The sequence below is a fragment of the Canis aureus genome, chromosome 22, assembly GCF_053574225.1.
Source record: "Canis aureus isolate CA01 chromosome 22, VMU_Caureus_v.1.0, whole genome shotgun sequence".
In the NCBI taxonomy this organism is placed as follows: domain Eukaryota; kingdom Metazoa; phylum Chordata; class Mammalia; order Carnivora; family Canidae; genus Canis; species Canis aureus.
The window spans coordinates 17,010,364-17,112,989 of NC_135632.1; the positions used below are offsets into that span (position 1 = coordinate 17,010,364).

The window sequence follows — 102,626 nt, forward strand, 5'->3', positions numbered from 1 at the left end:
CTGAAGGGCTTCAAGTAGTACAAGAGATATGCCATAGAGCTCCATTTTTAGAAAGACTCTACTGGAGGCTGCGTGGAGAGTGGGCCCAGTCAGTCGGAGCCTTGGCTCCAGATTCTAGAGTCTGCACAAGACTGAGGGGTTGATGCATCCTCTCTGAGGTCCCAGCTTTGACAGTGAGCCACCATTTTGAAAGAAATTATAAGTATATAGTAACAAAGATTACCATTTTGGAGTATTTAGCAATGCTAGGCCCCTCTCATGCATTGGCTTATTTAGTCTTCATAGTAACTCAATAGGATAGGTACTGTTTTTCTCCCCATTTTACAGACAAGGCATCCTGACACTAAGTAACCTAAGTCCCCCTAGCTGAGAAGCAACAGAACCCACAGTAAACCCAGGTCCAAAAGCCCACCTTTCTCGGAAGTAAGTGCTGGTCCATGTCCTATAATATGACCATTATGAACACTACACTGTGCGGGAGAGCAGAAGTGCTGACTAGTGGGGCTTTCTCAGGAACTCCATGTCAAACAAGCTTGCATTTGTTCAGTGCTCACCGAGTGCAAAGCTATCCCTGTACTCTGGGATCTGAGCTGCCACCCAAGGTAAAAGAGGCCTATCCACGAGGAGGTCTCAGTGGCCTTCAAATTCTGATTCCCCTTGGGCCCTTCTTTCTGAACTCAGGGCAATGAAAAGGATACATGTGGGAACCATAGGTCCCCTTGTATTCAAGTCTGTGCTCTTTTTTCTGGGTGGGCAGTGGGCGGGGGTGCGGGGGGGGGGGGGAGGACGGGAGGACCGTAGATGTCATGATGTCAAAGAAAACTGAGGTCCTTATGTGACCTAGAGACAGTCCCTGGGAGGGCTTGGAGATCAGTCCATGAGACCAGATGCCATGAAAACAAATGGGAGGAAGAAGAGCATTCTGGTTCTGTCCCCTTCTTGCATTTCTGGAAGCCAGTAGGAAATGTTGGAAAAGAATCCAGCTGGACTTTGATCAGTCATGTTGAATCTCTAGATTCTGAGATTTTGCTCACATTCAGTTGTCTTTCATTTTGGCCCACACTGCTTTGGAAAGAGACCTTTAACTGATTGCACAGTGCCTCTAATCAGCCAGTCTTCCCAGTCCTGCCCTGCATCACCACCCCCCACAACAATATTTCCTCAGATGCAAAGTTCAGACAGGCCACCCTCCAGCCTGAGAAATCACTGGAAAGGGAGTCTCGCCAAGCCGCCAGTTCCCAACCACAACCTTTCCCCTCCCTGGTTTCAATGTTGTTAATTAAGAAAGCAGACTGGGCTGGGTGTGAGGGAGACTATTATGCCTGCCTCTCCAAAGCAATGGCACCACTGTGAGAACCAGTTGGCATGGCGACTGAGCCAGGAGGACCCTTTCAAAATGGGCAATTTAATTTAAAATGATCATTGCGTTTTTCACTAAATGTCACATTCCCATAATTGTGAGGACAGCTAATTGGGCAGTTAATTGTTTGGAATCTTTTATTTCTGTTCTCTTATTCTACTTAATGTGTGAGCATGCATGCACACACGTGCACACACACACACACACTTGTCTCTCTCTCTCTCTCTCTCACTCACAATATGGGGCAATTTACTAATCCCATGGCTACCAATGACGAAAATTATGAATAACTTGGTCTCAATGCTTGAATGTTTAGTGGTTGTGGATTAATTAGCGTCATCACTTCCTAACTGTGTTCAACCCAACACATAGCCCCTGGAAGCTCCCTCAGTCCTCTCCCTCCCACACGTGAGGGTCAAGTGAGGGTCAAGTAGTCCCATGCAAGTGCATGCCCGCTCTGCAGGTAAGATTTACATGATGAGGGGTTTCTGACTTGGGAAAGTTATGACATGGATCCTCATGCATTTTTCAATTCTGAAGCCCCTGGCTTAAGCACACACCTAGGTTCACTTGTATATCCATCTTTCCTAAACTTTAACCTCAGTATAAAATACAGACATTGTCATCTGAGGCAGAAATTGCCTGGAATGCATGCAGATGTGTTATTTGCTCTGATTAATCCTGAATTCCATGGCCACATGCTTGATGTAGGAACTGGAACTCAGCTCTTTGATTTCACTGCTTTGACATGCTAGTTGCCATAAAATATTTTCTGTTTTAAACATTTTTTCCAAAACCAGGATCTAGTGAGCAATCCCATTTTGCTGGCTTCCTGTATTAAGCTGACTTCAGAGCGAATGTTTTCGCTGCACCCTAGGACAGTCTGTCCCTCTAAAGACAACATGTAAGCCTGGTTAACTCATCTTAATTATTTTTAAAATCCAAATTACTGTTCTGAATAACCAAATGTAACCAAATGTACTCCACTTGTGTGTCAGCCCAGGGCAACAGGCTGACTCTGCTGTTTAATTGAGCCGAAAGCCAGAGATGAAAAGCTGGAGACCCAGGGCCCCTCACCCTGCAGGGGGTGATGGAAACCTTATGTCCATCTCAGATGCCATTTTGACCTTTCGTTACTGATTGCAAGCCTTTTGAGCGCAAAGCCTTCCCTTTTGTTCTGATTTCCTGACAACTGTTTAATCATGTTCTATTCATAGAAATTACAGTAAAATTCTCTTGTTTCCCACATATCAAAGAAGAGAACGCACAGGGAAGTCAAGTTCTGGAAACAAATAATTGAGTTGTAAGACTCCCACCAGTAGTGAAATCCAAAAAGTATATTGAAGGCTAGATTGCAGGTATAGACTAGAGGGCAGGGAGGGTGTTTATCCTTACATAAACATTTCCAAATAAATTGGCCCTCAATCCAAGATCCAATCATCAATAAAATGGAACATCTAATTTTAACAGCACCATGAAAAAACTTTCAAAAGGGAAATGGAAATGTATGGAGTAGCTTTCACATATATTCTTTTATCTGATGCCTACAATGACCATATAAGATAGGTTCCATTAACCCCATTTTATACAAGGAAACTGAGGATGGAGGGGAGAAATAAGATTGCCTGGCCAATAAGTTGGGGGTTCTCACTCTTTCATGGCTCCATTCTGCTTTCCAAAGCAATTTTTCTGCCACAAGTCTGGTGCTCCAGCAGGTATCTACTCAGCTGGTCATGGGGAACTCCAGGTCAAGCAGCTAATGCTAAGACACCCCAAGGGCCTGGGGCTGCAGAACCATCCAGAGGCCAGGCCAGCTACTCGTTACAAAGCAAATGTGACCTGGCCACATTCTATCTGGTCTATTTCCTCCCAGAGTACTTCAGGTAACTTGAAAGGCCCCTGAGCTCAAGAAAAGCAAAAGAGGGTATAGTTTTAAAAAAATAATAAAATAAAATCAATACATGTATTATGTGAAAGGAAAAGGTAAACTCAATAAAGAAAAGTGCAGAGAACAGGGAAAAATTAGAAATCCCACCATGAGACATGAAAGCTATTGATAACATCTTGGGAAAACACCCTTGTGGGCACTTTTATGAACAGAAGCCCATGATCACAGGTTTGCAGAGCATCAAAGAGATTTTCCTTTATGTGTTGCTCCATAACCTAATTATTTTTACTCAGAAATAGGAAACATGGATCTCAGTCTCAATTCTCAACACTCCATGCAAATTCTATGGTATCAATTTCTACCATTTACTTAACCAATTTATGACTATATGAATCATTTTTGTTTACTCTTATAAACAGTAGTAGAACAAATATCCCTATTATATATGTTGTTTTGTTTGTTTGGGGCAGTTCTTTGATTTTTGCCTTGAGCATGAATTCCCCAAAGTAGAGAGTTAATCAGAAATCTAAGCTTTTTCTTTCTTTTCTTTTTCTTCCATTCCTATAAAAATCTGGTGAACAGCCAGCTGGACAGAAACAGCTGCCTCAAAATGACCAGAGGGAATTTTCTTTCATTTCTTGGGTTTTCTTCTAGCTAAGATTCTTCATCTATCCTTTGCCTTCTACATATTGCTTGCTTTCATACTTGTGATGCATTCTTTTTTTATTTTGCTCATTATAATGGAGGTAACTCTGAAAAGGCTTTCTTTATGAACTCTCACCTTCCATACCCAAAGCCATTTTTCTTCTCTAAGTTCCAGAGGCTAGGGTGATGCAAGTCTCTCCACTTTTTTATATCCTGATGGTGCAGTAGGGAGGAGAACTCATGTAGAAGTCATGTGGAACCCAGAGCCCATGTGGACTTTGGCTCTCTCTCTGCGGGGATTTTATTAAAGCCAGAGGCAGCTCCCAGAGTTGTTACAGCGGTATCCCTATTCAGAAAGGAGCCCATGAAATGGTGAGTCCAACTGTCAGTGAGACTCTAGAGTTGTTAGGGACTTCTGCTTGAGGGGGTTTTTTGTTTGTTTTTCTAGTTTTGTCTTTGTGTTTGTTTGTTTTTAGTCTTCTACAGAATATCTGTTCATTACCTCAGTCTAGCATCGCCAGATTTAATCAAAATAATAATAACAATACAATACCAGGACTCCCAGTCAAATCTGAATTTCAGCAAATCAGTTTTAGTATAGATATGTCCTCCATATTGCATGGGGTGTGCACTAAAGAACTATTTATCATTTATCTGAAATTCAAATGTAACTAAGTATCCTGTATTTAAGCTGGCAGTCCTCCCTTAGTTCCTCTTGCTCTAGTCTGGGGCATAGTTTTGTGAGTTCTCGGAATTTTTTTCACTCACTTCCATCTGAGTGGCTTATGGGGAAAGTTTACAAGTCATGACACATCTAGCCAGACTTCTCAGTCTCATTTCCTGACCACTGTGTTTTGAACTGTATGGCACAAAGTTGCATCCTTTTCCTTGACTGGCTGCCACTAGGAGTATCTGTTCCCTTGTTTGCTTTTGTTTTTGTTTTTGTTTTGGCAGAAGGAAGCTTGCTTTAGTTTTGTGATTCTTTCATTAACTATTCCAGGATGGTGAGTTAGTGATCCCACTTTATTCTCTCTCTAGAGCTCAGGAATTGCATTCTTACTTGAAGCTTTTGAAAAACATAAAGATAGATCTAATCTATACCACTAGTAAATCTCCTTGGAAGTTTCTTTTCTCTCTTGCCTAATTCTCTTACACTCTACTTGCTCTGAAGCCCCTCACCAGCCAAAAGGTCCTCAAAATTATGTCTCTCTACCTTCAGCCTTCTCAACCTTTTTTTTTCTCTCTCCTCTCTTCTTTCTCTGAACGCTTTATTCTGCAGACTGACCTCCTCCCCCAGAGGCCAAGTTCTCCCTCTCTTTCTCCCCCCCCCCCCCATTGTCTTCTTTTGTCCTTCTCTACCCAATTAGTTCTACAGAAACAGTTTCAAACTCTCCTGGAGTGGAGGTGGGGTGGAGAAGGATTGAGGTAGGGACAGACTGGAGCCAAGTAGAGAATTAAGAGGAAGGGAGGGTATTCTCTTTGGTGGGCTGGGAAATGGGAATGTCTGAATATTTCCATGCCAACAATGGATATCCCATGATATAATTCAGTGGTGGACTTTACAGTTTAGTGATTCAGAGAGTCAGAGAGTCTGACCTTGCCCAAGGTCACATAGCTAGCAGGGGATACAGTTAAAGCTCAATCTTTGGATCCCAAAGCCTGGGCACTTTCTAGCTCATGGAACTGCTTGTCTCACATTTTAGGTGTATTTGAGGTAGAGATATTAGTACAACATTCCTTACCCGCAGGCATAGTAGTGGTCATGGCAATTGACTCCCCAACACCTGGTCCACCACTTTTTTGGTTTGCTAGGGCTGCCATGACAAAGCACCACAAAGCAGGAGGCCTAAACAAAAGAAATGCATTGTCTCACAGTTCTAGAGTGTAGGAGTTTCACATCAAGGTGTCTGCACGGTCAGTCCTTCTAAGGGTTGTAGGAAGAATCTGTTCCCTGCCTGTCTCTTAGATTCTGGTAGTTTGCTGGTGATTTTTTGGCATCCCTTGGCTTCTGCTGCATCACCCCGGTCTCTGCCTTCAGCTTCACATGGCATTCACCATGTGTCCCTTTTTATAAGGACACCATTCGTATTGGACTAGGGGCCCTCCCTACTCCAGAAAGACCTCATCTTAACTAATTATGTCTCTGGTGACCTTATTTCCAAGTAAAGTCACATTCTGAAGTAATGGAAGTTAGGGCTTGAACAAGGAAATTTGATGGGTGGGGAGTGGGGACAATTCAACCAATAACAACACTCAAAGGTTGCTATAAACCAATTATTTTCTTCCCACCTTGTGGGTATGGGTTTAGAAGTGGCTGTATAGTTTAGGAATAGCCCATGAGATGAGGGGAAACCTTCCAGAATCTTGTAGGAAAGGCTTCTGGGTTCCTAAATAAAGATCCCAAGAATAGGCCCCTTCCTTGCAGTGTTGACAAGTCTTGAGTGTGACATCTAGGACTGCTGCATTCATAATACCCCTATCCTGGAGGCAAACCAACACATAGGGGCATGCAAACAGAATCGAAGAGCAGCCACATGACCCTGATGAACTGTTCCCAGATGTACCCACCTGCGGAATTCTTGTCATGTGAACGAATACATTTTCCTATTTCTAAAATCCATTTTAGTCAGGATTTTCTACTGCTGACAGCATCCTAAATGATACCAACTAAGATGGCACTACCAAGTATATATAGTATAAATGCTGTTCAAAATTCATTCACTTGCCAGCTTTGAAATGATGCAAATTGTGATGATATATTTATTCGGGGGGATTTGTATTATTTCAAACTTGATGCATAAAGTAAGACCACTTAATATATTGTATGACGCTATTTTAAATTCTCTATGCTCAAATTTGCAAAAAAAAAAAAACAAAAAACAAAAAAAAGTACAACTGTTCTCAAACTTGAGCAGGCATCAGAATCACCTAGAGGGCTTATTAAAACAGCTCACTGGGCTTTTCTCTAGAGTTTCTGATTCAGAAGATCTGAGGTGAAGTCTGGAAATTTGCATTTCTAACTAGTTCTCAGATACTGCTGGTCAGGGTGCCACACTCTGAGAGCTACTGGCCTAGTAAAATAAACTAAGTTGTATCCAAAACACTCTGGGATATGTGATCTTTTCCTGTGCATGAGGTCCTAAAAACAACTGTAAGAATAATCATTATTTATGGAACATCCACCATGTACAGAGCACTGCACTGGATGTTTTGCATTCCTGCTTATCCCCTTCCCCCATGACTCCACCAGGTAGGTTTATTAATCTCATTATTCAGATGAGAAAGTAAGAAACACAGAAGCTAAGTCACTTGTCTGAAGGAGAAGAACTGGGGTTTGAACCCAGGCCTAGGTGACTACATGGCTTGGGGGCTCTTTGCTTTTCGTTTTTTTTTGGAGTTTTTTTAGATTTTATTTATTTATTCATGAGAGACACAGAGAGGGAGGCAGAGGAAGAAGCAGGCTCCCCACAGGGAGCCCAATGCAAGACTGGATCCCAGGACCCCAGGATCATGACCTGAGCCAAAGGCAGACGTTTAACTGCTGAGCCAGCCAGGCATCCCCACTACATGGTTTTTTAACAAAGTATGTGACCATCAGAGACAAAATACTGGCCTACCTACAGCTCAGGGCTGATGCAGCTGGCCAATCTGGAAGCTACTATGTAGCAGGGCTTGAAAACAAGGGACTTGTCTGGTGGGATCAATCACCTTCAGCCCAGGGAACTCAATGGCTCTCATTTGGCTCTTTTCTCTGAGGCCACTCAGCACCTTAATTGAAGGATGGCTTCTCAGAGGCTGAGGTCACAAGCTCAATGGTGGTGTCTACCATTTACTCTTCATGCAGTGGGTGCTGCTGAGCTATGGGGGGCAGGAGCTGTATTGAACCTGTGCAACCAGTGACACCTCCTGAGCTAGCCTCACCCCTCACTTCCACAGGAGTAAGGGCTGGTGCCTCATTTTTCACTGCAGTGATCAGACTCAGTGCTGGAATCTACCGAGTCTGCTGTGCCAAGGAAGAGAACAGGCCAGCACCTCTGGTTTAGAACACTCAGTGACCCTGTTCTGAGAAATGATCTTCCTCCAAGAAAGGACAGTGCCTCCACCCACCTCATAACACTTTGCTGGATAGAGAGCTGAGCAGGAGGGGAAATAGGAACCACTCTGAACTTACCATCCTTCTCTAGACTCTAGACTGACTCTTCCCAAAGGCCCCCTTTCCACTCACAGCTGAACCACAAGCCCAGGCCCAACACCAAAAGAATCTCGCTGTTCCCTGAGACTTTCATAAGCAACTGCTTCTTGAGCTCTGCCGTTTCTTCATTCCTGGTCTAGAACCCTTAGAGTGAAGGAGCAGAAACTGGAGCCCAGAGCAATCACCTGGCCTAAGCCCTTCATTCTGAAGAAGACGTCCAGAGAAGGAAGGTGACTTGCCCAGGTCACGTAGGATGTCCGTGGCCAAGGTGTGCTGAACTGAGGGCTGGTGCTGGGGTGAAGCTGGCCAAAAGACACATTTTGACCCACCTTAGACACATTTGTGCTTACATTTCTTATATAAAAGCAGCAGAGAGAAGGGGCAAGACACATATCAATGAGAGGCAAAGGGAAAGAAACCAAGAGGGAAGGAAATTAATCTTCAAAGAGCTATGCTTCTATTCTGAGTATGAGACACTTTACCTATAACTCTAACTTCCAACTTTCCTTGGGAGTAGATTTTTAATCCCTGTTTTACAGATGAAAAAAAAAAAAAAAAAAAACAAGGCCCAGAGAGGTTAAATGACATGCCCAATGGCACACAGCTCATCCCTAGCAGACCTAAGATGTGAAGCCAAGCCTCTGTTCATACTTGATGTTCATACTTTGTCTCTAATACCCCTGGCCCAGGGTCCCACAAGGTCAGGTCAAGGTTATAGCACCCACCTTCTTTTTTTTTTCTTTTAAGATTTTTTTTATTATTATTCATAGAGACACAGAGAGAGAGAGAGGCAGAGACACAGGCAGAGGGAGAAGCAGGCTCCATGCAGGGAGCCTGATGTGGGACTCGATCCAAGGTCTCCAGGATCATACCCTGGGCTGCAGGCGGCGCTAAACCGCTGCGCCACCGGGGCTGCCCAGCACCCACCTTCTAACATGTATAACCACCCTGGGGATCTCTGCAAGTCAAGTCACCTCCACATCACCACTAGATTATCTTTCCCAGAACACCTCTTATGTGCCAAAATGCCATATAAGTGCAGTTACGTAATTATGTGTCTACCTTCTTTCACTTCACATGTTTTTGGGATTCACCCATGTTTTCCATATTTATTCCTTTTTTAATTGCAGCATAGCAGTGCATTATGTGGACATACCATAGTGTTTCATCCACTCACCAGCTAATAGGCATTTGGATTGCTGCTAGCTTGGGGCTATTATGAGTGAAGCTCAATGAACATTCACATACAAGCCTCTATGGAAACATATGCTTTCATTTCTCTTGGGTAAATACTTAGGGGTAGAATTTCCAGAATTTTGGGCAGCCCAGGTGGCTCAGTGGTTTAGCGCCACCTTTGGCCCAGGGTGTCATCCTGGAGACCCGGGTTCGAGTCCCATGTTGGGCTCCCTGTGTGGAGCCTGCTTCTCCCTCTGCCTGTCTCTCTCTCTGCATCTGTCATGAGTAAATAAATAAAATCTTTTAAGGGATCCCTGGGTGGCGCAGCGGTTTGGCGGGCAGGCGCCATCCTGGAGACCCGGGATCGAGTCCCACATGGGGCTCCCTGTGTGGGGCCTGCTTCTCCCTCTGCCTGTGTCTCTGCCTCTCTCTCTCTCTCTCTCTGTGTGTGACTATCATGAATAAATAAATAAAATCTTTAAAAAAAAATTTCCAGGAGTTCTGTTAAGTGTATGTTTCAGTTTATAAAAAATTGCCAACTGTTTTCCAAAGTAACCTTACTGTTTTGCATCAGCAGTGTATAAAGGTTTTAGTTGCTCCATATCCTTACCAACCAGCTCTTGGTACTGTCTCTTTAATTTTGGTCATCTAGTGGGCATGTGGTAGCAGCTCATTGTGTTTTTGACTGATGATGTTGAGCATCTTTTCATGTGCTTATTTGCCATCTGCTTAGCTTCTTTAGTAAAGTGTTCAAGTCTTTTGCCCATTTTTTTAAAGATTCCTTTATTTGAGAGAGAGAGAGAGAGAGAGAACGAGCAGGGGCAGGGGAAGAGGGAGAGAATCTCATGCAGAGTCCACCCCTGAGCACAGAGTCCGACACAGGGCTCGATCCCATGACTCTGAGATCATGACCTGAGCCAAAACCAGGAGTTGGATGCTCAAGTGACTAGACCACCTAGGTGCCCCTCTTTTGTCCATTTTTTAAATTGGGTTGTTTATCTTCTCATTATTGAGTTGTAAGAAATCTGCCATGTATTCTAAATATAAGTCCTTTGTTAGACATATGTTTTAAAAGCATTTTCTACCAATCAGGGGCTTGCTGTTTTACTTTTTTAATGGTGGCTTTTGAAGACACTGTCTTTTGATGAAGTCCAATTTAATACTTTTTCTTTTATGACTCATGCTTTTTGTGTCCTATTTAAGAAATCTTTGCCTAACCAAAGATTACTAAGGTTTTATTCTATATTTTCTTCTAGAAGATTTTTAGTTGGCTCTTACATTTAAGTCTATGATCTATTCAATTCCAATTCCTTTCGTGTAGCATCACATTAACAGTCAAGAATCATGTTTTTGCATAAAGATACCCAATTGTCAGCCCTCCTATTATCGAGGCTTCTGTATTCAAAAAAAAAGAAAAAGCAGCAGCAGCAGCTATGTCAAACCAGAATTTTAAAATATTGTCAGATACTTTAAATGTTCGCATTTAATAAGCTAATCCCCCTAACCCAAAGGTACACTGTTTTGAAGGCACAGTGATTGCATACATAATCCCATTTGCTCAAATGATCTTGAGGTCCCTAAAGACAGACCCCTTTGCTATCTCGTCCCCAGTCCTGCTTTTATCAGCCAACATCTGATTCTCAGGGCCTGAGCTATCATCTTCACATTCCCTGCATACCCCTGGAGGACTGGACAGCCTGCAAAGCCTCACAAAATGGCCCTAACACAACAGCTGCTGTTTATGGTGGGTCTTACACTCTCCACTGTTGGTGGTGATACCCATACCCGTATGATATGACATGCACAAATGGAACCCTTGGTTCTCAAAACAAATAATACATTACTATCCTCATTTTACAGTTGTGGAAACTGAGGCTCAGAAGTGTTATGTTCCTTAGCCTAGGTCACTGACCAAACAGCAGAGTAGCTGGGGTTTAAGACTAGATATGCAGAGACCAGAACTCTACTCCTCATGCAACCATCTCTCCACAGATCCAGGCTTGATACCGGATCCTGTTAATGTGAGTTCCTGAATCCCTGGTTATGCGATCATTTCAGCAGGATGGAACTTACTTTTGTCATTTTAATGGGAATAGAAGGGAAGAGATGTTTTCTTAATAAACGGAGGATATAAAACAAGATTATAGGAGTAGTTTATCTTCAGGCTGTATTTTGAAAAAATTCAAGCATACAGAATACTGAAAGAGGAACACTGCTGTATTATACACCGACATTTGACAACTGGTAACATTTTGCCACATTTGCTTTACTCTGTGAATGTTTCTTCAGAATTATTTGAAATAAGGTACAGGTATCAAGACATTTCACCCCTAATACTTCAGTGCCTATAGAATGATACTACCATTATTACACCTAAGAGAAGTAATAATTTCCTGGTGTCTAATATCCAGTCCAAATTCAAATTTCAAGTGTCTCCAAATGATTTTCACAAACTTTTAACGTCAAGACCCCCATCGGAGATTGACACATTGTATTGGCTCTTATGTCTCTTTAGCTTCTTTTAAACTACAAAACTCCCACCACTTCTGTGTTATGACACTGCCTTTGTAAAAAATCCAGGCCAGGGATGCCTGGGTGGCTCAGTGGTTGACTGTTTGCCTTCGGTTCAGGTCGTAATCCTGGGGTCCTTGGATAGAGTCCTGCATCAGGTTCCCCGCATGGAGCCTGCTTCTCCCTCTGCCTGTGTCTCTGCCTCTCTCTGTGTGTCTCTCATGAATAAATAAATAAAAATCTTAAAAAAAAAAAAAAAAGATTCCAAGCCAATTTTCTGGTAGAGCATCCACATTCTGGATATGTCTTGAAGTTTCCTAATGATATCCTTTTACTTATTCCTCTCTCTGTAGAGGAAACCATTCTCTACCTAACTGTCCTGGCGCCTTTTAACAAGCCTTGTTTGCATTCATTACTGTGGGAAGGAGAAATAAGTTGTGCCTACACTTTGGTAAAAAGCTCTGGATGACCACACTAGCTGAAAAGTGAGATGCTTTACTTTTAACAGTAGTAAAACTACAGCAGTAATCATAACCTAAAGATTTACCTTCCCAAACTAATCCTGACTGCCTGTAAGGGTGTTGGTGGCAGAGAGGTGACACAGAAGGCCACCCCTCCAAGACACGTGTCAGAAGCCTGGCCTCCCGCCCCACTTCCAGTGACTGGATGAGCCCCAGGAATCAGAGGGGGAAGGAAGGGTGGGGTTATGGGAATTTCATGGTAAACAAAGACCGAGAAGTGTGGAGAGACAGCCTGGTGCCTTGGCAGAGAGCAGGATAGGCATTCAAGAGAACTGGCTTCTAAGTCCAGCCAGCCCTAACAGTGGTTTGCCTCCTTGGACCTCATCCCCAGGGTACAATGGGGATAGTCTATGCCCAGGTGGTCTCTACAGTTACCAGATACGACCTCCTGGGAGGGTTCGAACAAGGATGGGGCATGTGACAAGACACACAGCCAAACTGAAGGCAACCCCCATGGCCAACACTGGAACAAATTGATAAATAAATAAACAAACATTGGATCATTATCCATAAAATAAAGTAAATATCCATGATTCCATACCAATAAACATTTTAATTGCATAAATAAATAAATGGGGAAGAAGGGACAGCCCTTCCTTGCAGAAGAATTCCAATAAATAAATGCAAAAGAAAGGAGGAAGATTTAAAAAAAAAATCACCATTTGGCAAACACTATAGTAATAATTATGGGCCAATCTACCAATGATGCTCAAATTAGTGTGGGAAAGTTTGAGGAGAAAGAGTATTTGCATAGTCTCCCTCAAGACATTTATTAATTTTAAAGGGAGAAATAACAATTTTACAGTGGAGAAACTCAGCAGACACCACCTTAACCAAGTGATCAAGGTTAATTATCACCAATAATAAGACATATTGACATCATGTACCCCCCGATATATATGCTGAGAAGGTCACATCACTCTGTGGTATTCCTGAAAAAAATCCATAACCTCAATCTAATAGTGAAAAACATCCAACAAACCCCAACTGACAGATATTCTACAATATAAGTGACCAGTATTTTTTCAAAATGGCAAGGTCACCAAAGACAAGGAAAGACTGAGGAACTGTCACAGATTGGAGGAGACTGGGAAGGCGTAGCAAGTAAATGCAATATGAGAGCCACATAAGTGAAAGAACTGGTGAAACTCAAATTAGGCCTATAGTTGCGTTCATGATAATTCACAGCACAGATAGTTACATTAACAGTGCCAACATTAATTTCATGGTTTTTATCACTGCACTATGTAAGATGTTAACATTCAGGATAAGCTGAGAAATAGGTACCCTTTTTTTTTTTTTTTTTTTTGCAACTTTTCTGTAAGTCAAAATTCATTTCAAAATAAAAAGTAGGGGCACCTGGGTGGCTCAGTGGTTGAGCATCTGTCTTCAGCTCAAGTCATGATCCCGGGGTCCTGGGATGGAGTCCTGCATCAGGCTCCCTGAGGAGCCTGTGCTTATGTTTCTGCCTCTCTCTGTGTGTCTTTCATGAATAAATAAATAAATTAATTAATTAATTAAATAGTAAAAATCGAAAACAAAAATACCTGTATACGTAAATGAAGTAAGATGTCCCCTAGCCACTGTGGTCTCAGGGATCCTGCCTTCAACATTTTCCTCTTCAGTTGTCAAGATGTTGGAAATCCCACCATTCAGCATGCATTACTTTCAATGAAGGTTTTATGTTCCCACAGGTCCAGATAGTCATGCAACAGATGTTTATAGAGCACTTCCTATGTTCAGGCACCTCCTAAGTACTAGGGATAAAACAGATAACACTGCTGTCCCCTTGGAGCTTATATTCAGCCATTAGCATCACACTATGAATTAGTTGGGTTGCTCCATTTCCTATAGCGGCCAGAGGACTAAGGAGGGGTGAATCTGAGTACATAACAAAGAGGAGGCTATGCTTAGAGCATGGAGCAGGTGCCACGTGGAGAAGATCAGGCCTGCACAAGGGCTTCCAGAAGGTCCAGGGTCTGAGCATGGCACCAAGATAAGCAGGATAGGGTCCTGGGAGGCGATATAGCCCCTGCATTGGCTGTGAATACTGGCTAAGAACTAAACACAGGTGGGATCTGAATTGAACCTGCAATGATCATAGTAACCAACACTTGGAGAACTCTGACCATGTGGTGCATACTAATTTCATCACTCTCAAGGTGGTGACTCATTTGTCCCTCACAGCAGCCCTATCAGGTAAGGTGCTATTACTATCTTCTTTTACAGATAAAGAAACTGAGGCATTGAGGGTTTTTTTTTAAAGATTTATTTAGAGAGAAACAGAGAGAATGAGCAGGAGGGGCAGAGGGAGAGGGAGAGAGAATCTCAAGCAGACTCCAGGCACTGAGCACAAAGCCGGACACTGGGCTTGAGAAGACCCTGAGATCGTGATCTGAGCTGAAATCAAGAGCTGGGCACTTAACTGATTGAGCCAGCAAGGCACCCCAAGGAGGCACTGAGCATGTAAGATGCTTTCCCAAGTTTGTACAGCTGGTATGCACTAGAGCTGAGCCATGCACCAGGGCACCTTGGCTCCTGAGTCTGTGTACTTAACACCCACACTCTCGGGCTTCTCCTGGAGCCAAGGGAGAGCACCACAGAGCCAGGACCAAGGCCACCTTTGGGTCTAAACAAACCTTGACTCTCGTTTTCTATGAGTGCCTACTATGTGTCAGGCACGACGCTCAGTGATTTCCACATCTCAGTCACATGAAATTTATGCTTCTAAGGTACTATCATTCCCTTTTAAAGATGAGGAAGCTGAGACTTGGAGAGGTTAAGTATTTTGCCCAAGGTCACATAATTCTGGCAATAGCAAAGCCAGGGTTGAGCCAATTTGTGGAAAGCTTTGGACTTGGCTCCTGTCAGTCTCACCCCTGGCCAAGCACTAAATAAGGCTCCCCCCTCTCCCACTTTCTCACCTTCATCTCTCTCTCCCTCCCTGTCTCCCTTTCTCTCACACTAAATTTAATTATTTAATGCCCATAATATATATCTTGAGTATGGCATTTTGCAGCACTGAGCTTTAAACAGTGCATGTTTAAATACATTTAATCCAATGAATATTTCAAGGTAATTAATCTCCACAGGGTGAGAGAATGCTCAGGTTTCCCAGCACATCATAATACATCTGAATCAGCTGAGGAAATGATTTGCACACTCTGCAGTAGGTTGAGAAAAAAAGATTCGCTTAGACTTTTAGAGCTGACTCCCTGGTGGGAAATGCTGCGCTGAGAAGAATTGAGACACCACCTAGTGGCCGAAAGTATTTATGCAAGGAGAGACTATGGCCACCCCATGAAGGGCAAGATACGTGTTTCTTTTGGATTTGGAGGAAGGGGTGCCCTGCAGATGTGTGTAGTGTGTGCAAAACATATATACATATACACGCATATATACGATTTTATGTATAAAATGCACACCACTATTTTTATGAGGATCATAGTAGAGTAAGAATAAGTGGATGTCATGGGGATATACCCAAATGCCCCTGCCTGGACCCTCTAACCCTTCTATGAGGTGTTGAAATGACTGTGGAAGGATTCGTTTAAGGCCATGGGGCTCCATGGAGTTAATAGACCTTCAATGATTTCTAACCCATGACATGACGTTCATAGTAGTAATAGCTGCCATTAACTGAAGGTTTATGGCTGTGACCAGGGGTATATATAAGTATGTTATGTGCCAGAGGGAGATCGATCGATTTAATCCTCTTGTCGGTTTTAGGAGAATTATCATCATCCCATATTGCAGATAAGGAGACCGAGGCTCAAAACTGAAGCGCCTTAGGGAACAAACCAGAGGGGGAGTCGGGGGGAATGGGTGAAATAGGTGATGGGGATTAAGGAGAGCACTTGAGATGAGCACCGGGTGTTGTTTGGAAGTGCTGAATCAGTATATTGTACACTTGAAACTAATATGACACTAATTGGGTATGTTAACTAACTGAAATTTAAATGAAAACTTAAAAAGCCAAACAAAACAAAACCCTAAAGCAAACCTGCCCAAGTTTGGCAGCTTGCCAAAGATGGGCCTACTGACTCTTGAATCCATATTATTAGCCTTCATACAACACTCTTTTGTGTCACATAGTACACTGCAGGGAGCTTACGCTAGCAGCATCAAATCCACCAATGCTTATGATGTATCCACTTGATGCAAGCTACCATGCTGGTACTGTTGCAGGAACATACACGCAAACAAAATATGAAGCCTATGCTCAGGAATGAAATAGTTTTATTGGATAAGGTAATGTACAAAGGCTTAAAAAGTCAAGCAACAGCAAAAACAAAAAAAAAAAAACAATAAAAACAATATTTAAGCTGACAGAGCAACCTTAGAAGACATTAAGATAATACTTGTTTAATTGCCAACTACTAGTATTGACAAGAATTGCCATGGGGGAGTCCAGTTCATGAGATACGATGGGTAGGGGAGTTGAAAGCCGGATAGGAGTTAGGTGGGCCAGAGAGGCAGGTAATAGTTTCCTGGGGGGAGGCCATGAAACATGGTAAAGTAGGGACCCCTGGGTGGCTCAGAAGCTAAGCACCTGCCTTTGGCTCAGGTCGTGATCCTGGGGTCTTGGGACCGAGTCCCACATCAGGCTCCCCACGGGGAGCCTGTTTCTCCCTCTGCCTATGTCTCTGCCTCTGTGTGTGTGTGTCTCTCACGAATAAATAAATAAAATCTTTAAAAAAAAAAAAAAAGAAACATGGTAAAGTAGCCACAAACACTGGCCTGGGAACCTGGAGCCCAAAGGCTCCGTTACTGGCTTACTGGGCATGTTTACACAAGCAACCCTTCCCTCTTTGCAATTCACTCCCTTCTTTTGTAAATGAAGGGAGCTGGACCCTCTAGGAACCTCATTGGTCTAACATCCCACCATTCTGTAAGTCTGGAAATATGAACAGATTCAGTCCTTAAAGGACTGCAGTGTGTTGGGGAGTTTTATTGGTGGTGGAATTGGTTGAGCTCTCACTTCACCTGCTTATCACCTGGAAGAAGAGGCAAGTCTTCCCACTTACACATGTAAACGTGCCATGGGCTCCCCTTCATGGCCAATGTCAGTACACCCTCTGGGGTGGCCTGGAGAACCAAAGGCATATGACCACCATGACTCCAAGGGTGGTTATGGCATTTCATAAATAGATGTTTTTATGGCGTCACAACTTGGTACATTACACAGGTCACTGTGTAATAGAAGGAATGCAACACAGTATGGATGGGAACCCCCTACCCCCATCCTGACAAGGAGAGCCAATTGGTTACTTTCCCATGAATGATCTGCAGTTCCCAAAGCACACATGCCAACTTCTATTTCTATACTTTTGAACATGCTGCTCTTCTCGAAACAAACACACACTCATACTCATCCACACATTTCTGTGCATATATACCATTATTCACAATATTCACTGTCATTTATTCAATTTTTACCAATGGGTATAAATTCCAGGCCACAGCTCAGAGGCTTAAGAAATGTGGTCTTTATTTTTGTAAAATCCAAAATACATTCTAGTCTGAGCTCCTATTCTACTAAGTGAAAAACCAGTTTGGAGGGTCTATCCAGCCTCTTGATTGCATCTAGATGTGGTGGCAGAATGAGGAGGATTCATGTAATACCTTTGATATTTCCTGTCCTTGCTGGGTGAGAGGTCCCCCGATCTGTCTGTCCAGGAAAGGGACACAGGTTCCTTTCACTCTTGAGCTGTCAGGTCTATTTGGGACTTCTGTGGTCTTTCTCCCAGGGACACATCAAAAAGTTCAGAAGAGAAAGGATCTTTTTTTCTTAGGACTTCTTCCCAACCCCTCCCTTTCCCTAGGAATCCTTCCTAATTTTAGAAGCTTTCAGATGGTTTCATAACACAAGAGCTCAGTCCAGTCACAAGAAGACACCAGACAGGTCGGTAATGAGAAACATTCAGCAAAACAACTAGTCTTTGGCAATGTCAAAGTTGTGAAAGACAAGTAAAGACTGAGTAACAGTTGGGCTGGTCACCAAACATGGGTAAATGATAACGAAATGCAATGTAGGATCCTGAGTGGGACACTGGAACACCAAGAAAAATCGAACATTAATGGAAAAACTGGTGAGGTTTGGAGTCTTGAATTTGGTTAATGATATTGTACCAATATGAATTTCCTAGTTCTGATATTATACTATGTTTATATATGATGTTAACAATTGGGAGTGTATATGTGAAGGATATATGGAAACTCTGTTCTATTTTGCAATTTTTCTTTAAGTCTAAAAGTAGTTCAAAATAAAAAGTTTGATAAATACTTGTTTAAACGCCTAGGACAATAGTTCACAACACAAGTTGTGTTATAAATAATAAAATACATTATTTGAACAAAGTATTGATATTCTTAATTGAATTTTTAATTATGATATCATTGTGAATTCATATGCAGTTGTAAGAAAGAATACAGAGATCTCATATACACTTTGACAGTTTTCCCAATGGTTATATCTTGCAAGACTATAGTGTAATATCACAACTAGGATATTAGCATTGATACAGTCAAGATACAGGACTTCACCACACCCAAACATTCATGATGCTGCCCTTTTAGCCACATCTACTTCCCTCTCAAGTAGATGTGGCATCTTGCCCTTGGCATCCTTAACCCCTTAACCCCTGGCAACTACTACTTTATTCTCCGTTTCTATAATCTTGTCATTTAATCCATGCATGCTGTATGAAGTCAAACAGTCTGTAACCTTTTGGAATTGGCTTTTTTCACTCAGCATCATCCTCTGAAGATTCATCCAGGTTGTCACATATATCAATTGTTCATCCTTTTTCAGTATTGAATAGTATTCCGCGGTGTATATGCACCACAAATTCTTTAGCCATTCACCTGTTGAAGGACAACGGGATGGTTTCCAGTTTGGGCTATTACAAATAAAGCTGCTGTAAACATTTGTGTACAGACTTTTTTTGTAGATATAAGTTTCGTTTTCTAGGATAGAAGCCTAGTACAATGGCTAAGTTGTATAGTAGATGCAAGTTCCATTTTTTTTTTTTTTGAGAAACTGCCAAACCATTTTCCTAAGTGGTCTTTCTATTTTACATTCCCACCAGCAATGTATGAGTAGTCTATTTGTCCTGCATTCTCATCAGCATTTTAGCCATTCTGATTAGCGCATAGTGATCTCATGTGGTTTTAATTTGCATTTCCCTAATGTCTAATGATGAACATCTTTTTATGTGTTTATTTGCTTTCTGTATATTCTTTTTGGTGAAATCTCCATGCTGTTTGCTCATGTTATAATTGAACTGTTTGTTTTACTGTTCAGTCTCGAGCAATCTTTATAAATCCTAGATAGTAGTCCTTTGTCAGATAATGTGATATATGAATATTTCTCCCAGTCTGTAGCTTGTCTTTTTTATTCTCTTATAGGGTTTTTCAGAGACCGAAAGTTTTCAGTTTTGATAAAGTCCCATTTGTCAACTTTTTCCTTTCATGGATTATGCTTTTGATGTCAAGTCTAAGAATTCTTTGCCTACCTCTAGGTATGAAGGTTTTCTCCTATTTTTTCTGTAAAAACTACAGTTTTATGTTTTACTTTTAAGTCCATGATATACTTTGACTTTATTTTTTTAAAAAGAATGAGACTTAGAGTGAGGTTCTCTTCATTTTCTCCCATAAATATCCAACTGCTCCAGTATCATTTGCATTTCTTCTGTAGAATTATTCTTGCACTTTTATTACAATCAGATATATTTGTGTGCATCTATTTCTGGGTTCTCTATGCTGTTCCATTGACCTATGGGGATATCTCTCTTCCAATACCACAGTCTTTATTACTATAGCTATATATCAAGCTTCAACATGAAATATCTTATGTATGGATGAATTACATGTGCCATAATATATAATTATAATGAGGATTTTTGTGTCTCTAAGTTCATGAGGGATATTAGTCTATAGGGTGAGGGTTTTTTGTATTGTTTTTGTTTAGTTTTGATATTAGGGTAATACTAGCTTTATAAAGTGAAGTGGAAAGTCTTCTCTTCTTTTTCCTAGAAGAGATTATGTAGCATTATTAATTCCTTTCTAATATTTGGTAGAACTTTCCAGTGAAACCATTTGGGCCTAGAGATTTCCTTTATGGGAGTTTCAAAACTATGAACTCTATTTCCTTAGTAGTCATAAAGCTATTCAAATAGTCTATTCCATATTAGTTGCGAGTTGTGGTAATTTGTGTTTCTTTTAGAAATTGATCCATTTCACCTAAGTGGTCATATTTATGCAAAGTTTTTTGTAATATTCTTTATTATCCTTTTGATTTCTGAAAAGTCTGTAATGATAGCCCCTGTTCATTTTTAATATTGGTAATTTGTATCCACCCTCTTTTCTGTAAGTCTTACTAGAGATTTGTCTATTTTTTTGATATTTTCTAAGAATTAGCCCTTTATTTCTTTAATTTTTCTCTAGTATTTTTCTGTTTCAAATTCACAATCAGTTTTTACAGAAAAGATTTTTTTTTTTGCCTTTCTGCTTGTTTTGGATTTATAATGTTCTTCATTTTCTAGGTTCTTGAGGTGAGAGCTTATATTATTGATTTGAGACTTTTCCCCTTTGCTAATGTAGGCATTTGGTGCTATAAATTTCCCTGTCAGCAATGCTTCCAAATTTTTGATACATTTTTTAATTTTCATTCCATTCAATGGATTTCTTTTCCCTTGAAACTTCCGTTGTGACTCATTGATTATTTGGATGTGTACTGTTTAGTTTTCAATTGTTTGGAGATTTTCCTGTTATCTTTCAGTTATTGATTTCTAGTTTGATTCAATTGTTATCAGAGAACACACTGTATTATTTCAAATTCTTTTAAATTTTTTTTTAAATTTATTCTATGGCCCAATATGCAGTTTATCTTGGTATATATTTTGTGGACATTTGGAAAGAATATGTATTCTAGAGTTGTTTGGTGGCATGGTCCATATTGATTAGATCCTGTTTGTTGTTGGTGGTGTTGAGTTCAGAGCTCTTTTATGGCCTTGGTGACATTCTGTCTAGTTGCTTCATCAATTATTGAGAAAGGGGTGTTGAAGTCTCCAACTATAATTGTGGATTTGTCTTATTCTCCTTTTAGTTCTATCACTTTTTGCTTCACATGTTGTGGCTCTATTATTTGGTGTATACCTATGTAGGATTGCTCTTTTTAGTGGATTGATCCTGTTAGCATCATATAATGTCTGTCTATCTCTGGAAATTTTCTTTGCTCTGGTCTATTTATCTGAAATAATATAACTACCTCTGCTTTCTTTTGACTTATGTGTATATAATATCCTTTTACTTTCTGCCTATATCGTTTGAAATGAGTTTCTTCTAGATAACATATACTGGGTCAGTTTTTAACCCACTCTGCCAATCCTTGTCTTTTAATTCGTGTATTTAGATCATTTATATTTAATGTAACTATCTTTCCAATTTTAAGTTTGCCATTTTATTTTTTGTTTTCTGTTTGTTCTGTTTTTCACTTTTCTGTTTCCTTTTCCCTGCCTTCCTGTGGGTTAATTGAACTTTTTTAAGAATTCCATTTTGAGGGTGCCTGGCTGGCTCAGGCAGTAGAGCATGCAGCTCTTGATTTCAGGGTCATGAGTTCAAACCCCACTTTGAGCATATAGCTTACTTTGAAAAAAAAAAAAAAAGGAATTTCATTTTGATTTAGCCATAATGGTGGTTTTTTTTTTTTTCATTTCCAAACTGTAGAATTTTATTTCTGTTCTTGAGAATTTCCTTGGCAATATTCCCCATATAATGCTGGATAGAGTGCAAATTAAATATGCTTATATTGTTCCTAAACATTCATACTTCACCATTAAGTGTGAATTTATTTATGAGTTTTTTCATAGGTGCTCTTTAGTAGGTCTCAGAAATTTTTATTTACTAAAAACTTATTTGAGGTTTTTATCACAAACAGATTTTGGATTTGACAAATGTTTTCCTGGGTCTATAGAAATGATATTTTGGTTCTTTATTCTACTGTGTATTGCACTGATTGATTTTGGATATTAAGCAATCATTGCATTTATGAAATAATCCCACTTGGTCATAGTCTAATCATTTTTATATCTTGCTCAAATCAGTTTGCTAGTATATTTTGAGGATTTCTGTATCGATATTCATTAGTTATATTGGTCCATAATCTTCTTTACTTGTGATAGTTTTCCCTGGCTTTGATATTAAGATAATGTTGGCCAAATTGGATGAATTAGCAAATATTTCCTTTTTCATTTTTTTTTCAAGGTGTCAGTGAAATTTTCATTTTCTTCTCATTAGATATTTGGTAAAATTTACCAGTTAAATTGTTTGGTCCAGGACTTATTTTTATGGAAAGATTTTTTAAATTATTATTATTGAAGTATAGTTGATATGCAATGTCACATTAGTTTCAGGTGTACAAAATAGTGATTTGAAAACTCTGTTCATTATGGTATGCTCACCACAAGTGTAGCTACCATCTGTCACCATACAGCACTATTGCAATGCCATTTACTATATTCTCTATGCTGTACTTTTCATTCCAGTGACTCATACATTTGAGAAGCTTTTATCTCCCACTACCCATCACCCATTTTGCCCATCCCTTACTTGCCTTCCCTTGAGTTGTTTCTATGTCTTAGCTATTATAAATAATATGGCAATAAACAGAGGTGCATATATCTTTTCATTTTCTTTGGTTAAATAGCCATTAGTGGATTGCTGGATCATGTAGTATTTCTATTTTTAATTTTGTGAGGAACCTCCATACCATTCTCCATAGTGGTTGCATCATTTTACATTCCTACCAACAGAGCATGAGGGTTCCTTTTTCTTTACACTCTCATCAACATTTGTTATTTCTTGACCTTATGATATTAGTCATTCTGAAAGGTGTGAGGTGATATCTCATGGTGGTTTTGATTTGTATTTCCCTGAAAACTTGTGATGATGAGCATCTTTTCATGTGTCTGTTGGCCATCTGTATGTCTTTGAAAAAAATGTCTGTTCAGGTCCTCCACTAATTTTTAATCAGATTATTTGTTTCTTTGGTGTTGAACTTTGTAAGTTCTTTATACACGTTAGATATTAACCTCTTATCAGATATATTATATGCAAATATCTTCTCCCATTGAGTAGGTTCCTTTTTCATCTTGTTATGTTTCCTTTGCTGTGCAAAAGATTGTTTTATTTTGATGTAGTCTCAAAAGTATTTTTGCTTTTGTTTCCCTTGTATAAGGAGACATATCTAGAAAAATGTTGCTATGATTGATGTCAAAGGGATTACTGCCTATGTTTTCTTCTAGGAGTTTATGCTTTCACATTTAGGTCTTTAATCCATTTTGAGCTTATCTTTGTGCATGGCATAAAAAATGGTTTGCTTTCATTCTTTTTGCAAATAGCTGTCCAGTTTTCCCAGAACCATTTATTGAAGCAGCTGTCTTTTCCCCTTATTGTATATTCCCACCTTCTTTGTCATAGATTAATTGACCAAATTAGCTGGCTCTCTATTATGTCACACCAATCTATGTGTCTATTTTTGTGCAAGTATCATACAATTTTGATTACTATAGCTTTGTAGTATATCTTGAAATCTGGCGGTACGATACTTCCAGCTTTGTTCTTTATCAAGGTTGCTATAGCTTCTATTATGTTTTTTTAGTATATCTCCTTGTATAGCTTTTTTAGTGGTTAATCTAGGTGTTATGCTATAAAAACATAACACCATGATCAACTGATATCACTTTACCAGTTCATGTGAAGTATAGAAACTTTATCTCCCTTCACATATTTTTACCCTCTCCCACCTATGATAAAGTTGCCTTAAATATTTCCTCCACATACATTTAGAACTATATAAGTGGTATAATTTTTACTTTAATTATCAAACATAATACAGAAAATATAGGAGAAAAGGAAAGTCTATTGTATTTACTCATATTTTTGCTTACCATGCTTTTTCACCCACTTCCTGATGTTTCACCTTTCCTTCTTTTATCATTGCCTTTCTGTTGTGAGAAATTCCTTTAGTCATTCTTATAGAGTAGGTCTGTTGGTGACAAATTTTCTAATTTTCCTTGTTCTGAGAATGTCTTGATTTTTCTCTTCAATTCTGAAGGTTATTTTTGCTAGATATAGGATTTGGAGTTGATAGTCTTTCTTTCAGCATATGAAAAATGTGCCTTCATTACCTCCATGGTTTCTGATGAGAAATCTGTCATTGAAATTTCTTTCCAGGGATGCCTGAGTGGCTCAGTGGTTGAGGGTCTGCCTTCAGCTCAAGGCATGATCCTGGAATCCAGGATCAAATCCCACATTGGGCTCCCTGCAAGGAGCCTGCTTCTCCCTCTGCCCATGTCTCTGCCTCGCTCTTTCTTTGTGTCTCTTGTGAATAAATAAATAAAATCTTTTTTAAAAAATTGTCTTTCCGCATAAGTATCATTTCTCTCTTACTGGTCTCAATTTTTTTTTCTTTGTCTTTAATTTTCCAAAGTTTGACTATAATGTACTCTTGGTATGGATTTCTTTTGGTCTATCATGTTGGGAGTTCTCTCAGCATCTCAAATCCGTTTATGTTTTATGTCTTTTGGCAAATTTGAGCCGTTGCCAGTCGTCATTTCTTTAAATTCTTTATCAGTCTCGTTCTGTTTTTCCTCTCCTTCCATAGGTGGGAGAGGGTAAAACAGAACAGGACACTGATGATGTGAATATTCTTCTTTTATTTCTTTGCTGAGACTTTCTTTTTACTTTTTACTTTTCATTTATTTCCAGTATGTTCATAATTGCTCATGAAACATTTTTATCATGGCTGCTTAAACTCTTTGTCACATAATTTCAACATTTCAGGCATCTTTGTGTTGACATCTATTGTCTTTTCCTTCATTTTGAAATGTTCCTTGTTCATAGTATGACAAGTGATTTCTTTTTTTATAAATCATTTTTATTTATTTTATTTTTTTAAGATTTTATTTATTTATTCATGAGATACACAGAGAGAGAGAGGCAGAGACATAGGCAGAGGGAGAAGCAGGCTCCCAGAGGGGAGACTGATGTGGGACTTGATCCCAGGACCCCAGGATCACACCCTGAGCTGAAGGCAGACACTCAGTCACTAAGCACCCAGGTTCCATGATGAGTGATTTTCAATTGAAATATGGACACTTTGGGTAGTAAATTTGACTCTTGATCTTATTTGAACCTTTTGTCTTAGCTGACTTCCTCTAATACTTCTCTAGTGGTGGGGGTCAGAGGGAGAAGGGAATCTCATTATTGCCAGATACCACTAGAAGCCTGGTTCCCCACTTAACCTCCACTGATATCTGAAAGCAGGGTGGGAGGAGGTCCTTGTTACTGTTAGGTAGAGGTAGGAGTTCTAGTTTGCCTCTAGGCCTCTTCTAATACCTCTCTTGCTGGGAGGGGTAGGAGTGTCTCATTGGTATTCCCTACATGGCCTCCAATAAATTCATAAGGACGGAAGAGAGGGTGGCTTCCTTATTGCTAACTCTCCACTAGGCCTCCTCTGCTACCACCCCAGTGGGTAGGAGGAGTACTTCATTACTGATAGATCAAGGTGGAAGCCCAGGCTCCCATATGGTCTCTGCTGACACTGTGGAAGGGTGAGCCTCCTTATTATCCAGTGAGGATAAAGGTTCTAGCTCTCTACTGACCTTCTTTTGACACCACTTTAGCGAGAGAGTTGGGACATCTCATTACAGCTTGATGAAGGTGAAAGTCTAGAGAATCTACTTCATTTTTAAAGGGCATATTCAATATGCTTCCATGTTGAAAACTTCAAAAAATTGTAAGTTTAAAGAAAGTTAAACTTAACATCTACTCATGAAAGATATAATGTTTGAGGTGAAATGGTGTAATGGGGTGAAAGAATATTTTATCTTTAACCAAAGGGGGTATGAATGAATTGAAACAGATTGAAAAGCATGGTATCAGGAAGGGAGCACCTTGGGCACTCATAAGAGACACGATCTGTATCAGTCATGGTTCTTTAGAGAAACAAAACCAATAGGAGAGGGAGAGTGAGAAAGAGAGAGAGATAAAGAGATTTATTATAGGGAATTGGCTCATTTGATTATGGAGGCTGAGAGGTCCCACAACCAGCCATCTGCAAGCCAGAGACCCAAGAAAGCCAGTGGTGTGATTTAATCCAAGTCCAAAGGCCTAAGAACCAGGGGAACTGATGGTGTAAGTCTCAGCCTGAGGGAGAAGAAGATGGATGTCTCTGCCCAAGCAGTCAGGCAGAAAGCAAATTTTCTTTTCCTCCACTTTTTTGTTTTATTCAGACTCAACAGATTGGATGGTACCCACCCATGTTGGTAAGGGAAATCTGTTTTACTTGATCCAATTCAAATGCTAATCTTATCTGGAAAAACCCTGTCTGGAGACACCCCCAGAAATAACATTTAGCCAAATAGCTGGGTATCTGTGATCTCATCAAGTTGACAGATAAAATGAATCATCACACTATCCAATACCCTGAAAGCTATTGGAATGCTAATAGCCACATACAGAGATGGGCTAGCCATCCTTTTTGTCAGCTTCAACTCATCTATGGAAAAAGTCCTGTTTAGAGTCAAGTTGCAAGGTCTAGAGTCAAGTTGCAAGCAGTCAGTAGTTTGGTAACAGTGTTATCTTTTCCTAAAGTGCAAGTTGCAAGGTGTCAGGAGTTTGGTGTCAGTGTTGTCTTTTCCTAAAGTGCAAGGGAGATTCATAGGGAGAGGGGGAAAGGGAGACAAATGCTGCCAACGACAGCCAGGGCTAGCTGACTTGCCTGGGCGTGTTTTCCCGCAGGGTCACTTGGCATACAGAGTAGTCAAGCTCAGGTAATTTGAGGAAAAGATCTTCCACTCCACATGATTGCTAATTGCCCAAGGAGCAAAGCACAGTAGAAATAACAGGGAGATATGAAACTCCAAATGTTGGTGATAACTGTTTTTAACCTTTCCTAAAGGAACATTAAGGAGGCTTTAATACTCTGGTAGGGGGAACACCAATGTGTGAAAAACGAAACAGCAGTTGCTGACAGAGTCACTTTCCACCTGAAGGAGCTGTGCCAGAATCAATTTCTAATAGGAGGGAAGGGTAATGAGAGTGCATTGTGGATTACAGTCACATTCTACATCACATTCTACATCTCTAAAAGCTTCTCTGGACAGATTGTAAATTACACTGACCTTAAAGAAAATGTTCACACTAAGGTTTTGGTTTTTATGAACATTCCACCTGGACAGTCTGACCTGGCTTTGGATAAAATAAGAAATGACCCAAGAAACCAACTGTACCACATAGAGTCAAGGGTCAGGCCTAGTTTTATGATTGACTCTGGTTGTTTTGTTTTGTTTTTTTTTTCTTGCTACCCATACATCTAGGGAGAAGGCAGTATTACTTCTATAAATGGTAACCTAACTGAAGGCCAATTTGGAATGGTTATTTGCTATTCCAAACTTGCTTTGGCTATTGTTAAAATCACTGTGATATTTGGAGGCTTTCTTTCAGGTTTCAAAAATTACTGTTGCGACCGTCATACCATCTTTTGTTTGTGGACAGGGTATTGAATACCACACTAAGCAGGGCTCTTTGTTGAAAACAATTCTAGGCATGTATCAGAAGTACATTGGCCAGGAAAGAAGGTCTAAACCACAACAGAATCTGTTTGCTCAACACAGTACCATAGCCTCTGCAGGTGCCATGATTATTAGGCCTCTGCATCCTCTCCATGGGCTCTGCTGCACTGGTCATGCCCTCTATGCTACTGGACTCCACCATGAATTATCACCAGCTGACCAGCCTCTCAAGATTTGGCATAGACAGGAGCACTGTATAAGTTGTATATGGCCATGCTTGAGCTCAGGCTGTCAGGGGATGGGGAATTCTCTCAAATAGAAAAGGTATACAGACAGCCAAAACAATGCCCACTGTACATGAGTTAGGGAAAAAAATGAAAGTAACTACTCCCATGTGGTATCCAAATTTAAATATATATATACACACACACACACACACACATATATTAATATATACTATATCATATAATACCATATGTGTATATGAGTATTTTTTGGAAGTCAATCAACAAATATATACATATGGTAGGTTTGGATGTCCCAGCAAAGATCTTATTTTCAACTCTTCAGTAATAGAAGACTAGCTGGAAATCCTTTTTCCCCCCAAGCTTTCACTCCTTTTTATTGAGGTATAATTTATATACATTATATTAGTTTCAGGTGTATAACATAATGATACAATATCCATATATATTGTGAAATGATCACCACAGTAAGTCTAGTTAACATCCATTACTATACATAGTTACAGAATTTTTTCTTGTGATGAGAACTTTTAAGATCTACTTCCTTAGTAACTTTCAAATATATAATAGAGTATTATTAACTCTGGTCATGATGATACACATTAGAACCCCAAAATTTACTTATTTTATAACTGTAAGTTTGTACCTTTTTTTTTTTTTAAAGATTTTATTTATTTATTCATAGAGACACAGCTAGAGAGAGAGAGGCAAAGACACAGGCAGAGGGAGAAGCAGGCTCCATGCAAGGAGCCCGACGTGGGACTCGATCCCGGGTCCCCAAGATCACACCCTGGGCTGCAGGCAGTGCTAAACCGCTGCGCCACTGGGGCTGCCCAAGTTTGTACCTTTTGATCCCCTTCACCATTTCTACACCCCACCCCATTCCCTGCCTCTGACAACCACCAATCTGTTCTCTGTATCTATGAGATTGAGCTGCTTTTTTTTTTTAATTCAACCTATAAGTGAGATCATATGGTATTTGTCTTTCTCTGACTTATTTCACTTAGCATAATCCTTTCAAGGTGCATCCATGCATACATGTTTTTTTTTTTTTTAAGATTTTATTTATTTATTCATGACAGACACAGAGAGAGAGGCAGAGACACAGGCAGAGGGAGAAGCAGGCTCCATGCAGGGAGCCTGACATGGGACTCGATCCTGGGGCTCCAGGATCACGCCCTGGGCCAAAGGCAGGCACTAAACCGCTGAGCCACCTGGGCTGCCCATACGTGTTATCGTAAATGGCAAGATTTTATTCTTTTTATGGTTGAATAATATTTCATTTTATATATACACACACATACACACCACAATCTTTTCATCCATTCATTTATTGTTGGACATTTGGGTTGTTTCCTTACCTTGGCTATTGTAAATAATGCTGCAATGAACATGGGGATGCATACATCTTTTTGAGTGTTTTCATTTTCTTTTTTTTTTTTTAATTTTTTTTTAACTTTTATTTATTTATGATAGTCACAGAGAGAGAGAGAGAGGCAGAGACACAGGCAGAGGGAGAAGCAGGCTCCATGCACCGGGAGCCCGACGTGGGATTCGATCCTGGGTCTCCAGGATCGTGCCCCGGGCCAAAGGCAGGCGCCAAACCGCTGCGCCACCCAGGGATCCCAGTGTTTTCATTTTCTTTGGATAAATTCTCAGCAGTGGAATTGCTGGATCATATGGTATTTATATTTTTAATTTTTTGAGGAATCTTCATACTATTTTCTATAGTGGCTTCACCAAACTATGTTCCCACCAATAATGCAAAGGGTTTCTTTTTCTCCACATCCTCACCAATGCTGATAGTTTAATAATAGCCATTCTAAGAGGTGGAAGGTGGCATCTCATTATAGTTTTTGTTTGTGATGATTAGTAATGCTGAGCATCTTTTCATGTACCTGCTGGTCATCTGCATGTTGTCTTTGGAAAACTGGCTATTCATATCCTCTGCCCATTTTTAAATTGGATTGGGTTTTTTGTTTTTGTTTTGCTATTAAGTGGTATGGTTTGTTTATATATTTTGGATATTAACCTCTAATCGGATAGACGATTTGCAAATATTTTCTCCCATTTGGTAAGTTAACCTTTCAGTTTGTTGATGGTTTCCTTTGCTGTGCAGAAGGTTTTCAGTAGGATATAGTCCCACTTGTTCATTTTTGCTTTTGTTGCCTTTGCTTTTGGAGTCAAATCCAAAAAATTATCACCAAGATCAATGTCAAAGAGGTTATAGCCTGTGTTTTCTTCTAGGAGTTTCACGATTTCAGGTCTTACATTCAAGTCTTGAATCCATTTTGAATTATTTTGTGTGTGTGGTATAAGATGGTGGTCCAGTTTCATGGTTTTGCATGTGACCAGTTTGCTCAACAGCATTTATTAAAGAGATTGCCCTTTCTCCATTGTATGTTCTTGGCTCCTTTTTCATAAATTAATGTGTGGGTTTATTTCTGGGATTTCTATCCTGTTCCATTGATCTATGGCTCTGTTTTTATGCTAATACCATACTATTTTGATTAGTATAGCTTTGTAATATAGTTTCAAATTAAGAAATGTGATGCTTCAGCTTTGTTCTTCTTTCTCAATATTGCTTTGGTTAGTCAGGGTCTTTTGTTGTTCCATGAAAATTTTTGGATTATTCTATTTCTGTGAAAAGTGACACTGGAATTTTGATAGGGATTGCACTGAGCCTATAGATTGTTTTGGGTATTCTGGACATTTTGACAATATTAATTCTTCCAAATCATGAACACAGAATATCTTTCCATTTATTTGTGTCTTCTTCAATTTCTCTCACCAATGTCTTATAGTTTTCAGTGTGTAGGTCTTCCATCTTCTTGATTAAATTTATCCCTATGTATTTTATTCTTTTTGATGCAACTGTAGGTGGGATTGTTTCCTTAACTTCTCTTTGAATTTGTTATTACTGTATAGAAATGCAGATTTCTGTATATTGATTTTATTATATCCTTAGAAATCTTTACATGGGATTTGCCCTGGGTCCAGTGACAAGCCCCAGTGATTTGTATAATTTTTCCTGCTCTCACATCTCAACCCATCCTCCACCCCACTTTCTCTTGGCCCTTTTATTAAACATTTGCTTCTGAGCTAGGTGCTATAGAGGGATACAATATGGGCAGAAGGAAAGATAATTAATATTTACTGAGTGTTCACTTATTATTAAGAGTTCTAAGAACCTCATCAACTTAACATTATCCTTATAACAGGTAGGAATGTTACCTTACTGTATCCACCTGGTTTGGGGCCCAGCTCTACCACATATTGTGTGACCTTAAGCAAGTTATGTAGCCTTTGTGACTGCCAGATTTTTCACTTACAAAATAGAGTTGCTCTCAGAGTTGTTGGATGGAAGGCATCAAATTCTCTGTGATAGATGGTCAACTGTGAAATAATCTGGCTCATTCTTAAGTGTCTCCTTCTCCAGGAAGGCTTTTTAATCTCCCAAAGCTGATGGTATGCCACCTCCATCTTTTGTCTTAGTGCTCCTTTTGTCTTTGGTTTTCACTTTCTTCCTGGAGCTCAATGCAGGTAGTGAAGCCTATTGGACATCAAGGATCTTTACTGTATCAGTAGCAGCACCTAATAACCCAACATAGCCATTTTTCCCTTTGATCAGTGTTTCCTGGATTAGCTCTAGATAATAGATGGATCGTATTTAGAGGTGTGATATAGGAAATTACCTAGACTCATTCACTGAGGGAATGGTTCTCATCATGGGAGATACAGAGGAACTCGAGGGTTTTGAAGAAATAGCAGATTCACTTCTGGTTTGTGTTCTTTCCAGGAGAAAGAGAGAGGTACTGCTAGTATTATTTAAGCTATCTTTATTTCTGAGCCCAAATACCTGAATTTGCATAAATTGAAGTGTATGATGCAATTCCACTAGGTAGTTACAGGCTAACGAACTTACCCCATCATAGCTCTTTGGTGAATCTCACTGAGGGTGGATACCATACGCCCTAACTTTTCAGTGAATTGCAAATGAGATCATTAGGGGATAAGACAAATGGAATATATCTGATCCGTGGAAAACATTCTAATGCTGCATTAAAATATTAAGAGCTCTATTCACAATGATCTTGACTGTTGGAAGATGTGGCTACATTTCTGGTGTTTCTGCCTACTTTCCTAATGCTGAAAGCAAAATTTATGTTCCTCCTTATCCAGGCAATGTGCCTGGTGGCAATGTGCGTTTGCATTTCTCCTTGGCATCCCATGAATGCTCTCTTACCACTGCCATTGGCCCCAGCTTCTCATGGGAACATATCTTTCCATTCCAAGGGTGTAAGTGCTGCAGACACCTGCAGAATGATCGTTATATTGTGTCATTGATTGTTCACTTGTTTGACCATGTGGCTATAGGTGCTAAGATATTTGGCTAGGTCCCTGCTCCTTTTGCTGCAAATGGAATTTACAGTGCATCCAATCTTCCTGTTTTTTTTTTTTTTTAAGCAGGCAAAATAATTTTATAAAGCCCCTTTGAAGAGAACTCACCCTGGAGATGTTTGTGAGGACAATGTTTTTATTGTATTATAATAAACTTAAGCAACTTTAGGGTAGGGATGGTGTCTTTTTTTATCTAGCTCTAGAACTCTTCATAATTCCAAATATATAAAAGATCATCAGGAAATGTTTGTTGAATTTAATTGCAATGTCTACATCATAGACTTGGAGCTTGGGTTTTAACATAGATTCCATTAAGTGTTGAAATTGTATGAAAAAGTATATGTGTATGTACTTTTTTTTTGCCCTTGAGAGATCCAAGATCCTGCTTTAACCTGGGAATACTGGTGACTGATGTGAATCTTTCTCTCATATTCTCCAGGTAAAGGAGATAGCAGTGGTGGAGAGAATGGAAGGAGAATTTGAGACAGATGATTGAACAGAGCCTGTAGAAGAGTCAAAGCTGAGAGATGCTGAGAGAAAATAGGCATATGAAGAAATATGAGGGAAATTCTTGCCAAATATGTCAATATGTTACCCTGTCACATCATGCATAGATGAGGTCAATTTTCAGAGGCTCTGGGAAAGGCTCTGTCTCACCACCTTTAAAAATGTAGCTTTGGATGTGATGTGATGATCACTGGGTGTTATACACAACTGATGAATTACTGAAATTTAAAAAAGGAAAAATAAAATAAAATTGCCCTCCTGTCAAAAAAACGTAGCTTTGGGGGGCACCTGGGTGGCTCAGTCAGTTGAGCGTCTGTGGACTCTTGATTTCCACTCAGGTCATGATCTCAGAATCATGAGATCAAGCCCTGATTCAAGTTCTGCACGAGCAGGGAACCTGCTTAGGATTCTCTCTCTCCCTCTACCTCTCCCCAAACCTCCCTCTACCCATCCCCACTCACACGCACACGCACACTCTCTGTCTAAAAAAAATTAAAATGGAAGAAAGAAAGAAAGAAAGAAAGAAAGAAAGAAGAAAGAAAAAGAAAGAAAGGAAGAAAGAAGAAAGAAAAAGAAAGAAAGAAAGAAAGAAAGAAAGAAAGAAAGAAAGAAAGAAAGAAAGAAAGAAAGAAAGAGAAAGAAAGGTAGGTTGGCTTTGGTTGCTTTGGTGTTACTGTCTATATAGGTTTCAGGTAATAGCGAGCTAGGTTATTCAGATCAGCACTCTTACTGAGAACACAAACAAAAAATACTGCTCAAATGGATTTAAACAAACACTACAACCTTAAAATAGCTAAAGACCTGAAAACACAATAAGGTATTTTCATGTCAATATCTGTTCAATAGCATCCAGGCCAATATCTGGATGTTACCAAACAGTGAGAAGACTACTGGATAATCAAAACCCCTAAGAGTGTCTGCCAACACTGCTGTGGCCACTAGGGACTGGATGGATACCAGGTAAGACCTAGGGCCCTGCAGCAACTGGAGAGTATTGTAGGACAACTACCCCAAATTAATACATATGCAGATTAAGCATAAACCACATCTCAATCTGCTTCCCCTGCCCCTCAACCTCAGGAGGCTGCAGAAAAGCTTGCCTTGGCAATTAATAAGACAGGAGAATTTAAAAAGAAAAGGAACAAAAAGTCTTCGAGAAGTTATGGCCACAGACCACCCTCCTGTGGGTTTGTACAGTGTGGATACTCAGCCTGGATAAGCCAGAGACTCTGAAGCCATGAATTTTGTGTGAAGAGATCTCAGTTGTTATTGCTCCCAGGTGCCTGGTGAAACCAATATAAAGGTTCTAGGGGTGGAGGAGAGGCATATCCAAACTAGACTTCAGAGTACCCCCATAAATAATTTAGGATAGTGACCAGGTAATTCTCCAATCAAAGGTAACCAAGCAACTAAGGAATAAGAAACAGCAAAACAAAAGAGAAGAAATAGACAATACAGAATTCAGCTGTTAGACTCAGGTTTAAAAACAATTATACCTATATGTTTCTGGAAATAAATAACAACCTTGAAATTAACTATAAGGAGGCAATAAAAAGTGACACCCCATATCTGAAAAAGAACCAAACTAAAAAAGATAGTAATTGAAATGAAAAACTCAATGATCACATTTGAAACATATTGACAATATAAGGGAGAAATAATGAACTGGAAGGTCAAGCAGAAGACCTTATATGGAAGGCAGTACTGAAAGAATGAAAAAGAAATCCATAAAAGCATATAGCAGACGTGGAGAATATGGTACAAAGTTCGAATGCTGCCATGCCAGGAACAGATGAAAGAGAAACTAGCATAGAAATTGAGAATTTCTCAGAACTGAGGAGAGATGCCTATTCACAGATTTAAGAAACTCAATGGATTCCAAGCAGAATAGAACAAAACCCATGCCTAGACAACTCATAATGAAACTGCAGAAAACCAAGACATAGAGAAAATCTGAAAGCAACCAGAGAAAGAAGTTATCTTCAAAAGAGCAACTGAAAAAAAAAAAAAAAAAAAGAGCAACTGATAATGGACTTTTCTTAAACAGCATATCAGAAAAGGGTAGATTGATCCAGTTTTGATGTGCTCAAGGAAAATTAGTGCTACTTGGAATTCAACCACCATTCAAAAGTGAATTTGATCCCTTTTCTTAGCCTATGGTCTCTTCTAAAATCCTGGACACTCTGGGAGGGGCATGAAAACCTGTGTTGATCCATTGCACTTTAAAGTGAAGGACTAGGAGAGAAGTTTGTCAGACTGGTGTTTGAGAAAGTTACAGAACAAGGTCTGTAGTGGCCCACAGACTTGATGGAAAAGCAAGAAGGGGTACCTGAGAGGTTGAAAACAGCTATCAAAGATCAACCAAGCTTGCCTTATAATTTGCCCTACCATGAATTTAGCTTGTTGGTGGAAAACCACTCTTTCTCCTTTCAGTGATTCCTCATTTACTGATGCATCAAGGACCAGTTCTTTACCTTATCCTTACCTTACAGGCAGGATTGATACTTAAAATATGTGACAGGACTCAAAAGCACTGGTGCTCATCAAACAGAAAAGATTCCCAATATCAGACCAGGTGGTGGCTGTTGCACAAGACCAGGGTTCTGGTGCCCCTTGTGGTACAAGTTGTTACCCCTTAAGTGGCTAGAACATGGAGAAGCCCAAAGGAGGGGCCTGATGAGCTATGGCAGTGGAAACATTCAAAGTAGCAGCTATCTAGCAACTGTACTTTAACACACGTATTGGGAGTACTAATACGTACCAGCTGAATACAAGCCCTGCTTACACCCCTTCCACTGGGCTACCATAAGCAGACCTTCCTCCCTCTTGATCCCTGCCTCATCTTACCCCCTTGCACAATTTATTTAAAAAAAAAAACCTTTATTTTGAGAGAGAGAGACAGAGAGCATGAGCAGGAGGAGGGACAGAGGGACAAGCAGACTCCCCACTGAGGGAGCCTGATGCAGGGAGCCTGATGCAGGGTTCAATCCCAGGAACCTGGGATTATGGCCTGAGCAGACATCAGATGCTTAACCGACTGAGCCACCAAGCCCACCCTCCTCGCACGTTTAAATCTTCCAACACAGCTGCTGCTTGTCTAGTTCTATCAGGAATACATCTTAACAAAAAATCTATAGTATAACTTCCTTTGGCAAAGCCTGGTTCTTACGTTCCTTGGAACACTCAAACAGGAATTTCATATTCTCTTTTGGCAAACTGTTCATTCCTGATATAACTATATCATTTTGTTGCACCTTAAATGGGCTTTATAAAATGAAAATCCAGGCTTATGCAGAAAATAAGAGGTATTTCTTTGCTTTATAGTCAGATTCAAAATAAGTTTCCCTTAAATGACAAGCTCCTTTGCTATATATTTGCATACAAATCTTATTACACGGTATGTTTATAACAGAAAAAAGTTAGAAAATATAAACCACCTGTAATATATATGTATGTGTGCAAATAAAATGTATATATGATCCAATTAGCTAACATTCACTTTATATATAAACTTTTTCAAGATAAAGTTATATCTGCATTCTTTGCCAGTGTAAGATATGCCAAGGCATAGCCATATTTAAGCAAAAGAAAAAATTTCTTCTTCCTAGCAACAGTACCTTTATTTGGATTTTAGTGATGGATCAAGCACTATCAATGTGAAGTTGTTTTGACATCAAATGAAAAGTCCTGTAGTAGTGCAGCTCAATATGATTTGGATTATCATCTTCAGGTACAAAAGCATATCAGGAGCTCAGAGCCCAAGGACTTCATTTTTTAAAACTTGGGCTTGAACTACATTTGAATTCAAATTCAGTAATGCCCTTAGATCAACTTGAGCTGACAAATTCTTTAGAAGAAAGTGGAATAAGGCAATTTGATGGAAATTATACTGTGCAGTGCCTTGTCACTCCAGATATTTCACTTTTACATTAAATTTTTTTCAATTAATTTAAAGGTAACTGCTACATGCCAGATATCCAGGCTATTTGTCATTATTATTCATTTATTTATATGCAGCACTGTCACTTACAAGGACATAATTCTTAAGGAAACATAATTGCACTAAACCTATCAACGTGCTTATGTAAAACTTTGTAAAATCTTTTCTCTGGAAAGAAAGTTAAGCATCGGTTGTCAGAAAATGTTCACCAAGGACCTCTGCATACAATGTACACTTGGGCTTCTGCCCCTGGTCCCCTCACATGCATCAGGTTCCTTGCCCTAAGCCCTAGGACCCTCAGGTTTGTGCAGTATTGTTTAAAGGATAATGAACTTTCACCCAAAATTTGCTGATCAAAGATGGCTTCCAGAGAAAAAGAGCGATGCATGCTGTGAAATATGTGGGTAGAACTGCAGCATTGACATACGAAGTGAAAACAAAAGTCTACTAATACATGCTACATCCCTTTGCCCTCTTTATTTGACAAGCACACAGAATCACACTCAAAAGTTGAAAGAAACTTGGGGTAGGAAGGGATTTCAGAGTCATCTTGTCCAACATTTTTTTTGCAGGTAATGTAACTGAGACCAGGAAAAGTCACCCCACAAGACAACCCTGAGACAGAGAAGTCCCCAGAGCCTGTTAGTCAAGACCTAACATGGTGGTCTTAGCACTCCACCTGTGAAGAGTGGGGTATGGAATGCTCTGGCATGTGGAACACTATGGAGTTTACTAAATGACAAATTCCCAGAATTCTACTACTATACTTTCAATGTCTAGCAATTCCAATCTGTGCCATCACTTCCTCTAGTCTGTTCAAAGCTCACTTTAAACCCTGCCTCCTCTAAAAATTTGTATTAAACATGAAGTTAATGCAGTCTTTTAAATGGCAAAATTTATACCCATACCAAAAACGGGACTAAAAATTTAGATTTTTATGCCTTCAGGTAAACAAAAGTGAACATTCTCTCATCCTAAGCCCCACATCACATGTAATAAATTTATTTTAACAACTTTTAAATTCTTAGAAGGTAATCAGATGAAATGCACAGCACACTGTAGTTAATCAAATGCTTTCGCAATCAAAGCTTTCGCCTCTAGTGTCAGCATCCAAAAGCTTCATTCTTGGAAGACAGCTCAGTGGTTCTTCAACTCAATTTAGTCTGCTCATGGTTGGTATGTGATTATGTGGTCAAAACTCTCCTTATTCATTTCATGTAGAAATCTAGCTGATAACCTTAACATTTCCTCTAATAGGGAAAGTTACTGACATGAAATGATGAATCAGTAATGGAGCATGAAGATTACCCTACTTAACATTCTTCAATGGTTCCCTAGAGCCTTCTTGATAAAGTCCAGACTCCTTAAATTGGCAATCATGGACCTGCAAGATCTGAGCTTCACCTATCTTTCTACTCCCATTCTCAGTCCTCCCCCTTCTTACTACCTGCCCCAGACATACTAAACCACTTTTAGTTCTCTGGAAAAATCAAAGTTCTCTCTCTTCCCTTCATTTAAAATGCTCTGCATGTGTCTTTTTGACATTTGTCTGGCTAGTTCCTTCTCACACTTCAAAGGTCTGTTTACTTGCATACACCCATTTAGAGTGTTATTATGAAGTAATGTCAACTACACCCTAAATACAGAAACAATCGATTCACTTTCAGCGAGACATCAACATTTGCCTTTCCATACTACTCTTTCGATAAAATAGATTATTCTTACTTCCACTTCCTTATCATCCAATCATTTCTTAATCCCTTGCAAACCTGCTTCCCTTAGCATTACTTAACTGAAAACACTTTTTTGAAGGCTGCTAGTGTCCTCATAATCATTTAATTCATTGGCAAGAGGTTTTTTTCCAAATACTAAACCTCTTTAAGTTTTCTAAAGCCATCTAAACTGCTGTTCACTTTATTAGTCTCCTCTTTTCCTTTTAGGCATACAGTTTTCCTAGATGTCTTATTCTGTTTCTTCTCTGTGTCATTTACTAGCTCCATTTCTCCTCTAATTAAAGGTGTTCCTCTAGGTTCATTAGATTCAAAACATTAGCACTAGGATGCCTCCCAACCCCTTAACTCATAACAAATGCAAATCATTTGTGTATCTTGTTCATTATAGCTTCTTAGTGAAAAAAAGGAAGAAAAAACAGTCCAGTAAAAAAAAAAAAAAAAAAAAAGCATTTGTTTTGGAGATAAACTTGGATTCACATCCCAAGTCTGTCATTCATTCTTGAGCACTGGGGCATGGAGATTACTTAAGCAATTGGACCTCAGTTTCTCATCTATAAATTGGAGAAAATAATGTCTTTTAGTGTGGCTGTAGGAATTGCAGTAAGCAAAGTGCATATTCCAATGCTAGGTACACGATGGGCGCTCAAAATATATTCATAATTAATGTAATTTCCACACTTCCCTTAAACTTGTGCAGTATTTCACTGTCCCAATCCATTTCCTCATACACCTTAACAAAAGGTAAACCTTACAGAGTGCAGATATGAACAGGGTTTTTTTCTGGCCAGATGGTTCCAAATTGCTTACTAAATCAAAGCCCAATGCCTCCCTACTTAAGAATATTCATGTTCTAGCTCCATCCTTCCTCTCTAGCCTTCTCCCTCAATGCCCTTCTAAACATGCAAACTGGACTTTTTTGTGGTTCTCAAACATGTCACATACTCTTTACCTTAAAGTCCTGCTCAAGTTATGCCTCCTTTAGGAAACTGATACCCCTGGCTGAAAACTTTATTCTCATTGTACTTGATTAGTACAGGGTACTCCTATTCGGTATGATCTCCCTTTGAAGAGACAAACTAGGTTATGATTCATTTGCCTACTCACGACTTTGCTAAGTGATCTCACACACACAGAGGGGAGGAAGGAGGGAGAGAGATAGAGAGAGAGGGAGGCAGGCTTATTTATTTTTTAAAATATCAACTAGACTTTTCCTCAAGGAATTATTTTCATTTCCTCAATTGTTTATGAAGGGGTGGGAATCGAATAGGGAGAACAAGGTGTATACAGAGTACTGAAGGAGGCATTGCTGGCTGAACTACCATTTGGAATTCTCCCCCACAGCAGAAAAAAGGCAGGGTTGAAACAGTCATCCTAGAAACTGACCAGGTAAGACTTTAAGATCTGTTGATCAATTGCAATCAACCTCTTGGGAAACCCCTTACCAATTTGCTAGGCTTGTCCATATTTCTTTTCTTCCCCAGAGCTATTTTCCTAACCTTCCAGGCTCCTCTAAACTACAGAGTAAACAAAAGATTTTAAACCTGCAGTTGAAAACATAGAATATACACATATATATTTAATGTTATTTTATGCATTAGTTCATATGTGACAATTTTCTTTAAAATGTAATTTCTTTCAACCAAATCCAAGACTAAATTTTTATAGGTATAATTTTCAGGCAGCACCTGGTATAGTGCTTTGGGTATAGTACAAATTCAGTATATAATGGTTGAAAGAAAAATGAATTTATAGTATACAACAACTGCAGTGGGAAAAATGAGAAAAGATATAGTCAAAGTGAGTATGACACTTGGGGGCTCAACCCTCATCAATATCAGCTCAATAGGTCCTGGGTGCCTACTGGTATATAAGGATTTAAGTATCCCCCAACCGAGTGCCTTGAGAATAGAGATGATGTCATTTTATTTTGCATTACTTGGTAATGTACCAAGTCTGAAGATACTTTCCTCAACTGCGAGAGTACCCAGGAATCAGAAATATTGGTAGTTCCATGATTCAAACAAATTAGGTATGCCCTATATTTGTAAAATTTACAACTAAATCCTGTGATCCTCAATCACTCCACGGAGTAAGCAAAGTATTCAATTATTAGTCTCAATTTACATTTTTAAAAAGATTTTGTTTATTTATTCATGAGAGACAGAGAGAGAGAGAGAGAGAGAGAGAGAGACACGCAGAGACACAGGAAGAGGGAGAAGCAGGCTCCCCATGGGGAACCTGATGTGAGACTGGATCCCAGGACCCAGGGATCACGCCCTGAGCCCAAGGCAAATGCTCAACCACTGAGCCACCCAGGCGTCCCTCAATATACACTTCATAAGATAAAACTGCTGGCCTCAAAATCCAGTTCCAGGTCTGCTCTTCTACTATTAAATACCACAGAAACACAGAATAGTAGAAATGGAAAGATCTTTAGAAATCACCCAACCTCATTTTTTTTAAATATGAGGAACATGGGGATCCCTGGGTGGCTCGGCGGTTTGGCGCCTGCCTTCTGCCCAGGGTGTGATCCTGGAGTCCCGGGATCCAGTCCCGCGTCAGGCTCCTTGCATGGAGCCTGCTTCTCCAACTGAGCCACCCAGGTGCCCCCAGGGCCCTTCTTTGAGCCTTCGTTTTCTTATTAGCATCATAGAGAGAATTCAGATTTGATGTGGGGATTTGAAACTAGTTTGGCACAGAGCCAAAGATCCATAAATATTTGTTAAGTAAGTGAACGAGACCGGCGATGCTCAGTAAGTGATCACTTGGCGGGGTAGTCCTCATCTCCCGCGGCGGGCGGGGCTCCAGGCTGAAGGCTCTCGGCCTCCTTCCAACTCACAGGCCTGAAGCCCGAGCCGGGCCAGTTCTTCCCTGCCTCCCTCGGTGCTCCGGTGCTCCACAGCCTTCGCTCCGCAGCCTCCACAGCTCGGGTGCTCCAGGCCTCGCACAGAGCTCGCTGGGCCTCGTTCTCTAGCCCATGCGAGTACTGAGGCCTCGGAGCCTTGCTTCACCTCCCCTCATCCCTCCTCCCTGCATCTCTCCTCTCTCCATCATCCCTCCCCTCCTCGTCATCCCTCCCCTCCCCATCCTCCCTATCATCCCTCCCCTCCCCATCCTCCCTATCATCCCTCCCCTCCCCATCCTCCCTATCATCCCTCCCCTCCTCGTCATCCCTCCCCTCCCCATCATCCCTCCCCTCCCCATCCTCCCTCCCCTCCCCATCCTCCCTCTTCTCCCCCCATCCCTCCTCTCCCCATCCCTCCCCCCACCCCGAGCCCGACCGCGCTCCTCAAGCCACAACTCCACCAAGGGGGCCCTCCCCCCACCGCCGTCGGCGTCCAAGGGGACCAAGCATTTCGTTTTTTCTCATCTTTTTTTCCTCCTTAGTTTTCCAGTTTTCTTCCACTTTCGGGAGCCGCAAGCCATTCCGCTCGGCGGTAAAGCCCACGCCCCACCTTCTTTAGCTGCCGGGGCGGGGAGAGGCGGGGAGGGGCGGGGGGGGCGGGGCAAGCTCCCGGCGGCTTAGATGGCCGCGTCGCCTAGGAAACTGGGGAGGGCGTCGGAATTCGGCGGGCCGTGTCGTGTCTGCGCAGGCGCCCCGGCCCCGGCCCCGGCCCCGCCCCGGCCCCGGCCTGCACTCTCGCGAGAACTGCCTCCCGGAAGTTCCACGTCAGTCAGTCGGCTGGGCTGCGGGTCGCTGGGTCTCTCGGGGTGTGTGTCGCCGGTGGCAAGCAAGTAAGGGCTCCCGGGCTCGCACCGACGGAGCGATGGTAGGTCCAGACCCTGCCGGAGGGAGCGGGGCCTGGTTGTGTGAGGCCCGCTCTTGGGCCTCTCCCCTGGGGGCCGCGGTAAGCAGCGGCCCGGGCTCCTGCTTGGGCCGCCCGCCGCCTCAGGCCTGGTGGGCTCCTGGTCCGGTTTGAGTTCTGTTGAGCGAGGCGGTGTGGAGAGGCGGTGCCTGGGCTTGGCCAGACCTAACTCATTCTGCTCTTAGAGCAGGGGCAGCCGATTTTACACTCCTGTTGGGCTTGTCCCTGCTCCCGCGGTGTGTGCTCCCCGCACGCTGCGGCCTTAGAGCAGAGAAGCTCCCCCTCTCAAATGAGGTGACATGTACGTGGAGTCAGAAGTGCAATTTCAGATGCTTTGGGAATCCCACATTAAGTTTCTAGGGGGCCAAGGAAGGGCTAGGATGCTGCTTCTAAAACTGACGTGCTTTTCTTTTTTTCAAAGATTTTATTTATTTATTCGTGAGAGACACAGGCAGAGGGAGAAGCAGGCTCCACGCAGGGAGCCCGACGTGGGACTCGATCCCGGGTCTCCAGGGTCACGCCCCGGGCCGAAGGCCGGTGCTAAACCGCTGGGCCACCCGGGCTGCCCTTGACGTTTTTTTCTGCATTTGCAAATATAGGGGCTGATAAGAATGGCAGTCGCGACAGGCAACACTTTTTTTTATTATCATTCTCACCTCCCTCCGCCTCCCCCAAATACCCTAAAGTTCTTTTGCTCGAGTGTTATAATAATAATTTTTTTAAAATACAATAGTATGAGAATATCCTTTATGAGGAAAAAATAATGTAAGAAAGTCAGTATTTTATGTTTAAACGTTTTCCCGCCCACTCCTTCTTTTTTACTTGTTAGGAAGCGTAGGTTCAAAGATTTTGGAGCTGGAAGACCTTCCGGGATGAGTAAGTCCCAAGTTCTGAATGTAGTCGTCTCAAACTTTTTAAGGCAGAGGTGGAATTAACAACCGAGGTTGAGTCCTTGGGGGAAACTGGTAAAAGTTATGGATACTTCTAGAAAAACGAGCAGAGAAGCACACAGTGTCGCAGGAACTTGGGTGGGTTCGCTCACAGGCACCACACCTTCCCTCCCATGAAGAAGTTCATGGGTAAGGATGTTGAGCTCCTCAGCAGGATCTAGGGTCTCTTAGTTGTACATCTCATGTTACCAGTGTTCTTTTCTGGTCTGGGATCTGTTGTGGTCTGAGTAATGGACATTTCGTAATGAAATGTCCTTCATTCTTTAATGCATTTAAGATTTTTTTGTGTAAGATACAAAACATGAATTTACTTACTCACTTCTTTACCACACAGTGTCTACTGTGTGTCTGTGCACTTTGCTAAACATTTGCTTCCTAATTCTTAACAGCTGGGAGAATGAGTTATAAATAATGTTTATAGAGTGATTTTGATAGGCCAGGCACTATTGTAACTGCTTAACTTTTTTTTTTTTTAAGATTTTATTTATTTATTCATGAGAGACACACACAGAGAGAGAGAGAGAGAGGCAGAAATACAGGCAGAGGGAGAAGCAGGCTCCATGCAGGGAGCCCAACGTGGGACTCGACCCCAGGACTCCAGGATCACACCCTGGCAGAAGGCAGGCGCCAAACCGCTGAGCCACCCAGGCATCCCATAACTGCTTAACTTTGAATTTAATTCTCATAACACTGGAACGTACATACAAATATTACCCCTCTTTTACTTATGTTGAATCTCAGAGAAGTTAGGTAACCTTGTCCAATATTGCATACTTAAAATGGGTGGTGGAACTGAAATTTGAATTCAGCATAATTCTGTAGACCTCAGTTACACCATCTGTCCTTAAACCCCCATATCCAAATATATAAGATGCTGTGGAGATAAAGACATGAGTAAGCAGTGACCCTGCCCTGAAGGAGCATCTACTCTATAAAGCAAAAAGAGACAATTATACAAATATGAGGAGTTAAAATTCACTTCTTTAAGATCCCTTAGGAAAAAAAAAAAAAAAAAGATCCCTTAGGAAAAGATAGTTCTGGCTAGGGTAATCCAAAAGATGATATTGGTGGCAGTGGCATTGAAGCTGAAACCTAAATGCCCCCAGCTTTTGGAAGATGAAGGAAGACATTTAGAATTAAGGGTACAATATAAATAATCTCACTCATAGTTGTATTCCAGAGGTGTCCTATACAATGTCTCATTCAAAGTAATCACACGTTGGGAGAAATATAGCAAAAGATCTTGGCTGTGCTTTTTAAAACTGGGATTTGTGAATTGAGGGTATTTGGAGCTACACTAGAATTGCTTAGTCTCCCAGCTCACCTTTCCATAGCATCACTTTTACTTAGTAATCATTAAACATCCATATGGTAAGTGATAGATTTTCTCATTTGCCAGAGGAAAAAAGATGAGATGTGTTGACCTTTTTGAAAGCTCCCACTGTGGTCCCTGGCACACAAAAGACACTTCATGTTTGTTCATGCTAAAGAGACCAGTTATAGGAGTTGAAATTTGTCATGCAAAATTAAGGATGAAGTAAAAGGCCCTGCTTCCCTGAATGGTCAAGGAATGTGACGATGATCGTTTGAAAGTAGGAAGTTTGAGGGGCTCCTGGGTGGCTCAGTTCATGATCCTGGGATTGAGCCCTGCATTGGGCTCTCTGCTCAATGGAGAGTGTGTTTCTTGTTTCTCCCTTTTCTTCTGCCTGCCCCTCTGCCTACTATGCTGTCTCTCTCTCTCTTTCTCTCTGTCAAATAAGTAAATGAAATCTTAAAAAAAAAAGAAAGAAAAGAAAAGAAAGTAAAGACTTTGGGATGGAGAGGAAGGCATGGCAGTAGAAATGTGGTTTTTTTTTTTTTTTTTTTTTTGATAATTATAGAGAAGAACCAAAGATCTTTGATCTTTTAAAGTCAAGAGACCTAGGTTATTGTTAAAAGCAGAGGAGGCATGTATAGCAGTAATAACAAGGTTGAAAGTAGTAAATGAATAAAAACCTTGTGAGATGTTTGCTTTGTCTCAGGATATTTTCTCTGCTGAAATTATCTAGTGAAGACAGTAAGTCTTCATTTTGTGTTGAAAAGTAACCTTAAATTTCTATTCCATTCATGATCATAATGGAAGATCACAAAAATAAAAGATCCAGTGGTAACTTGTCAAATAAACTTTTAAGTTGTATTTAAAACCTTTTCAAAGGGGAAACATAGTTTAAATCCATTTTACCCAGTCTCTGTCCAAGAGGAAATTAAGACTACTGAACTAAGGCATAATTTTTTATAATGAATTGGCTTTTCTCCAATTCATTGGTATGCTTGGGAGAATTGAGAAAATACTTATTCACGTCATTTTCTTGTCTGTTTAGATGAATCCAGGTTGAAAACTCCTCTTTTAAACGATTAGCATTGTCTGACTGGAGAGTTGTTTTTTTTTTTTTTAATTTTTAAAAAGATTTTATTTTTTTCATGAGAGATACAGAGAGAGAGGCATAGGCGGAGGGGGAAGTAGGCTTTGCTCTCCCTGGGGAGTCCGATGGGAAACTGGATCCTGGGACTCCGAGATCACTCCCTGATCCGAAGGCAGACGCTTAACCACTAAGCCACTCAGGCGTCCCTGGAGAGTATTTTAATTTTTGTTTAAAATTGTTCTAATTAAAGATGTCTGGATGGCTCAGTGGTTGAGCGTCTGCTTTGGCTCAGGGCATGATCCCAGAGTCCCAGGATTGAGTCCCACATCGGGCTCCCTGTATGGAGCTTTCTTCTCCCTCTCCTGCCTGTGTCTCTGCCTCTCTCTCTCTCCGTGTCTCTCATGAGTAAATAAAATCTTCTAAAAAATTAAAAAATAAAATTGTTCTGATTAGAATTAGGTTCTGATATTAGATTACTAAGTAACTAGTTAGATTCCAGTAAAGTTACATTAGGTTCCTGTAACTTAAATCCATTAAAATGCTGTAAACATTCCCTTTTGTCTACAAAGACCTTCATGGACATGGATATAACCTGTATTGATCACACATCACATTCACCTACCATTTACTAATATTATTGCCAAAATACTTTTCTCCAAAGAAATCAATTTTTTTATTGAGGTGTAATTGACATGATGTTATATTAATAATGATTTAGTATTTGTAAATATTGTGAAAGGATCACAACAGTAAGTCTAGTTAACATCTATCACCATACATCGTTACAGTAATTTTTTTCTTGCATAACTTATAAGATCTACTCTTAGCAACTTTCAAATATGCAACACAGTATTAACTATACATTATATCCCCCATGACTTAATTATTTTATTGCTGGAAGTTTGTACCCTTTGACCTCTTTAATCCATTTTGCCCAGCCCCTGCTCCTGACAACCACCAGTCTGTTTTCTGCATGTATGAGCTTGAGCTGTTTTAAGATTCTACACATAAGTGAGGTCATGCAGTATTTGTCTTTCTCCAACTTATTTCACTTAGCATAATACCATCAAGGTCCATTCATGTTGTCACAAGTAGTAAGTTCATTCTTTTTTATGTCTGAATAATATTCATGTATGTGTGAGTATTTTTGTGATCTTCCACAATGATCATGAATGGAATAGAAATTTAAGGTTACTTTTCAACACAAGATGAAGATTACTAAATAATTTCAGCAGAGATAATTTCCTGAGACAAAGCAAACACTTCACAAGGCTTTTTTTTATCTTTTTCCACTGTGTATATAATAATACATATGCAAATAATGTGTATTATATGCATATATATGTATATAAAACATGTACAATGAAATATTGTGTAAAATGTATAATATGTATAATATACATTTTCTTTATGCATACATCTATCAGTGGACCTTTAGGTTGTTTTGATGTCTTGGCTATTGTCAATAATGCTGCAGTGATCATGGAGGTGCATATATCTTTTCAAGTTGTTGCTTTTGTTTTTCTTCAGATAAATACCCAGAAGTGGAATTGCTAGATTATATGCTAGTTCTGTTTTTAATTTTGAGGGGAACCTTCACACTGTTTTCTATAGTGGCTGCACCAATTTACATTCCAAACAATAGTGCACAAGGGTTCCCTTTTCTCCACATCCTCACTTGTTACTTCCTGTATTTATTTATTTATTTATTCACAAGAGAGACACACACAGAGAGAGAGAGGGAGGCAGAGACAGGCAGAGGGAGAAGCAGGCTCCATGCAGGGAGCCTGACATGGGACTCGATCCTGGGTCCCCAGGATCATGCCCTGGGCTGAAGGCAGTGCTAAACTGCTGCGCCACCTGGGCTGCCCCCTGTCTTTTTAATAATAGCCATTCTAACAGGTGTGAGGTGATATCTCGTTGCGGTTTTGATTTGTGATGATTAGTGACATTGAACATTTTTCATCTATCTATTGGTCATCTGTAATCTTCTTTGAGAAAATGTCTGTTGAGAACTTCTGCCTATTTTTAAAATTGGATTAATTTCTTTTGCTATTGAGTTGTATGGGTTTTTTATATATTTTGAATATTATATATATATTTATATATTATACATTTTGAATATTAATTCCTTATCCAGATAGATGTTTTGCAGATATTTTCTCCCATTCAGTAGTTGCCTTTTCATTTTGTTGATAGTTTCCTTTTCTGTGCAGAAGCTTTTTATTTGATGTAGACCCACTTGGTAATTGTCTTTACTTTTGGTGTCAATTCCAAAAACTCATCAAGACCAGTGTCAGTGAGTTTATTGCCTATGTTTTCTTTTAGGAGTTTTATGGTTTCAGGTTTTACATTCAAGTCTTTAATCCATTTTGAATTAATTTTTGTATAATTAACTATGGTGTAAGATAGTGGTCCAGTTTCATTGTCTTTCTGTCTTTTCTTTTTCTTTTTTCTTTTTGTTTTAGAGAAGGAGAGGGGTGGAAAGAGGGGAAAAGGGAGAGAGAATCTTAAGCAGGCTCCACACCCAGTACAAAGCCCAAGAAAGAGCTTGATCGGACAACCATGAGATCATGACTTGAGCTAAAATCAAGAGTCAAGACACTTAACTGAGCTGCCCAGGCACCCCTCATTTGCATATCATTGTCCAGTTGCCCAACACCATTTATTGAAAAGACCATCTGCTCCTCACTGTATATTCTTGGCTCCTTTTTTGTAGGCTAACTGACCATATATGCATGGGTTTATTTCTGGGTTTTCTATTGTGTTTCATTGATCTGTGTGTTTTTATGCCAATACCATACTGTTTTGTTTGATATTATAGTTTAGGATTACTAAGACTTCATGAATAACACGTCTTCAGAATATTTTCTCATAGGGCACTAATGACACGGACAGAACATTGTGATTTAGAAGATATTTTTTATTTAGTGACTAGATACTCTATAAACCAAGGATTCTCAAAGTGTGATCTCTAGTCTCCTAGGAGTCCCCCATACTGTTCCAGGAAGTGCGCTGTGTCGATCATTTGCACTGTTGCTGTAAAAGTAATGGAATGTAAAACAACTGCTGGTGGAAGGTCACCAGGTTGTACTGATGATATATTCTTTATTACCACACAATTTTTTTTAAAGCCAGTCTCACTTAAGAATGTCATTTGTGAAGCAGGAAAAAATATTAGTTTTATTACATCTCGATACTTGAGTATACATCTTTTAAATATTCTATGTAATGACAGAAGTATGCACAAAATACTTTTGTTGCAAGCTTACATGAAACGGTAACAAACTATGTTTATTTAGCAGACATTTTCTAAAAACTGAAAGAAGCTATCTGGTGTCTGACAGTATTTGTTTTCGATAATAAAATTGGTGCTTTTAAGTGAAAATTAGGATTTTAGAAAACTTCTGTCATTGAACTAGATAGATTTCTAATACTTGAAGACTTAGCAGTTGAGGTAGCTGGTGATATTAATGAATATGACTTTTTGCCACCATGTAATGAAATGTGTCAAATTTTGGAAATTCTGCTTTAGTCAGTAAACCAAAATTTTCCAGATGACCAATGCATGATGTTACAAAAGATGGTGAGTGAAAGATCCATTCAAAATACATAATAGACCAATATGTAACAAAGTACAAAAAGTTCATTTATGTAGTTTCAGATTTTACATTGCAGCTAAACTTTAAAAAACTACCACTTGTCAAGTTTTGGTGTGTATGAAAGAATAATATTCACAGCTATTTGAAAAAAGTTATTAAAATATTTTTCTCTTTCCAACTACCTGTGAGGCCAAGTTTGTTGTTTTTTTTTTTTTTTTTTTATGTACATTAACTAGAAAAACATCACAACATATTGAAGGCCAAAGCAGATATGAGAAACCAGCTATCTCCTATTAAGACAGAATGTGAAAGAGTTTTGCAAAAAATGTGAAACAGAGGGGTGCCTGGGTGGCTCAGTCTATTGGGCATCTGCCTTTGGCTCAGGTCATGGTCCTGGGATCTAGCCCTACATCAGGCTCGTTGCTTCGTAGAGAGCCTGCTTTTCCCTCTCCCTCTGCCTGCTGCTCCCCTGCTTGTGCTCTCTCTTCTCTGTCAAATGAGTAAAATCTTTAAAAAAAAAAAAAAAAGTGTTGCCACTCTTCTCACTAAATTTCTTTTGAAAATTTACTTATTTTTCATAAAATATTATTTAAGTCCACGTATAATGGGCTTATTTTTGTTATTTGAAGATGAATTAATACATAAATATTTTAAAGTCATTTCAGTTTTAATGTTTCACATTATAAATATCAATAAATATAACCTACATAAGCAAAAGCTTTTTAGGAAATTTTTTTGAGTGGAAAGTGGTCCTGAGACCAAAAAGTTGGACAACCACTACTGTAAATTTAAATTTAAATACTCCTCTGGAGGGTATTATGCTGAGTGAAGTAAGTCAGTCGGAGAAGGACAAACATTATATGTTCTCATTCATGTGGGGAATATAAATAATAGTGAAAGGGAATATAAGGGAAGGGAGAAGAAATGTGTGGGAAATATCAGAAAGGGAGACAGAACGTAAAGACTGCGAACTCTGGGAAATGAACTAGGGGTGGTAGAAAGAGAGAAGGGCGGGGGGGTGGGAGTGAATGGGTGACGGGCATTGGGGGTTATTCTGTATGTTGGTAAATTGAACACCAATAAAAAATAAATTTAAAAAAATTAAATAAATAAATTTACATACTCCTATGTTTGTATGAGTGAAGTAGGTGCCTTAGGCTTGAAATTATGTCTACAGGTTAGCAAAGTAAAAACTGAATTGTTTTGTAGGCCTGTTAATGCATTGTTTTTTGTTAAGATCTCAAACATGTTTTATTTGGCGTAGCAATTTAATGTTATGAGGGTTTTTTATGTTGTTTCTCCTTAGCCTCTGCGACTTGATATAAAGAGAAAGTTAACTGCCCGATCGGATCGAGTTAAGAGTGTGGATTTGCATCCTACAGAGCCATGGATGTTGGCAAGTCTTTACAATGGCAGTGTGTGCGTTTGGAATCATGAAACACAGGTAGGACTTTTTAAGGACTTTTTAGAAACAATGTGTTAGACTGTGTTTATAATGAAAGAGAAGACACAGAGTCCGGTAGATATGCAGATTGCTTTCTTACTTGGTCCAAAACATTTTCAGTAAAGAGGAACTAACATTTATGGGGTTATAGCTTGTGGTGGGAGAAAACATTTGGGTCTTGCTATGTACAATAATTAAATGTTAAATTCTGATATAGGTAGTGTTACTCTTTCTTTGAAGTGAAGGAAACTGCCACCAATATAAGGTCACTTGCTCTAGATAAAGTATTTAATAGTACTTAATTTTTCATTCAGTGAATATTCTAATGGACTTAGGAATGGGATTTTTAATTTTATTTATTTTTTCCCAAGTGCTTGATAGGATGATATGTAGATAAGTTTCAACCAACCATACAAATTATAGAGTATGTCAGAGAAATATTTGTAGTCACCTTTTGATTATACATACAAGAATGTGCTTTCTACAGATTATCTGTCTTAAATGCTTGTTTTGTTCTTTTCACCTGAGTAATTTATCCTTCAAATTGGTTTATCTCATATTTTACGGTTTTTCTTGATGGTTCTTAATCTTTTTTCCTTCAAAATACAGAACGTATAGTCAACACTATTCCATACAGTTACATGTCTATTTACACAATCAATATCTTCAACATCAGGGTTAAGTTCTTAATATCCAGACAAAATTCACATTGAGTAATTTAAGATGGCAAAAATAGGCTTAGGGAACCAAGGTCAGGAATAAACCTAAAAACAACCTTACAGTCTTAGGTCACTATAATGGCACCGAATGCACACTACACCAGGACTGCATCAGTGACATTTTATACACATTAACTCTTTGTTCTCTGGTTTATGCCAGTGCTGATAACATTGTCTGACACATAAGGCAATTATTTTTTGAGCTAATGAATAATATTCCATTTATCACTGTTGGACTGTATCAGGATTTCTGACCTCTGCAGTTTCACATCTTCATCTTATGAATCCATTTGTCTTAATGCAGATAGTATGCATTAATATGCATGCTAACTCCTCTTTTTTTTTTTTTTTTTTTGGATCTACTTCTGCTTTCACAGGTTTAAAATCTTTGTGCTTTTATGCTTAACACATACGTTGATGCCTTCTCCAGCTCCCACCACACGGCCTAATTCTTCCTAGGGATCTCTTCTATCAACTCCATTTAGCCATTTCTCAGCACTACCATTTCACTATAGTATACTCTAAATCCCAGCTGTAGTTGCCTTACCTTTCTATGGGTTTTTCGTAACATAACTCTATTTTATCTGGTTTATCCACTTTGCCAGGTGTTTCTCTTTTGTTCCCTCCTGTGCCCTCTGGCAGGGCCATCTGCTTCTACTTTTATAATATATCTTGTTGGTGACTTCTAATTCTTTCTTTCCCTCAAGAATGGAGGTCCTGGGATGGACGGGGATTACCCTAGTCTAATTTTCCACTGTTTTTCCAACTGCATATCTGACAGCCAGACTTAGAGTAGATATTGAGTAAGTCTTTATTGAATCTTTGTTCTATTTTTGGTTCTCCCTCTTTTTTTCTCTCCATTTATCACCAACAGAAGTTACTTGCCATTCATGTATATTGAGAACAAAATTCTCAAAAAAGGCAAAAAGTTTTTGAAAGTAATTCAAATGTACTTGAATTTCAAATAAGTCTTCGAAGTGTGAGTTCAATGGTGAAAAATCAGTATGTTAGAATTTGAGGCCATTCTGCTAATTACATGATGTGGGCAAGCCTCTTAACCATGTTAAGGATCAGTTTACTTATTTAAAATGAAGATGGTATTGTTGCCTCCCTATATCATGAGATTGTCAAAAGGATTAAATCAAACTAGATAATATTAGGAGATCTATAAGGTACCATACAAGTGTTAGTCATTATCTTTCTAACTTAAGTGCATGCTGAGTGTGTAGCATTTCCTCCTCTTTAGATTGTTTAGCTTCTAGAATGTGGAGACATCTATCATGTCATTTCTATCAGCCACAGTACTTAACATGGACCTGAACTCTGTTCTGCAGCTGCTTTATTTGTACTGCTCAGCAGCCCACTGGATTTGTTGGCCCCTCAAGAGCTTTCATGGATTTGTCTGTCATCCTATAGATTGTTTGTTCTGTTTTCAGTGTCTGTATTGTAGTCAGCTGGGAGTGGTCTTATAAGTCGAGCTGATGTGCCCATTTATTCTGTTTGTGTGAAAAATCTCTTGAGGCCTGGCTTCAGAAACCACAGTAGGCTCAGCGGTTCTTATGAACCAGTCCCTTCTTTTTTTTTTTCTTTCTTTTATCCCTTTTTTTTTTTTTTTTTTTTAGTATGGTTGACATACAATATAACATAGTTTCAGGTGTAAGTTTCTTTTATTTAGTGCATGTGGTTAATCGGTTAGTAAGATTGTGCTGTTTATCATTATTCTCTGGTACAAAAAGAGATTGCAAAATGATAGTTTGATTTTCAGAATTTTAAAAAAATAAGGCATCAAAGTGGGAGGACAAAGAGATGCATTTATCTGTTCTTCCTAGGATGGTCTCCTAGTTTTCTACTTTTATCCTGTATGTATTATTATTCCATTTTGAGCACCTTGAAGAGACATCTAAAATCACTGTGTTTCATGCTTCACTAAAGAGGGGTAAATAGGATTTATATGGAAACATATTGCTAAAGTGTACAAAAAATTGTATCTTGTTTGTGAGTTAATAGGTTTAGTTTTAAAAAGAAAAAAACTAAGAACCAATTCATTCAACAGATAGTTATTACAAATCAGTTGTTTGCCGGATACTGTTCTAGGCTTTGGGAACGCGGTGAACAAGATTCTTGCCTTTGGAGAGCTTAGCAGGAAAGATTGACATTAAACACAGAGTCATGAAGGTACTATATTATGGAAGGGGAGTATAAGGTTCTGTGCACCCAGGCTTATCAGTCAGAGAGAACAGGAGGAGCAAAGGTAAGGCTGGGAGTAGCCAAAGGTGAGGCTAGAGAGATAGGAAGGGCAGGCTGGAGCACAGAGGATCTGGAATTCCATCTTGTGGACATTTGCTGTCATTTATCCTTTATAATATTTTAATTTTGAAACTAGTAAAGAAAAGATAATCATCTTTTTTTCATTTGGTGGTTGAGCTTTCATGCTTCAGCCTGAGAATAGTTTTAAATTAGGAGTGACCTAAATAATTGGATGTTTTAAATATAAAACAATGGATTTTTCAGTTATTTTCTCATAACTAAAAGTGTAATTTCTTATTAAATTTTAAAGACATTGGTGAAAACATTTGAAGTGTGTGATCTTCCTGTTCGAGCTGCAAAGTTTGTTGCAAGAAAGAATTGGGTTGTGACAGGAGCGGTAAGTAATTATATGAATTTCTAATCCTTTCTTAATTGGTCAGTGATTATGTGAATAATTTTGATTCTTGATTTGCTAATTAGTGTACTGTTTTGAGGCATGTACTTAATACCCGGAGCCCCTAATACACTTGTTTTTCAAGATTTATTTATTTATTTTTAAAGAGAACGAGGGAGAGGGAGCCGAGGGAGGTGGGGTGGAGGGGGAGAGCTAGAGAAGGAGGCTCCTCACTGAGCAGGCCCGAGGCCGGGGTTGATCCCAGGACCTTGAGGTCATGACCTGAGCGGAAATCAAGAGTCAGACACTTAACCCACTGAGCCACCCAGGTACCCCTACATATTTTGCATAGTTTACTTCGTAACAATAATAATGATTTCTAAATTTCCATTTCTAGGATGACATGCAGATTAGAGTGTTCAATTACAATACTTTGGAGAGAGTTCATATGTTTGAAGCACACTCAGACTATATTCGTTGTATTGCTGTTCATCCAACCCAGCCTTTCATTCTGACTAGCAGCGGTAAGAGAGGACTCCTTTTGGTCATGTGCATCTCTTTGAGTAATTAATTTTCATTCAGTGAGACACGCAATTTTTTCACTGCTGTTACATTTAGAGTTCTAATTCCAAGCAGCCTTTAAACTATTTAAATCCATTAACGTGCTATCAGTGCCGCTTGCTTTTGTATTTAATGAAATATCAACTCTACTTAGGATTTGTGTAGCAATTGCTCTGGTTCCTGTCAGGGAAGGCCTGAAGGTCTAGATGATTAAACATCTGCTGAACAGAAAGCTAATTTACATGCTGGTGGGTGAGTTTTTGCCAGATTGCCATATACCCTCGTCAGTTTTATCTTCATATTCAGACTGGTTTGCTCTCAGTATTAAATCTAAAACAGTAGACTTTTGGAGGCTAATTAAAACAAATTGCACTGATTTGGTAATGCTCTTTGAAACATTTTTAGGTTAAAACTGAGAAGTAATTCAAAGCTTTTTTTCACCATTCTTAGAAGAATGTTTATTCCCTAGTCACTGCCATCATTATTCAGTCATAATTAGATTCTAATCAAACTTGTATTACTCTTCTGTCATTCTGTAAAGCCCAGAGTCTTTCGAAATTTTTTCGTGAATTTTTTTTTTTTTTTTAATTTTTATTTATTTATGATAGTCACAGAGAGAGAGAGAGAGGCGCAGAGACACAGGCAGAGGGAGAAGCAGGCTCCATGCACCGGGAGCCCGACGTGGGATTCGATCCCGGGTCTCCAGGATTGCGCCCTGGGCCAAAGGCAGGCGCCAAACCGCTGCGCCACCCAGGGATCCCTGAAATTTTTGTTTGTTAGTAGTTTTTCTCTCTTATCGCCACTCTTCCATAGAGAATTAAGTTTATTTATAGGATAAATAAGGATTTTGAAAAATGTGTTCAGTTCTGATTCTGTTTCTTTAAATCATGGAATGTATGATTTCTCTTAGATTTCCTGCCTTAAAAGGAACAAAGACTGCATCTTCTGAATGAAAGAAATATAAATTGCAACTAACTTGAGACTTTCTTTTGGCCTAGATGACATGCTTATTAAGCTCTGGGACTGGGATAAAAAATGGTCCTGCTCACAAGTGTTTGAAGGACACACTCATTATGTCATGCAGATTGTGATCAATCCCAAAGATAACAATCAGTTTGCCAGTGCATCTTTGGACAGGACCATCAAGGTAGGGTGTCTATTATTTATATCCATTATGATGGTGAAATATCATTGTTTTAGGTATTGTGTTCCTGGCTGTGCAGAAAATTATTCCTGCTTAGAAGTTTCTCTCAAGAGCTCATATTGAAGTCAAAATAGGACTTCTCACTTTGGTCCGGAGGGACATAATTCTGTTTAGAAAAATATTATGACAACTTGTGCTCAGTGGGAGGAGTGTTTTTCCATGTCAAAGCAATCTATTTTTTTTTTTTTTTAAATTTATTTATGATAGTCACAGAGAGAGAGAGAGAGAGAGAGAGAGAGAGAGGCAGAGACACAGGCAGAGGGAGAAGCAGGCTCCACGCACCGGGAGCCTGATGTGGGATTCGATCCCGGGTCTCCAGGATCGCGCCCTGGGCCAAAGGCAGGCGCCAAACCGCTGCGCCACCCAGGGATCCCTCAAAGCAATCTATTATAAAACTTGTAAACCATTGCAAACCTAGAATAAGAAATAGGCCAGTATCTCTTATTTCCTATTTCTTCTCCTTTTCGTGTATTCTGTTTCCTATTTCCTTTCAGTGTATTTGTTGTTGACCTCAGCTGAGTATTAATCTATTTTACTTTAAAATTTCATCTGCCTCCATTCTCTTTTTCTTATTTCTCCCTACTGCTGCCAAGTCTTTCTAAAACATGGGTTTGACCTTTCTGCTCCCAATCTAAGGATAAAGTCCCAGTACCTTAATGTGGAATACAAGGGTTTCCAGACTAGCCACAGCTAATATTATGAGACATCTCCTATAACCCTGGCCTACCCACCATTTTCTAGAGAACTTTATTCAGCTGTTACCTCTACTTATGATACTCTTTATTTTTCCCTTTTGACTTTTTTTCCTCTGGAGAACTACTCCTCTTTCAAGGCTTAGCACCGTTATTTACTCTGAGAGGCTCTCTTCAGACTTCCATTACATCCCCAGACAGAGCCAGCCATGCTCATCCCATTCCTTCCATTCCTTTTTGTTTCTATTATGGCCCTTATTTTGAATGATAACTAATGTGTCTTCAGAAATCTTTATCCTCCAAAATGTTGATGTTTGGGGTAGGAACTGGTATCACCCCCACTCCCTCAAACAGACACTCAGTAGCCAGCAACACAGTGCTTTGCTTGTACCAGACACTTAATACATGTTGCATGAGAGTAGTCATACTCCTTTTTCCATTACAGTATTTAAAATCTCTATATGCATAGATTTAAAATGATAATTGCATTAATTTTTGCTTTCATGTGTGCATGTATGTTTATATCTACGTAACATTTTTATTAATTTTCCTTTAACTTAGGTAAAATATTATGTTATTTGATGATAATTTATTATTAAATGATATCTGTCCAAATATCTTAGGGTTTTGACCTTTTTCCCCCTTTTGCTGGATTGTCCTTGTTTTTGACATAGGTTGGAAACTTTGAGAAATTAGTTTCAAATTTTCTTCAATAAAAGGTATATCTTGAGAACATAAACTGTCTTATCTTTGGTTCTAACAAAGTTTATTAAATGTATTCAGTGGTAAACATTTGTTTACGCATCTTTTATACCTCCTAGAGGGCCACTTATGTAGGAGGCTCTCAGTAATTATTTGTAAAGATAAAGCTCAATAGTAGTGCTATGGTAATGTTTGACTACTTTTCCATACTCTAAATTTTTTAGTTAAGTGGTAATTTTCTCTTTTTAATAAACCTTACTAAATTAAATCCACTTTTATTATCTTTATATTGAAATTCTCATAAAAACCACATCTTACCTTTAAAGAATTGTTCTTCAGACACAGCCTGTGGATTACTGGGGTATCTGTTAAAAAAAAAAAATCTAGATTCCTGAAGAATCTGTAGGGATAGGGAAAAACTCTCTAGGGATAAAGCCTGGAAATTGGCATTTTCAGAGAACACTGTAGTTATTCTGCCCCCCCCTGGAAATTCAAGTAAGGTGAGAAAGAATGGAAACAAATGGATGAAAAAAAATACATACATTCTTTAGTTTTTAGTTTTCCTCTCCTGGGCTTTGACACTTTATCTAATGTATTAGAAGTGTGGTGGAACTGCCTTCTGAAAAGCAAGGCCTCTTATTGACTGGCAGATGCTGTTGCTCTCTAAAGGTTTGGCAATTGGGTTCTTCCTCACCAAACTTCACTCTGGAAGGACATGAGAAAGGCGTGAATTGCATCGATTACTACAGTGGTGGTGATAAACCATACCTCATTTCAGGTGCAGATGACCGTCTTGTTAAAATATGGGACTATCAGGTACAGTTTTTTCATAATCTTGCTTTGCTGTATATTAGACATGGATTTCACTGTTTTCTTCAGAACGCTTAAAACTTTATTATTGAACTCCATTCATAGTAATAATGCTTCAGTATGTGCATCTAAATAGTGGTCTCAGAGTTCTCCATAAAAATGAAAACAAATACCTATCGAGATTTTAAAATAAAATGCCATTATGTTTACTTTTCATTCAACAGTAGAAATTATAATCATTTTGGTTAAAATGAAGTATTACATCCTCTAGTATCCTCACTGGTAGACTTCTGTTCATATTTGAAAACTAGCAGATCAACAAATAATACTATGACATAGCCATGGTATAGCCAGTTGTCACATAGGCTTTGTAAACCTAATTACGACTTCTTGTTACTATGCTTTTTATCTCTAAGAGACAGATTTTCTGTTTCTTAGATCAAAATTTCCATAAACAGTTATTAATAAAATGAGGCTTAGAAAGCCAGTGTTACTCAGCACCTTATTCAGATTTGTGTTTAAGTACAGAATAAAAATATTAAAGATATTATCTTAGAAGTTGCAGGGGGCGGAGGATATTCAGATGAAAATCAGATCTCTTCTTTAAATGTGATAGTTGCAATTACATTTCCCTATATTGTCAAAGAATTAGAAAAAAATATGCACATAAGATAATTGTGTTTCAAAAATTTCTATATATAAAAACTATTTAAATTGTCACAACCATTATCACTTATGTATCTGTGCACTGGAAAAATTAAGGATGAGTTATTTTTCATTAAAAAAATAGATATATTTAAAATATTTTTTTTTTCTGTGTCTTGATTACAGAATAAGACATGTGTACAGACACTGGAGGGACATGCTCAAAATGTGTCTTGTGCCAGTTTTCATCCTGAGTTGCCAATCATCATCACAGGTTCAGAAGACGGTAAGTTAGAAATGTACGTTTGTTCCTGTGCTTATAATTACTAAGTGCATGGTTTTTGTTTTTTTTTTTAAGATTTTATTTTATTTTTTTATTTATTCATGAGAGACAGAGAGAGAGGCCAAGTTACAGGTAGAGGGAGAAGCAGGCTCCACGCGGGGAGCCTGATGTGGGACTTGATCCCAGGACTCCAGGACCAGGGCCCTGGGCTGAAGGCAGGCGCTAAACTGCTGAGCCACCCAGGGATCCCTAAGTGCGTGTTTAAGCCAGGTAGTGCCCTGCATTGTAACTGGATATTTCTGATAACTTCACTGTTTTTTATTAGAGAATACTTGAGCTTTAGGAGAGTGAAGGGACATTGTTGTCTTCACTCTCCTCCTCCTCCTAGTGTGTTTTGGCTCTCTTACTTAAGTAAAAGGATGCCCAGAAGTCCTAAAGAAAAACTGTGAAAAAGCCTGTCAGTACTTTGGAGTCTAAAAACCTGGGATCAAATTCAGGTGCTGCCACTTCATAGATAGTGGTTTGAGTAGATTATGAAATGAGAACAGACATATCTGCCCCATAGGATTATAGTGAAAAGAAAAGATCACATGTGTGTAAAGCATCTGCAGGTATATAGTAGGCAGTGTACCTAGGAAATTCATTATTTTACATGGAAAATCACATTTCTTAGTTTCTTAAAATTTTCTTCACTTATTTATGTTGCTTTATAAAATCACCTACAGACTAGACTATAGGTCAAAAAATTAGGCTACCAGGAAACTAATAAAGACTTCCCTGTGGCCGGTTCACCCAACACAGTTCATTGTTAGATGTTCAGATTAAAAGGGAGCATTCACATTGTTCTTTTTAGGAACCGTGCGTATTTGGCATTCCAGCACGTACCGCCTTGAGAGCACATTGAATTATGGAATGGAGAGGGTGTGGTGTGTGGCCAGTCTGAGAGGGTCCAACAATGTTGCTTTGGGCTATGATGAAGGGAGCATCATTGTGAAGGTAATCTCTAATTATACTCTCTGAATAAATGAACATAGTGGAAGAAGTTTTCCTTGTATTTTAGTACAATCATCTTCTAAGCCACCACTTTTATTAAACTGGCTCTTCTTTCATTAAGCATAAGAGAGTAAGTACTGGAGATTTATTTATTTATTTATTTTTTAATTTTTAAGGTATTTATTTATTTATTTATGATAGTCACAGAGAGAGAGAGAGAGAGGCAGAGACACAGGCAGAGGGAGAAGCAGGCTCCATGCACCGGGAGCCCGACGTGGGATTCGATCCCGGGTCTCCAGGATCGCGCCCTGGGCCAAAGGCAGGCGCCAAACCGCTGCGCCATCCAGGGATCCCAGTACTGGAGATTTAAAGTGGAAAAAAGAAGCCTTCTGTTAAGTGAAAATAGAAATGTTTATTTTGTGGTTTTATCATTCTTCCAGCTTGGTCGGGAGGAACCTGCCATGTCCATGGATGCCAATGGAAAGATAATTTGGGCCAAGCATTCAGAAGTCCAGCAGGCCAACCTAAAAGCAATGGGAGATGCTGAAATTAAAGATGGAGAAAGACTGCCATTAGCAGTCAAGGACATGGGCAGTTGTGAAATATATCCCCAGACTATTCAGCACAATCCTAATGGACGGTAAGCCATAACCGGAATCTCCCTCTGAGCTTCTGTGTATGTTAGAGCAGTGTTTGCATATCCATAGTGTATACCACTCTTACTCTGTGGTGGGCATTCCTGATGAGCTTTGCCCTACCTAGCCTAACAATCCTCAACCCTCAACCCAGTTGGCAGGGAGCATGTCCATCGATCAAGTTGGCATGCAGGATGTAAGCATATTTACCTTCCTGGCTCTGTCCCACCACACAATTTTGAACAGTTAAATACTTTGTATTTATTCATTTTAAATGTGTGGGGTTTGTGTCTTTGTGCTCCTTCAAGGGCAGATACCATGTCTTCTCCTGAGACTCCTTAGGTGCTCTAAAAATTTGCTAACTTAGGAAGAAAAGCTGACTCTGAAGTATGTGTCCTTTGAAAAAATTGAGGGAATGGTAATAATTCTGCTTCTTATCTATACTTGAACCATCATTTTCATTTCTTATGATTTAGAAAGCACCGAACATCTTGTAAAAGAGTTTGAAGCATAAGTTTAAACCTGTGCGCCTTTAAAAGTTACTTTACAATAGATCTGGGTGTCTTATAATTCTGTGCTGGGTATTGAAAAAGATGAACTGTAAACCAAGTGTGCTGCCTTGTTCAGTAAATGGTATCCATCGTTACTTGTAATATAATTTTCTTAGGAAGATGAAAAACGCATTAAATTTTTTTCCCTTGATATCATAAAAAACACTTTTTTTTGTTCTAAGTTTTGCATTTTACCATTGGCAGTCTAATAGCAGCTAATACAATATTTTACAGAGAGTTTTATATCTTGAGAAAATTTCACTTGACTATATACAATATTCTATTTTCACTAATTAAATGTTAAAATATTCTGTTTATTTTGATGAACTTAACAGTCATTAAAAATGAGTATTTTTATTCATTCCAGTGATATGCTTTAAAATTAAGATAATCTTGCAACAAAGTAGCACCTTCTTATGGTATAAATGTAATGAATAAAGTGCTACTCATCTTGGTGCTCAATAAATATCAGTTGAGGGGTGACTGGGTGGCTCGGTCAGTTAAGTGTCTGACTTTGGACTTTGGCTCAGGTCACGATCTCAGGGTTGTGAGACTGGGCCCAAGTCGGGCTCTATATTGGGCATGGAGTCTGCTGAAGATTCTCCCTCTCCTGCCCTCCTGCCTCCCACCCCCAAATCTGCTGAATTATTAGAATCCTGGCCCCTGTGCATCTCCAGCCATTCTTTCTGCCTCAAGTCTCTTTTGTCTATATGAGAAGGCCACTGCAAGAAAGTTTTTAGCAAAACCTCATCTTCGTAGTATGTTTTTGGATAGAATATGTATGGGTAGCTCTGTATTTGAAGAAATGCATAACTTTAAAAGATACCAGATTCAATAATAACAGTCAGCTGAAGTAGCATTTGTTATTAGAAGTATTTTATTATGAAGATGAAGCATTGTTTCATAACTTCCACATGTCACTGATCCTACTTCTCTCCCTGTCTTCCATAATTTGCAGGTTTGTTGTGGTGTGTGGCGATGGTGAGTATATTATCTACACAGCAATGGCGTTGAGAAACAAGAGCTTTGGATCTGCCCAGGAGTTTGCATGGGCCCATGATTCTTCAGAGTAAGTTTTGGCTTGGGGCTGTCCAGCTGGCACTGATTGCAGATGGGTGATTTGTGTGCGGCTATATGAAACATGTTCCAAAGCCTTGGTGTTGGCTATGCTTTTCCGTGTTCAAGGACAATTCTCATCAGAGCTGCCTTTGCCCTTTCTGTATTTGGTATTCAGCAAGCTCACTCAAGCTCATCTAATAATCCCATTAAACTGGGGGCCCAGCACCCGTTTCCTTAATAGAGCCTGTGGCAGGGCTTGGTGCTTCTGGGCTCAAGACAAAGTAGTCTCTCCTTGTGACCTGGCATCCTCAGGTACTGACTGTTAGGGTCCAGAGCTAGTTGGGAGAGACTACAATCTGATGTCATCTTGATGAGAACTTCATTGAATCTTTTTTCTGTGATGTTATCCAACCGCTGTTCTTAAAACAAATTCTGCCTGAATTTAGAGTACTTATAAAATATTCCCATTAAAAGCAGGAAAAATCTCTGAATTATCACACTAGGTACTAGTTATTTATAATTCTTTTTTTTTTTTTTTTTTTTTATTTATTTATGATAGTCACACAGAGAGAGAGAGAGAGAGAGAGAGAGAGAGAGAGAGGCAGAAACACAGGCAGAAGGAGAAGCAGGCTCCATGCAGGGAGCCCAACGTGGGACTCGATCCCTGGTCCAGGATTTGGCCCAGGCTGAAGGCAGCGCTAAACCGCTGAGCCAACTGGGCCACCCGTGGCTTTGTTTTTTTCTGACGACACAACTGAATTACATCTTCAGTTTTCTTAGCTTTGTTTCCTCCATATTTTGTATTGCCCCTGTCCTCAACACCAAGTAACCTGAGCCTTAGTTTTACATATGAAGATATGTGTTTTTAAATTTTTTAACAATAAGATATACTGAGAAGTATGAATTTATTGTGCTCTTTTCATCAATTTCCTAAATATATTCATACACGCACAGTCCCATATACTAAAATGTACTTTGTTATCATCTTTAAAAAAAATACTTACAGTTCATGGATTGCTTTATCTCTCTTTATATATCTCTTTTTTTTAAGGTTTATTTATTTATTTATGATAGACATAGAGAGAGGGAGAGAGAGGCAGAGACACAGGAGGAGGGAGAAGCAGGCTCCATGCCAGGAGCCTGACATGGGACTCGATCCCGGGACCCCAGGATCGTGCCCTGGGCCAGGCAGGCGCCCTCGGCCAGACAGGCGCCAAACCGCTGAGCCACCAGGGATCCCCTCTGTTTTGATAGTTTGCTTTTTGCCTTTTTTTTTTTTTTTTTAATTAGCTTTATCCAGCCAAGGCCCTACTTAACATCTTTCCTCTCTTGATAGGAATGCTTATCAGATCACTTCCTTCAGTACTCTTGAATATCCAGCAACAGCCACAGCCCCATCCCCTCTTTTCAAGAGGCTGGAATATACACACTGTTCTAAGTTGCCAAAAATGTCTACACCACTTATAAAAATTTTTCTTTATTTTTTAAGTCACCTTTATTGAGGTATAATTTATACAAAATTAAATGCACTATTTTAAATGTACATTTCAGTGAATTTAGACAAATGTATATAATCTAACCACCAGCACAATGAAAACATAGAACATTTCTATCATTCCCAAATAATCCCCTTGTTTTCCCTTAACAGTCATTTCCCTGGCCCCAGGAAACACTGATTTGCTTTTTGTCACCATGTGGATTAGATTTGTCTTTTGTTTCATATAAATGGAATCATACAGTATCCACTCTTACATTTGGCTTCTTTTGCTCAGCATAATGTTTTTGAGATTCATCCAGGTTGTTGCATGAATTGGTTCCCATTTTTGCAGTGTTCCATTGCAGGAATATACCAGTTTAATCACTCACTTAGCGAGTGATGTTGGGTCTTAGTTTCTGAAATAGTCTGTATACCCTAATAATGTGTGTATTAGTGTAAAACCCATAATCATTACTCAAATATATCTGAAAAAATTTCTAACATTTGATGGAAGTATGATTGGGTATATAATATGCTATGTTTTTCTTCCTTTCTCCCTAAGATATGCAATAAGAGAGAGCAACAGTGTTGTAAAGATATTTAAGAACTTTAAGGAAAAAAAATCATTTAAACCAGATTTTGGAGCTGAAAGTGAGTGCTATTTATATATGACACATTTTTGGAAGCTTTGCAATGGCTCAGAAACAGCTAAACAAAAATCTTTTTTCTTTTCAGGTATCTATGGAGGCTTCTTATTGGGAGTCAGATCTGTAAATGGCTTAGCTTTCTATGACTGGGACAATACAGAACTCATACGCAGAATTGAAATTCAGCCCAAACACGTGAGTTTTCCCTCAGTTGTTACTTCTGGAACGTGTAGCTTTGTGAGGAGCTCTGGGTCCCTGAGGCAAAGAAATGTCCTTATACCCAGCTGTCCTGGTTCCATTTTGTTGGACTCAGTACCATTTACTTCAAAATTGCTTAGAAAATCAGAATTGTGGTATATGAATGAGGCAGTAGACAGTGGGTATTTTGAAAAGCATCAAAAGTTATACAAATGCCAAGTGCCATTCATATTTTAAATGGATTTGACAGTATAAAAAGCATGCTTTAAAGATAAGAAGTCAGGGAGCTCTTGACTTGGAAAGGCCTAGGAGCTCCCGTACCATTCAGGAAGCCTTTTCATACTTTACCTGATGATGGCTGTTTAAACTTCAGGTAAATGTCTCCAGTGGCAAAGTTTTCTGGAACTACCTGCTTCTTTGACACCTTTCATTGTCAGACAAAAATCTTTGGAGACAAATCCACCTCCCTAGGGTTCTGGTTGTGTCTTTTATAGCCTGCATTCTGAGTGGGCACTAGCACCCTGGTGGGGAAAAATTGGTTCTTGAGGGTGAAGAAAATTTGCACTTTATCTATAAAGGGTAGATACTTAGATGTATATATATGTTATGTGTGTATATATATATATACACACACCATGTATGTATGTATATGCATTATATATGTATAAGCATATATAGTATCCGTGGTATTTTGTAGGGGGAGGTGAGGGAAAAAAATGTCTAAAAAGATTCCTGGGTATGTGGGTGAGGGTGATAATGGAAAAAAAAAAGGCTGAAAAACACTTTTTTAGAGCAATAGGGAATGGGCTGCTGCTTCTAAATGACAGCATGTCCAGTGCTTCCTAACAGCTTTCCTTCCTGTCTCCCCTTGGTCTTTCCATTTCTCAGCTAAATAGCAAGGCACTATAAGAAAAATAAATAAACAAACAAACAAATAAATAAATAAATAGCAAGGCACTGCCCCATCTACCCTCCAAATATGGATATACACATGTACGTATATGTATATATGTGGTATATGTATCTGTACATATATGTACACACCATGCACTATATAAACTTGTCAAATGCGTATTTATTATCCTGATGTAAGAAAAACAAATCTTGTTAGAAACTAAGTGTATGCAGTTAGTCATACCACACAGAAATCTGAAACTGTCCGTGTGTCTGCTTGCCATGTTACAGATTTTCTGGTCTGACTCTGGAGAGCTGGTCTGTATTGCCACCGAGGAGTCATTTTTTATCTTGAAGTATCTGTCTGAAAAAGTCTTGGCTGCACAGGAAACACATGAGGGAGTTACTGAAGATGGCATTGAAGACGCCTTTGAGGTAATTCACCAACACAACTTTAGCTTTGTTTTTAAGTGATTTATATTTGTATAAACTTCACTGAGTTTGATATTTTATTAAGTTTTGGAGAAAGTGAACATATAAGGAATTCCAGTGAAATGTGAAAATTAAAGTCTTGACTCAAAATCAGAGTTTGAAAGTATGTATGCTTAAAAGAAATTTGTACTTTGATTTTAGAAAATCATTAGATTCACTTTGATATCTTTCAGTAAGGAAATTAGAAGGTGTTTTGGTCTTAAGACAGTTCACCCAGAGTGATTTAAATGAGCTCTCAAATGGTAAAATTAAGTCATCTATTGTGGAGATGGTCCTGGAAGATTTTATGAAATACTTCCTTTTCCAGTTTCATGTGTGTGAGTTTAGATCACAGCTCTGATGCAGCAGTGAGATTCTGCGTTACAAATACTCATCCAGGAATCTGTTTTTAAATGGAGAAAGAAGATAGAAATTCCAAGAAAATATTTTCTTTCTTGAAGTAGGATTTTACTTTGCGTTCCTTACTGTACCTTATCACCCCAGTCATACTCAGTTTTTATGATTGACAGGACTTCTAATTCTCAATAAGGTAATATTAGACTATTTTTCTCTCTGCAGGTTCTTGGTGAGATTCAGGAAATTGTGAAAACAGGGCTGTGGGTAGGCGATTGCTTCATTTACACAAGTTCTGTGAACAGATTAAATTATTATGTTGGAGGAGAAATAGTCACCATTGCCCACTTGGACAGGTAACTGAATATTGTTTTACTTTTGTGTCAAGCATTCTAAATCCAGAATTATGTTTTTTAAACAAAACCTATTGCTGGTTTGTAGCAGTGATAGGCTTGATTTTTCAGTGTGTAGCAGTTTTAGTAGGTTGGCTCTTGTTTATCAAAATTGCATCAGTCGAAGTGAAAAGATTCTGAGCAAGAGGCAGGTTGTGTGTGTGTGTGTGTGTGTGTGTGTGTGTGTGTGTGTGTATCATTCTACTGATTTGGGCCTACTCCTAATTAGTTTCTGTGTCTGTTACAGGACAATGTATCTCCTGGGCTATATTCCTAAAGACAACAGGCTTTATCTGGGTGATAAAGAACTGAACATTGTTAGCTATTCTCTGCTGGTTTCCGTGCTGGAATACCAGACAGCTGTCATGAGAAGGGACTTTAGCATGGCTGATAAGGTTCTTCCTACCATTCCAAAAGAACAGAGGACCAGAGTTGCACACTTTCTGGAAAAGCAAGTAAGAGGGATTTTTTTTTTGTTTGCTGGTTTTCTTTTTGGGTGTTTTTTTGTTTTGTTTTGTTTTTTTTAAGATTTTATTTATTTATACGTGAAAGACACAGAGAGAGAGGGAGAGGGGGCAGTTTGTGTAGTCTGGGAAGTTAAAACATTTTAAACATAATGATACAGCCTTCCTGGAGATCCAGCTGGACAGAACTTGGATAGCTGTCCAGCAACTCCCTCTTGGCCACCCCATAACCGAGCATTCTTCCTCATTCCAGGGGAGTCTCTTGAAGTCTCAGCTTGGTCTAATGCACCACATCCATAGAGCTGATGAACTTGCCCACAGTGCATACTCCCATCAGTACTCCTTGTCTTAGGGGAGAAGCTAATTTGATAATTACAGTAGTTGGTTTAAAAGCCTGTTTTGATGACTCTGTGGAATATGGAAGACAGTTTTAGATTTCCTGCCCTTTGATGAATCAAGTAGACATAAGACCAGCAGTCAAGTCCTGTAACCATACCCTATCAGTGTCAGGACCTGCAAGCAAAACGTTTGCTAAATGACCCACAGATTAGGAAAAATTGGAAGGAAGCTTTTACATTTAACTGCTTTTCTTTGAGGGACTGGATTACATGATCTCTGAGCCCAGCTTAGTGAGTAGGTTGTGAACGGCTAGGTCTACACCACTGAGCCTCTCTTTGTTCACTCAGCTTTCCAGAATCTTTGTCTTTTTGACATTTGCTTGCTTTTGCATTTTTAATTTACTAGTTTTACATGAGTTTGTTCAGCATCAGTCACCTTCCAGTGCTTAGAAAATAGCATTGTGGGACTGCATTTTGTCTGCTGGTTTGTTCTTAGCAATTAATTTAATGATTCCTTCGTTTTTCTGTCTTCTCATTAAAGAGTATTATTTATTATGTTTAGGCAGTGGGGTTTGTGTGTTAGCAAGGTAGCCTTAGTTCAAGAGAGAGCTAAATGGCTGACTTGCTGTGTGTGATATACACATATAGACTGCACACACAGTTACATATGTTCTCTGTTTAGGGCTTCAAGCAGCAAGCTCTTACAGTATCCACAGATCCAGAGCATCGCTTTGAACTTGCTCTACAGCTTGGAGAACTGAAAATCGCATACCAATTAGCAGTAGAAGCAGAGGTATGTACTAAGTCATGATTTTCTATAATTGATTCAAAGGTTAGTAGCTACTTCTTTGTGTTTAGTTTAAGTTCTCTTGTTAAATTTTTCTGAAATGCAAATTAGTAAATCTCTTTGGATGATTGCCTCTATTTGTTCACTTAAAAAATGCATTTTGTTAGTCTTTACATGAATGAATTTTATTGGAGATCTATTTTTAGCATTGTGAATTTGTTTAAGAAAAAGTGTTTTCAGTAGCTTATAGGAGATCTGTTTTGTAAAAGAAGATGTAAGATATTAGATATTGTAGTCTGGGAACTTAGAGTACAGACAGACAAGGCAGTAATTTGCCATTATCCCAAACTAGTGAGAAAGTTGTTGGTTTTAAAGATTTTAATATTTTGACACAATTTAATGATTTTAATGAACTGCTATGTATTAAGGGCCCCCAATTGTGGTTTAAGTCTAGCATTTATTGGTAAATTCATTTCAGATGTGCTAAATAAATTTCAACTACATTGAGATCATCCAAATGTGTAGCATTTTGATTTTTGAGAAGCTACAAATAACAGATAACATCATTGTTAAATATTTAAGAATATAAAAAACAATGCTCTAGACTTTCCAGAAATGGTACTAAATCACTCATTAAAATAACTGCAATCTAATTACCTTAAAACTCCAATTAGATAGTATTACTTTTAGTTTTACTGTGTAATTACAAAATTATAATGGTTTGATGATTATTCATGAATCATTAAAATTGATTTGTTTGAATTCATTTTGTATATGCGAATAACTTCCATTTTCTCATTATACATTTTGTCATTCCATTCTTACTTTGATTGATAGAACCAGCTTAATAAGCACAGCTCAGTATATGTATGAAATATCTCCCATTGGCAGCCCAGTAATAGGTTAACAGAAGACTGTTATGTTGAAAATTCAAATGTTTATTTCCATAGATGTTTTAACTTGGAAACTCTTTTTTTACAGTCAGAACAAAAGTGGAAACAACTTGCCGAACTTGCCATTAGTAAATGTCAGTTTGGCCTTGCCCAGGAGTGCCTGCACCATGCACAGGATTATGGAGGCCTGTTGCTCTTGGCCACTGCCTCTGGAAATGCTAGTATGGTGAACAAACTAGCAGAGGGTGCAGAGAGAGATGGCAAGAATAACGTGGCATTCATGAGCTACTTTTTACAGGGCAAGTAAGTATTAATCCAAGATCTAAGAGTGGTGGGCATAGTAATTTAAAGCACTGGTTTCTGCAGTGACTATGAGGATGGTTTACAGAGGAAGAATGAACCCTGGAGAGAGAACGGACAGGCACCTGGCCTAGCCCTGGCTAGTAGGGGTAGTCCGAGGAAGGACAGTGCTACCGTGGTGGCGTCCACCTTCAGCAAGGGATGCTCTTGACACATTTGGTCGAAATAAGCAAAATGTGCCGTTTAAGGAGGCTTGGACTGAGAGAAATGTTAAACACCTTTCTCAAAAGCCTGGCCTCTCCCTGGCTGAGCCATTTTATTTTACCACAGCAGGAAGCTATTGTGCTGTTCCTGTAGTACCCAAATGGCCAATAGTTTTACCCAAATTGGGTAATTCTGACCTGTCCATGGCAAGAATAAAGGGGGTTGAGGATGTCAGGTACTTCTAGAATTGAGTCCAGTTGTAAAGCATAAAAATACCATATACTTCTCAAAGTCTAGCAGTTAGTGCAAACCAAATCATCTCATCATTAGTTGACCATATTATGAAATAAAACACAAAATATTCAGTAACCTTGCCCTGCGTAGTGACTTTTTTAAACCTCACACTTTATTATCAAAGCTTAGTGTATCCTAATGTGTTTTTATAATATATGTATTTATAAATTTGTATACCTGTAGGAATAGGTCCATAATTCAAGAACCAAAAACTGTCCTGAAAATAGTTTCCTATAATTTATTTGATGGCAAAACCTTAACTCTGAAGTATATTATTTTATGCTTTTATGCTACTTGTTCTTATTATCACATTTAGTATTCATGTGTTATTGCAGAATGTTGTTTGACTTTCATTTGATGCCGAGGATATTAGGTAATATATATGTAGTGTATTACATTTCTAAAAGCCAAAAACCCCTTTTTCCCCCCCAAAACCTGTGACTTCTACACATTGTCTACTTTACCAAACTTCAAAAAAAATTGAAATTAAAAAAATAGTAACTAGGACATTTTCCTGCTAGAGACCACTGGATTGTCCAGCACAGCCCACGTTGGAGACACTGCCCTCAATGTTCCCACTTGTGAAACCAAGTTTCTGCTCCTGTATCTCCTGAAAGCCTTTGAAAATGTGCTTGTCTAAGCTGCCTTAGCTGGCCTTGAAAAGCCCCCTTAGATTCTTCTTAGGAGTTGTTAAAACAGGTTGTCGAGAGAGCGAAAATGGTCACAAACCTGTCCTACCCTTCATGCTCTTGGAGTCCATTGATTATGTAAACACACTGATGATAAGTACATGACTCAGTGACAGAAATGAGGTGTGAGGTATATGTGTGGAAGTTGGGGAGAGAATGCTGACCTTGCAACACTACATCTACATTTTTCTCTTCTTGGTAATAGTGCCTCTCCTTTTTCATCTTTAGGCTAGATGCCTGCCTGGAACTCTTGATTAGAACAGGTCGACTGCCTGAAGCCGCCTTCCTAGCCCGGACTTACTTACCCAGTCAGGTTTCAAGGTACAGACTTTTAATTTTAGGAACAAATGTTTCAGATAAAAACTAGAGCAAGCTTACTCAAGTTTCCCTTTGGTTCCTTGATCTGTACAATAGGGTGGTGAAACTCTGGAGAGAAAATCTTTCAAAAGTCAATCAGAAAGCAGCAGAATCCCTTGCAGATCCAACAGAATATGAAAACCTTTTTCCTGGATTAAAAGAAGCCTTTGTTGTAGAAGAATGGGTGAAGGAAACACATGCTGATCTGTGGCCAGCCAAGCAATACCCACTTGTCACGGTGAGTCGCCAGGGAGCAGACCTCATTTAGTGTGACTAGAGTGTAGAAGTGTGTTCATACTTTACATACTTTATTGTTGGATTGAGAGCTGATAATTGAGATTTGGATCAAATTCATAAATGAATTATGACTTCAGAATATTTCATTATTACTTTATTCTGATAGCCAAATGAAGAAAGAAATGTTATGGAAGAGGCAAAAGGCTTTCAGCCCTCAAGATCTGCAGCTCAACAGGTCAGAATACTGCCTGAGATAATCTGGTTAAGTTTTTTTCATTTTAAGTGTCATCTCCTATTTCCTAATCCTGAACAGCCTTCCACTGGGGGAAAATTACCTGAACAAATTCTCCATTTTTATATATGTATCTCCACTTGGCCTTTCAGGAACTTGATGGGAAACCTGCTTCTCCTACTCCAGTAATTGTCACCTCCCACACAGCCAACAAAGAAGAAAAGGTACAGACATCATACCCAGACTTTGCATGGGAACCCCAGGTGCACTCCTTTCTCCCCATGAACGGCTGCAGGATGGGCAGGCCTCTGCATTTCAAGTGACATAATCACTTTCAGAGCAGGGGCTCTGAAATGAGAGAATGTCCCTTTTGACTATTGCTTTGGTTCTCTTTGGATCATGAATCAGAGGTAGCTTCAAAAGTTTATCAGAGATAACAAAGTGCTATATAACTCTTTTCTTTGCAGAGTTTAGTCGAACTGGAAGTAGATCTGGATAATTTAGAATTAGAAGATATTGACACAACAGACATCAACCTGGATGAAGATATTTTGGATGATTGAGTGTAATGTTTCTTGAGAACCCCACTACACAGATCATTATGATGGACAGGTATCGATCGCCACCCTGACCACAGTGCTTTAGACTCTTGAGAACCTCCTTAGATTTTATATGGAAAGGCTGTTTGTGGCCCACTGGGAGCACACTGCTCTTCTCATCTTAGGAGTCATTTATGTGCAGCATCTAAATCATTGTTTCCTTATTAAGTAAACCAAGTGTGGGCTTTGATTTTTTTTTTTCATACTGTCATTAGACTGTATCTCATAAAATCTTTTGAATTAACAAAATACTTGAAAGTTTCCTTTCTAAATAATGAAAATAAGCTCCTCGTTTTAGAAGGCTGAACCAAACTACACCTCACCTAGGGATCAGCCCACATTCTCTTAACCCTTTTTCTTGATCATGTTCCCACCAAGTTGGTATGCTTGGGTTTTTATGCCTCAACCCTAATTTTGTCTTGTAGTTAATTATCTGTTTCTCAAATCAGGATCTGAAACCCAGCTCCTCTGACCTCTTTAAGCTGGGCTCTGTTTAAACTGTTTAGTGATATAGAGAGATAGAAGTGCTTTTTTGTTGTTTACACTGCACATGATTAGAGAAATTCTAACCAGACACTCAAATATACTTCTCAATTATCATCCCCTCATAACCTAGGAAAATGAGTGGAGTATCAAAGATTTCTTTGTATTTCAGTAGAGGCACTGTTAAAAACATCAGGAAACTCCCTTCAATACTTTTGACATTCTTAAATATTCAGTTCAACATTAACAGAGAAAGCGAGTTACAATTAGTAAAATGAAATTTATTTTAAAAATGTTTTCAGGAAGCTGCAGAATGGCTAATGACTGTTTCTTGATAAGCCTGTAGTGTTAATTCTATATATGCTCCTTTCTGTGCTTCTGTTTTTGCAAAGACCTGTTTAAAAAAAAAAACAAAAAAAACTCTTTTAAGCAACATACACTAAAGTTTCCCATTCCTGCATTAGCAAAGGTCCAGTTTAAAAAGTCTTCCAAGGTTCACAATTGTTTTTCTGACTATGAAACAATAAGCCTACTACTACATGGACCAGACAAGCTACAGTAATTCTAAACACCAGAAGAATCCTGATATGGCTGCCATCTCCCTTAGCTTGTTTCCAGAAAAAAATTAAAACCTGACATTGTACTTCTTGCCAGATCATCAAGATAAATTTAGAGGATGAAAGTCAGCAAACTAATTTTTCACTTTAAAGAATATTTTCCCCCAAATATCACAGAAAACCAGAATTAGTACCACAGTTTCTCTCTGCTCCTCCTAGGGGGTGGGCTCATCACTGGTCATTTGTATCCTTAGAAATGTTTTTGCAGTATGCATAAAATAAGATTGGGAGAGAAGCCAGACCCATAAAACTATGTCTGTTCTGAGCACTAGGCAAAAATTATACAATGACAGAGAAATATATGTAATAAGCCCGTGGTTCTGCGAGGTATGCAGTTCAAGATGATAATGCAACCAAGGCTTAGTAATATACAAGCACCACCTTCTCCCATTCTGGACAGGAATGTGATTAGGAACATGGGCTGCCTTGTACTCCACCCTGCCCTCTGGTGACCTGATCACAAGGGAGCTGCTGCTCTACTATCTGAACTGCTTGGACTCCAGCTGCAGCTCCCACACCCCCATCCCATCTGTTTCTATTATCAGATGAAGAAATATGGGGCTCTAGTTACTATTTTAAGATCACAGATTTTCTGTATGTGTCAATCTGTTTAGTTACCATTAAATATGACCCACTTCAGAATCTTCCCAACTCCATTATCACCACAAAACAGCCAGTGTGGGAAAAATCCCTTTACCTTAATTAAATGTAATCCCTCAGCAGCCTGCTCCTTGGCCTCCTGAGCAGACTGGCCATCTGGATGGAGGATGTGATATAGCTGGACCAAGCTGGTGGCATCATCGACTCTAGAGTGAAAGGGTTTACTGCTATCAGTGGGTTTTCTTCATTTGCTTCACAGTCCTATAAATGTGTGCCAACTTTAAGTTACACTTGAGACTTTCCTCAGGCCAGAAATTTTTTAAGCCTTTAGTTTGATATTTTCAAACTTATTTTCAAAGGCATTTTCAGTAAACTGGCCAGTTTAAGCTTCATATGTACTCTAAGGTAGGCAGGGCAGGAATCTGTACAGGCAGTGCCCAATTTATGAACCTGAATATAGTCTAAATATGACTATATTCTTTTGGAAATGGAGCATCATTTCTCATAGAAACAGCATTCTTAATGGAGATGGGTGGGTGCCAGGCCAACCCACCTCACCAGCAAATAATGTAATCTAACTCTGAGGGCAGGAATATCACCTTCATCCCACATAAGCTGGTGTGCAGGGGATGCTCAAAGCCACTAGCCTTCAAGTTCATTAGCATTGACCTCTCCTAACAAATTTTCATTAAGACTCCAAATTAATGAATAAATGCCTCTATGAAACGCCTGAGAATCCAAGGAAAGACTCCCAGGCCCCAGTCTATTCATAGGAACCCACTGGTTATAAAAATGAGTGTCCTAGTGAAGCAAATCTAAAATTTTGCTTCCTGCATCAGAAGCAATGTCAGGTTCTGCTTCAGCAATCTAGAATTCAGTTCTTCTGGCTTGTACTTACCTTTCTAGAAACTCTAAACAATTTTAATTAGCATAAGAATCTCCTTCACCTTCCCCCAAACCAATCACTATCTTCTCACATAGTCAACACTTGCCTGCCATCTGCCATCTCAAAGCTGAGGGGTAAATAACCTTTCTAAAATGCTTGTGCTTTTGAGGTTGTGCTATGTATACTGAGTTTACTGGCTTCCAGTTGGGGTTGGAGCGGTGAAGATATCCTAATTCAGTGTTCCCCCAGCTAACTCACTAATTTTCCCCGTTTTCCTATTATATCTGCGCTGGGGGATAAAGAATGGCCTGAGTGTGGAAAGTGTGGAAAGAGGTAAATAATTTTTCAAGCCATGGTGACCTGAGAGAAATCCTCTAGGCTTATCCCAAGGTCTGTCCACTCTCAAGGCCATCTTCTGGGAGAACTGAGAAACCAGCGCTGTTCATATAGTAAAATGTTTCAGGTAAAAAAAAAAAAAAAAAAAAAAAAAACATTCATTACAAATGCACTGTGCTTGTTATAATCTAACAGAGTCTAATAAACATGGCAGCAAAATTCCCCAAATGATAACATTCTCTTTGGAGCGTAGGCATGTGGTCCTGTAAAGAGCTTAACTGGGCTTCTATATTTAGATTCCTCTTTAGGGCTTCATTACATTCATGCTAAAGTATAATGCCTGCATCTTACTGAACAAGTTAGCTTAAAATCCAGCCTGTATTTGAAAATAAGAGCAAATCAATTTACATGTTCAAAAAAATTTTAAAGACTCTCAAAACCAACAGTGGGACTTGAGTCTGAAATAAACTGCAGAATCCCCGTTCTGCCTTGGGTTCCATTCAGGAGGACGTGCACCCTCTACTGTCTAGTCTGAGGTTTGCAGCATGCTGTCCTGGGCAGAAATCCCACAGGAATGGTTAAGTATTCAAAACTCACTCCCAGTGTACAAGTAAACTGCTTCAGATGTAAAAGCTCATATGTGGTAATGAGTATTACTATAATAGCCTATATTAGTACACTTTAATAAAGAACTTTAATGTTCAATTACACATTTCTTACTCTATCTATAAAAATATTACGTCTTTATAATAAAATAATTCAGAATGATCTGATCCAAAAAACTTCATAAGAAAATTCATTCACAGATGTCACTGCCGACTCACTTGAAAGTAGATCCCTTTTGAGTATCATCGTGAGTGCCAACCAGCCCCCTATTTATGTGGGATGAAGGTCTATTTCTGCCCACTGAATTGGATTATACTACACTTGCTGAAGTGGGCTGGCCTGAAGACATCTACCATTAAGAATGCTGCTTCTAGGCCGACCTCGTGGCGCAACGGTAGCGCGTCTGAGTCCAAGAATGCTGCTTCTATGAGAAATGGTGCTGTTTCCAAATATGGGCTGTATTTCTTAGATAATACCTGTGGAACCTTCTATTTCCAAATGCCTTAGGACCTTTATGTGAATGGCTTTGATTAGATGACAGGGAGGATAAGCTGAGTCACAGTCCCCTATAGTCTGAAGGCAGCCATAATCACTAAACCCTCTTGCAGTTCAGACTTCTGAGTCAGTCAAGGACTTTCCATAGAAAGTGGACTTCCTTAGAGCTGTGCTGGTTTCTTTTCCTTGTCATTTTGGCATTTCTAATCCAACTGATACTCAAAAACAATTTTCTTTTCAGTTTCATCACAAGCTGTAAAATACACTATTGTTTCAGATAGAAACCCAGGAGCACACCAGTTAAAATACAGTAGATGTTCCATGATTCATGCGACTTTGGAAAAAAAAATTGTAATTCTGTCAGTGCCTTAAAAATCTTGCAAAAGCAAGGAATATCAAAAACTGTAGTGTTTTCATAAATAATGACTTTTACTGAAAAGCCCCAGTTCCACTGGAAAACAAGCACCTGCCAGGGCTTATGTCTTACGGTGCCCATTTAATTCCCTTTGAGTGTCTGGAAAGTTCACGGATACCAAGGAATTTCAGTGAGGCCAAGGTAAGTCAGTATTCAAGATCTATAATACAGAGCCACAGCCACTTTCTCTTAAAGAATCTAGCCCTGTTTAACACAGAAGCAAAGGCTGAGAAAACTGGGTTACGCTGGAAGAACAAACACATAAATAAGTGAAGGGTATTTATCACTGGACAATACACTGTCATCACTGGGAGAAAATAGCTTAAATACAGATTTACTGTAATAGTAAGAATTTCTTTTACTTACTAAGATCATACTTACAGATCTCTCTGAATCTGGTCAATCAGTAAACCATCAATCTTTTTCTTATTTACAAAATACCAAGCCATTCCACCAAAGTGTCTTGTTGAACGTAAAAGGTCATACTTCCCATGTTTATCTATGTCTTCGTAGGTCTGATGATGAATCTACCCACATAAAATGCAATTTTTTTCATAAACATGAAAATAAAAAGTGAGCATTACTGGATACACAATTATTTGACTAAGTGTTGCCCAAGAAAGTATCACTAAACCAGGTCTACGTATACCTGCTTCTACTCTCTTTAACCAACAGACATGGTTTAGATCAGCCCTCTACTGTAGAAGTGTGTGCAGCCTGGAACAAGTCTGCTGCACATTTACAGCCAAACCAATTACTTTTCAGCAGCCAAGCACTATTTATGCAGCACCTATTACATATATGTAGACCACTAGAAATAATGGATCACCATTATCTTGGTCATTAGAGGATTTTAAAAAATCGATATTTTTTCACTCCTCCCTTTTCTCCCTATCCCATCAATTACCCGTTCCACCTTATTAACTAACGTTCCTTCAGTTCTTCCAGATTGATCTTGCAAACTGAGGACTAAGATAAGGGCATTCCTGTGTTCAAAAGGTTTCAAAGGCCTGACTGAAGTCCAGATTCTTGAGCCTCGCATCTGAAGTCACCTGTCACATGGCCCCATTTACTTTTCTAGCTTAACCTTGAACACCTCCCATACATTTATATTGCATGTAAAAGCAAACCAGGTAACTGGCCATTTGCAAGCACACTTTGTTTCCTCTCCCTGCCTGAAACACCTCTTCTCACCCAACTTCACAATGTTCCTTGCCCTTCTAGAACCCTGTTCAAGACCCATATGAAACCTACACTGAGAGCACTTTCTAATCTTCTCTTAGCACCTCACATCTTAAACCTAAGGTGATAGTTATCTGCATACTTATCTAGCACCCTTCTCAATCATTTCTGGACTGCAAGCTTTGATAGTACATCCTATGCTAGTTCATGTCATCACCTATGCTATCCACAATACTATCTTATACATAGAGAGCACTACATGATTACTTATTAAATTGAATTGTAAAACAGATTTTGGCAAATTTTAGTAAATGACTGTTCCTGTATGATAAAATGAAAAGAGAAGCAGCTCTGCTATAAAGTTTGGGTCCTTAATGCTATCACCTACTAGCTATGCAACTTGTACCAAGCTCCATAACTCTCCAAGCTTAAATTCTCCCATCTCTAATTCAAGGGCTGTTGTGAGGATAAAATATCTGGTATACATCAGGTAATCAACAGATGTTCAGTTATGATAGATGTTCTTCCCTTCTGCAAAAATCCTACTCATAACCATACTTAAGCCCACACTTTAGAAACTATAAAATATACTCACTTTGATATATTCAGCAGAATCTGGCTCAAACTGGGCAACACAGAGATTGAGGACATCAACATGTCGGTCCTGGCTGTACATGTTCTAAAACCACGAAGCATAGTTGGAATTAGATGAGAAAAATCAACACCTGCCCTGATGCCATGACAGATGTGCCCATCCACTTCTGTGCCCAGTAAGAGGCAGGCAGAAATCATACAGGCTTCATAATTGTTGTCACACCAAACTCAAATCCCAGCTAAGCCAATTGCAAGATAACAGTAGTCATTAGAAACATGTATCTGTGTTTATCAAAGCAGAATGCCCTGCAGCACCAGAGCCAACTTGTTCCACAAAGAAACCATCACTACTGACTCTATGAAACTAAAATCACCTTACCCTAAGATTTTCTTCCTTGAAAATTACTGGTGTTAAAACTCTACGGCCTTCTTTTGGAAAATAAATTTGTATCATCCTGTCCCGTTCTTCCCAAGAAGCTTTGCGTAGTGTGCCACTTGGTTCTCTGACAACAATAAAACGCTCCTGAAATAGAACACAATTGAGGGTAAGTTTGTGGAGACTTATTTCTAGTTCCAATGTTCCACTAAGCACCATTATAATTTGCAATCAAAATATAAAATGCATCTGGGAGATAGAAAATGCAATCATATATGATAATTTTAAACCTCAAAGACTTGGCAAGATTTGATACTTCTTTCACTAATCACTGCCGTGCCTCTGACAATCAGAAATCTAAAATGAAAGTATTTACTAACTGCCAACTATGGTCCTATAGTGGGTTTAATACATAAAATGGTTCAAGGGAAAAAAGCTGGTCAGATTCATCTAAATCCATTTCAGAGGAAAGAAGTGCTATGAGATCTTTTAAATTGCTTCACTTTCCCATCCCATCCTAAAGTCTCACTGAAACAGACTTTACGACTTTGTGAACTACTTCTAAAGTCCCTGGGATAAAAGGAAAAAACCCAAGAATGTGGAGTCTTAATTCCACATCTCTATAATTCCTCGAATTGACATGAGACATAAATGTGTAAGACTGACTAGTCCACCTGCCTCTGGTCTCTTCACTCTTCCAACTACCAAGTCCTAGGCTATGAGATCACTTCCCTCAGAATTCTACCCACTGTTTGTGCCAGTTGACTGGCAATTTATCATGTGTAAGATTTTTTAAATTTTACTTATTTGACAGAGTGTGCAAACACAGGCAAGAAAGTGGCAGAGGGAGAGGGAGAAGCAGCTCTGCCGAGGAGGGAGCCTGATGCAGGGCTCGATCATGGGATCCTGGGATCATGACCTGAGCTGAAGTCAGACGCTCAACCAGCTGAGCCACCCAGGTGCCCCCATGTGCAAGATTCTTGACACTGCTCAGATACTGTCAGAGAGCTGAAAAGGGGCAGGAACTGCATATTACAATTCATTGCGATACCCAGTGATTACACAGAATTTTGCACATAGCAGGTAACTGATACACATCTGATTAATGTTTAAATTAACCAAATGGTACTTTCAAGTTTTCAGGTGTAAGAGTCTCTGAATGTGTTCTCAGGATAATATAATTAAAACTATCATCAAGTACTACAAATAAAACATAACAGATGTCTAAATAACATTCCTCAAAAGGAGTGTGGTAATTTGAATTCTAAGTCCTTTCTCCATTTCAGGTCATAAAATGTTCCATAAACAGCCTTCAAAGCACCCCAAAGCAAAAATTTTAATTAAAATGAAACTCTGTGATCTCTGTTCATCATGTCAGGTGTACGGGTGGCTGATATACAGACGTGGACATCGCTCAAATCATGTCTTCTAACCATAATCATAGATGACAAAAAGACTAATGTGGGGTGGCCCTTCTCCCAACCACAGCATTACGCACTATTCTGCATTTTGTGGGCTACCTTGTAAATTGCTTGTTTCACCCTCAGTTGAAAAAATTCAATACAAAAGTGATCTATTTTATAAGTGCCGGAGTGTTCTTTTGGAACTGGCCATCAAGGGAAGAGGATCTAGAGAATAAAATCCACAACAGAAGCAGCAGTGGTGTCTGAAAATTAGGGAAAACCTGTCATTCTTGCTGCAAATTCTAAAAAGTGAAATTCCTTTGGGAAGTCTGGGTATCAAGAATTTACAGGAAAGAAACCACTTTCTCAAAATGTTTCAGCTAAGGGGGTTAGCCTAACTTGGGTAGAAAGAATCCCCTTCTCCCATTGCCTTGAAGATTTCTGCCTATTTGTGGTCTGGAGATGGGTTTCTGTCTGTAAACCCCAAGTTCTGTCTTAGCACACCTGTCTCTGTCTCTGCAGTCAGTCTGGAATAAAGTGGGTCCATAATCTGTAAGGAAATGGTAACATGCTGATGTAGGGCTGGTCTGCATTTCTCTTCTTCCTTATGCTGGGCTGGATCTTCCAGAAGGGTCTCACCCAGTCACAGGAATTCTGGTTTGGAAGATTCAGAGATACCGGGTCACAATAATGTTGACCCTCATCCCTCGGGCCCATCTCCACATATTTCAAATAAAGATCATTTTGCAATTAGACATGTACTCACCCGGTGTGGTATGCTATATGATATATCAGTAAATACGTATTTGGCTGTTTCTGTTCCTTCCAATATCTTATCTTCAGCTAACACATCATTTATTGGCACTCGTTCTTCCAGAACTGGTGGCATTTTTAATCGTACTTTAGCTGCCTCAATTGCTTTTCTTGTAGCCTAAAAAAATAAAATATTTCTTAAGAAGAGCCACAGGGTTACAAACCAAAAGGATCTTTTGACAAAAGCAGACGCTGATTTAAAAAATGCCAAGAACTACAGAGAGAAGAAGCTGTAGCCACTAAGTGAAAAGGCTCCCGGGCCCTGGCCTTTGCAAACTCTGTGGTGTGGCAGAGAGTACCACCTGCAGGTTCAACCATTCTCAACGTAGCAAAGGAATACTCTGAGACAGACCGAGGGCCACAAAAGCTGCCTGAAATAGAATAAAGGATTTCATTTATTGTGCATGTACTATGCACCATATATTGTTCAAATACTCTGAATGTATCCGCCTCATTTAATGCCTACAACTACCTTCTGAGCTAGGTGACACTTCATGGAAGAGAAAACTGAGGCATACACATGTTAAGTAAACTGCTACAAAGTTGCAGCACTGGGATTTGAGCCCTGGCAACCCAACTCCTGAGCCCATGTTCTTAACCACTGACCACACTGCTCCATGCCATACTGTTAGCAGTGATTACCTCTGAGAAGTGAAAATGGGACTTTTACTCTTCTTGGGATGTACTATTAGATATCTGAAATTTTTGCTATGACTGTAACTTACTTTTGAATTAGAAAAAGGAGAAATAATGCTTCACAGATTCATACATAAAAGCATGTTCCATAAACCACTCATACCCATGACTCCAGGAGGACCCTGGTACCTAGAGTAGGATGTGGTTCAGCAATATCTCATAATCCCACCAAAGCATTCAGCCTCAAAGAAGCTCACAGAAGAGGTTTCTTAGGAAGGAAGCTGAGTCAGGCAGGACAAAGGAAGGATGCTCAGCCAGGTTTGGGAGCAAAGGAGACTCTATGTGGACACATAGGCCTGACCCACATCCTCCAATCTGCCTATTTTCAGCCATGCTCCCTGCTTCTCCCCGCCTGCTCCCATTTCTTCTCTCAATCTGTGCCTGGAAGTCCCATCATGAGTGCTTATGGAAGAGCAGCTATCGCTCTGGAGGGGCCTCTGGAAATCTTGTGTATTAACCCTTTCAAGAAAGGCATTCTACCAATATTTCTACATTTACATACCTCCTCCAACTGTGCCTGGGTCATTAGCTTATAGGTTGGTGGCTTCAGTTCTTGTATAGCTGGCTTAAAAACCTTCTGCAAATTCAAGCCTGTCATCTTGATGAGTAGATTTTGGACTTCCTCATCCATAAATGTAGGTTTCTTGATCTCTGGACTACCAGATTCTGTTAACATGGATTTTAGTAAATAAGAAGATGATAAAAATGATAAGCCAATAAGATCTCTGAACAGAAAAGCTAACAACAGAAATGATTAACAAAATGTCTACCTCAATATGTATAATGTTAATACCTATAAAATCCATTCATTCATTCCTTGATAAAATTTACTACACATTTACAAAAATAGTAATGAGAATACTACCAAAAAAGGCACTCAAAATCTAGTGCAGAAAGCAACACAAAAAAGTAATTAAGGGTTGTCAGGTGGCTCAGTTGGTTATGCGTCCATTCTTGGTTTCAGTTCAGGTTGTGATCTCAGAGTCATGAGACCAAGCTCCACATTGGGCTCAGCACTCAGCACAGAGGCAGCTTGAGACTCTCCTCCTTCTGCCCCTCTTGCTTTGCGGGTTTCTCTCTCTCTCTAAAATAAAAATTTTTAAAGTAATTAATGTGGGGCACCTGGAGTCAGTAGAGCATGTGGCTCTGGATCTCGAGGTGGTAAGTTTGAGCCCCATGTTGGATGTGGAGATTACTTAAAAACAAAATCTTAAAAATAAATTAATAAGGGGTGCCCAGGTGGCTCAGTCAATAAGTATACACTCTTGGTTTCGGCTTGGGTGATGATCTCATGGGTTGTGGGATTGAGCCGCACGTTGGGCTGTAATCTTGGCAGGGAATCTGCTTGAGGACTGTTTCCCTCTCAAATACATAAATCAATCTTTAAAATAAAAAAGTAATGTAATAACGTTAATAATATTTACAGAGTTGTCTCCTAGATGCTAGGCATTACATACATTTTCAGGAAATGTTCTCAGGAGTATTTACAACTCACAAAATAAGATAAATAAGGATATTGAAGCCTGCCTAAAGACAACTAGCTGTTAAGTCACAGAGTCAGGATTTAAACCAAAGTTTGTTTCTAGAAACTAGAACAACTCTAGTCTATCTTGGTGCTCCCCAGTGCAAGTGCTACATACATATTCTCAGAGAAGAGAAGGCCATGGCAGGTCAAAGGTAGCTTCTCCAGGGGCCTGAACAGGACAGAGAAAAAAAGGGGAAGGAAATTCCAGATTAAGGGGCTGCAACTAGGAAACACAGGCTTGGATCACTGGACGTGAGACTGAAAAGGCCATGCGGTGTCACAGAAGAGCCATGGGCAGGAGAGGAGACCCGGATATCACTGCTGCCTTACACAGTTTACCCATCCGTTTATCTAACTTCCTCTATTTCTATCAGGAAAAAATATGGGGGAAAAATACCATTCCTTCCCAGCCACTTCTTCCTCTGCTAGTCCTATAAATGTTGATGGCCCTAAAAATTCTGAACTATACTCTTCTCCTTTCTTACATTCTTGCTGTATGATATCCTCGCAACCTATAACTTTAATTACTTCTATATGCTGGGGACCCTAAAATCTGAATCTTCTTCCAGTCAAGATCATCTTCAATCCACCTACCCCGTGGACATCTCATGTGTACTTCAGTATTTCTTCTGTCTCAAATCTGCTTTTCCTATTTTTCCCTATTTTAGTAGCATCCAACAGGTCATGTGGGCCAGAAACCTTACAGACATTCCTGACTTTTCCTTTACCCTCCACATCTGGCCAACAGCAGTAATAACAGTAACAGCAATGATCACTAACATTAGCAATGATATCTAATATAGTAGATATCTACTATATGTCACAACTTACTGAGCTAAATACCTTACATATTAAGCACATCAAATCCTCAAAACCACCCTGGAAATACTACAGTTATCCCCATTTTATAAAAAACATAAAACACTAATACAGAACATACTGCCTATTATACCTCATAAATCTCTCTTTAATCTTCTATTTCCCACTGCCATTACTCTGATCGAGGCCATCCTCATCTCTTGGCTTAACCTCCTAACCAGTCTCCCTGGTCCATGGAACAACCAGAATAATCTCTTAAAAATGTAGCCAAAACAATAGAAAAAGTTAACAAAACTAAGAACTGGTTCTTTGAAAAGATAACAAAATTGACAAACTTTTAGCTAGGCTAAGCAAGAAAAGAGAGAGGACCCAAATCAAGAAAATTATAAATGAAAAAGGAAACAATACAACTCACGATACAGAAATACAAAGGATCCTAAGAAGCTAATGTGAATAATTATATAGCAACAAACTGGACAGCCTAGAAGAAACAGGAAAATTCTTAAAAACATGCAACCTATCAAGACTGAGAAAGAAACAAAAAATCTGAACACACCTATTACTACTAAGGAGTTTCAATTAGCAATAGTAAATCTCCCAACAAAGAAAACCAGCAGCAGATGACTTTACAGGTTAATTCTACCAAACATGTGAAGAAGAATTAATGCCAATCCTTTTTAAACTCCTCCAAAAAACTGAACAGGAGGGAACATCCCCGAACTCATTTTACTAGACTAGCATTATCTTGATACAAAAGCCAGATTCTACAGCCATACCACTTTGAATGCACCCAATCTAGTCTAATACTAAAGCTAAAAAAGGACACTATCAGAAACTATAGGCCAATAACCCTGATAACTATAGATGTAAAAGTTCTTAATAAAATACTTGTAAACCAAATTCAGCAGCACATTGAAAAGATCATTCACCATGATCAAGTGGAATTTATCCCTGGGATTCAAGGATAGTTTGACATATACAAGTCAATGTGATACATCACAATGAACAGAATGATAGAAAAATCATATATCATTTGAATAGATGCAGAAGAAGCATTTGACAAAGTTCTCCGTCAGTTCATGATAAAAGCTCTTAACAAATCAGGTACAGAAGAAACATACCTCAACATAATATATACCAAACCCACAGACTAAAGCCTTTCCTCTAAGTTTGGGAATAAGACAAGGATGTCTCCTATTGAAATAATGCTGCAAGGCTGCAAGTCCTAGCCAATCAATTAGGCAAGAAAAATAAATAAAAGATATCAGAATTTGGGAAGGAATAAGTAAAACTGTCTCCAATTAGTTGCAAACAATAGGATTTTATATGCAGAAAATGCTAAAAACTCCACCAAAAAACTCCCAGATCTAATCAACAAATTCAGTAAAGTTGCAGGATATAAAATAAACATTTAAAAATTGGTAGCATTTCTTTTTTTTTTTTTTTTTGGTAGCATTTCTATAGTAATAAGTTCTGTGACAAAGAAAGCAAGCAATCTCACTGAGAGTTGCATCAAAAACAATAAAATACTAAGGAATAAATTTAGCCAAGGAGGTAAAAGATCTCTATATACTAAAAACTAAAAGACACTGATGAAAATCAAAGAAGAGGAATGCAGGAAGGATGGTGGAGTGCGAGGATCCTGAGCTTACCTCATCCCATGGCACACTGAGGTAATAATTACATGCGTGGCAATTATGAAAATGAACTGAACACTGGCTAAACGGATCTTCCACAGCTAATTATAGAATTAAGGCCATAGTCAGGAACCAAACCCCTGGTTCAACAAAACAAAGAAAAGAACAGAGGAGCAAGATCAGACCTCAAGATGTAACTCCCCCAGCCCTGGGAGACCCATACTGGAAAAAGGAGCTCCTTTGAAAATGAGTGGGGCTGATTTTAAACTCTGGGAGAGCCAGAAGTTAAAAAACTGAAACAATGCCCATAAAGACCCAGCATGCTAAATAACTCACCTCAGACACAGCAAAAAAATGTAGCAGTCTGAAAAGTGCCTGGGGCATATGTGAAAGAGACTTCCTGCCTAACCTAAGGACCTATGCCAAAAAGACAGGAATCTGCAGGAACTTCCAGGAACAAAACTGATGGTGGGCACCATTCTTCTTGCCCTCCCCAAGACTACACAGCCAGACACTTTTGGGAACCAGTTCTAACATACTCTCCATCTACCTTGCTAGCACCGGGTGCCTTGCTGTGGTGTTGCCCTGTGGACCTGTCCCACCCAACCCACCTACATTGACAGGCACCCTGCCAAAGAAACTCCTGTCATGGAGAGAGTAGGGGAGATAATACCACACACCAGCATGTGCTTGATTCCTGCAGCTAGGCCTCTTACCTGCCTACACAGGGAGCAAATCCCGCCCTCTTCAGTGGGCCCACAGCTGTCACAGCAGCTAACTGCAGACAGCCAGACCACTTACCAGCAAGTCCACAGCAGCAGCAGCCAGACCTCTCAACAGTAAAGATAGCAAACGTTGTCCAGTGTACTTGCAGTTAACAAAGCAGGATACTGAGCCAGCTGAGCTCAGGTCCAGCCCCGACCACCAGTACAGCATGCCCACAACAATCAATATGAAGGTGCATACAGCTCACACAGCTGGTCTCGTGACAAGAGGGGATTGTGGTACAGGACACCACAGGACCTCTTCTACACAAAAACACTACTTTTGAAAAGTCTTGAAAGAATGAGACAAAATCACAGAAAAAGATCTAAACAAAATAGAGATAAAGAATATCCCTAATAAAAAGGTCAAAGTAACATTTATAAAGATACTCAACTGGACTTGAGAAAAGAACAGATGAATTCATAACTTTGACAAAGATAGAAAATATAATAAAATAGCCAGTCAGTGCTCAAGAATACAAAACTGGGAGGTCAAATATGCTAGAGGGAATCAACAGCAGATTACAAAATGCAGAAGAATGGATCAATGAGCTGGAATACAGTGTAATGGAAAGCAGCCAAGCTGAACAACAGGAAAAAAAAAAAAAGTGAGAATAGGGATCCCAGAAGAAAAAGTGAGAGACAAGGGGGCAGAAAACTTATTTGAAGAAATAATAGCTAAAATTCAGGAAACACAAAAATCCCAAAAAGGTCCATGCTCTGACACATAATAATTTAAAGTATTTAAAATTCAGAATTTAAGATAAAGAGAAAATATTACAAGCAGCAAGAGAAAAGCAAGCAGTTACACACAAGGGAAACCATGTAACGCTGTCACCTAATTTTTCAGCAAAAACTGAAGGTGAGAAAGGAATGGCAGAACATATTCAAAGTGCTGAAAGGAAAAACTTACAACCAAGAATACTCTCCCCTGCAAGATTATCCACCATTCAGTATTGGAGAGACAGAGATACCTGGACAAACAAAAATTAAAGTTCATTACCACTAAACCATCCTTTAAAAAAAATGTTAAAGGAAATTCTTTAAGCAGGGAGAAAAAACTACAAGTCAGAAAATTGTGAAAGGAAAAAATTTCACTAGTAAAAGCAAACATATAATAAAAGTAGTAGGTTAATCACTTTATAAAGTCAGTATGGATGTTAAAACACAAAAGCAGTAAAATCAATTATACCTACTAAAATTAGGAAAAAATAGGAGATATACGAAATAAAAAGATGTAAAATATGACATCATATATATAAAAGATAAAGTAAATAGTAACCTAGTACTTTTATAATGTATTCAAGCTTAAGCAGCCATCAACTTAAAAGGGACTGCTATACCCCCATGATGTTATATATGAAACCTGGTAACCACAAATCAAAAACCTATAGTACACAAAAGATAAAAAGAAAACCAAACATGACACTAAAGAAAGCCACCAAACAAGTGAAGAGAGCCAAAGAACAAAGGAACAGAGAACTACAGAGACCACCAGAAAACAACTAATGAAATAGCAATAAGTACAATACCTATCAATAATTACTTTAAATGTAAACGGAATAAATGCTCCAAACAAGAGACATAAGGTGGCAGAATAGATTTAAAAAACCACAAACACCCAAGACCTATCTATGTGTTGCCTACAAGAGACTCATGGCAGAACTAAAGACACACAGACACTGAAAGTGAAATGATGGGAAAAGATATTCCATGTAAATGGAAGGGGGGAAGAAAGCCAGAGTAGCAATACATGTATCAGACAAAACAGATTTGAAAACTAAGACTGCAGGGGTGCCTGGGTGATTCCGTCAGTTGAGCATCCAACTCTTGGTTTTGGCTCAGATTGTGGTTTTGCAGTCAAGGGATCAAGCCCCATATCCGGCTCCATACTCAGCAGGGAGTCTGCTTCAGATTCTCTCTCCCTCTCCTTCTGCCCCATGTAGTACATGCAAATGTGTGCAGAGGCTCTCTCAAATAAATAAATGAATGAATGAATGAATAAACAAATAAATAAAATCTTTAAAAAAAATAAAAAACTGTAGCAAGAAATAAAGAATGGTATTACATAATGATAAAGGTATTCAATCCAACAAGATGATATAACAATTGTAAATATCTATGTACCCAACAATGAGGCACCTAAATACATATAGCAAATATTATCAGACATAAGGGGAGAAACTGACAGCAATAAAAAAATAACAGGGCACTTTAACACCCTTACTCAAAGGATGGACCATCCAGGCAGAAAATCAATAAGGAAAAAATGTCTTTGAATGACACATTAGATTAGATGAACTTAGTAGATATATACAGAACATCCCATCCAAAAACAAAAGAATACACACTATTTTCAAGTGTTCATGAAGAATCTCCAGGATAGATCACATATTAGACCACAAAACAAGTCTCAATAAATTTAAGAAGACTGAATCATGTCATACATCTTTCCCAACCATAACAGTACAAAACTAGAAATCAATTACAAGGAAAAAGAAAGAAAAAACACAAACACATGGAGGCTAAACAACATGCTACTAAACAATCAATGGGCCAACAGAGAAATCAAAAGGGAAATAAAAAAATATTATGAGAACAAATGAAAATGGTAACACAACAGCCCCAAGTCTTTGGAGCACAGCAAAAAGTAGTTCTACGAGGGAAATTTATAGCAATACAGGCCTACCAAAGAATCAAAAAAACCTCAAATAAACAACCTAATCTTATATCTGAAGGAACTAGAAAAAGAACAACGCCCGACATCAGATAGAATAAAATAATAAAGTTTAGAGCAGAAATACATGAGACAATTTTAAAAAATGGAAAAGGTCATTGAAACCAAGATCTGGTTAGCTGATAAGATAAACAAAATTGATAAACCTATAGCCTGACTCATCAAGAAAAAGAGTACTCAAAATCAGAGATAAAAGAGGAGAGGTAACAACCAATATCACAGAAACATAAAGGATTATATGAGACTACTATAAAAAATTATATGACAACCTAGAAGAAATGGATAAATTCCCAGAAATATACAACGTTACAAAACTGAAGCAGGAAGAAACAGAAAATCTAAATAAACTCTTTATGAGTAATAAGGTTAAGTCAGTAATTTAAAAAATTCCCAACAAACACAAGTCAAGACTAGATGGATTCACAGGCTAAAACCCACCAAAAATGTAAAGAGTTAATACGTATTCTCCTCAAACTATTCTAAAAAGATAGAAGCAAGCTTCCAAATACATTCTATGAGGCCAGTATTACCCTGATACCAAAACCAGAAAGACACTTGAAAAAAGCAAGCAAGCAAACACAGGCCAGTATCCCTGATGAATCCACATTCAATTAATCTAAGATAGAGGAGGCAAGAATATACGACAGAGAAAAAAACAGTCTCTTCAATAAATGGTGCTGGAAAAACTGAACACCTACATGCAAAAGAATAAAGGGGGACCACTTTCTTACACTATACACAGAAATTCAAAATGGATTGAAGACCTAAAATATGAGATCCAAAACCGTAAAACTCAGAGAAAAAAAACTGGCAGTAACTTCTCTGACATCAACCATGGCAACATTTGTCTAGATATATCTTCTCAGGAAAGGGAAACAAAAGCAAACATAAATTATTGGAACTACATCAAAATAAAAATTTTGCACAACAAACAAAACCATCAACAAACGAAAAGGCAACCTACTAAATGGGAGAAGATATTTGCAAATGATGTATCAGATTAAGGATTAATATCCAAAATATATATAAACGTAATACAACTCAACACCAAAAATACCCCAAACGGTCTGATTAAAAATGGACTAAAGACCTAAACAGACATTTTTCCAAAGACATACAGATGGCAACAGACAACAGACACAAGAGAAGATGCTCAATATCACTCACTAATCATCAGGGAAATGCAAATCAAAACCACAGAATGGCAAAAAGACAAACCAGTGTTGGCAAGGACATGGAGGAAAAGAAACTCTAGTGCACTGCTGGTGGGAATGTAAATTGGTGCAGTCACTGTGAAAACCAGTATGGAGGTTCCTCAAAAAACGAAAAACAGAAATATCATATAACTCAGTAATTCTACTCTACCGGGCATTTACCCTCTCCAAAACAAAAATACTGATTTGAGAAAATATATGCACCCCTATGTTCACTGCAGCATAATTTACAATAGGCAAGATATAAAAGCAACCCAAGTGTCCACTGATAGATGAATGAATAAAGAGGATGTGGTATGTGTATACTCTCTCTCTCTCTCTCTCTCTCTCTCTCTCTCACACACACACACACACACACACACAAACACACAATGGAATATTACTCACCCCCCCCCAAAAAAAAGAACGAGAGCTTGCCATTTGCAATAACATGGTTGGACCTAGAGAGTACAATACTAATTAAAATAAGTCAGAGAAAGACAAACGCTGTATATTTTCCCCATATGTGGAATCTAAAAATCAAAACAAATGAACAGGGGCACCTGAGTGGCTCTGTTGATCAAGCAACTGCCTTCAGCTCAGGTCTTGTGATCAAGCCCCACATCAGGCTCCCTGCTCAGCAGGGAGTCTGCTTCTCCCTCTCCTTCTGCCTCTCCCACCCCTCCCCACCTCTACCTCTCCCCCTGCTGGTGCACACTCTCTCTTTCTTAAATAAATAGAGGTAGATAACTATGCAATGATATTAAAACAAAAAAACCCAGAACAAATGATTAAACAAAGAGAAAGCAGAATCAGAGCCATGAATACAGAGAACAAACTGATGGTTGCCAGAGGGAAGATGGGTGCGTGGTCAAATGGGCCAAGGCCAGTGGGAGATACAGACTTCCAGTTATGGAAAGAATAAGTCTCAGGTATAAAAGGTATAGCCTAGGGAATATACTCAAAGGAACTGTAATAGCACTGTATGGTGACAGATGGTAGCTGAACTTGTGAGCACAGCATAAGGCACAGACTTATTGAATTACTATGCTATACACCTGAAATGTAACACTGTGTCAATTATACTTCAATTAAAAAAAAAAAAGAGAGGGAGGGGGAGGAGCAAGATGGCGGAAGAGTAGGGTCTGCAAATCACCTGTCTCCACCAAATTACCTAGAAAACCTTCCAATCATCCTGAAAATCTATGAATTCGGCCTGAGAATTAAAGAGAGAACACCTGGAATGCAACAGTGAGAAGAGTTCGCGCTTCTATCAAGGTAGGAAGACGGGGAAAAAGAAGTAAAGAAACAAAGGCCTCCAAGGGGGAGGGGCCCCGCGAGGAGCCGGGCTGAGGCCGGGGCGAGTGTCCCCAGGACAGGAGAGCCCCGTCCCAGAGGAGCAGGAGCTGCACCGACCTTCCCGGGCGGAAAGGGGCTCGCAGGGAGTTAGAGCAGGACCCAGGAGGGCGGGGATGCCCACGGGATCCCCGGGACAGTAACAGAGCAACTGCGCGCCCAGGAGAGTGCGCCGAGCTCCCTAAGGGCTGCAGCGCACGGCGGGACCCGGTGGGACCCGGAGCAGCTCGGAGGGGCTCGGGCGGCGGCTCCGCGGAGGGGGCTGCGCGGCCCCGGGAGCAGCTTGGAGGGGCTCGGGCAGAGGAAGAGGCTCCGTGCGGAGGGGGCTGCGCGGTTCCAGGAGCAGCTCGGAGGGGCTCGGGCGGCAGCTCCGCGGAGGGGGTTGCGCGGCCCGGGAGCGCGAATCCACCAGCGCAGGCCCCGGAGCACAGCACGCCGGGACACAGCCCAGGATCCGGCCTCCCCCGGGACAGGCAGAGGCCGGGAGGGCCCAGGACAGCAAGGACGCTCCTGCCCCGAGCTGAGCAGATCAGCGGCCCCGCCCCGGAGCCTCCAGGCCCTGCAGACTGAGAGCTCAGGAGTTCCTGCCGGAGCTGAATCCAGGTTTCCCGAACTGGCCCCGCCACTGGGGCTGTTCCTCCTGCGGCCTCACGGGGCAAACAACCCCCACTGAGCCCTGCACCAGGCAGGGGCACAGCAGCTCCCCCAACTGCTAACACCTGAAAATCAGCACAACAGGCCCCTCCCCCAGAACACCAGCTAGACGGACAACTTCCAGGAGAAGCCAAGGGACTTAAAAGTACACAGAATCAGAAGATACTCCCCGGTGGTTCTTTTTTTGTTTTGTTTTGTTTTGTTTTGTTTTGCTTTTTGATTTGTTTCCTTCCCCCACCCCCCTTTTTTTTCTCCTTTTTCTTTCTCTTTTTCTTCTCTTTTTTTTTTCGTTTTCTTCCCTTTTTTTTCTTTCTCTTTTCTTTCCTTCTTTCTCTCCTCTCTTTTTCTCTTTTTCCCAATACAACTTGCTATTGGCCACTCTGCACTGAGCAAAATGACTAGAAGGAAAACCTCACCTCAAAAGAAAGAATCAGAAACAGTCCTCTCTCCCACAGAGTTACAAAATCTGTATTACAATACAATGTCAGAAAGCCAATTCAGAAGCACTATTATACAGCTACTGGTGGCTCTAGAAAAAAGTATAAAGGACTCAAGAGACTTCATGACTGCAGAATTTAGAGCTAATCAGGCAGAAATTAAAAATCAATTGAATGAGATGCAATCCAAACTAGAAGTCCTAACGACGAGGGTTAACGAGGTGGAAGAACGAGTGAGTGACATAGAAGACAAGTTGATAGCAAAGAGGGAAACTGAGGAAAAAAGAGACAAACAATTAAAAGACCATGAGGATAGATTAAGGGAAATAAACGACAACCTGAGAAAGAAAAACCTACGTTTAATTGGGGTTCCCGAGGGCGCCGAAAGGGACAGAGGGCCAGAATATGTATTTGAACAAATTCTAGCTGAAAACTTTCCTAATCTGGGAAGGGAAACAGGCATTCAGATCCAGGAAATAGAGAGATCCCCCCCTAAAATCAATAAAAACCGTTCAACACCTCGACATTTAATTGTGAAGCTTGCAAATTCCAAAGATAAAGAGAAGATCCTTAAAGCAGCAAGAGACAAGAAATCCCTGACTTTTATGGGGAGGAGTATTAGGGTAACAGCAGACCTCTCCACAGAGACCTGGCAGGCCAGAAAGGGCTGGCAGGATATATTCAGGGTCCTAAATGAAAAGAACATGCAACCAAGAATACTTTATCCAGCAAGGCTCTCATTCAAAATGGAAGGAGAGATAAAGAGCTTCCAAGACAGGCAGCAACTAAAAGAATATGTGACCTCCAAACCAGCTCTGCAAGAAATTTTAAGGGGGACTCTTAAAAATCCCCTTTAAGAAGAAGTTCAGTGGAACAGTCCACAAAAACAAGGACTGAATAGATATCATGATGACACTAAACTCATATCTCTCAATAGTAACTCTGAATGTGAACGGGCTTAATGACCCCATCAAAAGGCGCAGGGTTTCAGACTGGATAAAAAAGCAGGACCCATCTATTTGCTGTCTACAAGAGACTCATTTTAGACAGAAGGACACCTACAGCCTGAAAATAAAAGGTTGGAGAACCATTTACCATTCGAATGGTCCTCAAAAGAAAGCAGGGGTAGCCATCCTTATATCAGATAAACTAAAATTTACCCCAAAGACTGTAGTGAGAGATGAAGAGGGACACTATATCATACTTAAAGGATCTATTCAACAAGAGGACTTAACAATCCTCAATATATACGCCCCGAATGTGGGAGCTGCCAAATATATCAATCAATTATTAACCAAAGTGAAGAAATACTTAGATAATAATACACTTATACTTGGTGACTTCAATCTAGCGCTTTCTATACTCGATAGGTCTTCTAAGCACAACATCTCCAAGAAACGAGAGCTTTAAATGATACACTGGACCGGATGGATTTCACAGATATCTACAGAACTTTACATCCAAACTCAACTGAATACACATTCTTCTCAAGCGCACATGGAACTTTCTCCAGAATAGACCACATATTGGGTCACAAAGCGGGTCTGAACCGATACCAAAAGATTGGGATTGTCGCCTGCATATTCTCAGACCATAATGCCTTGAAATTAGAACTAAATCACAACAAGAAGTTTGGAAGGACCTCAAACACGTGGAGGTTAAGGACCATCCTGCTAAAAGATAAAAGGGTCAACCAGGAAATTAAGGAAGAATTAAAAAGATTCATGGAAACTAATGAGAATGAAGATACAACTGTTCAAAATCTTTGGGATGCAGCAAAAGCAGTCCTAAGGGGGAAATACATCGCAATACAAGCATCCATTCAAAAACTGGAAAGAACTCAAATACAAAAGCTAACCTTACACATAAAGGAGCTAGAGAAAAAACAGCAAATAGATCCTACACCCAAGAGAAGAAGGGAGTTAATAAAGATTCGAGCAGAACTCAACGAAATCGAGACCAGAAGAACTGTGGAACAGATCAACAAAACCAGGAGTTGGTTCTTTGAAAGAATTAATAAGATAGATAAACCATTAGCCAGCCTTATTAAAAAGAAGAGAGAGAAGACTCAAATTAATAAAATCATGAATGAGAAAGGAGAGATCACTACCAACACCAAGGAAATACAAACGATTTTAAAAACATATTATGAACAGCTATACGCCAATAAATTAGGCAATCTAGAAGAAATGGACGCATTCCTGGAAAGCCACAAACTACCAAAACTGGAACAGGAAGAAATAGAAAACCTGAACAGGCCAATAACCAGGGAGGAAATTGAAGCAGTCATCAAAAACCTCCCAAGGCACAAGAGTCCCGGGCCAGATGGCTTCCCAGGGGAATTTTATCAAACATTTAAAGAAGAAACCATACCTATTCTCCTAAAGCTGTTTGGAAAGATAGAAAGAGATGGAGTACTTCCAAATTCGTTCTATGAGGCCAGCATCACCTTAATTCCAAAACCAGACAAAGACCCCACCAAAAAGGAGAATTACAGACCAATATCCCTGATGAACATGGATGCAAAAATTCTCAACAAGATACTGGCCAATAGGATCCAACAATACATTAAGAAAATTATTCACCATGACCAAGTAGGATTTATCCCTGGGACACAAGGCTGGTTCAACACCCGTAAAACAATCAATGTGATTCATCATATCAGCAAGAGAAAAACCAAGAACCATATGATCCTCTCATTAGATGCAGAGAAAGCATTTGACAAAATACAGCATCCATTCCTGATCAAAACTCTTCAGAGTGTAGGGATAGAGGGAACATTCCTCGACATCTTAAAAGCCATCTATGAAAAGCCCACAGCAAATATCATTCTCAATGGGGAAGCACTGGGAGCCTTTCCCCTAAGATCAGGAACAAGACAGGGATGTCCACTCTCACCACTGCTGTTCAACATAGTACTGGAAGTCCTAGCCTCAGCAATCAGACAACAAAAAGACATTAAAGGCATTCAAATTGGCAAAGAAGAAGTCAAACTCTCCCTCTTCGCCGATGACATGATACTCTACATAGAAAACCCAAAGCCTCCACCCCAAGATTGCTAGAACTCATACAGCAATTAGGCAGTGTGGCAGGATACAAAATCAATGCCCAGAAGTCAGTGGCATTTCTATACACTAACAATGAGACTGAAGAAAGAGAAATTAAGGAGTCAATCCCATTTACAATTGCACCCAAAAGCATAAGATACCTAGGAATAAACCTAACCAAAGATGTAAAGGATCTATACCCTCAAAACTATAGAACACTTCTGAAAGAAATTGAGGAAGACACAAAGAGATGGAAAAATATTCCATGCTCATGGATTGGCAGAATTAATATTGTGAAAATGTCAATGTTACCCAGGGCAATATACACGTTTAATGCAATCCCTATCAAAATACCATGGACTTTCTTCAGAGAGTTAGAACAAATTATTTTAAGATTTGTGTGGAATCAGAAAAGACCCCGAATAGCCAGGGGAATTTTAAAAAAGAAAACCATAGCTGGGGGCATCACAATGCCAGATTTCAGGTTGTACTACAAAGCTGTGGTCATCAAGACAGTGTGGTACTGGCACAAAAACAGACACATAGATCAATGGAACAGAATAGAGAATCCAGAAGTGGACCCTGAACTTTATGGTCAACTAATATTCGATAAAGGAGGAAAGACTATCCATTGGAAGAAAGACAGTCTCTTCAATAAATGGTGCTGGGAAAATTGGACATCCACATGCAGAAGAATGAAACTAGACCACTCTCTTTCACCATACACAAAGATAAACTCAAAATGGATGAAAGATCTAAATGTGAGACAAGATTCCATCAAAATCCTAGAGAAGAACACAGGCAACACCCTTTTTGAACTCGGCCACAGTAACTTCTTGCAAGATACATCCACGAAGGCAAAAGAAACAAAAGCAAAAATGAACTATTGGGACTTCATCAAGATAAGAAGCTTTTGCACAGCAAAGGATACAGTCAACAAAACTCAAAGACAACCTACAGAATGGGAGAAGATATTTGCAAATGACATATCAGATAAAGGGCTAGTTTCCAAGATCTATAAAGAACTTATCAAACTCAACACCAAAGAAACAAACAATCCAATCATGAAATGGGCAAAAGACATGAAGAGAAATCTCACAGAGGAAGACATAGACATGGCCAACATGCACATGAGAAAATGCTCTGCATCACTTGCCATCAGGGAAATACAAATCAAAACCACAATGAGATACCACCTCACACCAGTGAGAATGGGGAAAATTAACAAGGCAGGAAACAACAAATGTTGGAGAGGATGTGGAGAAAAGGGAACCCTCTTACACTGTTGGTGGGACTGTGAACTGGTGCAGCCACTCTGGAAAACTGTGTGGAGGTTCCTCAAACAGTTAAAAATATACCTGCCCTACGACCCAGCAATTGCACTGTTGGGGATCTACCCCAAAGATACAAATGCAATGAAACGCCGGGACACCTGCACCCCGATGTTTCTAGCAGCAATGACCACGATAGCCAAACTGTGGAAGGAGCCTCGGTGTCCAACGAAAGATGAGTGGATAAAGAAGATGTGGTTTATGTATACAATGGAATATTACTCAGCTATTAGAAATGACAAATACCCACCATTTGCTTCAACGTGGATGGAACTGGAGGGTATTATGCTGAGTGAAGTAAGCCAGTCGGAGAAGGACAAACATTATATGTTCTCATTCATTTGGGGAATATAAATAATAGTGAAAAGGAATATAAGGGAAGGGGGAAGAAATGTGTGGGAAATATCAGAAAGGGAGACAGAACGTAAAGACTGCTAACTCTGGGAAACGAACTAGGGGTGGTAGAAGGGGAGGAGGGCGGGGGGTGGAAGTGAATGGGTGACGGGCACTGGGGGTTATTCTGTATGTTAGTAAATTGAACACCAATAAAAAATAAATTAAAAAAAAAAAAAAGAGAGAAAGATCTTGCAATTTGTGACAACGTGGATGGACCATGGGGGCATTAAGTAAAATAAACCAAGAGAAAGACAAATATTGTATGATCTCAACTATATGTGGAATCTTAAAACAAACAAACAAGAACTCACAGAAAAAGAGATCAGACTTGTGGTCTTCTAGTTACCAGAGAATAGGGTATGAGGGGGAACTGGATCAAGGTGGTCAAAAGGTACAAACTTCCAGTTAAAAGAAGAACTAGGATGTAATATATTACATGATGGATACAGTTAACACTGCTGAATGATATCTATGAAAGTTGTTAAAGTAAATCCTAAGGGTTCTCATCACAGGAAAATTTTTTTTCTTTGTATCTACATGAGAGGAAAGATGTAAACTAAACTTATAGTGGTAATAATTTCATGATATATGAAGTCAAGTCATTGTGTTGCACACTGTGAACTTATACAGTACTGTATGTTAAATATGTCTCAGTAAAACTGAAAATTAAAAAAAAATGTAATCAAGATTCATGTTCAAAACTCACCAATGAAAAAATAAATAAATAAAATAAATAAAACTCACCAATGACTTCCAACTTCATTTAGAAAAAAAACTAAGGTAGTCTGCTTACTTCACGTGCTCCCCACTAAACAATGTGCTCCTCCAAAGGCCAGACGTGGTCTTGAACTCACCTCTGGAACCCAGCGCTTCACAGACAGTATGTGCTCAGCACTGCTCTTTCCTCAATCTCACCATTTCCCCAGCTTGAATTACCACTTTTATTTAATTTTTAGATTTTATTTATTTATTCACGAGAGACACAGAGAGAGAGAAAGAGAGAGAGAGAGAGAGAGAGAGAGAGAGGCAGAGACAGGCGTTGGGAGAAGCAGGCTCCATGCGGGGAGCCGGATGTGGGACTGGATCCTGGGACTCCAGGGTCATGCCCTGAGCCGAAGACAGATGCTTAACTGCTGAGCCACCCAGGCGTTCCACTTTTACTTTAAAATAGGAAAAATTAGATTTTTTAGATTTAAATCTAAAATTAGATTTTTAAAAAAGATTTTATTTATTTATGTATTCATGAGAGACAGAGAGAGAGGCAGAGACACAGGCAGAGGGAGAAGCAGGCTCCATGCAGGGAGCGCGACGTGGGAGTCGATCCTGGGTCTCCAGGATCCCGCCCTGGGCCGACGGCATGAGCCACCCGGGCGTCCCCGAGTTACCACTCTGACCCGACGCTTCTCACTTTAGATACAACCGTGTTTTGGGTCATACAGTGTACCTACACTCAAATTTCAAAAGTACCTCAAATTTAATATGTGTAAACACAGACGCTTAATTCTGCCTCCTTTCCAGTCTCACCTCACCTACTGCCTTTGCATCCCTCACCCCTTCATTCCTCCCGCCAAAAAAAAATAAAATTAAATTAAAAAATCTTACAATTAACGTTCTCTGTCTTGGTATAAATGGGAATACTTTGCACTCAAACGTTCAAGCCAGAAAGCTGAGACGCAAGGCTGACTTCTCCTTTCAGACCCGGAGCCGCACCACACCCAAGCCTTACCGATCAAGGAATCCCACCTCAAACACGGGTTTCCAGACTCCCTGTGTTCAGTCTCACGCCAGGACTTTGGCCTAGGCTGTCCCCGCTGCTTGAAATGCTTCCCCGGCACGGTCAGCCAGGTCTCAGCTCTGGTCCCAAGGTCCAGGGACCCCTCCCGGTCCTTCCGACCAAGCCTGCGCGCCGCTCTGGGTCGCGCTGCGCTGCCCCTTCCCCACGGCGCCAGCGGCTCCCTCGAGGGCAGACTCGCGGGGTCGGCCGTGCCCCCTACGTGCAGCACGGCGCGCGCAGACCTCCGAGCTCGGGCACTGCCGGCCGCCACAGACCCAGCCCCTACAAGGTGCAGGAGCCGGCAGGGCCTGCGCGCGCAGCTGGAAGAGCCGGCACGGAGGGAGGGGCCGGCGGCCGCGTGCTGTCGCCAGCCGGAAGCGAGCGCTCCCGCGGACATCTGGCCGGTCACTTACCCGCCTCGGAAGCAAGCCGACGGCATGGCGGCCCCACCCCGCAGGGCCCGGGCGGCGGCTGGAGCAGGGCGCCGAGCTGGGGCCGAATTCGGGCCCGGAAACAGCCCCGCTCCGAGTTCCGAGAACCTGTCAGGAGGCTCCACAGCGCCACAGACGTTCTGAGGGCCGCCATGACTATCCGGAGGTGGGGTGGGGAGGGGCACCTGCGCCGGAAGCAGCTGGAAGCAACCGGGCCTCGCGAGGTTCGCGCGGCATTCTGGGAAATGTAGTCTGGTTGAGGGAGGCGGGAGGCAAAACTGAGCAACTTTACGATTTCTTGTAAACCTCTCCTGCGCCTGTGGAAAAGATTAGTGTCCTCTGTCTTGTTGATTTTCACCATTCTCCCTGGTGTGAGGTGGTATCTCATTGTGGTTTTTTTTTTCTTTTTTCATTGTGGTTTTGATTTGTATTTCCCAGGTGGCCAGTGATGCGGAGCATTTTCTCCTGCGCTTGTTGGCCATGTATATGCACAAGGCAGGGAACAACAAATGTTGGAGAGGATGTGGAGAAAGGGGACCCTCTAGCACTGTTGGTGGGACTGTGAACTGGTGCAGCCACTCTGGAAAACTGTGTGGAGGTTCCTCAAAGAGTTAAAATAGACCTGCCCTATGACCCAGCAATTGCACTGCTGGGGATTTACCCCAAAGATACAGATGCAATGAAACGCCGGGACACCTGCACCCCGATGTTTATAGCAGCAATGTCCACAATAGCCACACTGTGGAAGGAGCCTCGGTGTCCACAAAAGATGAGTGGATAAAGAAGATGTGGTCTCTGTATACAATGGAATATTCCTCAGCCATTAGAAATGACAAATACCCACCATTTGCTTCGACGTGGATGGAACTGGAGGGTATTATGCTGAGTGAAATAAGTCAATCCGAGAAGGACAAACATTATATGGTCTCATTCATTTGGGGAATATAAAAATTAGTGAAAGAGAATGAAGGGAAAGGAGAGAAAATGAGTGAAAATATCAGTGAGGAGGACAGAATATGAGAGAGTCCTAACTCTGGGAAACAAACAAGGGGTAGTGGAAAGGGAGGTGGGCAGGGGGTGGGGGTGACTGGGTGATGGACACTGGCGGGATGAGCACTGGGTGTTATGCTAAATGTTGGCAAATTGAACTCCAATAAGAAAAAAAAAAAAAAGATTAGTGCCCTCTGTATGCATAGAACCAAAGGTAAAACCTACACCATCTCCCCCTCTTTTTCCTGGACCTTTCCTTCGTTTCCATGGCTCTAAAAAATTTCCATTTCCTGCCCAAACCTTTTTTCCCAGCTTCAGGTTTAAATCCAACTGCCTATTCGACTTATCCATTCAAACTTATCACAGTCCCTCCTGCACGCCAAATAAAGCTCCTGATTCCAAGGCCTGATTGCCGCCACCACCTTCATCCCCACCAACTCATACACCTCATTCTGTTTCAGAACCTTACTCCTTTACTGCATCACTCTTTTCTCATTTTATGATTATTTTCTTATTTTTTTCTCATCCCATGAAGATGATCGCTCTATATATTTTATTATACTGTGGCCTAACCTGGTATATCTCTATGCACAGCAGACATTTGTTGAATAAATGACAAAATGAATGACTTAATAATCCTATTGTTTTCTTACCAGCTGTCCAGGATGTGTTTCTCTTCCCTATAGTCTGGTGCCTGTGCTAAGAACTCATCTCAAGGCCTGGGTAAAAGAGGATGTTAATACTTGTCAAACAAACAAACAAATGAAAAAAAAAACAAAAATTTAAAAAATTTAAAAAATTGTCAAGTATCCACACGCACTGAGAAAGAAATGGGAAAAGGGGGGATCCCTGGGTGGCGCAGCGGTTTAGCGCCTGCCTTTGGCCCAGGGCGCGATCCTGGAGACCCGGGATCGAATCCCACGTCGGGCTCCTGGTGCGTGGAGCCTGCTTCTCCCTCTGCCTATGTCTCTGCCTCTCTCTCTCTCTGTGACTATCATAAATAAATAAAAATTAAAAAAAAAAAAAGAAATGGGAAAAGGTGTATCTTGGCTGGGGACCCTCCCCATTTCCTTTCATTTAATGTCCTTTACTTAGGCCACACTAAGTTTTACTGACATGTATCAACCACAATGCCTGGTTCTAGCTGTAACCTTGGACAGATGTCCACATCTTTCAGAGTCTCAGTTCCTCGCCTACAAAAGAGGTTTGATGAGGGCACTTATCTTGCAGACTTTGAGGATAAAGGATTCTCAGGATTTGATGCCTGGTATTTCACAAATGGGATGGACGCAAGACAGTTGGGTGGCAGCAAGTCAGTTCCTTTCTGAACATCTTAAGAGAGAAAGTTATAAAGTTACTTTTTATCAATTAAGTTTATCTGGTTATAAGTGACAGAAATCTTTCCTGTCTAAAACTGAGATGGAAGTGATGGGAAGGATGTTGAATATCTCACAGAGTTAAAGGGAACGCTGAGCAGCCAAACCGCAGGAAGGCCTTGAACAGTGGAAGCTCCAGGGTCCCCAGAGGCAGGAACTCAAGAGAAATCTCTCCAGGAGGCTGCTGTCAGAATGCCTGGGTTCCAACTATATCCTTTCCATGAAATTCAAGTTCCTGGTGAGAGAAACTGATTGGCCTGGTGAGAGCAACTGAGGTCGTATTCACCAGTGCAATATTCTAACTGAGAGTCCCACAACACCCTGGATGCCTCTAGTGGTAGGATTCATCAGGTCAAATCTGGGATCTTCAGTTCTGTGGAGCAAGAATTGGTCTTATTAGTATTTTTAAAAGATCTTATTTATTTATTCATGAG

At 39.7% G+C, this 102,626-nt stretch overlaps 2 protein-coding genes across 4 annotated transcripts; one reads left to right on the forward strand and one right to left on the reverse strand.

Moving 5' to 3' along the window:
- The first annotated feature begins 4,245 nt into the window (after window positions 1–4,245).
- COPB2 (coat protein complex I subunit beta 2) lies at window positions 4,246–72,472 on the forward strand. 2 transcript variants are annotated; one of them, XM_077864956.1, is made up of 22 exons: window positions 4,246–4,265; window positions 50,764–50,901; window positions 54,178–54,264; window positions 54,659–54,785; window positions 55,821–55,969; window positions 58,090–58,236; window positions 59,062–59,161; window positions 60,012–60,154; window positions 60,592–60,791; window positions 62,296–62,406; window positions 64,436–64,524; window positions 64,609–64,715; window positions 65,904–66,047; window positions 66,663–66,793; window positions 67,077–67,284; window positions 68,314–68,424; window positions 69,400–69,614; window positions 71,027–71,119; window positions 71,213–71,393; window positions 71,559–71,627; window positions 71,777–71,848; window positions 72,092–72,472. In XM_077864956.1, exons 1-22 carry the CDS (start codon window positions 4,263–4,265, stop codon window positions 72,185–72,187), a joined length of 2,721 nt encoding a protein of 906 aa, XP_077721082.1. In that variant the 5' UTR covers window positions 4,246–4,262; the 3' UTR covers window positions 72,188–72,472. The 2 variants fall into 2 exon arrangements, with proteins under 2 accessions (XP_077721082.1, XP_077721081.1); XM_077864955.1 differs by lacking the exon at window positions 4,246–4,265 and adding an exon at window positions 42,307–42,467.
- A 494-nt stretch (window positions 72,473–72,966) lies between these two features.
- MRPS22 (mitochondrial ribosomal protein S22) lies at window positions 72,967–100,013 on the reverse strand. Of its 2 annotated transcripts, none has more exons than XM_077864957.1 (8): window positions 99,809–100,013; window positions 82,228–82,391; window positions 80,983–81,147; window positions 78,817–78,960; window positions 78,439–78,522; window positions 77,043–77,188; window positions 74,021–74,129; window positions 72,967–73,100 (listed from the first exon to the last, which is right to left on the reverse strand). In XM_077864957.1, the coding sequence occupies exons 1-8, from the start codon at window positions 99,978–99,980 to the stop codon at window positions 73,005–73,007; spliced, it is 1,080 nt and encodes a 359-aa protein (XP_077721083.1). In that variant the 5' UTR covers window positions 99,981–100,013; the 3' UTR covers window positions 72,967–73,004. The 2 variants fall into 2 exon arrangements, with proteins under 2 accessions (XP_077721083.1, XP_077721084.1); XM_077864958.1 differs by lacking the exon at window positions 99,809–100,013 and adding an exon at window positions 99,365–99,505.
- Window positions 100,014–102,626: the final 2,613 nt, after the last annotated feature.

Coding starts and splice junctions, on each gene's coding strand:
- COPB2 (XM_077864956.1), top strand. Junction 55,970..58,089: donor CTTTGGACAGGACCATCAAG/GTAGGGTGTCTA, acceptor TGCTCTCTAAAG/GTTTGGCAATTGGGTTCTTC. Junction 58,237..59,061: donor TTAAAATATGGGACTATCAG/GTACAGTTTTTT, acceptor TCTTGATTACAG/AATAAGACATGTGTACAGAC.
- MRPS22 (XM_077864957.1), bottom strand. CDS start 99,980: ATGGCGGCCCTCAGAACGTCTGTGGCGCTGTGGAGCCTCCTGACAGGT. Junction 78,523..78,816: donor TCAAGGAAGAAAATCTTAGG/GTAAGGTGATTT, acceptor TCGTGGTTTTAG/AACATGTACAGCCAGGACCG. Junction 73,101..74,020: donor AGGGATTACATTTAATTAAG/GTAAAGGGATTT, acceptor TTTTTTAAACAG/GTCTTTGCAAAAACAGAAGC.